Source organism: Panthera onca, chromosome B2, assembly GCF_046562875.1.
Source record: "Panthera onca isolate mPanOnc1 chromosome B2, mPanOnc1 haplotype 2, whole genome shotgun sequence".
Taxonomy (NCBI): Eukaryota; Metazoa; Chordata; class Mammalia; order Carnivora; family Felidae; genus Panthera; species Panthera onca.
Window position 1 is genome coordinate 97,018,463 of NC_138343.1, and position 132,800 is coordinate 97,151,262.

General features: G+C 41.4%; 2 protein-coding genes, 1 long non-coding RNA gene and 1 other non-coding gene across 5 annotated transcripts; 2 read left to right on the forward strand and 2 right to left on the reverse strand.

Moving 5' to 3' along the window:
- Positions 1-4,690: 4,690 nt before the first annotated feature.
- On the reverse strand, positions 4,691-25,955 carry LOC132667466 (uncharacterized). Its single transcript, XR_009605166.2, has 3 exons — positions 25,851-25,955; positions 25,607-25,742; positions 4,691-5,420 (listed from the first exon to the last, which is right to left on the reverse strand). It is a non-coding gene; the product is annotated as an uncharacterized LOC132667466 (long non-coding RNA).
- Positions 25,956-26,057: 102 nt separating this feature from the next.
- Positions 26,058-47,452, forward strand: NR2E1 (nuclear receptor subfamily 2 group E member 1). 2 transcript variants are annotated; one of them, XM_060616320.2, is made up of 9 exons: positions 26,058-26,837; positions 31,545-31,690; positions 35,139-35,226; positions 36,803-37,038; positions 38,363-38,509; positions 40,635-40,731; positions 41,119-41,268; positions 41,522-41,627; positions 47,298-47,452. In XM_060616320.2, the coding sequence occupies exons 1-9, from the start codon at positions 26,813-26,815 to the stop codon at positions 47,362-47,364; spliced, it is 1,062 nt and encodes a 353-aa protein (XP_060472303.1). In that variant the 5' UTR covers positions 26,058-26,812; the 3' UTR covers positions 47,365-47,452. The 2 variants fall into 2 exon arrangements, with proteins under 2 accessions (XP_060472303.1, XP_060472302.1); XM_060616319.3 differs by lacking the exon at positions 47,298-47,452 and adding an exon at positions 45,733-47,279 and having other exon boundaries at positions 26,060-26,837.
- A 21,149-nt stretch (positions 47,453-68,601) lies between these two features.
- On the reverse strand, positions 68,602-118,894 carry SNX3 (sorting nexin 3). The gene is made up of 4 exons (XM_060616321.3): positions 118,433-118,894; positions 80,465-80,560; positions 70,757-70,881; positions 68,602-69,364 (listed from the first exon to the last, which is right to left on the reverse strand). Exons 1-4 carry the CDS (start codon positions 118,592-118,594, stop codon positions 69,259-69,261), a joined length of 489 nt encoding a protein of 162 aa, XP_060472304.1. The 5' UTR covers positions 118,595-118,894; the 3' UTR covers positions 68,602-69,258.
- LOC132668176 (U6 spliceosomal RNA) lies at positions 113,566-113,672 on the forward strand. The gene has a single exon (XR_009605522.1). It is a non-coding gene; the product is annotated as a U6 spliceosomal RNA (small nuclear RNA).
- Positions 118,895-132,800: the final 13,906 nt, after the last annotated feature.

Here is a 132,800-nt window from a genome sequence, read left to right on the forward strand (position 1 = left end):
GGGAATGAGATTCCTAACCCAAGGACAATAGCAGCAGTGACTTTAGCATTGTTTCTGATTATAAACAGAACCAGAGCTAATTATAGAAAAGTACAAAGACTTTAAATACTATCAATATTTTAAATGTTTTAATGTTTATTTTATTTTTGAGAGACAGAGCATGAGTGAGGGAGATGCAGAGAGATAGAGAGAGACAAAGAAGCTGCAGCAGGCTCCAGGCTCTGAGCTGTCACCACAGAGCCCAAGGGGCAGGGGGGGGGGGGGGGGGGGGGGGGGCTCGAACTCATGAACTGTGAGATCATGACCTGAGCTGAAGTCCGACGCTTAACTGACTGAGCCACCCAGGCACCCATAAATACTGTCAATATTTTAATCCTATCTTTCCATTCTTTTTCTACACACACTCAAATTTTTACACGGTTGAGATTTGTATCTTGTTTTGTTCCTTTAGTACCATATAATGAGCATTTTTCTGTGTTATTAAAAATGGGAACAAGATCCTTTTGGAGTCCTGCCCACACACCTAGACTGAAGGTGCAGGGAACACCTTTATGCCTTCTCTTCTGGAAGAGACTCGCCACTCGTGGGACAACCAGTGCTCTGATGCATTGCTGTGGAAGTGTAAGTTGCTGCAATCCCTCTGGAAGAGAGGGCAGTTTGACATTATTATCAAAATTACAAAGACATATGTCCTTGTATACAGCAATTCCTCTGTAGGACTTTTCCCTAAGGTACACTTGCACATGTGCAAAATGACATATGTATACAGTTATTCTTTGCAACACTGCTTATAATAGGTTGAAAGCAATCTAAATGTCCATCACTTGGGGACTGGTTAAGGAAATATGGTACATCCATTCAGCGGAATATTACACAGCCATAAAAAAGATGAGGACGCTCATTGCACAAATTGAAATGGTCTCCAAAGTAGCCTGATGGGTAAAAAACAAACAATGACAAAAAGAAGCAGAATAGTGTATACAGTATGCTGCTATTTTTAGGGAAAGGCATGGTTGAAATACTCCTAAAGATTTTCTTCTAGTAGTAGTTGTCTTGGGAAAAGAGAACTGAGTGGGTGAGGAGCAATTGTGGGAAAGAGACATCACCATAACTTTTGAATTTATACTGTGTGAATATATTGCCTGTTCAAAAAAAATAAATACATAAGTTTTAAGATTTAAAAAGGGTAAGATTGCCATTTTCCAATCTGCTCTGTGCACATCTTTGTGCAATTCAAGGGTAGCCCAGTCTTTTTTTTTTTTTTTTTTTTTTAATGCCTTCCCTTTCATCTCTGCCATTATACTTCCAGGGATTTTTTTTTTTTAAGATTTTATTTTTAAATAATTTCTGCACACAACGTGGGGCTTGAACTCACAGCCCTGAGATCAAGACATTCATTTTCCACCAACTGAGATAACCACGCACCCCAGGGGTAGCCCAGTCTTAAAAGCTTCCTGTTCACTTCCACAAACTAAATAGCTTATTTTAGACTTTCAAAGTCTGCCTAGTTTAAAAGACCCCTAAAATGGAAGGTACACAGTCACTTTCTCTTTGAAATATTTAAATGCTTTTTTAATGAAAACAGAATACTGCATTCTGTGATTTAATTGTTCAAAATTAAAATTCAACAAACTATGAAGTCTGTATAAATAAAACATTCACAAGCTTCATCAGCACGTGCATCAGGACAAATGCTTTGGGGCTCAGGATTGTGGAAATATTTCCTAACATTTGAGATGTGCCAAGAAAGAGATAAAGAAATCAAATAAGATCTTGTATTACCCAAAATCTTTTGCCCACAAGAGTCTGATTTACTTGTATCAATCAATTTAAGTGATTCATGCTTTATGAGCTATTCTAAGTGATTGAACTAAAACCTGGAGCCAATATTACCCTCTCCCCACTCCTCAGCCCAGTTTGTCAAAATGGCATGGGAAATGATTAAGTTGAACCATATGAAATTAGTGTTGTCAATGATCCAATGGCAGCAATTTCAAGATTTAACCTAATATTTTTCATCATGATGTTGCAGCCGACGGCTACATAACAGAGACATTGTAAGTTGCTCATCTGACATCCATTTCTCCTTTCTTCCCTGTTAGCAGAACTCCTATATAGTTCCCATTCAGGAAGGTAGTAAATCTCACCTCAACTAAATCATACACATGGAATTCCCATTTCTCTTACCTGTGATTGGTTTAGATTTAGGCCTGTGATACAGTTCTAGGCCAATAAGATATAAGAAAAGACAGCTAGATTTCTCTCCCACTGGACATTTTCATTTTCAGGTCCAGATAGACTGCCCAGAATTCTAGCAACCATTTTGCTACCACCAAGGCAGCAAGCATGCAGATGGGCCCAAGTAGAAAAACGGAGGGAAGCTGGATCTCCATGATAGTACTGAGTGGTTGTGTTAAACAGCTTTGACCTTGTCCTTCTTGTTACATGAAATGATAATTCTCCTCATTGCTTAAGCCATTTTGAGTTGGTTTTCTATTACATTCTAAACATCAATAGGCCATCCTGGTAAATATTTTTACCACTTTAAGTGATGTGAAGCCCATGTAGTGTCTTGTCTTGTAAAAGCTCCTTAAGTAGTTCTGTTGTGCTCCTCTAGTCAAGATTATTTTATTTTATTTATTTATTTTTAAATTTTACTTATTTATTTTTGAGAGAGCACAAGTGTGGGGCGGGGGGGGCGGTGTAGAGTGGGGGAGACACAGAATCTGAAGCAGGCTCCAGGCTCTAAGCTGAAAGCTCAGCATGGGGCACAAACTCATGAACCATGAGATCATGACCTGAGCCGAGGTCAGATGCTTAACCAACTGAGCCACTCAGGTGCCCCAGGATTATTCTAAATCATAAAAATAAATGTCTCCTCAATGTCTTTAGTCATTAGAGAAATGCAAATGAAAATCACAATGAGATACCTACCACTTCACAGACACTAGAATGGCTATAGTCAAACAGATGGACAATGACAAGTGTTGGAGATGATGTGAAAAAACTGGAACCCTCATGCATTGCTGATGAAAATGTAAAATTTTGTGGCCACTTTGGAAAACTGGCAGTTCCTCAAAAAGTTCATCATAGAGTTACCATATAACCTGGCAATTCTACTTCTAGACATGTATACAAGGAAATTGAAAATGTTCATCCACACAAAACACACAAGAATGTTCATAGCAGTATTATTCGTAATAGCCAAAAAGGAGAAGCAACACAGATGTCTATCAACTTATAAATGGATAAATATAATATGGCATATCCATACAATGGAATATTATTTGGCAATAAGAGTAAATGAAGTACTGATTCATGCTACAGCAGGATGAACCTTGAAAACATTATGCTAAGTGAAAGAAGCCAGACACAAAAGGCTACATAGTGTATGATTTCACTCACATGAAATGTCCAGAACAGAGACAGAAAGTAAACTAGTGGTTTCTGGGGGCTAGTGGGAAGGGAAAATGGGAAATGATTGCTAATGGAAATACACTTTCTTTTGGGGGGTGATAAAAGTGTTCTGGAACTTGAGAAGGTTGGTGCACAACTCTGTGACTATACCAATTATACACCTTTAAAAGGTGAACTTAATGGTATGTCCATTATATCTCAATATTATGAAAAATTAAAAAACTAAATGCGTCTCATAATTATAATTGTTTTAAAAAATTCTAGAATTACCATACAACTGAGAGCCAACTTTCAAAAGTACATATGGCCAATTCTTGAAAAGAAAGATGATTTTAAATCTAAATCTGCATTTTTGCAGTTATTAAGCAAAAATGAGTGGAGATTCTATCCTCCAGGAGACTATGAACTTCATGAGGGCAGGATCCTCATCTGTGTCTCAGTGTCAACATGTCCAGATGGACTACACATGTTATAGAAAAAGTGAGTGAATGGATCTTGATGCATTTTCTCATGAGCAATTCTGGGTTCAGTCCCTAATATAGGCCTCTGTTTACTTACCTACAAAATGAGGCTAAAGCAGTAACTATCTTATGGATGTATGTGAGGATTAAATGAGATAAGAGAACTAAAATTTTGCAAAGTCCTGGGACATAATAAGAGTCAATAAGAGGTACTTATTGGGGTACCTGGGTGGCTCAGTTGGTTGAGCATCCAACTTCAGCTCAGGTCATGCTCTCACAGCTCCTGAGTTCGAGTTCCACATTGGGCTCTGTGCTGACAGCTCAGAGCCTGGAACCTGCTTCAGATTCTGTGTCTCCCTCTCTCTCTGCTCCTCCCCCACTTGCCCTCTGTCTCTCTCTCTCAAATATAAATAAATATTTTAAAAAAGATTAAGAAAATAGGAGGTAGTTTTTGCTGTTTTGTTATTACTATTATTGTATTTTGGGACGCTATATCCACTCATCACAAGAGATAGAAATTTCTTACCAGTTGGCATGAGCAAATCTTGAGTAATCATTTTTCTTTTCTTTTCTTTTCTTTTTTTAAGATTTTATTTTCAAGTAATCTGTACACCCAACATGGGGCTTAAACCCACAACCCCAAGATCAAGAGTTGCACACTCCACCGACCGAGCCAACCAGGTGACCCGCGTTATTATTTTTCAAATATGTATTTGTTCTTGTTACAAAATTAAATAAGAGATTAGTGACTTTCAGATTCCGAAATAAAAAATAATTAGAAATTCAGATTCAGCAATCATAAGATTTTACGGGTCTAGAAGTACATGAAAAAAATCTAAAATATAATAGATTTGCAGTCCTAAAAATGACTGAAACATCTACTTTTTCAGCTGCCCCATTAAGTTTATGGAACCAAAGGCCTTTTAGTTAACTGGTCAACTTTCAGCCTATGTTACAAGTGTTTTAATTGTCTCCTTCACCTCCTCTTTCCACTTATCAATTTATAACACACACCTTATTTGAGTGCAGTGTTTTTCACTTTGCCTACAGTTTAACATATATTGACACTGATAGGCTACAAACTGAGCTAACGATTGTTTGGGGGTAGGTAGGGGTTTGCTAGGGCCAAACTTCTGTCCTCCCATCTCCCATCTTTCTGGGGAAAGCTTAGTTAAGTGATTTACACAGCATCACACAACCTGTTAATGGGACTTTGAAAGGAAAGCCCAGGACAAGCTGCTCTTTTTTTCTGCTGCTATGAGACCCCTCCATCACATAACACATGACAAACGATGGACAAATGGCAAAATATCTCCTACTGGCCAAGATATCAAACGTTATGAGAAAGGACAAGCACGGAGAAAATGAGTAGGGCACAGTTTTCAAGTGCATTCTTCCAGGTTTCAATCCAGGTTTCGATCATTTATCTGGTCACAAGTTTCCATTAGATCAATACGCTTCATTAGTCTTCCTGTTTGCTCTTGTGAGAAAAATACAAGGGCCAGGGAAAAGTCGAGAAGAGATGAGCAAGTCTGTGATTTGCTAGAGAGATTAGAAAATCTTGTTAGGATCAGTTCTATGTATTCACACCAACTCTCTAACCATCCCTCACCTCACCCCACAAAAACAGAAAGAACAGAGAGAAGGATGGAAATAAAAGAGTCTTCTAATACCAAGCATTAATAGGATTAGATATCACCAAACTGGGCCAGAAATAATGGATGGCAACCTCACCGTTGTACACCACCCCTAGTATCAATTCCTTTTTCTTTGTTCTCAACATGAGTGAGACCCACCCACAAGGGGGAAGATTTCCTCCCAGTGTGAAGAGACTTCCTAACAACTAAGAAAGTTGGATGTTTTCTCTGCTGAAAGGTTACATCTTGTTTATGGGTTGGGTTCTCTATTTTAAAAGTTCCTGGGAAGAGGGGCCCTGCAGAGATGCATTATTCCCCATTCCCCCCAATTTAATCCCCTCATTCAATCCACGTTTTCTTTTCCTGTCCCCCTTCACCCTGTCTTATTCTCCTCTTCCCTTCTGTCTTCCTGTTTTGCACCTCCATTTTATTTCTCTCAACTCTCCTCCCCTTCTCTTTTAGCACATCAGTCTGTAGTAGTATATTTAATGTTTTTCGACAAAGTGACAAAGTCTTGATTCTGAAATTCTAAAGTCTTCATTCTGAATTTTGCTTTGCCGAGTGAAAGGTCGATCTGTTTACTGTTAAGAACTACAGGTGGTCCAGCATCCCTTCTTATAGCCACCCGACAAACAAGGAGGCTGTAGGTCTATCTAGAGATATTTTACACAGCTTAATTTAGTATACATGCAATTTATGTATATGGATACATTAAAGAATTTTCTGGATCTGTGCAGGGGCCTTTGAAGTCTCTTCTGCATGTTAATTTCTCTACTAATCCAGATGCCACTGCTCTTTGTGATATTTCAGAGAGGTCACTGAGCACCATCCTTATAACTTTCCAGGGAAGAACAATGGAATGCCAGTGCAGAACTTTTTTTTTTTTTTTTATTGCCTAACCTTTTAGTATTCTTTTTCCCCTTTCAAGAAAAGCCAGTCAAGTCCTAGGAGGTCTTACCAATAATACTAATTCCTCTCTAGCTCAGCCAGTAGTTACCCTCTGCAGAGAAACTTAAGAATGTATCTGTGTTCACAGATTTCCTGTTTTATGTGATTACTCCCCAGAAGGAACTACCTTGAGCCCCTCTACTTCTAAACTGATCTTTCTGGGCTTTCCATATTTATGCAGTTCAAAGAGTCATAGCTTTTACAAATGAACTTGCCTCTTGATTTGGGATTCTAAGAGTTCTTACTACAGGTAGCCTACATGTAGACTGTAGGGATTTGAAAGAGGTAACAAATGTTAGAGGCCACTATATATCTCAAAAACAAAATACCAGCTTAAATTAAAAGCTGGAAAAAAATGTTAGTTGTAGCAAAACAGTTTTAAAATGTGATAATACAATGAAAAGTTCATAAGTTCTGGAGGATTGAGCTCAAGTATTAACAATTTCCACACAAATTTATCAAATTATCTTAATGTGTCACCAGTTGGCAAATTTCAGTTTTGCTAGCGTAAAAATAAGTTTTTTGACACCGAAATATCTTATTTGGAAATGGTGTTATAGTGTTTAAAATCTTAGTCTTAAACCCTGTGCGTCGGGAAAACCCATTTGTGTTTTAAAAAAATCCTCGGCAGCTCTTCCTACCCACAGGTCCTGTCCCTGTGCTTTAATAAAATCACCTTTTTTGCGCGCGCGCGCGCACACACACACACACACACACACACACACACACACACAAAATCCTCAAGGTATTTTAGGTTCTTGTTCTGTAAAATAATTTGAAGGATAATTTTGCTCCTAGTATAAAGTTGTGTTTGTTGTAGAAACTTTGAAAGAAGACAGAAGAATATAAAGAAGACAATAATTGATAATTCCACCCTCCAGATAACCACTATTCATATTTTCTTCCAGTCTCTTGACTGCACATCTATCTTGAAATTCCTTAAAAAAAATTTTTTTTAATGTTTACTTTTTGAGAGAGAGAGAGAGAGAGAGAGCGAGCATGAGTAGGGGAGGGGCAGAGAGACAGGGAGACACAGAATCTGAAGTAGGCTCCAGGCTCTGAGCTGTCAGCACAGAGCCCAGACGCGGGGCTCAAACTCATGAACGGAACCGTGAGATCAGGACCTGAGCCAAAGTCAGATGCTCAACTGACTGAGCCACCTAGGCGTCCCTCTTGAAATCCTTTTTTTAAACTTTCATTGTTTCGTTTTCTGCAATAATGCTTCATGCTGGGGCAGAGTCCAATTTTTCATGATAGAAAGGGAAAACAAGAGAGAGAAACCAAGAAAGAAGAACAGAGAGGCTGCAAGATTCTCTTGCCTCCTTTCCTCCTGATGGCTGACACCATTCCCCTACTCCTTCCTCCCCAGAGGCATTCCCCAAAATCAGATAGGACAAAAAAAGCTTTTCCAAACCTGAAAAGCATTATAAACTAGCTTACTGTTATTCACTGTGAAGAAAGTATCAACATTCTATATGTGGATAGCTAGGTAATTCGTGGATTTAAAATTTTTGATTGTCATCTGTTTCTAGACTTCTAAGAAACCATGAATGTCCAGAAGAACCAGGAGGAGGAGAAAAAGAATCTTTTTAATCACCTGAAAATACCCTCTAGATTCTAAAACAGGGGCGATCATTATTCTGATCCCCCTGCAATGTTGTTCTCTTCTCAGTTTGGGTTTCTTTATATTTTTATAAGATACTTACTGAATTTTGGCAAATTTGAGTAAATAATATACTTTTCCAAGATAGTTTGCATCATTATGGCCTACAACTTGAGGCAATTAAGTGTGACCTCCTTTTCCTGTAATTTTACATGGAAGAGCACTTTTGCCACAACCTGTAGCACCTATAGTAAGCATTATAAGCCTATAGTAAGCACTAGACTGAGAAAATGGAAGTCTGTCAGCTTCCTAAGAAAATGCCCAGTGTCACCTTAGACCTATTTGCATTGGAGCATGACATTATTGTGTCCCTTGATTGTGCTATCATTTCATCATGAGAAATTATCTCTCTGGCTTCTGTTTCCAGCATTTTGGTGGATTAGATGCTGTAATGGTTAATTTTATGTGGCAGCTTGGCTAGGCTATGGTGCCCAGCATTTGGTCAAACACCAGTCTAGATGTTGCTATGAAGGAATTTGTTATAAGTGGTTAAAGCAGATTTTGAGTAAAGCAGATTACCCTCCGTAATATGGGTGGGCCTCATCCACTTGGTTGAAGGCCTTAAGAGAAAAGAGAAAAGTCCCTGAAGAGGAAGGAATTTTGCCTTCAGACCTGCCTTTGGACTCCATACTGCAACATCGACTCTTGTTGGAATTTCCAGGCTGCTGGCCTGCCCCGTGGATTTTGGACTTGCAGCCCCCACAATCTTAAAATCTTAAAATCTTTCTCTCTTACTGTATCTCTTTTACACAATCTCTTTAGATGAAGAACCCTGACTAATACAGATACCCTGAATGACAATCCCAACAAAAATTCTTTTGAAGTTTCTTCCTTTCTTTTATTTCCTTAGGCAATCTCTATGTCCATTGTGGGGTTTGAACCCATGACTCAGAGATCAAGAGTCACATGCTCTACAGACTGTGCCAGCCAGACACCCCTTGATTAAAATATTTTTTTTTATTTTTAATGTTCTCTGTTTATTTTTGAGAGAGAGAGCTAACAGGGAAGGGGCAGAGAGAGAGGGAGAGAGAATCCCAAACAGGTTCCACACTGTCAGCACAGAGCCGGAGGCTGAGCTCAAACCCATGAACCGTGAGATCATGACCTGAGCTGAGATTGAGTAGGACACTTAACCAACTGATCCACCAAGGCACCCCTAAAATATTTTTAAAACATACTTTTAGGGGTGCCTGGCTTGCTCAGTCCGTGGAACCTGCAACTCTTGATCTCAGAGTTGTGAGTTTAAGCCCCACGCAGAGCATAAAGATTACTTAAAAAAATTTTTTTTAATAACAAAAACAACAATAAAAAAAACACCATCTTTTAAAATGCATCAACAAACCAGCACAAATGGGAGGGGTTTTCAGATCCCAAAAAATAAATGAAAACAGGAATCCTGGTAGGTAAGCAAGTTCCAAAGCCAGGTTTCACCCTGAGATTTTTTATCAGATTCTGGAGACCTGAATCTCAACTCTGAGATAATGCTCAGGGAATGACCAGCCTAGGGAACCTGTTAGAAGAATCCTTGCATTAGACTGAAAACATAAGGGGCTATATCCTCAGCATAAAGATAAATCTAGAAATTTACTCAAAGAGGGGTGCCACAGCAAGGACATTTGCTATCTTATGGTTGATGCTGAGAAGACAGATAAAAGAAAGAAAGAAAGAAAGAAAGAAAGAAAGAAAGAAAGAAAGAAAGAAAGAAAAAGAAAGAAAACTTTTCTAAGAATTAGGAAGCACAGCTAGTCTCATAATGGAATATTTCAAAATAAAAGGATCCCAAGTTGGTCGTACAACCAGGTGACTTGACTAGAAAGAGCAAATACAAATCTTCCCTGCACAAATTCACCTTCAAGTTTGGCCTCTAAGAGCCCCCAGAGAGAAAGCACCACGACAATGAGAAGCTCAAAGGACAGAAACATCCCAAAGCCTAGGAAGAAACATGAAGGAAAAACCAGAAGAAGCAAGCAGGGGACACCAGAAGCAGTTCCTCACAGACATCAAATATTGACATTGTTAGTGACCAAATATAAATTGTATATAGTTAATGAAATAAAAAAGGAGCTTGTAAATATTAGCAAGGAACAAGAGATGGTAAGGAACATCCAAGCAGATCTGAAATGGAACCAAACAGTACTTCAAGAAATGAAAAATAAAATGATTACTTTTTAAAATGAGGGGCTTAAATAGCCGCTTAGCCCCAGTAGAAAAGATAATTGCTGGACTGGAAAATGTATTTTTTTAAGTTTATTTATTTAATTTTGAGAGAGAGAGAGCACGTGCATATGAGTGTGCCCCGAGATGGGGTGGAGCAGAGAGACAGGGAGAGAGAGAGAATGAATTCCAAGTAGGCTGTCAGCGCAGAGCCTGACTTGGGACTCAAACTCACAAACTGTGAGGTCATGACCTGAGCCAAGATCAACAGTCAGATGCTTAACTGACTGAGCCACTCAAGTGCCCCTGGAAAAAATACATATTCCAGGGGTGCTTTCTGGCTCAGTTGGTTGAGTGCTGGACTTTAGCTAAGGTCATTATCCCCTGGTTCAGGAGTTCAAGCCCCACATCTGGCTCTAAGCTGACAGCTCAGACCCTGTAGCCTGCTTTAGATTCTGTGCCTCCCTCTCTCTCTCTGTCCCTCTCCCACTCACACTCTGTCTATCTCTCTCAAAAATAAATAAACATTAAAAAAATTTTTAACACATTTTCCAAAATACAAACCAGAAAGAGACAAAAGTTATGAAAGATATGTTAAGAGTTCTATAATTCCTTATGAGAGTTCATGAAGGAAATAATAGAGCAAAGAGAGGACAACTTCCAAAGAGATAATAGCTGGGAATTTTGTTAAAGATGCCGGAGTTCAGATACAGAAGCCAAATGTATCCCAAGCAGGATAAATAAATCAACATGTAGAGCTATGACTGTAAAAATGCAGAGCTCCAAAGGCAAGGGAAAACTTTAAAAATAGAGAAGAAACACAAGTTATGTGCAAATGTGTTTTTTAACAGCAGCAAAAACAAACAAAAACCAAAGATAGTGGAATCATATCATCAATGTGCTGAGAGAAAATAACTTCAAATCAAGAATTTTATCCCCAGTGAAATACCTAAGAATGAGTGTAAGAAGTAAATATTTTCACTCAACCAAAAATCCAGAGATTTTAACACCAACAGACCTGCACTAAAGAAAATGATAAAGGATGTGCTTCAGAAGGAAGGAAATAGACGGCAAATATATAGGTAAATCTGTGGGTAAATCTAAATAAATTTGATTGTATTAACAATAATATCTAGTCGGGGGGGGGGGGGGAGGGTTAAGCTAGAACTGGACTCCAGAACTAGAAAGGGATAACATGAAAAGATTTCTAAGTTCTAAGGTTCTCATATTGTTCACAAGGAGGAAAGGTATTGATGAACTGTGTTAAGTGAAAATATTAAAACCACTAAAAAAATAGATATTCAAAAAATATAACTTCCAAACAGGAACAAGGAGGAAACTGTACTAAGGAGGAACATCCTCAATTGATACAAAAGAAGTAAAAATGAAAGGAGCAGAAATAGAAATATAAAGTACCAAAAATATGGTAGTAATAAATCCAAGTATATTAGTATGTACAATAATATAAATGTACTAACGACTCCAGTTAAATGGCAAAGATTGTCAGAATGAATTTTCTAAAAAACCAGTTATATACTGTTTACAAGAGATTTTTAAAACATAAATACAAGAAAGTTTGAAAGTCAAAGGATGGAAAACGAAATATTAACAGAAGCAAGCTAGTATGCCTAAATTAATATCAGAGAAAATAAACCACAGCCAAAGCATTACTAGAAATAAAATTAGCTGCTGCTGAATTCACCACAAGATATGCCAATTCTACATTCATATCTCACATGCACCAACAATCATATACTTTTCTTTAATATCAGGAAAAATGCAAAGTTATTGCTATCACCACTCCTATTCAATATTGTATTTGAAATCCTAAACCATATAAGTATGACAAAAACAGAAAATAAATCATAGATTTAAGGATCTAAAAAGAAAGATAAAAAAGGAAGATATAATATTTGCACATGATATTATTGGCCACATAGAAAACTCAAAAGAAACTATAGGTAAATTAGGGACATCTGGGTAGTTTGGTCAGTTGACCCTCTGACCTGTGATTTCAGCTCAGGTCATGATCCCAGGATCGTGGGATGGAGCCCCATGTCAAACCCTGCAAGGAGCCCCACGTCAGGCTTTGGACTGAGTGTGGAGCCTGCCTAAGATTCTCTCTCTCCCTCTGCCACTTTCCCCTGCCACTCTCTCTCTCAAATAAAAAAAATTAAAAATTAAAAAAAAGAAACTGTAGGTAAATTATTAGAATGCATAAGAGAGTGTTTTCAATCACTATACATTTCTGTAGAGCAAAAACAATCAATATGATTTTAAAAGAATGCCATTATAAGAGCAAAAATATATAATAAATCTAGATACAAATCTAACTAAAGCTGTGTACCTCATAGAGAAAAATTATACCTTTCGAAAAAACATTAAAGAAGACTTAAATAAATGGAGAAACACCAAGTTGTTAGTAGGAAGCTTCAGTAGCATGAAGATGTCAGTTCTCCCATGTTGACTAAATCCAATTCCAATGAAAAACCCCAACAATATTGTTTATGGAACCTGACAAGCTAATTCTAAAATTGAAATGAAAGAGGAAAGGATCCAAAATTGTCAAGACTCCCTAAGAAAAAAAGTTTAAGGTCAGGAGAATTGCCTTCCCAGATATCAAGACTTAGTATGTAAGCTATAGCAAGAAAGTGGGATACCGGGAGAGTGCCAGACAAAGGCTCCAAAGGAATATGATAGAGAACATGGAAACAAATCAATGCACATATAGAGATTTGCTTTTATAATATAGTGGGCACTAGAGATAAATAGAGAGAAGATTCAGTCAATGCTACTAGAAAAACATATTAAACAACTTTGAAAAAACTAAATTGGAACCCTATCTCACACCATATGCAAAAATCAATTCCAGTTGGATTAAAGACATAGATGTGGAAGGAAAAATTATAAAACTTTTAGAAAACAACTTAGGAGAATGCCATTATAACCTCAGGGAAAGCTTTCTAAAACAAGACACAAAATTATGTACTTATAAAGGAAAATACTGATAAATTCTACCACATAAAATTAAAATTTTGGTTCATCAAAGACATTAGGAGAGTGAAAAGACAGAAACTAAAGGTGAGAAAATATTTGTCATACATTTAATCAAGACAAAGGATTATTATCCAAAAGATTTTTTAAAGCTCCTATGAATGAAGAGAAAAACAACCCAATGGGAAAATAGCAAAAGTCACAAACATATTTCATAAAAGAGAAAATATAAATGGCCCACAGACACCTGAAAAATACTCAACCCTATTAGTAATCAGAGAAATGCAAATTAAAACTACAAACAGATATTTCTTCCATAGGCATAACAAAAATTTTAAAATAAGTCAATAAGAAATGTTGACAAGTGATAATTCTTATCACCTCCTGGTAGGAGTGTAAATTAATACAGCTGTTAAGGGAAACAGTTTGATAGTATCTAGTAAAATTGAATAAGAAAGCAATTCTACACCTGGTTTTAGATACTAGATAAACTCTGGCATATGCGTACCAAGAAGCATGCACAAGAGATACATATAGCAGCATTTACTATAATTAAAAAAGAAAGAAAGGATAAAGAGAGAGATAGAGAGGGAAAGTAAATGAAGGACCTGAATGTCTGTTGTCTGTTCATAGCAGTGAGGACCAATGGCTTGTGGCATGCTGACACAGTGGAGTACTATACAACAAAGAGAGTGAAGAAACCACATTGTACGAATGTACCACAATTAATTAATTAACTAACTAAACAAACAAACAGCATTGGGAGAAAAAAACACATTACCGCAGACTGTATAATGTATGCTTCTGTTTATATAAAGTTGGTTTTAATTTTTTTAATGGTTATTTATTTTTGAGAGAGAGCGCATGAGAGTGGGGGAGGGGCAAAGAGTGAGCGGGACAGAGGATCTGATGCAGGCTCTGTGCTGATAGCAGACCACCCCCCCCCCCTCCCTGATGAGGGGCTCAAACTCACAAACCTATCCGTGAGATCATGGCCTGAGCTGAAGTCAGATGCTTAACCAACCGAGCCATTCAGGTGCCCCTGTTTATATACATTTTTTCAAAAGCAAAACTTCACACTATATTATTTAGGGATACATACATGAGTAGTAAACTTATAAAGAAAGTAAACAATTGAGCAAAACACAATTCAAGGTGGCAATGACTTCTGGTATGTGTTGGTGGGGGAAGACATGCAATGACAAAGAGGGCACAAAGGAGTCTACTTACAGATACTACTGAGATTCTATTTCTAAATACAGCTGCTAGGATATGAGCATTTATTTCATTCCATTCTTTAAATTGTACAGATACATTCATATACTATTTTATATGTATGATACACTTCACGATCAAATGACGGCCATTTTATTTCTAGAATCTTGGCTAACATAGCAAAGCTTAACCTTGTTGGACCCTGGTTTTCCCTCTTCAAAAAAAAGCCATTAGAAAATGCTATTCTTTTGTTTATTTAAAGCTAGTCTACTCCTAGATAGAGGGCTCCTTCATTTTGGCTCATGACTACTGTATTCTAGGTCCAGTGCTGTACTGGCCCCTGCTCTGCCATTATCAGAAGGCAGATTTCTGTATTTTTCTGGCATCCTAAGATTGAGGGTACCAAGATCAGCATCCTTCCCTTCCAGCAGTGTTTCCTCAGCCAGCAAGTATAAGAGAAAAAAATGAAGTTTAATTATAATCAGATCTCCAGGAGCTCTTTTCCTCTAATGATGTTCACATCAAATGATACTAAAATAATTCTTTCTGAAAGACAGAGAGTAATTCAAGGCCTTCAAAGCTAACCAGAGTGAGTAATGGAAAAGGCCTAATGCCAGTACATCACCCCTTTCGTGGGTGGACCTTATTAAAATCACCTTGTGTCTCCCTCTGTAAAGAACTTCTTCTGTAAAGTAGAAATTATAAACAAGCATGCTGGGTGTTCTTAGAAGCTGTGGTCGTAAGCTTTCCATTAATAGATAGTAGAGCCTGTCATCAGTTCTGTCTAAACCTACACATTGATGTTGGAAGTTTTATCACTCTGATTCATACTCATATTTTCTTTTTTCTTCCTAAGAATGCAACATCTCAATCTTTCCACCCTCGCTCAACTTTTGCTGGCATGGACACATGCCTCATTGTCACACTTGCCAATAAAAGTTAAATACCATATATATTTGGGTAGGCTTTAATAACTTTCATAATAAGCAAAAGGTCCTATCATTTACTTGATGTGAACTTGCCAAAGCATCAAAAAACTAAAAGAAAGCATACTGAGAATTGGTGGAAGAAAAATGTTGATCCCCCAATTTATCTTTTGGAAATTCAAAATACACAATGGAGTAACAGCTGTTCTAGATTTCCACCAGAGATTAGCAGACAAATTATTATTGAAATTCAAAGTTGTGACATCTTTAGATAAATATTTGCACAGCCTCTGATTCAACAGAAATCTGGAAGGGTTCACAGTCCGGCCCAGAATGGATCATTTTAACACTGCAGCTTCACACCGTGGTTAGAAAGGAGCCCAGGTTGGATTCTACTAGCTGGTCCCTCTGCTGCTGTTGCTTCCTGATGCCAGTGTCTAGGTCTCTGCCTCCAGCCATGTGTCAGCCCATCCTTGAAGGCTTTCTTCACCCCCGTCATTAGCCTGCCACAAACTGAGCACCTGCCATCAGAGCTCCCTTCTACTGTGCCCGCCTAGAGGAGTGCCAATACCATGGCCTGATGCCTTTGGAGGGTCTCTATAGTAAAGCCTAGCTGAAGACTTCAATTTGCCAGCCTTAGAGAACACAAGTGCCTGTGCTCCACGAGCAGAAGTATTTCTCATAAAATAAAAACCTTGTAATATAATCTGTGAGCACATGCTCCAAGCCCTCCATGGAACAAATGGCTCCCCTTCCACCTGCACTTGGTCCCTCCTCCCCGTTGATTCACTTGGCAAGCCGGTCCTCCAAGAAGAATGTGGCCTTTGCACTCACCACAAGGACTGGGGTGTCTTGTATGCAACCATTGCCTACCCAGCTCACAACAGAGGCTTGTGGGCTGGAGAATGTATCGCATTTTGTTGTTAATGGAATTTCCTGCCCCTCTCAGTGTCAATTAAAGAGTCCTCTGCACTCATTCTCCCATCTTGAAAGGAGAGAAACAAGAGGAGATGAACTGCTGGTCTCTCCATACTTGGTCTTCAGACCGTGACCATATTAATCCTACAACTTTTAATTACCGCAACTTCTGATAGGGTGTGTCTACAAAGTAATTAGATATCTTTTTCCATATGTTACACAGGCAAGTCCATCGCATAACCTTACAGAAGGTGGCTACGCCTTTCTTTGGGGCCCCTATCTTGGCATGCCCCTCCCCGACCTGCTAATTGATTCAGGAGTCAGCCTTCCCAATTGTGTGCAAATTGAGAGCAAACTCTCTTTTGTCTCCGCCTTGCTAGGAACAAAGTAGTTGCTCAATAAATATCTGAGAAATGCGCCCACCTCCAGAGGTCTAGAATCCTTAGCGGGCTTCTCTTTCCTCTTCTCCTACACTTTTCCCCACTGGGTGGTGCCAACCCTCACCTGGGTCCGGGTCCCCGTCACCCCAACCGCGTTCCTCGGCCGCTTCCAGGCCTCCCGCAGGGCTCTAAGCTCCCACCTGGTGGAAGGTAGGTGCGTCAGGAGGGCGCGACGGGTATCCGGACGGGTGGGGGTGCAGCGGAGGCGGGGACAGGGACGCGGTAGCAGCACCCGGTCCCTTTCGGATCCCCTCCGCTCCCCCATATCCCTCTCCCTCCAGCACCCCCCTCACCCCTATGCTGCAAGAATGTGGCGCAGGAGCGAGTGGAGAATCTTTGGCTGCGGCCCCCTCCCCCGCCTTATAAAAAAGAAATTGACTTTTGTTTGGAGTTTGTGAAAAGTGGGGCTCGGGGCCCAGTCAATGGGGCGCCCCGCAGCGCTGGCTGAGTGGAGCTAGCGCGAACCGCTCAGCCGCGGCCCCAATTAATCCGCCCTTTGTGCGGCCCGCCCGGCCGCCCCCGCCGCAGCAGCACCAGCGGCCCATTGTTCGCCTCGCCGGGCCGCGGGATTTACCCTTTTCAAACAGCCGGTTTTGTCCAGGGCAGTTCGAGCGGAAGTTTCTCACTGACAATTTGCCCCAAATAGATAGATTTGTCAGAAACGACCTTCGGGAAGGAAGCAAAAAGCCACCGGCCTGAAGGTTGGGCCGGAGACGGGGACTCGCCGCCCTCCGCGCCCCCGGCCCGGGCGGCCCCGAAGCCTCGCGGGGGACCCCAGCCCCCTGCACCTGCTGAGCCAGACACTCCGCGGACCCGACCTCCGTTTACCCATCTGTAAAATGGGACAGCTTGGCGCTGGCAAGCCGTAAGTCCAGAGCTCTGGGTCAATTCGCGTGGACAACATTCATTTCCTTTCTCTCTCTTCACTGCCTTTTGTAAAACTCTAAAGCAAAATACCTGACGAGGCCTCGGCGACATTGCGAAAGGGCCTTGAAGGTGGGTCAGGGTAACACGTTCCGGATGGTGCACGTGCTGTTTTCTCTTCTGCCCTCGGCTCCTCCTTAACAAAGATGTCATCCGTGCTAAATCACAGGTGGTGCCTTTGTAAAACCGGCTATTGTCCCCTCATAAGTCAAGATATAAAACGCTTTGTACTGAATGGCCCGTGATCTGGAGCTCTCAACTTGGGAGTCGGGCTGTTAGATTTTTTTTTTTTTCCCACCCACCAGAGCCGCTCTTCTCCCAAATGACCTCACTTATTAAGCAAAATCGAAATGGGGGAGGGGGGAACCCAACATGCTGTTGATGAAAAGAATAGTTACTGATTTCTTCACACTTAATGGCAAGTATGAGTCTTTTAAAATACAGCCTCATAGCAAACAGATCTGTGAATTTTAAGCAGACTGAATTGTATTAATCAGTTGATGGGTTTGTTCATTTTCTATCACTAGAGGAGAAATACGAAGGTTGGGACCCCACGGCCGCTATTTCTTCTGTACTCAGGCAATCTCTTTCTTTAGTCCAGAAAATTTCCTGCTAGTTGCACATGAGAGAAAAATTGAAACAAAAAAAAAATCTGGTTTTTGTTTATCCATCAGGTGAATACACAATTCAGCATCATACAGAGGAAACCCTAGGTGGTCTTTAACAAGATTTCAGTGGCTAAGAGCTACAATTTAGAGAAGATGACAATACATACACAGTGTCAATAGTATTTAAACAAACATCCCAGACAACAGAATAATGGTTATTAACTATGATGCTTTGGGCTTCTGACTAATTTCCCATGCCTGTCTGCAGCCAAAACAGCTGCAGGGTTTTCCCCCTTTAAAACTGTTTATGTGCATCATTTTAAAAATTGCATTTAACAGCCATATCCTTCAGAACAGTCCCTCTGTGTGGAATAGAAGTGAATGGCTTAGTAAGAATGATGAAGCCAGTAGCAAGAATGTCTTTCATGCCAAAAGGACTCTAACCATTCTGCTAGAAACCTACTCGTTCAAAAGCTTCTACACCTCTCTGAAATGTGGACAGCTGTCTGATGTTGTATGCCCTGCGGTATGGGTTGACGTGTCTAAATAAAGGGAGTTCTTTTACCCTGCTCACACTTGCAGAAGTGTTTTCAAAATTGATTAAATTGTGCAACTGTACTAACGTGTCCCCCTCCTGGGGTTTGAGAATGTGAAAGAAATCAAAAGAGAAGGTAAGATTTAGCTTGCATAATTCCTTTCTCACTTCCAGACAAATATTAAGTTTTTAAAAATACTTTGGTGACCAGGACTTTAAAATGAATGCATTCCTTGTATACTCCGAACATGCAACTCAATCATGATTTAGCTAATGCAACTGGAAATTGATATATTTAGGGATCCAAGTATGTGCGGTTATGAACACTTGGTAATTACATATTATCTTAGCTAATCATTAATGCATGGACTAAAGTTGAATTTACTTCCACTGTTTTCATTGCTGTTAATATTTATGAAGCATCCACTTTGCACTAAAAGATGGTCAAAACATATCTAGGAACCTCAGCCTTCAAAAAAAAAAAAGGCATCCAAATATTTGTGTCTTGTCTATAGCGAGATACTTATATGTTGTATGTGACGTATGTAAGTATTTGAAATATCTCATTATTCAGTCTGATAGAAACACTAGATTTCAAATCACTGTTTCATCCACTCCAAAATCATGTCAATTATACCTGAAATTTTAGAAACTGGGAGAAATGTCTGCAACCTACCTCCTGAGTTGTGAACTGCTTTACCTGAAAGGCCAAATCCTCCCCCTCCCAGCAGGCAATCATCTTATGCCCTGAAGCATGAGATCTGATTACCCCTATCATCATCTTAGCTTGCATAGATACAGATGTTATTAACGGCTGTAGTTTATCCAACCCTTTTTAAAAACGCAGCTGCAGCATTTGACTTGGGGACCTCCTGTGAATCCCACTGGTTGACTCTGTCTTGCACAAAGCACGTGGGGTTTGGGGGAGGGAGAAGAGAGGGGGAGGTTTGTTTTGTTTTGGAGGGTTTTTTTTTTTTTTGAATCAGACTTCCCTAAATAGCCACTCGGCATCTTTGTAAGTGATGTGAATTCTGAAATTACTTACAAGAATAGGAGGACAACAGGGTACTGTGTGAACTAGATCATTTGGAAACAAAGCATACTAGAATGTATGCTTCTCACTGCATTGGCAGAGATCAAATATGTGATCCTGATATACGTATTCATGGAATAAAAAATCGTAGCGTATTCTCAAATATGTTAGCCACATTTAAACGGGCTACCCCGTTTTACATAACAATTGTTTCTACTAGTGTTGAAACAGTAATCTGGATAAAGCAGGTCCCTGCTGTGGAGGGAATAGAGGGATGTTTTTAAAATCTGAAAGGCCCAGATTAACAATCTACTCTGATCAAATTTAGTAATTAATCGTTCATTCTAATCATTGACTTTTTCTCAGCAGCTACAATTAGTATCTCTAAGTAGTTCCTCTTGTAGCCCACATCATTCTCTACAAAACAGAAAAAGACCTGACAAATTTTCTCTCCCTTGGGACACAGCAAATTTTAAGTACTGGCAGGGAAAGAATTTGAAGAAAAACTTATGAAGTGGAGGAGTCTGAAGTTCTAGAAACACTGAACTATTGCTTCAAGATGCACAAAACTCTTCTCTTAATTCTGATTACTTCACTTGTAAGTGAAGCGAAATTGCCTTAATTGGGGATTCTAGAAACCCTTCTGGGAAATAGGAGGTAGCTTAATGCAGTGGAATTAATATTTCAAAGAGCATCAGATTATCTGGGTCTGACTCCTAGCTCTCCATTCACTAGCTTCCCTAAAAATGGTGCCGTTTTCTCCATTAACTGTTGCTAGACTCAGCTTCAAGAGTTTTGGGTTCTGGTGATGGCCTCTGCCTCTAGGTGAGTGACCTAGGACGAGCTTTGTCTCTAAGGATCTCAGTTTTCTTATCTATGAAATGATGGAATTAGATGAATACTAATCTCGAGGGTCCCTTCTGATTTATGTGCTCTGTCATTCTGGGTTAAATGGAAACCGAGTCAGACTATGTAATTTACAGGAAATTAAGAGGTTGAAGAAGGCTTGGTGGTTAATCTCTCCCTGGATGTAGTCTGCTTTCTCGTCTCTCTAGCTAGTCATTCTTTTGTGTTAGTAAGCTGAAAGATTACCTTTATTCCTTCCCAAGGTTTGGAGGTCTAGAGGACCTGTCTGTCTCTACCTACTCCCTACTCTCCCAATTGCTGGGGCAGAGCAAAGGCAAGCCTCTCGCTTCACACCTCATCTTTCATGAGGCAGGGTCACTCACGCATTCCACATTTATAAGAACCACTATGTGCCAAGGCGCTAGGACTGACAATCCGAAGATGAATCAGATAGTCTCTGTCTCAAGAAGCTCCCTGGCCTTTGGAGAGCTGGACATCTCTCATGTATCCCATAAACTTTTTATTCTTGCTATTAGGAAATAAGAAACTGGCAGCTTTGTCTCTGTTGACCCATCTTCCTGGGGGGAGAGAAGGAGACCACATTATTTTCCTGCTCCTATGTTTCTGGTAACATCTTTGGTTGTTTTTGTTTTAAATACATCTCTAATGAGTTTTCTTTGAAGGAGGGAGCCCAGGTCCCAAATAAAGCAATTTGACATGAGAGCTATGATAAATTCTTCTGGCACCAAGACAGGATATAAGTGAATAAATAATTTTATGTAGGAAATAAAGTAAGGGATAAGGGAAAGAAAGATGTTTCTATTTGACTATTCCTGGGGCAAGAAGAATATCTTACTCTAATCCTCAGCCTGAATTTCTTTGGCTGCTGTGGTTCCAGGGGAGGGAGGGTGTGAATGAATGTAGAGACAATGTTATTTGCTAAGGGGGAAAAAAAGAGAAGCCTGTCACACAGTGCATTTTCTTAATCCTGTTACTGTTAACAGTGTTCATCTTCCTAACTGGCGGGGAGCAAAGAGACAACTCATAGTGAACACAGTCCTGGAAAGTGTGAACAAAAAACTCCACAACTCAGCACCAGTTGGGTTCTAGAGCACCTGTCTCTATTCTGGATTGTTCTCAGTGTCTTTTCTGAGTAGAGTTAGACAAGATGCAAGCAACTTGTAGAGAGGCCCACAGCAGAATCAGGAGCAAGCTTGACGAGATGGTTTCTTTCATTCTCTCACTTAGCAAGCCCTCACTGAGCACCTATTTTGCGCTGGACAATCTGCTCCATGACCCGTTTTCTCTCTCATGCCCCATCCACTGGGGAAGCAACAACCAACCATAGGTTGAATTATGATTTGAAAATCAACTTTCTCCTCATGTAAACAAACAAACACATAAATAAAACGTGTGTTGGACCATCTTTTGGAGAAAGAACGTCAAACCTCAGCCAAGCTTAACGGGTAGATTTTCCCGGACATTTCCTGGCTCTGTGTATTTCTCAACTCTGCTAGTCAGTGAAGTGAAGGGCATTTTAAAGCAATGAATCTCCACAGGTAGAATGACCTCTGAGAGGGCATTGATCATTGGTTGGGGAAGAGGTGTCTCTGTTCCACACCAACTTCAGCTCTGTTTGCTGATAGAAAAGTTTTTTCTTTCTCCTTTGCTGTTTTAATTTAGAAGAATGGCTAAGGGAACTGGAGAAAATGGCACCATTTTTAGGAACGCTAGTGAATGGAGAGCTAGGAGTCAGACCCACATAATCTGATGCTGGAAGGGTGCCTTGCACCCCTGACTCTCTCTCTCATACCATTTAGTTGACCTGACTCTACTTTCCTTTTTAAGTGGATGGGAAGGGGCATTAGTAGGGAGAGTGAGCTATAAGACAGTTTTCAGAGGCAGTAGATTCCCGTAACACAAGACCAGCTTTCCAGGCATCCCCTCACAGGCTATTTCACTCCATGCTGGTTGAGGGTCCCTTGTATATTTTTCCAGAATGTTCTGTGTTTTAGTCCAAGCCAATGCATTTAGCACCTTTTATGTGTCTGCTCTCCCTGTAGCCTCCTTGAGAAAGAGATCAGGTCCTTAATCTCCGACATATAGTGGGTGCTCAGTATGTGATGAATGGAGTGATGATTGATGGATGGACAGAGAGACCCTAGATTCCATGGTCCTTCTCGTGATCTTATTTCTTATCTCCTGGGCCAAAGTATAAATGTTCTGTGATAAAAGATGCCTTCGTTGTGTTTTTTACTTTGATTTTGGTGGAGAGCCCCACACTCACAAGAGGCTAAAGAGGAAGTTAGGGGCTATCTTTAGACCTGGTCAGAAGGACTTCAGAATCTGTGGGGGTGTGGCTCCACTCCCTCCCCAAGACAACTGCTATAAACTCATCCTTGAACTTGTCTCTGTTAAAATGCATTTCTGAGATAGGTGGCATTTGCCCCTTAGCAATCATTTCCCCTCTTGGAGTCACAGGAAAAATCTCTGAAAGTTAAGGTTGAACAGGGTATAATCATTTACAGGCAATTGGAGCCCAGAGAGGTCTAGTCTCTTGCCCAAGGTTACACAGCTAGTTGGGACAGAGCCTGAACCCCCACATCCTGGCTACCAGAAGTTAGCCTTCTTGTGCCTCCTGGGGCTTCTTGGGAAATCTGCAGACTTTCCTCCTTTATTCACCTAACATTTATGTAGCACCTACTGTGATTCAGGCTGCACCTACTGTGATTCAAGCTGCAGCGCATTGATAGGAAGATGGAAAGTAACAGTCTATCTTGCGGAGACTTTCTTCTATGAGCTGCACGCAGGAGAGTCCCAGGTTTCTACACCTTAGATCCGAGGGCCCTGTGGCCTGCAACACCTTTGAAGGAGCAGAAGCCTGCACACACTTCGGCTTTAGGCTCCCCTTGGACCTGGTGGGCGGCAAGCGCCCCAGCCCCTCCCGCCTACTCTGGATCTTGTAGCTGCTGTTGCCACTGAACCAATCATGCCAGAAAGTCATCATGATGATTTCAGAACTGCATTGTGATTTATGCAAAGCGCGCGGATAATTACAGCCGGGAGCACAGAACACAGGACGAACATGCTGCGGGTGTGTGCGCGCGTGTTGTGCCTTTTGCCAGGACTGGATGATGGTGGTGGTGGTGGTGGTGTTGGTGGTGGTGTGTGTGTGTGTGTGTGTGTGCGCGCGCGCGCGCGCGCCCACGTTTCTATTCACTGGACTGCTGGATACCCTGCTTGATTAGGGACTGGTGACAGGAAAAAGAGGGAGGCATTCCCATTTTGATTTTGAGACAATTTGATGAGCCTCGGGAGTATTTTTCAGAAGTTTTTATGCCTACAAATGAGCCAGCAGGGCAAGAATGTCGGGGAATAGAGGAAGAGGTAGTTTGGACCCTTCGAGAGCCATAGTCCTCCTACCTCCAAGCGACCCCTCCCAAAAAGCAGTTTCTAGGTCGCCTTCTTGCCACAGAATCCTAAGGCTTTGCCCCAGGGACAGGCCCAGGTCTAGTCTTTGACATTGGACTGTATCTTCGCCTGAGATACAGTACTGTACTTGGATCTTGTTCTTTGTCCTTAATGAAGCGCCCCACTCTGCGTCCACATGATAGTGACGGTGGTGGCGGCGGCTGCAGAGGCAGCGGCGGCGGGACAAGTGGGTCTCTGGCGGGAGCCAGAACCCCAGGCTCCAAAACCGAGCATCGGACAATAACTGTGTTTCTCAAACGACGCCTGGAAATCACTTCCCTTTCTGGGCGCGGAGTTAAACTTTGTACCATTTCGCGTGCGCGGCCAGTACGCTGCCCAATTTGGCTGTCAAAATTTTTAATTTCTTTTCCATTCTCCTCAAAAATACCCTCAGGTTTATGGTTTAGTCCCACGATTCCCTAATCTCGTCCCAATACAAAAAAACCCAAGGAGGGTTAATTTGGGAAATAGTCGTCCCCTGTCTTGCTTTTTCCGGGTGTCCCCAGCTTCCGAGCCCCGGAGGCTGTACGACCCTGGCAAGGACGCGGGCTCTCGTGCGTGTGGGGTGCGCAGGCCGGGGGTCCAGGCCCCGCAAAGGCTGCTGCGGAAAGTTGCAGTCACGTGCTGCGGCTGCCTGCAGCAGCGCACAGCCTGTGCCCGGTAGACGCCGGGCGGAGGAGCTGCTGCGCCCTCCGAGGGCTCGGGGGACGCAAGCATTCACACACACAAACTCTGATCGAAAGCCCGGGTTGACCCTGAGTCTGAAGAAAGTGCAGTTGGGGGAAGGCAGGCAGAATTTCGGAGAGCGGGTCTCAGTTCTCCTCCCCCACCCCACCCCCCACCACCAAAAGCGCCGCGGAGGGCGGGAGAGCAGGAGGTGTGACCCCTGACCCCTAGCCGGCCCACGCCCGGAGGACCGGCGGGCAAGCTCTTGTTCGACAAGTTCAAGCTGCTGGGAGAGCTTAAATAAGAATTAATCTCTTGGAGATTGGGGATCACCGCTCCCTAGGCGTGCGCTCTCCCAGAGCGGCGCAGGGACCAGGGCGTGAGAGAGCACTGGAGTCGGCGGGGGAAGGCAGGCGGGAGGACTGGGGGTGTAAGGCGGAAGAAGCTCCCCAGAATCCCTGGAAGCTACTCGGGAAGGGGGGGGGGGCGCGCAGCGAAGCCTGCTAGGGTAAGTTCTGTCCTGCAGCCGCTCCAGTGCAGATAATGGAGGCGACAGGAGCCTCACTGTGCTCCGGATGGGCTTTGCTTTGGGAGCGGGCGCACCCTCCCCAAGGCTGGTGCCCAAGCGGACCCCGCGAAGGCCGCAGGAACGCCGAGCCTTCAGCAGACTCCATCCCAGGCCCCAAGTCCGCACACAGCGTCCTCAGCTACAACTTTCTGTAGATAGTTGCAAAATGAATAATTACTCACCTCGGACCAGATCCAAGTTTTACCCAACAGAAAGGGCACGGGACCAAGAATGAACCAACTCACATGGCCATATCCGGTGCGCACAATCACACAAACACACAGCCACCCAGTTTCTTCTACGAATCTGTCTGGCGCTCTGGAGAGAAGGGGGAAAGCGTTTTGAGAATGCTCCATTTCCCCTCCCCTTCCCCTTGCCATGAAATATAATAATTCATTTTTATTACAAGAGCAGCACCGTCCTCACCATCACGCACGCACAGAGCCACACTCCCATATTCACACTCTAACTCGGCAGCTCCGACAGCGCCTGCATTTTCTTTGGGAGCCGCTTGGAGGTTCATTAATATCATTAGCATTTAACCCCCTCCCTCTTCCCATCCCCTCCCCGCACATGGCTGACGTCAGACCCCGCCAGGAGTTGGGGGAAAAGCTAAGTGGGCCAGGGACGCCCTATTCCCCTCCCCGCGGCTGCCTGTCAGAGCGCTTCTGGGGATATTACAGGGGACCCAGCCCGCAGCGACAAGCACAAAGTCACGGGGTAATGAACTTCGGGGACCCTTTGCCGCTCAGTGCGCGGCTCTCCCCGGAAACTGGGACCCGGCTGCCTGTTCCCTCGGAAGACTTCCCAGCAATCTAGTTTCCCACTCCGCTCTCTGGTTTGGGCAGCGCCGAGCCCATCTGCCTGAGACTGCGGTGGTGTTTTCCTTCTTTCCTTAAAAGAGCAGCGGTCTGTAGAGATCTGGCCACACTCTGCATGCCTAATGTAGAAGGAGAAATTGAAGACTGAGAGACAGGGATGGGGAAAGAGTGGGATCTTGTCCTTTTTGCTCCGTAGGAAGACCATTTTCGTGTCTCCGTCTCTGTCCTTCACTATTCCTCTCTCGCTGTCCTCCTCCCTTCTTCCTCGATCTGCCCGTCCGTCTCTCCGTTTGTCTGTCCATGCGTGTGTCCATACCAAGCAACATCCCCAGCAGCTGCGGTTTTGCAAGAGCCGGGAAGAAACTTGAGGATGCTTAAATTCCCACTGTGGAACGAATTCTGAACGCCCAGGGAGCAGCGCAGCGCGCAACCGACACCCACCTGTCCGGCCCGGGAGCCTGCAGGCTGGAGGGCGGCTGGAGAGCTGCGGCGCCCGGCGGCGAGGCGGGCGCTGCCGGCCGGGACTCGGGCAGCGCCCACCAACCGCTCCGCCCCGGGACAGCCAGCATGAGCAAGCCGGCCGGATCAACAAGTGGGTACCTTTCGGGCCGCCGCGGGGCTCAGGCGCGCAGCCTGGGGTGGGCGGGAGAGGAGTCCGGGGAGATCCTGCCCGGAACGCTGCGGCTCCGAGCCCGGGAAAGGGACTCCGGCGGCGTGTGCGCTTTGGCCCAGCTCCTTGTAGCCCGTGAGTCGGGATGTTTCGTGGTGAGGGAAGAATTTCGTTACCTCTGGATTGCTTGATTTCTCATCCCCCCCCCCCCCCTCCCTGGTTTGGTGGGAAGGTTGAGACCCATGCAGCCCGCCAGTCCCGCGAGTCGCATCCGCTTAGAGACCAGGTGCGGGGAAAGGGGAGGGGGGGAGTGTCGACGGGGGGCGGGAACTAGGCCGCAGCTCCAGGCTGCAGCACAATAACACGCTCGCTCAAAACTCCGAGCTCCAGCGCGCAAAAGCAACTCTGCGCAAAGCGGATTTGAAAGGAATGCTTTGCACCCCGTTTCTAGTTATTTCAAATAATCCTGCAAACTGGGAAGCAGAAACAATTTAAAAGTCACATTTTCCTTAATCCTAAATCCGCGTAGGTCATAACTGGGGAATTTAAAGTATGGCGAACAGCTCTAGCAAAGAGGGGACCAAATCCCTAATCCCAAGGATTTTTCGAGCGGGAGCTCGGCAGAGGCAGGAGTGTGCGGCCTGTTCCCTTCGCGCGCTTCTCTCCTCCCTCAAACTTGCCTAGCTGGTAGCTCCCCGTCAGAATGTCGAGCCGTGGCTGATCTCTAACCAACCCCAGACGCCAGAGTGGGGGGCTCCGTGTCTGTGTGTGTGAGGGCATCTGCTCTCCCAGTGCCTGCGGAACCCGAGAATGTGGAGGCCCGAGCCGGCGCGGGCGGGCGTTGTCGCAAGGCTCGGATCTCCTGGGGGCATTTCAGTTCCCGCCTTCCGGTGGCCCAGGGCTGCCTTTTCCGGGGCCCAAGACTGGAGGTAGCCCCCGCCGCAGTCCCCACGTCCCGGAGATCTCCCGCCGCCCTTGTTGTCTTTGCCTATAGCATTTTTGCGGCTCCTTGCTTTCCTCAAACACCCCCTCCCCTCACGCCCTCATTGTCTTGAGTCTTTGAAAGTTGGGAGAATCCAAGATACTTCTGAGAACTGATGATGAAGTCCCACTTAAGTGGCAAGCAATTCACTTTATCCGTTCGCTTTGGTTTGGGTGTTACCGTTTTAAAAATTCAAGTGAAGTGAACGTGAACAATAAAGAGAAATGGAGAGATGTTTAGAACCAGGGCAGAGGGAAGAGAGCAGGAAACTTTGCCGCCGCACAAATCAGAGCCGACCCTTGCGGAGGCCTGGCGTTTCCAGTTAGCCTCCGGCCTACGCTGGCCCTTGCTGCTCCAATTTCTGGGAAGCGAGGAGGCCTGGCTTTTTGTGGCCCAGGTTCTGGAGGGTGAGGTCCTTCCCTGGAGGGGCAGAAGGAAACCTTTTCTGCAGCATTCCGAGCCTCTAATGCAAAAACAGAAGCCTGCGGGCTTCGGCAGGCCTCCTGGCTACTTCGCCCTGAGACAGGCCCTCGCCTTCTTCCCTAGAAGTAAGGAGCCTCGGACTCGTTCGCCCACTTGGGGTGAGGAGTCGGCGGGGTTGATGCGTGTTGGGGTGGCGGGGGGGCGCCTGAAAAGCGAGGCCTCGGAACAGGGGGAAGGGGCAGGCGCCAAGCTCGGTTCACTGGGGGCCCGCACCCGCGCGCGGTGGACTGGCACCTAGGTGAACGGCCCGGACTCAGAAAGAACGGCTGAGTGACACGCTGGGGAAACTTGGGAGCTTTCCAACTTCCCAAGGGCCCGAGTTCGGCCTCGGAAGCCTGAGACCCGGCGCGGGTTCGGCCGCAGCTGTTACAGTTTCTCAGGCCCGCAGGAAGGCGGCCCCCACCCGCGGCGCCGCTGCATCCCGGCCTTCTCCAGACAGGTGGCGGCAGCCGGGCCCGAGACCTGCGGCCCTCGGGCCCCGGGCGGCAAGGAGGTCGGCGCGCAGCGGGCGAGGTCAGGACCGAGCCGGGCCGCGAGGTCTGCGGCCCCCGCCTCGCTCGGTTTCGCACAGCTGGAGGGCAGAGCGATGTCACCCGGGAGCCCCGCCTGGGTGGTAACAAGACCCCGGCCAGTCACCCCTGCAGCCCAGACTAACTTCTTTCAACAGCCTCTGATGGTAATTACAGTAATCGAAGCTGCCATATATCTTTAGGCAATTATGACACACAAAAAGCCCCGAGGGGACCCCCTGGCGAGGGAAGTTAAGAACGGTTTTCCAGCCTCAGGAAACTCCCGCCTGCCTCACGTCGGAGCTCGCTCGGTTTGCTAAATGAGAGGAGCTTTGCAACGGGGTCAACCAGCTTGTCTCGTGACCCCAAGTCACCTTTACGTGGCTGGGTGGCGGAGTCTGAGGCGCAGACCCGCTATGCCCCGGAATTTTCGCGTCCCTCCCTCCTGTGCCCCGCCCCGGGCGAGTATGCCTGCCTCTAATCTGCCCCAGGAGCCGTGACTCGGAGGTCTGCTCCGTGGCAGGGCCGACCCGCAGCTGTGGAGGCCCCGAGGGGCGACTGTCGAGGAGCCCCGCACCCCGCCCCATCTGGAGGAGAGTCACCCACCCTGCACTGGTCCTCCCTGCGTCCCATGGGTTTCTCCAGAGATGTGTGTCCCTGTCCTCTGTCTGGATGGGAAGCGGGGGGGGGGGGGGGGGGGGGAAGAAAGCCCACCACTGCTCCTCCTGCGCGCTCATCTTGGCATCATCAAAACTGCTACCAGGAAGAAGACAGCTGGGGCGACAAGATTGCTGAACCCCAAACATGGACCCCCGCTCAGCCAGAGGGCCTGTGTCATGCTGGGAACGATGGTTGCAAAATATGGAAACCAAGTTTACTGTTTCTAGCGTGAGTGCGGCGCAGCAGAGCTCGCGTCCCCGGTTGCTGGGCGGCTGTGAGTTCCTTTGGGCGCACTGACGGGCCGAAGGGGGTGAGGGACAAGACCCGCTGTGGCCTCTCCTGGCGCTCTCCAGCCCCTTCCTCCCCCCAGCACAACCTCTCCTCCCACAGTACTGGAAAGGGGGCGTCGAGACGGTGGTCGCCTCGCCGCGCGCCTCCCCCACCGGCCTTTGTCGCCGTCTGAATTCCCATGCTACTCTTTTTGACGGGTCACTGGTGGCTGTATAGGCAGGTGCTATGGCGGGGTTGTAATTACCCAGGCCGAGCTTGGTCGTTCCCGAACCCCCACCCCCACCCTGGCCGCCGGCGCTTTCCCTAAGTCCCTCCTTCCCGGCCTCCAGCAGGTCCTCCTAGGCCTTGGTCAGGGGTTCGCGCCTACCAGGACGCCTCAAAATCCACGAGCAAGTTTCCACTTCTGAGACCTCAGCGGCCCTTCCCGACGTGGGGCCCACGCCTTCTCTATTCCCCTTGCCGGGTTGTTCTGACTCGCTTCTCTGCACCCCAGCCTGATAGCGTTCCCGAACCTGAGCGCCCCAGGGAGCAACTGTCCAGTTTCATCGAGGCGGAGGCATCTCGGGCCCAGACTGGAGGCCTTTGGTCGAGTAGCGACTTGAAAATTTAATGTAAAGAAGTTAATTATTACTATCATTGTTGTTACTACCAAAATGTTAACACTTTAATACTTTGTGGGAGGAAAGATTTCTAAGTCCCTATAAATCTCTTCAGGCTTGTTGGACTCTTGAACCTTAGAGAAAATAGTTCCTTCTCTTCTGAATTTTGGGATACAACCCTCTCCCTAACATTCCTCCAAGGTCCATGGCCACCCCAGGCTTGAGGATATTCCAAGGAAAGTTCTCTTAAACCAGGCGACTGTCGAGGCCAGTAAGGGTGGAGGACAGTCTAGAGAAACCAGCTCCATCCTTTAAAATATCAGCCTCCCACAGTGGTGGAAAACAGGCAGGAAGGGACCCAACCGAGATCTAGTGTGAGGAGACAGGTCTTTGAGGAAGAAGAACTTGGGGAGTGGAGGGAGAAGGGGGTGGCTGTCCCGCGCTAACCTGCTAAGGGATCGCACACGCGTCACTCTCTTTCGTTTGCCCAGCCCGGTCCTAGTTACTTTGGGGGGAAAATGTTCTTTTCCTAAAAGAAATAATTTCTCAAAAGCGATCCACTAAGCATTTTTTAAAATAGGTAAAGCGAAAGTTGGGCAATTACCACTACCCTTATTATCATTAATAATCCTAGTATTAGCATTACAATAATAATCCTAATAATAACAACCGCCCGGCAGCTCAGAGAAAACTCGATTGCCTTCCAGCTGCCATCCCCGGTTCCAGCCGTGTTTGTTTTTCTTCTTTCCCCTTTTACATTTCAAGTTTGTCTCCTCGCGCGCTAACAACTTTCTCTGTTTAATGCGAGAGCGGGGGAGGGACGCGGCCAAACTTTCCGCGGAGCAGAAAGGCAGCGGCGGCCGTGCTGCCGCCCCGGCCTGCTGTAATCTTTTATTCCAAAATGGGTCTCAGCGATTAGAAGAGACCCAAATACATGTAGCGGTGCATGAATAATGCTCATTGTAGGAAACTGACACTTGCTCAAGGAAAAAAAGTTTGGCTATAAAATCACTTCATTATTTGCTTTTACCGCAGCTTCGGTGCTAATCCCTTCAGAGGTCAGATTGCTTAGCATCTCTCTCTCCCGCTCCCCTTTCCTCCCTCTTCTCCGCCCTCCTCTCCTTCTCGCCCCTTCCCCCCTTCCCTGTCTTTCCTGCGATTTCAGGCCGTATTTTAGATATCCCCTGTAAAGTGTGCGGCGACCGCAGCTCGGGGAAACACTACGGGGTCTACGCCTGCGACGGCTGCTCGGGGTTTTTCAAACGGAGTATCCGAAGGAATAGGACGTATGTCTGCAAATCTGGAAACCAGGTACCTCGGCCAGGGCTGCACCGCCCGGCTTCCGTCTGCTGCCTCCCCTTTCTTTGTTTGTGCCAAGGCCTCCTCCGAGTTTCCAGGCTGCTGGGGAGAGACCAAGCTCTGACCTCTCCCTTCCTCTCCCTCCTTCCCGCCTCAACGCTCAGAGGCTCTTCCGCGTGGGAAAGGCGGGAAGAGCTAAGGGAAGATACAGAGTTTGCAGGGGAAAATCTGAAATCCCGGCTCCTCCCTACACACACACACACACACACACACACACACACACACGTCCCACTTTTTGCAATCCTTTGACACACTTTGACACAGGGTATGGCCCACACCCAGTGGCTTTGAAGTCAGAGGAGGGTACCTAAGGAACTTCAGAATCTAAACCACAAGGGCAATCTGGAGAAAGGCTATGTTCTGTTGCCTGCACCCCACCCACATTCCTAGCAGCACCCAAGCTCAGTGACCTGACCACTGCCTGCCATGGTAGAAGGAAAAGGCACAAAGCATCTCAGTCAAGGTTGCCACCCAAAGTGAGCATGATCATTTGGAACACGGAGGGCTTGCCCTGTGAAGGGCTGTGTCCTTTCAACTTCAGAGTAGCAGGACTGCTCTGGTAGTGGTCAGTGGGGCTTCAGCACCCATGTGACTTTAGCTAGGCAGAGTCACAGGAAAGGCAGAGTGCACAGGAAAAGAAGACTCTCAAGGAAGAGGTAAATTGGATCCTCTCCAAGATTCCCATGTCTTCTCTTTCTCTGCTTAGATGTGCCTGGTTGGTTGTGCTTTGGTCTTGAGCAAGCAGAACTATCTCAGAGAGACAAGGGGGTTAGAGCATGGGCTGAGAGTGAGCCAAAGCTTCCAGAAAGAGCAAGTAGGACCCCCTGACTCAGTTCCCAGCTCAGCAATAGGCTCATTTCAAGGAGATCAGCCTTTTGGCCCCACACTTTGCCTTTTCCTCAGCCAGGCACACAGACCCTCAGCACAGAGCCACCACTTTGACTCCCAAGAAGATCCTGGAGAAAGTATTAGTCAGAAGTCATCCTTTGGTAACCAAAATGGTAAAACATCTTCACTAATTAATATTTATATATGTGTATACATACACAAATATTGTCTGCTGCTAGTGAATTATTCTATTTCTAAAGCTATGTCTGCTCATATTAATTTCCAATAGATTTGGATTATCAACAAAAACATGATGATATTTACATTTGGATAAGTTATTTTGAACTCCAGCCCTGTTACCTGTTTAATTGGGTACACAGCTCTGTATCAGTTTCTAGCTCACCATATGGACACATCACATTATACACATGCAGGGCTGTATCCCTGTAGCCCCACAGGAATATGAGATTACTGTGGGTCCTCAGATTTGAGCAGGCTTCTACTTAAATTACCTTTTAATTTTATGCAATGCACAGAATTGGGGAATCAAAATCTCAGATGTTATGCTTGATATTTTCAAAGGGGTTGGCTATCAATTCAAACATATTGATGTCAGTCCAAGTCCTTGTAAAGGACTGATAATAGACTCATCAGGCTTGGTGTCCTCTCCTTACAGAGAGAATAAATGGGCTGAGCTCAAGCACTCATCTTTCTCTCAAGCTTCAGATATTTATATACATATGATCTGATTTCAAGACACTCTTAAGAACAAATGAAGGCTTCGATTTTGCATTAGCTTGTTTATCAGAATACTAGGAAGATGACATTTGAGGATAGATATATGACTGCATTTAATAACAAGTTCTCTAAACCTCTTTACATTGAGCTATTACACTGGCCCTCAAAGTTGCCCTAAAGAATTCACTTAGAAAGCAAAGATTATTTCCTTTATCTCTTTTATTCTAAGATTAGATAAATAATATTCTAATTTATTGTTAATAGTAATTAAAACATATGGAAATTATTATGAACCTCTGCCCCACCTTTATTGTAAATATTACCTCAATATATTTTAAATCAGAAGGGTGGGATCTCATAAAAAAGTATATTCAAGTGTGTTATTTTTTCCTAAGGGCTATTTCAGAAAGTGTGCATACTCCAAATTCAGAGTATATGAATTTTTTAGGTTATGAAGCAAAATAAAATGCATTTATTATATTCTCTTTCTTCCCAGTGTACATGTAACAGTAGCAAGTCGTATAAACAGAGAAGAGCACCAAACTTATTCTGTATTTTTGGTGTATAAAATGCATATGTAGCTGTGACTATATGTATCTATGTATAAGTTCCCTCAGTAATAACACCTAACACTGAATGAACACTGAAGTTCCATTAGAAACTTTCTCTGTAAACTTCCTCTTCTTTAAAAAAATTTTTTTAATCTTTATTTATTTTTGAGAGAGAGAGAGAGAGAGAGAGTGCAAGCGGGGGAGGAACAGAAAGAGGGAGACACAGAATCCGAAGCAGGCTTCAGGTTCCAAGCTGTCAGCACAGAGCCCGATGGCATTCGAACTCACAAACCATGAGATCATGACCTGAGCTGAAGTTGGACGCTTAACTGACTGAGCCACCCAGGCGCCCCTGTAAATTTCCTCTTCTAATAGCCAATAGTTTCCCAGAAAGTGTCATTAGTTAAAACATTTATTTTCTCGTGCATCTCAAATCAATATTTGTAAGTCAGTAATTAGCTCTTTTTTTCCCCCCAGTTATAATGCCAATTTTCTCAGTCCATATTATCGTTTTGTCAGACAGTCCATCACATTATCTTTCTGGTCATATTTACATAGCGGGCATCTGTAGATTTTGCCTAGGCCTTGGACTCTTCCTTTCCCATCCTCACCTCCGTAGGTCTTGCCCTCCTAATCACTCTGGCTTCTGCCTCACTTTCCAGGAATGGCTTTGTTTCCATGAATCTGTGCTGAGGCAAGTCTTTAAGACAAGTTTCACATGCTGGTTATAAGAATGGCTTCAGGTACAACGGCAAGAGTAAGGAAACAGCATAGTGAAGAATAAATGGGAGAGAGTTATCTGACAGAAAGTGACAGAAAGAGGTAGACTGGACATAGCGGCGATCCCGACCAGCATGCCTGCTCCCAGCCCAGCTCTGACGCCTCCGCCTCTGGGCCAGGTCGCTGTCTTCGGTACTGAAAAGTGTCGCTTCTGCTGCACCACCTCCGCGCCTGGAAGAAGTTCCCCTCTAGAGCTCCTTCCAGCACAGCAGTCGGGCAACCAGGCGCTGGGACCCTTCACCTGCTTGGAGAAGGACTTTTCCTCCTTGTCCACTTTCGTAGGGTCAGGGGCTGTTCCTTTTGAAGTAGCCCCTGGAATCCCAGCCCTCTCTCTGCCTGGCCCTGCTCATGCCCAAGACCTTTGAGTCTGGCGGACCCAGGCTTGCAGCTCCTAGGTCCGTGGCGGGGTCCGTTCCCGCCTCCACGTTTCCCTCCACCTGGCGCCGGCTTCGCGTCTCCAGTCTAAAGGCCCTGGGCCGCTGACCTCCTGCGCTCTATTCCAGGGAGGCTGCCCGGTGGACAAGACGCACAGAAACCAGTGCAGGGCGTGTCGGCTGAAGAAGTGTTTGGAAGTCAACATGAACAAAGATGGTAATCAGTACCGATTTTTATCGCTCTAATGTTGGTTGACTAGTAAGCAAATTATATGTACAGAAAATACATGGCACTCCAATGAATGTAAATCATCTCCCCAGCACATCTTTCCAGATGCTGGGAATTGGCCTCGGACTTTCAGTCATATCCTTCCGTCTCTCTGCATGAGCCCCCCACCCCCACTCTATGGAACTCTCCAAGTATGGCCCATGGCCACATTGGAAACTAGTGCCCCATAACCACCCCCACGGAGACCGCGATCCCGGGAGCCCCAGTCTGCTGGGCACACACGCGCGGTATTTCCTGCTTCACATCCTAATACCTCTTCTAGCCTCTCCTTGCAGCTCTTTTGTGGCCACTTCTAAGCCTGTTAGTCTCCCGCAGAATCTCGCAGTCTGGATAGCCTTCGAGGGTGGAGATCGTGGGGACTGGGGAACTGTGTCGGAGGAGGGAGGGCAGAGACACAAGCACTCGGAATTTCAAGCCCTTGTTTGCTAATTCAAGATTCCAAAATCAGGATGGCCTTTGTGGCGATCTGGACTTTTTCTGGGCCTTCTCTCGGTTTTACAAAGAGAGGCTGGAGAGGCAGGGTGATGCCTGGGGGTGCTTCTGACACCCAACTCCCAGAAGGCTCTTAAACGCTCGCAGCAAGAACTAGGCAGTAAGGTGCTTCTTGCGCAAAGAGCTTAGTCCAAGTGCGTGCCCGGTGGTGTCCTGGCGAGGGCGCCCCAGGCCTGGCCTGGGTTGCACTGGGGGGGGGGGGGGGGACGGGGGGGCGGGCCGAAAGGGAGGAATGGGGTCTCAGGACAGGATGCTGAGAGGACTTTGCCTTGGCGACGGGCCGGGCTGGGTGGCAGCACCAGGAGGCACAGCGCCCACTGGGGAGTGATCCTTCCTCCGCGGCGCAGGAAGCAGGAGGGAGCGTCCAACCTGTTGAACTTGTGTATTGACAAGTTGTCAAGCTCTGCGAACGGAAGATTGCCCTGAATTAATTTGTTTGTTTAAACTGTTGGCGGTAATTGTCACATCTCCCTTGCCTTCCTCCAGCACACTCCAAGACAGGCGCTCCCTTTTTCCATCCCACAGTGTGCCCCGGGCTCTTTTTCTCCTGACGCCCTAGGAGGCCAAAAGCCATTTCGGCGGGGGTGGAGGTGGGGGAGCAGGAAAAGTGTGCAGGGACGCTGTGCCTGGCTGGGTGCAATGCTCCCTCTCCCTTTTGTCGCATACAAGGGTATCTAACTACTCCTGCCCAGAAGGTTTCTGGTTTCCCTGCGACCACCCTGGGTGGGAAAGAGTCCTGAACCCACAGAGAGCACACCTAGTCTTGCTTGAGGCGTGGCCATTATCAGACACTTGGGGCCCGGCTCCTCTTCTCAGCTTCAGCTCTCTAATGCCTCCAGTGTAAGACATTGTCAGAGCGTCCTCTGCGCACACATTCCCTCTCCCTCCCTCTCTTCACCTCTCTAGTGGCCTTGCCTGCCCAGATGGGGCATTTGGCCCGGGAGAGCGGCAGCGGCTAAGTGTTGTCCAGTCTTTGATCCCTGGGCATTCGTCCATCTGTCTGTCTCTGCAGCGGTGCAGCACGAGCGGGGGCCTCGGACGTCCACCATTCGCAAGCAGGTGGCTCTCTACTTCCGTGGACATAAGGAAGAGAACGGGGCGGCTGCGCACTTCCCCTCCGCAGCGCTGCCCGCGCCAGCCTTCTTCACCGCAGTCACGCAGCTGGAGCCGCATGGCTTGGAGCTGGCCGCCGTGTCCGCCACCCCGGAGCGGCAGACTCTCGTGAGTCTGGCTCAGCCCACGCCCAAGGTTCGTGTCCCTGCTGGACTCAGGGAGTCTGGTGCCTGGCTGAGGGAGGAGAAGGGCCTGCCCATCTCTTCTGAGCGGGGAGGGGTCAAGCAAAAGACAGACCTGGCCACGGTGCGGGTGCCGAGTCAGGCTCTGCAGGGAGCTGTAGGCCCCCTCCCTACTTTTCCCTGTTCAGCCAGGAGTGCTCAAATTTTAGTGGTCAGTAAAGTCACTCTCTGAGATGGCTACAAATGTGGACTCCCTGGCCCATTCCCCATAGAGTCTGTTTCTGCAAATTTGAGGTGGGGCCCAGGAACCTGCACCTGTTAAAAAAAAAATCCCTTGGTGTGGAGCCCTGGCTGAACAACCTAGGTATTTCTGGAGACTAGAAGAGCACTTCTGTTTCTAGCAAAAAGGAGTTGGCTACAGCTGGTAGAAAAGAGTCCCTGAGTTGAAGATCTCAGGGATCTGTTTCCTTGGGCAAAGCTGTGGGTCCCTAATGCAACAACAATGTGTGGAGCTCACCCTGTTAGGACAGTTTGAGGAATCTGGCTTCAGTTTCCACTCTCCCTTCCCTCTTTTCTGAGATGCATGTATTTATATCACGACTGAGTCTCTACTTAGCAGGGCCACAGCCTGAACCATTTCAAAAGGCTGCCACCTAGGGACTGCCTTCCAGGCTTCCAGCTGGTACCTACCCAAAGCACCCACTCCAGGCCGAGAAGGGGAGGGCCAGCTGCAGCCCCACTCTGCAAGGAAGCCAAACACCTGGGCACACACACAAGCACAATATTTAATATTGCTTTCTTACCCTTGATGTGTATAATAAGCTTGGGAAAGTAGTGTTATGAATATGTTGTCAGTTATGAATGGGAATGCTCTGTGAATGATTAAGATGTCTAATTGAAATATTTCCATAATATACTAATCCTTTCTAAAAATACTCATATGCATATTTGTGTTTGGGATGCCTATTAATTTATACTTTTTTCACATCTATTTTTATTTACACAAATGCAAGCAGCTCTTGTCTAAATTGGGAGACAGGCCCGGCACTTTGCTCAGCCTGAGGAAAACTTGCCACAGGGGACAGAAAAACCAGATGCCCCTCTGGAAGGAACGGGCCCCCAAAGACTGGAAATGGGCCTTTCCCAACGGTTATTATTTCTCAAAGCCTATAGATATAGATGTTTGTTTTTTATCTACCAATGGCAACTGCATGTTTCAGCAGAACACCCAAATTCCTGTCTCCTTCCCTGTTCTAATTAGAAAATTTAAAGATTGGCTCTTCTTGCAAAGCTGTGGTTTCCTCACTCCCTGGTGTTTCTCTTTCTTCCCTGCTTAGTACCCCCATGAAGTGAATGGGACCCCAATGTATCTGTATGAAGTGGCCACAGAGTCAGTGTGTGAATCAGCTGCCAGGCTTCTGTTTATGAGCATCAAGTGGGCTAAGAGTGTACCAGCTTTCTCCACGCTATCTTTGCAGGACCAGGTATGACCAAGAGGGTACTGAGCTCTCGGGGAAGGGGGTTGGGTAAAAAACAACAGTCATCAGCCTTATGAAACTGGAGGTTATCTGGATAAATCACGAAAGCCAGCTATCCTTTCCTAGCAGCAATGGGAAAACGATTTTTACTAGCTTCTTACTGTGGGTTCAAAATATCTAGCTATGGAACCCTTACTAAGAGATGCAATTATGTTATTTCAGGAAAGTTAGATCTGGGCTATGAAAAACAAATATAGAAGAACATCTCTCTCCCTCTCTCTCTGTTTAATTGAATCACAAATTTTTGAAATCTTAATGATATTTAAAATTGATAATAAAACGATGTTTCTTAAGAATATTGGACCTGAGAGAAATGGATGATGAGAGTATTCCCCTGTAATATTTTCAGGGCTAGTCTTAGTATTTTATGTCCCAGAGCTTTATATTTTCCATTGTGATACAGCCTTGACCACTAATTTATCAGCATGTGCAGTTAAAGGGTACACTGCATACTCTAGGCTAGGATCTCCCTTGATTCTTTAAGTACTTTTAGAGGTTTTGTAAACACATGGGCATTGTGCATAATTCTGCAGTTGTAAATGACATTCAGAGGGAGAAAGAGTATGTGCTGCTAAAAATTACATTGTAACAAAAGCCAGAAATTTTGTTGTTAGGAATATCAGAAATAGCTTCTGCTGTAATTTTTCTAATCTTGAGGGGAAAAAAGAAAATGAAGTGTTCATAATAACCATTGGCTGTTACCCAGACATTCATGGAAATTAATGACAAACTTCCCAAAAACTAATAAGTAGTTTTAAAAGCAAATGGTTTATTTATTTAATTCATTTTATACCTAATTAAAGCATGATAGTGCCCTTTAATATGAAGCATCCTTCCTACAGACAGACCTAGCAATGTGCTCAAAACATTTAATCTTCTAGCATGGGATGTTCTTTTTTTCCATAGCCTGGACTTTCAGACATGGTCAGAATTAGATATTGTTTACCTTGCATTTTTAAAGTATTATTTTCTGTACTTAATGCAATAAAACTAAAAATAAAGCATTTTCAAAATTAAACCTTTGGTCTTATTGTGATTTTGGTTACAAGCCTTCACAATTCAGCTCTTAGCTCTCAAAAGGAAATCCCTTCACATAAATCATCCAGAATTGGCTGGTTTTTGAGAGATTTTTCAAAAACAGATTTTTTCAAAATGGTTAGGTTCTATCTTTGACCAGGTTTACTGGCTGACTCTAACCATTTGCTGTGTGTGTGTATGTGTGTTTGTGTGTGTGTGTGTGTGTGTGCGTGCATGTGTGTGTGCACGTGCATGTGTGCACACTGGCTATTTTTTCTCAAAACAGGTATCTGTATAGTCTTTAATACAAATAAAATTTACTTACTGTCTGCCACTTAGCCCTTCAGTGGAAACCCTTCAACAACAAGCAAACTGCAATGGAGTGGAATCCAGTATATTAATTTGGAAAAGGAGCCAGATTTTCATTTTAAATATTCAGTAGCACATTTTCTTAGAATGAAAATGACAAGCACCTTGATGCTGTCCACTTATGAGTCTCAGAAAAATCAGGCAGTGAGATGAGGTAAACTCAGCAAAACCCGATTAACATAATTACACCCTGATTTCCCTGCATGCCTCTTGGGATTTAGTGATTTCTCCTTGCTCCCTGCCCAGCCCCCCAACCTTGTAGGAAGATGGGGGCCCAGATCTGCACACTTAGTCTCTAATCCTCGACCCTGATAATATCAGCATTTTATATGAAAGGGATCACCTGCTGAGCTGCTGGTGGCATTTCATAGAGCCTGGGTCTCTGGAGAAGTTTCTAGGTGGTCAGGAATGAATGGATGCAAGGAAATGAGGGGTAAACCCCTTTCCAGAGGAAGCAAAGTTTGGGGAATTGGAATGGCTGACTCTCAGATGCATGTGCTTATCTATAGGCACCTTTTCAAAAAGGAAAATATGGAAAAGAAAAGAAAGCTAGAATATTCAGGGGAAAAATTACCAAGACAGGCATTTAAAACACTTTTTAAAATAATGGAAATTTACATATTGAAATTGTTTATAAATTTATAAATTACACACTATATTATATTATACATCTATTGTATGACAGCTGATGCTTTTGGAAGATGCTTGGAGAGAACTGTTTGTTCTAGGAATAGCACAATGGGCCATTCCGGTTGATGCTAACACTCTACTGGCTGTATCTGGTAAGAATTGCACAATTTAATGACTTTGTTGTAGAAATTACCATAAAAATACATTACTGAAAAAAGAACAACATGTAAAGAATAACAAATTCCTGCTGAACAATAGAGTATACCTGTCATTTATAAATCTATATTTAAATGCAAATAATGTTGTTTTGTTGTATTCATGACTGCTTGCATTGTTATTTAAATGCAAATTACTGTGTTTGTTATCATCCAAGAGAAGATTTTATATTAACTTTCATACAATATAGCCAGTTTACATGGAATCAGATATCTTAGAGTGACAATTGAATAGATATTGATATGCAGAATTCTGTCAAAAATCAATATTAAATCATGAAAATGCCTTCATATTAGAGCATTTATTCCATATTTCTATTCTAGGCATGAATGGTGACAACACAGATTCCCAGAAGCTGAACAAGATCATATCTGAAATACAAGCTTTACAAGAGGTGGTGGCTCGGTTTAGACAACTCCGGTTAGATGCTACCGAATTTGCCTGTCTAAAATGCATCGTCACTTTCAAAGCTGGTAGGCAGACGCCAACCCCTGTCTCTTCTCCTTCCACAGTTTTGCCACCTCCCTAATTCTGCCACCTCAAAGTCCAGACTGATCATTGCAAAAAGAGGTGATGGTTTTTAAGGGAGCTGATACTCTTAGGTTGGCCCCATTCTCGACAGTGGGGACCCTACTGTTCTCCTGCTAGCCATCCATTTCCAGAGAGCTGCTTTCCCGTCTGCATTTCCTGTGTCGCTTATCACAGTTTCCTGGTCTTCATTTCTAGTTCCTACACACAGTGGTTCTGAACTGAGAAGTTTCCGGAATGCTGCTGCCATCGCAGCCCTTCAAGATGAGGCTCAGCTAACCCTCAACAGCTACATCCATACCAGGTGACTCTTGTTTGCCTTGAATGTGCACTTAAGAAAATTGCTTCCATTGTGAATGTGTGAGCAGGCAGTAATAAGCCAGTTCAGACCCTGTGGCTAATCATCCTGTTGCCAGCCAGTTAATTTAGCTAGAATCTGTGTCCTCACCTATTGCACAGGATGGGTGAGAGGAGCAGATAAGATTAGATTATCCAAATGAAAGCATTGCCAGACCCCTTATGGCTGTCCTGGCTGAACAAGTTTATCCATCAAAACATTTGAACACATTTGTGTGAATGGACCCTGATATGGGAAAGGTCAAAAATGAAGGCCAAAGTGGTATATTAGTTGATATATTAGAGAGTGGTCACATCATCCTTGAGAGGCCATCTTTAGCCCCATCATGATTGCTGTTTGGCTTTGATGACTGGTATCCACTGAGTTCTGTTGAGTCGTGGCAACTTCTGGCCAAGCAGGGCCCACTGGCAGAGAATATTCTTGGCTAGTTGTAGGACCTCTCAGCCACTGGAGCTCCAGCAGTGCTCCTCCTGGCACCAATGGACAAGTCCACCAAGAGTTAAAGACTTTCTGATTCCATTTTAAGATGGAAAAAAAAAAAAGGCTTTTAAAGAGTTGGTGGAATCCTGCTAGCTTCCTAAGTTAGGACTGTGGTAGATCTAAGGTTAGAAAAGAGTTGCTACTGTTGTTTATTCTTCGACTGACCTTGAAAGGAAGCCCATGCAAACCTGTCTTGATCATCTCAACATCGCCCATAGACTCTCTGCTAGGAGTAACTACATTGAGAGGGTAGAGGTAGTTAATATCTCTCTCACCTAAGGGGTCGGCGAAATACCAAGTCACCTGTATTCACTGGGGGTGATACCACTTCTGCTATGATCTGCTTATTTCTATTATAAATCCTCTTTTGAAAACTAATGAATAAAACCGTTCCTTGTCCATGGAGTGTCAGTGAACCTGTGCTGAGTGATAGTACATGTGTATATGTCTTTCAAATTAAAGTGCCATGGTTTTAAACATTTAAGTCCATGTTAAATTTCAGAATGTATAGTAAGCACTTAATACTTGTTCAAAATTATAAAATGGAACAGTACATAATTTGGGCACTACCCCCCCCCCCCCGCCCCACTAAAAACGAACTTGTATGTCATATCTGACCTCTGACATCTATAGTCATTGAGGCATAAAGAACATTACACTGAAAAGAATGTGATATCCACTTACTGATTCAGTCAAGCATTTGCTGAGTACTCTGCTATGTGAGGGGCTCCTGGTGAGTATTGTGGGACACTAGAAAGAAAAAGACACTTTCCCTTATCATTGCGTGAAGTAGGCAGAAGTGATCATTCAATTGAGGACAGAGAAGAGAGAAAAAGCAAAGTGTGGAGTGGGAGAGATGAATTCTAGTTGCTGAGGAAAGTCTGGAAAGGCTGGGTGATGGAGGAGATGACATGTGATCTGGTCCTTGAATGGCAGGACTTCAGCAGGGGAGAAGGGCTGCAGGGACAGCCAGTAGAGGGACTGGTAGAGGTGCCAGCAAAGAGGAAGGGGAGCCTGAGAGGGCCTGGTGCACCAGAAGCTTCTCCTAGGGTGACCTGAGAGAGCTAAACCACAAATTAACAGAAGTCTATTTTAGGAAAATGACAAGTATATTACTTCTACCCCAGCCTCAAAACAAGGAAATTATTAATTGAAAGAACACAACTGCTTTGACGTGGAATTTTGTTTATTAAATGTTTATTTATTTTGAGAGTGGGGAGGGACAGAGAGAGAGAGAGACAGACAGACAGACAGAGAGAGAGACAGAATCCCAAGCAGGCTCTGTGCTGTCATTACAGAGCCCAACGTGGGGCTCGATCTCACAAACCATGAGATCATGACCTGAGCCGAAATCAAGAGTCAAACACTTAACTGACTGAGCCACGCAGGTGCCCCTATATTCTAAAAATTAATGTTGATTAGTCAGACTCTCTCAATGTCTCTGTCTGTCTCTCACTCACATACACACACACACACACACACACACACACACACACACACATTGTTATTGTTTCTAGGTAGTACAGTACTCGACATCTAACAGACAATTAATTCTTGTTGACTATCCAGTCCTTTCCTAAGTAGGAAATGAAAGGAATGGGTGAGTAGGTGAGTGGATTTTCTACTTGCAGAAAATCAAGAGTTAATGGTCTATGGATTCCCCCAAATCTATCCTTTCTGAAAGTTACAATTTCCCACAGTGGTTCCTCACCGTAGGAAACTTCCAGCATGTTGGGTGAGTGCTGCAGACATGGCAGAGGCTTGTCTAGGCAGCCCCTGCGTATGCAATGCAGGGTTCTTACTGCTCGGCCTGACCCTGGGAGCTGTTGAAGAGAGTAAATGACCAAGGGGGAAGGGAGATGGGGGTCTTGGGGATTACTTTCCAGGAAACATAGAAGATATTTTGAGCAAGGAGAATAAGTGATGGGATTAGGGTATTTTAAAAAATGTAGCTAAGCTCCACCATTTCCATACCACATTATTAAATGTGGTCTGGTGGTCCTTGTCCCTGGGTGATTATGAAGGTGGGCCGTGAAGGAGCCAATTGGGGTCCTCAGAGGCTCAGAAAGAATGATCAGCCTCTCATCAGGTGGAAGAGAGGGACTCCTGGGTACCCAAAGCTAACAGACAGCCATGACAATTTCTCCCCTGGATTCTATTTGCAGGTTGGAGTGATTGGTCAGTTAAATGCAGTGTTCAGCTACCTAGCTCCTATAAAGGAATTTTGATATCTGTCAGTTTCTAGCACCTTGTGGCCAGGGGTTAGACCCAGCTTGGGTACAGACAGGTGTCCCTGGAGCTCAGTCCTCCAGGTGATTTGTTGTAGTGGAGGGAGACCTCCCTGTAAAGTATGTGGATGCCTGATTCCAAACAATTGACTGAAGAAATATCAGGGCTACAGTGAGGAAGTGGCTTACAGGCATCTAAAGGCAGCAGAAAATCGAACTTGCACATCTGAGCACAGACGCATGTTGGACATCAAGAGAGGAAATTGTTAAGCAATTTCTCACATCTTTAATTATATGCCAATTTCATTGACATGAAAGTTGGGTGGCACTGCCACCCAACAGAACTTAGTCTTTAATTTGCAGTGTAATAAGGATGGAATTATTCCTGAGAGTGACTAAGTATAATGCCTGAATAATAATTTGGAGAATTGCTTCGAGAAGGAAACCATTTTATTTGAGGGAACTAGCCTGATGAGGGAGCCTTGAGAATCAGAAAATGTGAATGTTATCGCTACTTTTATCATCAACACCATGATTATTTTCGACACTGGCAACCTTTAGTGTATTATTTGACCTACACTTAGCAATATATTTCTTTAAAAATTTTTTTTTAAATGTTTATTTAGGGGCGCCTGGGTGGCTCAGTCGGTTAAGTGTCCGACTTCAGCTCAGGTCATGATCTCATAGTCCATGAGTTCGAGCCCCGCGTCGGGCTCTGTGCTGACAGCTCAGAGCCTGGAGCCTGCTTCGGATTCTGTGTCTCCCCCTCTCTCTGACCCTCCCCCGTTCATGCTCTCTCTCTGTCTCAAAAATAAACATTAAAAAAAAAATTAAAAAAAAATAAATAAAATGTTTATTTATTTTTGAGAGAAAGACAGACAGAGCCGAGTGGGGGAGGGGCAGGGGGAGAGGGAGACACAGAATCTGAAGCAGGCTCCAGGCTCCGAGCTCCGAGCTGTCAGCACAGAGCCCGACGCGGGGCTCGAACTCACGAACAGTGAGATCATGACCTGAGCCAAAGTCGGAGGCTTAACTGACTGAGCCACCTGGGCACCCCAGTAACTGTATTTCTTAAACTTCCCTGTTCTCCAAATGAAATGCAACCCCTTTGCTAATGTAAAGACAGTGATTTTGGCAGCATCATTTATGTTCTTCATGCCTCAAGTATTCAACCCACACAACAGGGCCAGTAGCACCTGCGTAGGTCTCTGTTGCAGGTAGAGTGTGGTATTAAAGAGGCCCAATCAGGAAATTATGCTGAAGATGGTGTGCGTTCACGTATGAGATGCGAATTCCCATGAGTCGTCGCTCTTACCTTGCTGTCATGGCTTCTCCTATTCCAGATATCCCACTCAACCCTGTCGCTTTGGAAAACTCCTGTTGCTTTTGCCAGCTTTACGTTCTATTAGTCCGTCAACGATAGAAGAAGTGTTTTTCAAAAAAACCATCGGCAACGTGCCAATTACAAGACTGCTTTCAGATATGTACAAATCCAGTGACATCTAAGCTCTGAGTCCCCACTTTTCAGGATGGGACAGTATCTGATGAACTTCTACCCACGGAGAATAAGCCTCAACTAACAAACCCTTCAGGAAGCATAAACCTGGGAATGTGTAGCCTTCAGGAAAAAAAAAATGCCAATTGACACAAAACAGTTCCAGTCGCTTTGACCTGCTGCCTCAGCCAGGGTAGGGCAGCCTGGGAAGGAAAGGGGTTGTCACAGGACCACCCGAGCAGAGCCACGCCCTGGGAAGGGGGGCTGAACAGTAGGGAGGTTGCCACAGGCCATGCCATTCTGCTTCTTACTTGGAAGATCAGGCTGAACTCTCAAAAGCTGAAACATCGCTAGAACTTTCTTTTCCTTTTTAGCAGATAATGTTGGGTAACCAAATATAGTTCTGTATATAACATCAGACAGCAGCCTTCAGAACTATTTTATGTTGGAGAAATTATTTTAAAAATAATGGTTAGGTCTTAAATCAAAAGTTTTATCAAAAGTTTTTCTTCTATCGTAATACATCATGAAGTGGCCTTCAGAACCGAGTTAGTGAATGAAAGGTAGCTTATGCCGTGAGACTTGCTTTTCTCTATCTTTTTTCTTTCCTTTCTCTTTCTTTTGTTTTTCTCCTTCTGCTTCCCCTCCTTCCCCTTCTTCCCCTCTCCCCCACCCTCCTTCTCTTTGATACCATAGGCCAGGCAACCTTGTCAAAGGAATTGGTGGACGAAAAGGAGACTCTCACCAAGACTTCAGGTTGGATAACATCTCAAAAATAGAAGAGCTTTACTAAAAGAACGCAAATTGAGGGAGGATGAATTAAAACAGCCAAACCAAATAAAGTGGAGATGGATGATGAGGCAGATTGCTGTCCCGTTAACAAAGTGCTGCGACCAAAGGCAATGGGGGTCCGAACTCGTGTCTCAGTCAGTCGCACCAGAGAGTAAATGAACAGAGACATGATGCCAGAAGGAACCCCAAGGAGATGGAGGCTAAAAGCTTTCTTGATTGATCCGATGCTAACAGCCTGAGACTCTTCAATGCCTTTCAGAAAACTGGTTTCTAGTAAAGCCTTGAATGCGCGCATGCACACACACACGCGCACACACACACACACACACACACACACACACACACACCGTCCTACACTATAAGCTGCTCCTTTGGTATGAATCTATACTTATGGAAATGTAGAAACAAACATTTTAAAATAGCTGCTGTACTTTTCACATTTTGATTTATTAGGTACTAGCACTGAGGAAAAATATTCAGCACTTGGACTATCATAGGATGAGTAAAACTTTTCTTGTACAAAGTGAATTAACTGATTTGTGAAGTTAAAAGGTTGTACTCATTGTATTTACAAAGAATAAAAATATATTGGATTTAAAGGAACTCTACCTGATTTCTTAGCCTCCCTCCCTGGCTGGTTCTCACCCACCAGAGAAAAGGTGGCAGCAGCAGCTGGTGTAAAAACTGAAGCTCAGAGCACTCCAGCCTGAAGAACCGAACCACAAAGGCAATTTCCTTTTTACAGTGAATCCCATTTGTAAAATGATGAATAAAGAAATAAAACATAAGATTCTGTTCTCTGAAGCTCTCAAATGTAATTGCATCTGTTAGGAAAATTGCTGTGTGAAGAAGAAAGAGGCCGATTAGCAGAGTCTTCATTCACTCGCTCCTCTCTCTTGCCAGCATTTCAGTCCTGACCAGGAGCTTGAAATCATTTAGTGATCAAAAAGATAAAGTGTGATGATCTACATTGGTGAGTAAGATGTGGAAGGAGCAGTAGAAAGTGTGTTCAGATGTTCCCAGCAAATCTCAGGGCACTGGCCGCACCACTAGAGGCCAGGGGTGGAAATCCCAGGTGCCCAATGCCATGGGCACTTTGGGCTCTTTCTGGGCAGCAGCTCCAGCAACAGTCTGGAGGAGAGGTACTAGCAAATCTTGGCTAAGTCGACCTTAGGGATTGCACATGTGGAAGTTCAGTCAGGCACGCACTCCTCTGCTGAGTCCACAGAGAGGAGAAGTTGCATTAAAGAAAAGCAAGGTACTCAAAGATGTGTGCAGGAATGTTCCTTGCAGCACTGTTCATGTTTGACAACGAAAATGTCCACGGGTGTATACAGTATTACCCTCGTTAAAGTGAATAGACTAGAACCAATGTATTCGACATGGGTACGTGTTGTGAAATGCAGTGTGGGGGTGGGTGGAAAGTGAATCACAAAAGATGCATACAGCTGAGTGTTTATGTAAAGTTTAACAACCTACAGAACAATACCAGATTATGTTTATGGGTATATAAATATATCACAAATATTTAAAACGAACACGAGTAGGATACACACGAACTGCACAATAGTGGTTACCTTTGGGAATGTATGAGATTAGTGAAAGGCACCAAAAAGGTTCGAAAATGTTTCTGAAGTGGCTTGTTTCATAAGACAAAAGCGAATCAGAAACAAATATGAGATCAATAACAAGATCTGGTAAAGCTGAGCAATGGCTCTGAGGCTATCCATCCATGTATTAGTCAAGTTTTGCTTCAATAATACTAAATAGCAAATAGCCCTCACAGCCTATGATAGCAGACTTGTATTTCTTGCTCACGGGAGGCTGCCCGTCCCTGGGGGCTCGGCCGGGCCTGGTTCCAGGCTGGAGTTTGGGTTCAAGTGTGCTCCAGTGTTTCCTCATTCTGGACTAGCTGCTTGCCCGAAGCAGCTTCTTCGCATGGCAGAATGCAGAAGTGCAAGATGCGGAATCAAACCACGCAGACGCGTCTGAAGCTGCTGCTCATGTCACATTCTTTCGCTTTCCACTGGCCCAAGCCAGACACATGTGGCCAAACCCAACTTCCTGTGGGCAGGGATGTATACTCCTCTTGTGGAGGAGGGGGATGGAAGGGTATCGCTGACCTACAATAAAATCTGTCACAATCATATAATCTATCTTAATCCACTGAAAATATTCTTAGTGAAGTTAAAAAGGAGTAAGTTTCCTGGGACATGCCACAGAATAGATTCCCACTGGGATTCCCACCGCCTTTGTTTTGGGCATCTCCACCATTATAGGCAAGAATCAAAGCTGGCTTTCAAGATTTGAAAAAGCCCAGAATTAAAAACCTCATAGCACTCTCTTTGGGGACTTAGGATCTCTACTGGATGCAGTTTGGGTACTTTAAGAACCTCAGTGCTTGCATGGATTTTAAGGCAGATATCCTCTATGGCTGGTGTCGGCGGCAGAGTTGTGGGGGATGTGACACGGTAGTCTCTGAATATACAGATTTAAGTCCTACCATTCCAATATATGCAATTTGAATATACAAACAAGAGAAGATGGACCTAGGCAAGTGATTACTGCAGCCCAAAACCAATCTTCCGTGCTCCTTTAACAAATGGTTTTTCTCAATCGGGGAGGGCTGCTTTTCAAAAGTATTATTTACATGTTGTGACAATTAGGTGAGGGGGTCTTACATCTGTGTTTGAATCATTTGTAGTCGGCCTTTGATACTGGGGAAGAGAAAGAACAGGAGGTTAACTTACAAACTGAATTAAGGACCCTAAAATATTTCACTTATAGTTTAGGGATTTTTAGTCCAATTTAGGAGCCCAAGAACTGAACCCCTTGACCAGAGGTGTGCACTGTGGTTGCTGTCCTTAATCCTTATAAAAATGGAAACGCTAGGGGCACCTGGGTGGCTCAGTCAGTTGAGTGTCTGACTTCGACTCATGTCATGATCTCACGGTTCATGAGTTCAAGCCCCACATCGGGCTCTGGGCTGACAGCTCAGAGCCTGGAGCCTGCTTCAGATTCTGTGTCTCTCTCTCTCTCTCTTACCCTCCACTGCTCACACTCTTGTCTCTCTCTCTCTCTCTCTGTCTCTCAAAAATAAACATTAAAAAAATTAAATAAAAATGGAAACCCTCTATTTTTTCTGTAGATTATATTTGTGTGTATGGCTGTCCCTTCCAGTGGTACATATGGCTCTACTTCATTTTTTTTTTTAAACATCTGCCTAGTATTCCATTTTATGGATTAACTACAGTTTATTCAACTAATTCCTTACTGGTGGACTTTGAGTTACTCACAGTTTTTCACTGTAATAAATTAGACTGCAAAGAACCATCTTTCTATGTACACTTCCATGAACGTGGGGGTATTTCTGTAGGATAAATTCTTAGAAGTGGCATTTCTGAGTCAAAGATTATATGCATTTTTAATTTTGATACATACAACCAAATGGCTCTCCAAAAGGGTCGTATCAATTTGCGCTTCTGCCAAGAGGGTCTGAGAGGGCCCATTTCATTGCTCAGAATTTAAAAGTACTTAATCAGACACAGGCTTGATGAACACTTCAGAAGCTGTTAGAAAAATACAGAGAATGCCTGTGTTTCTATTATGAATATGCCTCTGCTTACTGGGCTCGTGAAGTAGATCTCACCCTGTACCCATGGTAGAGCTTGACTCCCCCAGTTTTTCCAGTCCGGGCCCCTTCTGCAGACTTCTGAGCATACCCATGTTTCGAGGAAGGTTGAGAGAAAGTAGATAAATGACAATGTTTTTGTTTTTGTTTTTTGATATATGATTATGTAGAAGCAGCTTGGCAAACACTTTCTGCTGCTGAGATGCTGTTCTAAGAATCTCAAGCCACTCATTTTACAAGAACATTTTTTATAATCACTCGGGGAAATTGAAGAACAATAACTCAGTTTGATTAACTCCAGTGCCTTTACCATGAATGACTAATGGTTTATTTTATGTCATCTGTATTTTAAAATCATCTTTTTAAATTTGTGAATCCTCTTTTGGAATGTGGAGTGGCTTTTTGCTCTGATTATCCCTGACCTGTATAGAGACCATTAGGGAGGGTCATCAGAGCTTTCGGCCGCCTCTGAGTGGGGTTCCTCAGCAATGTGCAGACGGCAGACTCCCCAGTGGGGTAACCAGGATGTTGCCACATAGCTCAGGGAGCTTCCTGACATACCCCAGTGTTGCAGTGCTCTGTTGGGAAACTGTGAGTAGGGTGAGTGCTTTGAGGAAGCCAAGGTCCTAGGTTTCCTCCTCGGGGGAGCCAGGTGTCCTTATCTGTCTTGGCCCTGTAATCTATAGTATCCGTCAATTAGTATGTCCCGGCCACTGAGCAAGGGCCTGCAGAGGCCTCGGCTTCTCCACCATGAAGGCTGGAGAACAGCCCCCAGCTCCTGCCCCATCGAGTGTCATTCAGAGCATCTTCTTTTTCTTGTTTTTAAGTTTATTTATTGATTTTGAGAGAGAAAGAGTATGTGCACGCATGAGCAGGGGAGGGGCAGAGAGAGAAGGGGAGAGAGAATCCCAAGCAGGTTCCACGCTGTCAGTGCAGAGCCTGATGTGGGGCTGGATCCCACAAACCATGAGATCATGACCTGAGCTGAAACCAAGAGTCCACCACTTTACCAACTGAGCCACTCAGACGCCCTTCTAGGGCATCTTCTTTGCACTGGCCCAGCGATGAGCCTTGTGGAAGGGGCACTGGCTAGGATGAAGAGGCTGGGGTTCCAGGATGGACAATGTGATCTTGGGTGAGTCAGCTAACCTCAGTGTACCTCAGTGTTTTCATCTGAACAAAGGAGCACTGGGTGCAGTGATGCCTAATTTCCCTTCTTACTCTCAGTCTTCACGTGGGGCCAAGAGAGCAGCAGAAGAAATTCTCCTTGGTGGCAAGAACCGATCAGATTAAGTGGATTTCCAAATGTGCTCAATCCTGACTACTTGCCCCCAAACCCTTTCATTTAGACAAGTCGTTCTCAACCTTGGCTGCTTCTAGAATCATGTGGGCAGCTCTCACAGCTGTCAGTGCCCAAGCTACATTCCAAGTGCAACTGTAGCAGAATCTCTGGGGCAGAGCCCAGGCATCAGCCTTTGAAGGCTTCCCGAGGATTCCAGTGTAAGGCCAAGGATGAGAATCACTGATGCCAGCCTTTGGTCAGGAGCCCTGGGAAGGGGGTTCACGTTCTGGCTCCAGGATCCTCTGCGCCCCTCATCTCTCATGTCTGGTTACTCTCCCACTACTCACTGATGACCTTTAAAAAAGTTAATTCTTTCCCCTCTTTCTCTGCTCTGGCCTGTCATTGAACTCACCCAGCTGATTGTGGCGCTTATGATTGAGAACCTCTTCTGACCGCTTCCCTTTCCCCAGAAATTAATGTGATCATTAAGGCTTATAATTTCACTCACCAGTGCTATCAATCAAGGGGCTGCGAAACAGAGTTAAGAGTCCTTTTGTAATTGGCAGCGGCCTGTGATTCGGAGCAGAGCATCCAGGGGCTGTGGGGAGGCTGAAGGAGGGGAGGGCCTGGTGCACAGGGAGGGGCTGTGCCCCCTTGTACTTAGTCCATAAGCCCTTTGTGGCCTCCTTTCTCAGGGGCCAGCGAGCTCCCAGCTTCAGCAGCCCTAAATGTCAAAAGGAGGAAACCAGTTCTTGGCAACTGCACTTCAGGCTACCCCTTGCCCACCCCAAACTCTGCAGAACTTGGGAATAGGAAAGAGCAATGGATTCTTTAGACACTGGGCAACTCAGAGTCTTGTCAGGAAGGGGCAGTGGGTCCAGATTATCTGCAGTTCAGAAGGGGGGTCCAGGCTGTCAGTCCTAAGGGAGTAACACTCCTCCCCAATCGTGTTGTTCAGAGATACTTCAGAACCCCATAAACAACAGCTAAGCCTGGAGCAGTGCACACCCTGTGCTTCCTTCCCCAGCCCACAGTACCTCCAGGCTTCCTCCTGTGTGCAGGGAGCTTGCGATCACAGTGACCTTGGGACAGTAGCTGAGTTCCCCCTCCTGGGAGGGTTGACTTAGCTCATTCAGTTTCTAGAACACACAGTGCCTAATGGATTATCTCATATATACATGGTGGGTGACTCGTGGACCAGAGGTGATAGGGGAGTTATTTTTATTTTAAATAAAACATTAGTACAACATTAAAAGTGACTTTCTTTTATTAGATAAAAATAGGAAAATCTGGAGGGGAAAAATCATCTATAATTCCACCTCCTTAACACAACTATTTCCATGTTTGCCTATTTTTTCTGGTTCTTATGGATGTACCTGTATATTTGAAGCATTTTGAAAATGATTTAATATATTGTTTGCATCCCTTTCTGAACATTTTGCCCATGCCTTTGTGTGGCTGAGATGTCCATCCATTTGGCTGAGAGAAATACTGGGATTTGCTATAAAAGGGAATGAAAGGGGAGGAGGGTGAAGATCCCACCTCTGATCTGAAAAACAGGTTTAAACAATAATGTAACATTACAAGCCAGGCTATTATTTTGAGTTTTCCAAATACTTCATTCTCTGCTTTTTCAAAGTGGGAGCCTAGAGTTCACAGAGTTCTGTAGTGAAGAGAAAATTCTGCTTTGGCCTATGACAGTGCAGCCAAGAGGTGTGCTGCTTGATGGTCGAAGTAAAGGGAGGAAGTAAAAGAAAAGCTCCTTCCTTCCTACTTCTTGAGTATGGTGGGAAGAAGGAAAAACAGGGTCAAGTGGAGGAAACAAGGCTCATGTCTGTGTCCCAACTTCCAGACTTTTTTTTTTTTTTTACACTTATTTATTTTTGAGTGACAGAGAGAGACAGCATGAACCAGGGAGGGGCAGAGGGAGAGGGAGACAAAGAATCCGAAGCAGGCTCCAGGCTCTGAGCTGTCAGCACAGAGCCCGATGCGGGGCTCGAACTCATGAACACGGAGATGATGACCTGAGCTGAAGTCCAACACTTCAGTCTGACTGAGGCACTCAGGGGCCCCAAACTTTAAAAAAAAAACAAAGACAAAACAAAACAAAAAAAAACTTTATTTTTGAGCGAAAGAGACAGCGCGTGTGGGCGGGCGCGCGCGCGAGAGAGCAAGTATGCGCATGCGTGTGCCCCGAGCTTGCTCACAAACGCCGGGGCGAGGCAGACACGGGGACAGGGGATCCTGAGCCGGCTGGGCTTGACGCTGACAGCAGCGAACTTGATGCGGAGCTGGAATTCGTGAACCATAAGGTAATGACCTGAGCTGAAGTTGGACCCTCAAGGGACTGAGCTACCCAGGCGCTCCCAACTTCCGGACCTTTCCCCCGGTGTGGGGGAGGGGCATGGGGAAGTTAGGATAACTTCCAGGGAAGGAGCTTTCTGCTTCTAAACCTGGATTGTGGTGACCCACAGTACTCTGAGGCTGCTTCCACAATACTCTTGGGGTGAGCCATAGCAACGTGGCTACAACATGGGGAAAGAAAAGTGAGGTCCTAAGGTTTCCGTTTCTCTCCATTCTCTTGTTATGTGGAAGCTGACTCAAGAACTAGGGGCTGGCCACCGACGGGCAAGGTGACAGACTGGTCAGCAGAGGGTAGGTGTGGATTCCTGGGTCGACGACTGTCTGGAGAATTTGGCAGAGGTCTAGGAGTCACAAGAGCTAAAGTGGAGCCCTGTTGTCCAGGGACTGCCACAGGCTCGGACCAAACCTGGAGCCCAGACCACAACTTAACAGCTGCTGCAATACTCAGTGCAAATACCTCCTGGTGGACAGCCCCTCAGCAGAGACGTTTCTAGAGTCCAGTGGGCTGGAAGCGCTGTGCCTGAGGACCTCAGCTCTTCCTACAACTAGAAGCACACTTCTGTGTCACTAGTCCCCATTATATGGGGGCACCTTTTTGGGGAGAAAAGCACAGACAAGGGGTCACTCTCTGGGAGACTGCAAACTACATAAAGGGCTATTTAAATCACCCTCACAAGATAAGATGCAATGTTAATGTTTATCTCTAAACAGCAGATGTGTGTTTGTGAAGACCAGTTGAATTGTAGAAAAACTAAAGAAATTGCATATTTATGCAATTTGAATTGTAGGGGAGTTATTTATTTATTGAGAGAGAGCAGGGGAGGGGGAGAGGGAGAGAGAATCTTAAGCAGGCTCCATGCTTAGTTTGAGCCTGACTCAGGGCTCAAACTCCCGAACCGTGAGATCATGACCTGAGCCGAAATCAAGAGTTGGATGCTTAACCTACTGAACCACCCAGGTGCCCCAAATTATAGTGAGAGTTTCATTTGAATCCTCCTCCATTAACTCTAAAGAGCTGGTGAATCATTTGAACTGTGAAATGGGTGAAAATAGATATGCAAACTCTTGTCCAATTCTGGCTTTCCAGCACCATAATCCAAAATAAGAATTTTGACTGGGGTAAGGGAATGAGATGCCATAACCCCATGGGTTACGATATTCATAATTCACTCATTTCTTCACCTGGTAAAGCTCATCAAGGGCCCTCTGTGTACCGGGACTGAGCTCCACGGTCAGGACACAGGAATGATAAAGCCTTCAAGAAGCTCATTCACAGTTTAGCAAGGGAGACTGTTACACAAATTACAGTGCAGTGATGAGGGCCATCATAAATGGAGACAGGGACACTTTGCTAAGGGGACATGAGAGCAGAAGAATCTTACCTCTACCCTGGGACACGCAGTAAGCCTTCGCTGAGCTGGTGGCAGTTATGCTGACTTTTGAATGATGAGCAGGGGTGAACCAGGTTCTGACCAGTTGGGTTCAGCAGTTTAGCTGGAACAGCATGTGCAAATGCCTGTTTGAGTGTCATATTTAGGTCAAAGCTTCAGAGGTTGAGGATATGTTGGTAGGGGCTGATGGTAGGTATGTTTGAAACAAGATTGGAATCTGATTCTGGAGGGTGTAGATATCTTTAGGCATTGATTTCGGCCTTGAGTTGTTATGTACCGACATACCTTCAGTCCCTGCTAGACTGTGACACCCAGGTCCCCCATGTACTTTGAAAGCAGTCAGCATTTGTTGAATAAAGAGATGTGTTACTGTAGAGTGTATGGAGTCAATTAATTATACTGAGGAGATAGGTTCCATTGATCCATTTGACAAGTGTCAAGACCAAAACATGAAGGGCTTAGGGACTTTCTCTAATAGCAGTCAGTACACCTCTGTGGTTACCTTGAATCCCTTTAGGAATTATTGACTCCTGTGTTTTCCACCAAACTCTTCAGCATAATCCAATGTGTGATGTCTGTTCATGGATTCCTTTATATTGCACTGTCCCAAAGCACTTCACCTTATTATTATATTTTAATTCACCTTACCTGCAAGTAAAACTCAGACACTGCTGAAGAAAGAAAATGGTAGCAGTCCAGCCTACTCTGTACCACTGCCTCAATGACAGTTGAGGAACATCAGCAGTCAACACCAGATGGGATAAGGTCAGCAGGCTGTATTGCCCAAATAGTTGGCTAAGGCCTGGGAATAGTATTCTCTTCCAGAGAGCAAGCCAGCAGAGGAGTTAGAATGCCAGCTTCCTGCCTGCTGAAAGAATACACCGACAACGAGGCCCCTTCCCCAAAGGAAAAGTTGCCACAGTGAATTAGTCATTTTTACAAAAGGCTCATATCAGTGAATTAGTACATAACTCTTGTGAAAACAACCTAGCAACTTGTATCACAAGCCAAAGATATTCATTCATTTCTTAAGATGTATTTCTGGAGCTCTAGCTCAAAAAACCCCCTAAAATATAGCAAGAGTTAAAAAAATTTTTTTTTAACATTTATTTTTGAGAGACAGCATGTGCAGGGGAGGGGCAGAGAGAGAGGGAGACACAGAATCCGAAGCAGGCTTCAGGCTCTGAGATGTCAGCACAGAACCCAATGCGAGGCTTGAACCCACAAACCGTGAGATCATGACCCGAGCTAAAGTTGGATGCTTAACTGACTAAGCCTCTGAGGTGCCCCAAATAGCAAGAGTTTTATGCACAGAGGTGCTTACCATACTATTATTTATAATAATGGAAATAATAAAAATCTCCAATATTAGAAGGTAACACAAATACATTTAGTATACCCTCCACATTAATTGTTGTATCTGCAAAATTATATGGAGGTATTAGTGTATGAAAATTTGCATAGGCAAAAATAGTGGGATTGTGGGTAAGTTATTTTGTATCTACTTTCTAAACAATTGATCAGGTGGTTTTGTTATTATTTTAATGTTTATTTATTTTCGAGAGAGAGAGACAGAGCGGGAGCAGGGAAGGGGCAGAGAGAGAGGGAGACACAGAACTCAGAACAGTCTCCAGGCTCAAAGCTGTCTCCACAGAGCCTGGTGTTGGGCTCGAACCCACAAGCTTGCGATCATGACTTGAGCTAAAGTCGGACACTCAACCAACTGAGCCACCCAGGCGCCCCGAAGTGGTTTTATTATTTTTAATAGCTTGACATATTTCTTGTATTTATATCTGTGTTGGTAGTTTTTTCATTATTTATATTTGTTTTTACAGTTAACAAATTTATTTAGAATTTCCAAAGCTGGGGGGCACTTGGGTGGCTCAGTTGGTTGAGCATCTGACTCTTGATTTCTGCTCAGGTCATGATCTCGTGGTTTGGGGATCGAGCCCTGCCTTGGGCTCTGTGCTGGCAGCACAGAGCCTCCTTGGGATTCTCTCTCTCTCCATCCCTCTCTTTCAAAGTAAATAAATACACATTAAAAAAAAAAAATTTCCAAGGCTGGAGCACAGTCTGCCTTAGTTCTGGCTGTGGGGTCCCCTAGGGTCCTGGAGGGTCTGTGGAGGTAGGTACGTGCACTCTGGCAGGTATAAGGAGGTACCTGCCTTCTTGGGAATTGCTAAGCAAGTTCAGGGAAAATCTACCTATCCATGGTGTCTCATTAATGCCTACAGGGAAAACAAGGGCGTGGAAGCTGAAGAGGCAGATCTGTGAGAGGTGTGAGTGAGTGGCAAAGAGAAATGACAGCAAGAACCCAACAGGATTTAGAGATGGGCTGTGCACCCCGTCACTTCACACGGAGGCCCAGGCAGGTCAGTGACATGTTCAAGATCAGGCAGTGGCGCTGACCCAGAGCTCAGACTCTCCCCAGCTTCCCAAACTGAATTTTGCAGTCCATACAAAAGACCAATTCCCTGCTTCTTACTGCGGAATGTATCTACTCAGTGCCTCTATTGGGAAATTACTTTTCTTCTCACTCCCTCTCACAGGGGAATGAAGGCTTTCATCTCTCAGTTTCCCTTCCCACTGCTTCCCCTTGGGCGGTACAGGGGCCTGGCGATTCCATGTGCGTGTTTCCAGGAAGGGAAGAGAGTTTGGCCAGTGGTGTCACATTTCTGTACAAGTAGAGATCAGGGATGAAAGAACACTTTCTTTTCTCAATAAATTCTTAGAAATCATGAGTACTTCCTCAAAGAACTATTGTTTGTTTGGTCTTTAAAACAAATTACTGATACATGCAACAACATAGCTGAATCTTAAAACATGTTGAGTGACATCCAGACAAAAAATTTACCACCTAGCCCGAGGACACAGAGCTGAGATTTGAACCCAAGTCTGGTTGACTTTGAAGCTTATCCTCTTTCTCCTATTCCTTGGCCCCTGCCTCTTGGCTTTTGGTCTGGACTCTGGGCTGCTGTTAGGGGAGGGTTCTGGACAAGTCCCTCTCTGTGTCTGAAAAATAAGAGGCTTGGGTTGGATTGCTTCTGAGATTCCTTACAGCTCTAACATCCTAGACTCTATAAGTCTATTTATTTTATTTATTTATTTATTTATTTTTTATGTTTATTTATGTCTGACAGAGGGAGAGAGAATATGAGCAGGGGAGGGGCAGAGAGAGAGGGGGCTAGAGGATCCGAAGGGCTCTGTGCTGAGAGTGGAGAGCCCGATGTGGTGCTCAAATTCATGAACTGGGAAATCATGACCTGAGTCAAAGCCAGACGCTCAACTGACTGAGCCACCCAGGTGCCCCCCAGTGCTGGTTTCTTAGTGTTGCGAAAAATACCCTGGTCATATGAGATGTCAACTTGGGTGAGGGGGTACATGGGAACTCTTTTTTTTTTTTTTAACGTTTATTTATTTTGAGACAGAGAGAGACAGAGCATGAACGGGGGAAGGGCAGAGAGCGAGGGAGACGCAGAACCGGAAGCAGGCTCCAGGCTCTGAGCCATCAGCCCAGAGCCTGACGCGGGGCTCGAACTCACAGAATGTGAGATCGTGACTTGAGCTGAAGTTGGACGCTTAACCGACTGAGCCACCCAGGCGCCCCACATGGGAACTCTTTGTATTATCTTTATAGTTTTTCTGTAGAATTAATTAATTAATTAATTAATTAAAGAGAGGGATGTAGGGAGGGAGAGAGGGAGTGCATGAACTGGGGAAGAGGGGCAGAGGGACAGAGAGAATCTTAAGCAGGCTCCATGCTCAGCGCGGAGCCCCACGAGGGGCTCAGTCCCACAACCCTGAGATCATGACCTGAGCTGAATCGAGAGTTGGATGCTCAACTGACTGAGCCACCCAGGCGCCTCTCAATTATTTCAAAATAAAAAGTGTTTTGTTTTGGAGCACACAGTGACATGTTGTCCTCTCGCCTCTGTCCTTGGGCCACCCAGTCTGTTCCTCCCCAGCCAGGGGACCAGTGTTACCTGTTTCTTACATAATCTTTCAGAGATACTCAACTAATAATCAGAGAAAGTATCCATATCGTATAAATATCCTTTCTCAAAACCAAAAGTGTGTCTGAGATACAGTCCTCAAAGCGAATTGCTGGGCTTCTAGTTTTGTTATTGCCAAATTGCCTTCCCTGGAAGTTGTGCCAACAGTTCCTCCTCCCAGCGGGCAAGGTATATGTATGAGCACCTGCCGTTTCACCCTCACAGACTTGTCTGCGAGACCAGTTCACCTCAGTCTTATCCGACTGCCAGCTCCCGAAATGCTCATGAGCAAACGTCTGCAGAATGCTGTCACAGAACGGTGGGTCCATTCTGAAGCACGCAGCCCAGGCAAGTGGGGGGTGGCCGCAGTGGCCGGCCGGGCGCAGCCAGACTGTGAAGAGGGGCAGCCCAATGATTAACATTCCTGACGTCAATTACCACCGTCCTCAGGAGAAGACCTTCACAGAAGGGCATTGTCTCGGCTCCACAGCACACAAAGGGTCAAGCCTCACAAATTTGCTCATAGCGGGGGAAAGAAAAACCCCACAGGTCAAAATGTTCAGATTACAGGTTCGGGAAAATCCCTTTACAGAAAGAAGACAGCAAATCCCCAGTTCACTTGAAAGGACAAAACTTTCTTCACCTCAGAGATTCTCCAATGAATAAACCGGTTAAACATGGTTTGGATTTACTGAACATGAAAACAACTGGATTAAAGTATAATCTAGCTAGAAAGGAAAGGAAATGTACCCAGAACGCTAAGTAAGGACAAAGCTGCAGTGTTTATATGTACCAAGCATGGACGGACATTCCAGTTTTATAACCAAGTTTTCCTAAATGTTTAACTTTCCTTTAGATCCAGATAACGAGTCTCTGTTTGCATAGGCCTCTCTGATAACAACACGGGTATCAAGGCAACTGTGTGAGCGCTAGGAGCATCGATGCCCAGGAGGCCACAGGCCCTGGCACACGAGAGTTTGGAGGCACCAGCTATCACGGCAGGTGTTCAGCGTGGGCCTGGCCTGCCAGCAGCCCGTACAGTGCACATTGGAGTCAGCATCGCACAGGCACAGGTTCTGTAATTAGAAAGACCTGGGTTTGTATCCCAGTTTCACTTTTTACTGACTGTGTGACCTTAGGCAAACAACTTATACTGTCTCAGTTCTTCTCTTAGTAAAATGAGAATACCCACGCAATAGGCTGTTTTGAGAATTAAATGAGATAATACATGGGAAAAGCCCAGGCTGAAACTGAAGAACCCAACAGATAGGAGGCTGGTTGTCTTCCAATCTTGGGTCACGTTCAGATCTTACTCTGTGACAGGAGGCTTCAGAATCTGTTATATCATGGGCTCCTAACCCTTTTTGTACCAAAGATCCTGACTCAGATGTTTATAAAAGTATAAGATGAAACACACATGACTCCAAAGAAAGCCAGTTTGTTGAATACACTTAAAGTGTTTTTTAAAACTTGTGTTAAAATAATACACAGGCCTTTAACACATTAAATAAGAGTCCACGGTAGGTCTAATAACGACAATCATTTTAAAGTAGTGATCAGTGGGGCGCCTGGGTGGCTCAGCCAGTTGAGCGTCCGACTTTGGCTCAGGTCACGATCTCGTGGCTTGTGAGTGTGAGCCCCGTGTCGGGTTCTGTGCTGACAGCCCAGAGCCTGGAGCCTGCTTTGGATTCTGTGTCTCCCTTTCCCTCTGCCCCTCCCCCACTCATGCTCTGTCTCTCTGTCTCTCTCTCTCAAAAATAAATAAACATTAAAAAAATAATAAAGTAGTGATCAGTGTATTTCAAGATCTGCAACAACAAATATGACATTCATACTTGCATCTTTTTAAAGTTTATTTATTTTGAGAGAGAAAGCGCAAGCAGGTGAGGGGCAGAGAGAAGGAAAGACAGAATCCCAAGCAGGCTCCACACCATGAACACAGAGCCCAATGTGGGGTTGTTGAACCCATGAACTACGAAATCATGACCTGAGCAGAGATCAAGAGTCAGATGCTTAACCAACTGAGCCACCCAGGCGCCCCCATACTTGCATTTTAAAATTGGTGACAATCACAAGTTCTGCTTATACCACTACTATGGTTTGCTCTTACTTTCATAATGGAAGAAATCCTAAATTCCAGTGAGAGAATATGAAGTATAAAGACGCAACTTTTTTTCCCCATCCAGATTCAGACTCTAGATTAAACAATATCACCACCTCTGGCCTCAAGACTACTGATAAAAAGCATTTAAAAACTGTCAAGTCAGGGGCTCCTTGCTGGTTCAGTCGGAAGAGCCTGAGATTCTTGATCCCTTTACTCTTTCACTCTGGCTTCTCTCAAGATACTCTGTTGGTCTTTCATTTTCTGCAGTTAGGAAATGATATGCCTACATGTTGTTTTGTTTTGAGTTTGTCCCACATGATATCTATCCTCTCAGCTTCCTGGACCTGTGGTTCAGTGTCTCTAATTTTTGGAAGATTCTCAGCCATGATTATTTCAGCATTTCTTTTGCTCCGTTCTCTTTCCCTTCTGGCATTCCAGTTACACCTTATGAAAGTATCCCACGGGTTTTGAAGTTCTGCTGGTGGTTTTTTAGTTTTTTCTTTGCATTTGTTTGAGAGGTTTCTTTTCTTTTTAATTTTAGAGAGAGTGCACACAAGCAGGGCAGAGGGAGGGGGCGAGAGAGAGAGAATCTCAAGCAGGCTCCACACTCAGCATGGAGCCCAATGAGGGGCTCAATCCCCCAACTGTGAGATCATGACCTTAGTCAAAAGAGTTGGATGCCCAACTGACTGAGCTACCCAGATGCCCCAATTTGAGAACTTTCTATTGTCAGATTCGTGGATTCCTCCTAAACTGTTAAACCTACTAAGGAGCTCATGGAAGGTGTTCTTCATTTCTATTACAATGACTTTGATTTCTAGCACTTCCTTTTGATTCTTAATTTCCATTTCTCTGATTATATTACCCTTGTGTTCTTACATGTTGTCTTTTTCTATTAAAACCTTTAACATTAATCACGGTTATTTTAAATTCCTTGCTTGATAACTCCAAAATCTGTGTCCTTCCTGACTCTGGTTGTGATGACCGCTTTCTCTCTTCAGACTTCTTCTTGCTTTTTGGCATGCCTTGTAATTTTTTGTTGAAAGCCAGACCATTTTGTATTGGGTAACAGAAAGTGAGGTAAATAGGCGTCTATGAAGATTTATGGTAATCTGGCTAGGGAGTGAATGTGTTCAGTGTTTGCTCTAGTTACAGTGCCACAGGATTCAAATTCCTCTAGTGTCTGCTTTTGTCTCTTAACTTTGGGTTCCCCTCATTACTCCTCTGCAGTCTGTCTTGAATCTTTTTTTAAAAATTTTTTGAAGTTTACTTAGGGAGAAAGAGAAGGGGAGGGGCAGAGAGAGAGGAAGAGAGAGAGAATCCCAAGCAGGATCTGTGCTGTCTGTGCAGAGCCTGACATAGGCCTCAAACTCATGAGCCGTGAGATCATGACCAAGGCCGAAACCAAGAGTCAGACGCTTAACCGCCTGAGCCACCCAGGTGCCCCTGTCTTGCATCTTTCAGCTGGAATCCACTGTGACTCTACTGGGGCCCTGCGGGTGTGGGGGTAAAGATGGGGGTTTGTGTGCATTCTATTATGTCCAGATCAAATCTCTGTGTTTTGGTGGGCCTGTGACCTCTACGAGTATTTCTGCAGTGGTATAGCCTTGCCCCTCTGCCCCTCCCTCCCTTCTCTGGCTACAGCATTCCCAGTCTGTTTCCTTGAGGTCTTGACCCTTGTTGACTGTATATATTTTCCCTCTTAGGTGAGATAGCAAGGCTGGAGGGGCTGGTGTGAGAAGAATGCCCTTCCCCCAACTGGGATAGGGCTCTGGCAAAGTCTTTTACCCTGGAGAGTGGGCCTTTGTAATAAAGAAGGTTCTGGGTGTATTTCACAATGATTACTCATCTCTCCCTGCCAGAGCCATATGGGGATCTCCCTTGATCTTCACTGTGGGTATCTGGGGGTAAAAAGCCCAAGAACATACGCAGTTCCTCTAACACTGCAGTCTCCAGGAATTTCTTACTCTCAGGCTAGACCACACTCAACCTCTGGCAATCCATTATTACTGTGTAAGCGTTCCTACCAGTTTATGGCTCCAGCACTTTCTGTTGCAGGAAAAGATTTTGACTATCAATTCTCGATGAGCCCCTCTCTCCAGACTTTGGGGTGATGGTTTGTTTGCCCTGCAATCTCAATTCTCTGATGGGTGGGTCCAGGAAAAGACACGGATTTTCAGTTTGTCCAGCTTTTATTTGTTGTAAGGACAAGAGTGCCAACTTTTAAGCTCTGTACATGTCAGAGCCAAAACTGGAAGTCCCCTTTATTCTGAACAGCCATTCCCTTCCCTCCATCTGAACTCCTGTGTCCCTTCTTGCCTTCACATTTGCTGTACCTTTCTCTGGCTATGCTAGCTGAGTCTTTTCATGATGTCGAAACAAGACTGAGTTTCTTGAGAAAAGAGGCCATGGTTAACCTCTTGCCTATGTTCATATTTTGTACATGTGAAACGTCTAGTGCTGCTGTTTGACTTTACTGGATCCCTTCCATTTATGGCCTTCGTTCTAACATTCTAACAGTACAAAGCATCTGGTGAGATGTTACCCAGTGTCCTCTAAACTTCCTTTTGTGCTTTTAATTTTTATTTATTTTTGAGAGAGAGACAGCGTGTGAGCAGGGGAGGAGCAGAGGGAGAGGGAGACACAGAATCTGAAGCAGGCTCCAGGCCCCCAGCTGTTAGCACAGAGCCCTCGAACTCATGAACTGTGGGATCATGACCTGAGCCGAAGTTGGATGCTCAACCGACTGAGCGACCCAGGCGCCCCCCTTTTGTGCTTTTAAATAAATCATTGTCATCTCTGAATCAAGGTCTTCTTTTCTTAGCAAGGTTGGAATAATGCAAATTTCACTTATTGTAAATCGAGATTTACAAAAGTAACTTCTCAAGATCTGAGAAGTCCTTACTCTTTTTTCCTTTTCATTTTTTTTAAAGTTTTTATTTAAATTCCAGTTAGTTAGGGGCTCCTGGTAGGCTTAGTCAGTAGAGCTTGTGACTCTTAATTTCAGGGTTGTGAATTCAAGCCCCAGGTTGGGTGTGGAGCCCCACATTAAAAAATAAAGAGGGGCCACCTGGGTGGCTCAGTCGGTTAAGTGTAGGACTTTGGCTCAGGTCATGGATCTCACTGCTTACAAGTTTGAGCCGCCTTCGGGTTCTGTCCTGACATCTCAGAGACTGGAGCCTGCTTCAGATTCTGTGTCTCCCTCTCTCTCTGCCCCTCCCCCCACCACTGTTTCTTTCTGAAATATAAACATTAAAATTTTTTTTTAAAAAAACAGATAAATTCCAGTTAGCTAACATACAGTGTAACACTAGTTTTAGGTATACAATACAGTCATCTCACAGTTCCAAAAAACACCCACTGCTCATCACAAATTCCCTCCTTAATCCCCATCACCTATTTAACCCACTCCCCCACCCACCTCCCCTCTGGTAACTATCAGTTTGTTCTCTACAGTTAAGAGTCTGTTTCTTGGTTTGCCTTTCTTTTTCCCCCTTTGCTTGTTTTGCTTTTTACACTCCACATGAGTGAAATTATATGATATTTGTCTTTCTCTCGATTTCCTGACTTCATTTTGTAATGACTTAAGTAGCTAGGTTAAGATCAAATCTGACCAAATCCTAGGAAAAGGGCCTTCTGGCTAAATGTCCAAACCTAGCTGTTGCAGAATTATCTAGGAAGCTTTAAAAAAAATTCTTGGACTCAGTCTTAGGGAGTAATTGTGGTATACAGCTAAGTGTAGAAAAATAAGATACCTCTGATTAGTGAGCTATTCATGTCCAAAAGTGCTTTTTTTACCCACACTTAATCTAACTAAAAAAACAAACAAAACTGATCCATTCATTCATTCATGTTCAGCCTAGAGGACACAGGAAATGTTACCAAAAATTCACTCTTCATTCGCTAAATTTATTGCGCACCAGGTAAGGGCTGGTTACCAAGTCACAGGCCCTGTCCAAAAGAAGGAACTGTGCTCATGCATGGCTTTGAGAGTCAGACATCCGTACAACCCACATCCAGAGCCATCACATCCTGGGTAACTGTGAGCATGTCACTTAAGCTTGCAGGGCCTCAGTCTTCTCATCTATAAGGGAGAGTATCACTTACTTCATAGGGTTCTGTGACAGAGATCACAAAGTGTTGAGGAAGACTTACACTCCATCCTCCTAAAGCAGTTTCTAGCTCATTTCCAGTCCAAACACTTGCACACTGAAATAATCACAGCTAGTACTCACTGAGCAGTTAACCTGTATGCCAGGCAGTGTTATGCTATCAGTCCAGCCACATGTCAAATTTTAACTGTGAAGGCCTGGAGGCCAGCAGCCTCCTCCTTGATTGGCTGTACTTATCCTCACTCCACTAACCAAAATAGACAAAGCAAGCTGAAACAACAGGACGAGGACTTTTTTTTTTTTTAGAGATTTTATTTTTAAGTAACCTCTACCCCCAACATGGGGCTCAAACTCCTAACCCTGATATCTAGAGTCACATGCTCTACCGACTGAGTCAGCCAGGTGCCCCAGGACAAGGACTTTTAATCTAGAGGTGACCATAACAAGAGAGCTGAGCTTGAAAGCCACAGGATGTAATAAAAAGATGTGCCCCTCCCCCCCCCCCCCCCACATCCTCCCTTCAGAGGTCATCATCACAACCAAAGGTCATGATGGCAGAACCTCCAAGAAGGAAGCCAAATACTAGATAAACCTATCTACGAACTGCCATGGGTTTAATGGTGCCATTTGCTGCTACTACTAATGTATTGATCACTATCACTGCCATCAAATAACTAAGTCTTTGTCCCAGATACTATTGTTCTGTGGAGTTTACATTTAGTCCTCAAAAACTCTAAGTTACTAAAGGTACCACTGATGCTCACCTTTTACAACTAACAGCCAAGATAAGGCAATTACTTACTGAGAGGACACAGCCTGAGACTCTTGTAACATAACTCACTGCCAAATTAACTTCTACTTTTAGGAGACCCTTACGGGCTTCCAGAACCTCCTCCTATATGGTTAGAGTTAATTGCAACTACATTTTACTTCACAGGATTAAAGGTGTCCTTTTAAAATGGACCATGGTTTTAATTCTCTAAGAGACAACAGTGAGAAGTGCCTGCCCACATTAGGCAAAAACATATCACCTGCAATAAGCAACATTTCACCTAATTTGAAACTTTCAACTTTTTTTTTTTTTTTTTTTACTTATTTATTTTTGAGAGAGAGTGGGAGAGGGGCAGAGAGAAAGGGGATCAGAGGATCTGAAGCAGGCCATGTGCTGACAACAGCAAGTCCGAAGTGGGGCTCAAATTCACAAACTGTGAAAACATGTCCTGAGCCAAATTTGGATGCTTAGCCGATTGAGCCACCCAGGTGCCCCAAAACCTTCAACTTTCTTTAAAAAACAAAAGCAAAAGACTTTAATTAATGTTTGTTTATTTTTGAGAAAGAGAGAGTGAGTGTGAGTGGGGGAGGGGCAGATAGAGAGGGAGACAGAATTCTAAGCAGGCTCCAGGCTCCAAGCTGTCAGCACAGAGCCCGACGTGGAGCTTGAATTCATGAACCTTGAGATCATAACCTGAGCCAAAGTCAGGCGCTTAACTGACTGAGCTATAGAGCGCCCCCAAATCTTCAACTTTCTAAGGATTATACCTGCCCTAATGCAATTGTAGAGGTTAAAAGTAAGCAGGCCAGGGGCACCTGGGTGGCTCAGTCAGTTAAGCATCCAATTTCGGCTCAAGTCAGGATCTCACCATTTGCGAGTTCAAGTCCCGCATCAGGCTCTGTGCCGACAGCTTAGAGCCTGGAGCCTGCTCTGGATTCTGTGTCTCCCCCTCTCTATGCCCCTCCCCCACTTGCATTCTCTCTCTCAAAAACAAATAAACATTAAAAAAAAAAAAAAAGTAAGCAGGCCAGTACAACCCATCCTAAGCCACATTATTCCTTTGTCTATAAATGATCAAAATCAAAAGAATTCCAGTGAGCAGAAACGTCCACACTACTGAGGTTTTTCTGTTGTAGGAGGCAGTCCTGTGCGCTGTGGGAGGTTTAACAGCATGTCTAACTTCTGCCCACTAGATTCCAATAGCATTCCCCAGTTCTGACAACCAAAAATGTCTCGAGATATTGCCAAATTGCCCTGGGGGCATACTCATCTCTGCTTGAAAAACACTGCTTGAGAGGAACTGATTCAGAGCTACCATGACTCTGTTCTGCATACCAAAAACCGACAGCCTTTTGAGTTTACTTCTCTAGCTCCCTGAAATAAAGTTCACATGTTGTTTAGCTTTGTACCTTCCTAATTTATAGTAACAGAAATGTCCAGTTTATGGAATTGTGAAATATTATTTAAGCAACAAAAGGTCTTACAGGGCTGCTCTAATTCCTAGGACTTCCAATCTGCTAGGTGGACATCCTAGTCTGGCTAAGACCAAAGCTGGTCCTCTCAAATGAACTGACCTGTCTCTAGAGGAGACGCCACTGGAGTGGGAAGGCGAACCTTCCTTACCTTGTGGTTTAACTCTAGGTCACAATGGGACCCTCCCAAACCACCAGATGTTGTTCAAATTCAAATCAGAGACCACATTCTGGCTGCAAAGGTCTGGCTACAACACAAGTTAGACAGCAAGGAGTCATGCATTTTCTGGTTTCTTACCACTTATACAAGTCAGGCTAGAACGCTGTGCCCTTCTCCCTTGGTTAAAGAGGATAAAGTGTGCCACCATCCCAAGCTAAATTAAAGAGAAAGCATGAATCTGCTGATCAAGAAAAGCGTTATTATACCCTTGCTAAGTTTGTTTAAACAAGTCACTTAGATGAACTAGGAAAAAAATTCCTCTGAAAAACAGGAGGCACAGTGTTGACTTATCTTAAAAGGCCTTTTAAGAATGACTTGAGATTACAAAGCATTTTTCAAATACACAAAGTGCTTCATAACAACTCAGTAAGCTTTAAGGAATGCTTCTTTTAGTACATCACTTTTTTTGTTGTATAAAAGAAAATACCCCAATTCAAAGGGTGGTAGCATATTTGATATCACCCCTGTTTAAGAGGAATGGAGTTACAGGAATGAGAAGTATATAATTAGTAAATAATCCCTCTCAACAAGTGAGTTAAGTAGGACAGCCGTAAAGGGGGACAAAAAGAAGCTGGAGGCAACACAATCAGTGCATATCAGAAATGCATTTTTATTTTTATTTGAAAACAACTTAAATTTTTAGACAAATGATTTTAGTATATAAATTGGATTTTGTTTTTATACAGAATATAAAGATTTCCCTCATTGATCTTCCATGTGAAGGGTATTACAAGCCTGAAGGGAGATACTTTCTGCACACAAGTGTGTATCTCACACGTAGGGGACTGGAAACCAATGGTGTAGTGCATCTACACATAAATTAGGACAAGTGACATCACATATTAAAAAGGGGTAAGAGAAATATTCTAGTTAATCAGATTCAAGAAGCAAACAGGACACAAAAACTGTGCAGATAAGACCAAGTCAGTAACTTTAGTTAGGACACTGCAGATCATACTGGAGTAACAGGTTTGTGGGGTTATAGTGTGTACCACATTAAAACAGCAAGGAAGAGCGAGAAAGGCTGGAACAAGGGATTTTCACTAAAGCAAATTAACTTCTTGTCAACTGCCAAAACAAAACAAAACTGAGCATATGAATGTTAGTATACTGAAGGCATGTTATACCAGTTTCTGTGCAGCATGCTAAAAGTTAGATAGAACTTCTTCACTGGTGCATACGAATCATTAATAGTCACAGGAGGTTTTTTTTTTTTTTTTTTTTGCCCCTTCTCATCAAATTTCAGGCATGTCTTATTTTAGATGGAGTATAGCTTTTATCTATAATTTCATCCTGTAAAAACATGTGAAGACAACGTTCATTCTGTGCCAGAGGATGACCAGCGACCCTAGGAATAAAAATTACAAATTTAGTCCCAATACTTTATAAAAGTGGGGTCAGGAGTCACACACACATATTCTATAGTTAAAAAGCATGTATGATTTAGCAATAATAAGTGTTATTCTGGACTGCCCATTAGGCTATGCTCTATCAACTAATGGGAAATTTCCTTTGGTTCACAAGGGTCATTTAGAAAACATTTAATCACTGTATTTGCACTGCTTCTGGCACATGTACCCAAGAAACTTCTTTATATAGCAGTTTGTACATTCACAAAAAACCTAAATGAATTTTAATGTTAAAAGTGAAACGTCATTAATTCTAAGAACCCATTTTAAAGAAGGAAAAGATATAGGATCAAAATTAGAAATATACTGAATTTGAAAAAAAAAATACACTGAAGTTCAATAAAAGCCCAAAACACTAAGAAAGAGGCACAAGTGTGTCCAGGTTTTTCTTCTTTTTCCTTTTTTTGGCCTGCTTTAAAGGTTCCCATTGCAGACTAAACACGAGATCAAAATGGGTAACCAGACTTCTATTTCTCAATTCAAAAGTACCTCAGCTAACACTGCCTTCTCCAAAAGGAAAGCGTGTTCATAAAAGACAATGAAGGCTATGTGCTAAACTAAAAGTTAAAGGCTTTGTACAACTTTCCCTCCTGTTTACCACTCACAGATCTTCAAATTACTAAAAATTGAAGTTGTTGGTTAGTATGTAACCTCGTACAACTATATTCTTCAGCATTTGACTTCATTTGGTCAAATTTAAGTCCAATGCACAATTTATAGCAAGCCCCTTCCTGACATTAGCTCTGTTACTTTGGCTTTTAAAAATGGCTATATTTCAAATTAAGAATAAAATTAAAAGCTAGAAATTTTGGTTTAAGAGTTTCTAAAGTAAAAGATAAACAATTGAAAGTCTTCTTACATTTTGGAAAGAAACATCTTGCTGTGAAAATTTTGAATGTGCACCTTTACACAAGACATGCTGATAATACCTCCATTTGCAATCAAACAAAATGATTGCAAGTGTACCACAAGTTTTATTGTTCATGCTAGAACATACCTTAAATGAGAAAGAATCATAAGTAAAACTATTTTTTAAATGCTGCAATTTTAAATGTAATTTGCATAAATTAACCAAGAAAAACAAATACAAAACTTAGGTCAACACAAAGATACTCATTTTAATCACTCAAGTGTGTTAATATTTATCACATGATATTCAACTTGTTATATACTTTACTTTATTTAAATGATACAAAATGTTAGTTAGGAAATGGCCAAAAAAGAAAAGCAATACTACAGTTTAGCTTAATATCTAAATTTTGAGTATTTGCTTAAAGTTGTCTCAGAACACTATTCGCTCTTATACCTCTTGAGGTACAGAAAGTACTTACTTGTTTATAAACTGCTCCAGCCCTTGCTTCCTTTCTTCAATAAAATTATCATCAAATATTCCATCATCTCCTCTGAAAGGAAGCTGACGCAAAAATGCTTTTCCAGGGAGCGGGGGAACTACAACCTAAAAAAACATAGGAAAGTTCTTGAAGATGCTGACTGGGTTGTGAAAATTTATAGACCACAACATGAAGACAAAGTGTATGTTCACTGTGACAGCTATTCCACTGTTCAACTAGTTTAAATAAAAAAATCAGTAAAGAACACATTGAAAAAAAAACCACACTAAAAAACAGTCAATGTTTTGGAGGCAAGATAACCAAAGGTAGACAGAATAAATAGCCCATTAGATCAATGCTCCTTAATGGCATGGCCCATAGCTTAAGGTTTTCCTGAACTTATTGAAGCATAAGTATACAAAAAGAGCATTCAAGCAATGCTGAAATGAAACCTACGATGCCTCCAGTTTTGATGCCACTCAGGGAAGACCATGCTTTATTACAATGAAAAACTACAGAGATCAAAATCAACTTTCAATTAATTAAGAAATAAAATATTAACAACATTCTCTCCAGCATGGGCAGATAAGAATTCTGTGGTCTATTTCCTCCACCTCATACCATCTGCATACAGTCTTTCCTACTTGTGTTTGAAGTGATGATAAAAAAGTCAACAATTCTGTCACCATGCTTCCATTTTGTTTTTTTTTAATGTTTATTTGAGAGAGAGAGACAGCACACATGCAAGTAGGGGGAGGGACAGAGAGAAAGACAGGAGAGAGAGAGAGAATCCCAAGCAGGCTCCACCTCCTGAAGCATGAGATCATTACCTGAGCTGAAATCAAGAGTTGGATGCTTAACCGACTAAGCTGCTCAGGTGCCCCACACTTCCTTTTTCTATGTTAAGAAACATGTCAACATTCTCCCAAATCTACTACTCCATCTTTCCCCAAAGACCTGTCATTTCTTTCTTCCTACATAGCAATATCCTATTTTTCCCCTTCAAAGTCTAACTATCCTCTAGGGTCAACTTATACTGATCTCTTCTAGGAATTATCTAGAGCTCAAATATTTGAGTTAAATAGCACCTAGCTACTTACTTCACAGGTTAGTCAGGGTTTCTCGCCCATGGCACTATTAACATTTTGAGTCACATTATTCTTTGTAGAGGGGGGAGAGTAGGGGAAGGAGTTTCTTGGTGCACTGCAGAATGTTTAACAGCATCCCAGGCCTCTACCCACTAGACTGGGTAGCACCCAGTAGTGACAATAAAAACAGTCTCCAGACCCTGTCAAATGTCTCCTGGGGGATAAAACAGGCACTGGTGGAAAACCAACTTATCCTACTAATGCCTTCAAATCAAGGATCCTGTCTCAGGCTTCCTATGGTTATTTATTTTTTTTTTTTTTCAACGTTTTTTTTATTCATTTTTGGGACAGAGAGAGACAGAGCATGAACGGGGGAGGGGCAGAGAGAGAGGGAGACACAGAATCGGAAACAGGCTCCAGGCTCCGAGCCATCAGCCCAGAGCCTGACGCGGGGCTCGAACTCACGGACCGCGAGATCGTGACCTGGCTGAAGTCGGACGCTTAACCGACTGCGCCACCCAGGCGCCCCGTTCCTATGGTTATTTAAAGAAAAGTTGGGCACACAACACAACAGACACTCAAATATCTGTTAAATGACTAACCACTTAGCGGGATCCATATCTTACACCAAAACAGAGAAAAGGTGTAAGTGACAAATCAAACAAGAAGAAATATAAATAGTAAACAGAAGTAACTGTACATACCCTAAAAGAGGAAAAATTTTAAACCCCTGATGCAGTTTCTATCCTAAAACAATAACCCAGCTGGGTAAAAAAAGGGAAAGAGCAACACAACTTCATAAAGAATAGCAAAGAACAAAATGACAGCAAAAAAAGAAACACAAAACCAAATACCCAACATAAAATTCATGATTCTTTCCTAACTGTAGTCTTCTCTCCAGGACCAATGATTAACACATCTAGAGATTTGTCTCTGTAACTCTGCCTCAGTATTCTTGAATCTCTCTCCCTACATTAATATTTGTGAAGTAGAGTGTTAAAACCTGCAGAGACCTTACAACTGAGAAACACATCATGACCATTAACTGAGCTCCAGCAGAATGGCTTTTCTGAAGGACAGGGGAAAACATCTGTATCTATGAAACTACTATTAAAAAAAGAATCTAGAACCAATGCACTAAACAAATGACTACCATTAATTCAGGACATAATTCAGCATGAAATTTAAGATCAGTATGTATTATCTGCAGAGATGTATTCTTCCTAACATAATATTCAAAACAGTCACTGAAATGGATGGTGAGGTTGTAGGTAACAGGATTTAATGATCTACAAAAATCTTGAGTGGCTTGCCCAGCTAAGATTCCAAAGATCCTCTTCAACATCAAATTAGTTGTGCTGAACAAGTCTGGAAAGATCTAGTTAGAATTTTTTTATTTTTTTTATTTTTTAATTTTTCATTAATAATTTATTTACTTTTTAAAATTATATCCAAGTCAGATTATGGTGCAACAATGATTTCAGGAGTAGATTCCTTAATGCCCCTTACCCATTTAGCCCAGCCCCCATCCCCTCCAGCAATGCTGTTTGTTCTCCATATTTAAGAGTCTCTTATGTTTTGTCCCCCTCCCTGTTTTTTATTATTTTTGTTTCCCTTCCCTTATGTTCTTAAAGTCCTCATATGAGTAAAGTCATATGATATTTGTCTTTCTCTAATTTCGCTTAGCACAATACCCTCTAGTTCCATCCATGTAGTTGCAAATGGCAAGATTTCATTCTTTTTGATTGCCGAGTAATACTCCATTGTATATATACCACTTCTTCTTTATCCATTCATCCATTGATGGACATTTGGGCTCTTCCCATACCTTGTCTACTGTCGGTAGTGCTGCTATAAACATTGGGGTGCATGTGCCCCTTCAAAACAGCATACCTGTATCCCTTGGATAAATACCTAGTAGTGCAATTGCTGGGTCATAGGGTAGTTCTATTTTTAATTTTTTGAGGAACCTCCATCCTGTTTTCCAGAGTGGCTGCACCAGTTTGCATTCCCACCAGCAGTGCAAAAGAGATCCTTTTTCTCCACATCCTCGCCAACATCTGTTGTTGCCTGAGTTGTTAATGTTAGCCATTCTGACAGGTGTGAGGTGGTATCTCATTGTGGTTTTGATTTGTATTTCCCTGATGATGAGTGATGTTGAGCATTTTTTCATGTGTCGGCCATCTGGATGTCTTCTTGGGAGAGGTGTCTATTCATGTCTTTTGCCCATTTCTTCACTGGATTATCTGTTTTTTGGGTGTTGAGTTTGATACGTTCTCTACAGATTTTGGATACTAACCCTTTATCTGATACTTCTCCCATTCCATCAGTTGCCTTTTAGTTTTGCTGATTATTTCCTTTGCTGTGCAGAAGCTTTTTATTTTGATGAGGTCCTAATAGTTCATTTTTGCTTTGGTCTCCCTTGCCTTCAGAGACGTGTTGAGTAAGAAGCTGTTGCTGCCAAGGTCAAAAAAGTTTTTGCCTGCTTTCTCCTTGAGGATTTTGATGGCTTCCTGTCTTACATTTAGGTCTTTCAACCATTTTGAGTTTATTTTTATGTATGGTGTAAGAAAGTGGTCCGGGTTCATTTTTCTGCATGTCACAGTCCAGTTTTCCCAAAACCATTTGCTGAAGAGACTGTCTTTATTCCATTGGATATTCTTTCCTGCTCTCTCAAAGATTAGTTGGCCATATATTTGTGGGTTCATTTCTGGGTTCTTTATTCTGTCCCATTGATTTGAGTGTCTGTTTTTGTGCCAGTACCATATTGTCTTAATGATTACAGATTTGTAATACAGCTTGAAGTGTGATAGAATTCTTATACCAATCTAATCATCATTAATCCAAAGATACGTGTGTACACGTGGGGTTAGAAGTAGACAGGAAAATACTTGGCCAGCATAATATAGTGAAAGCATACTAAAATAAAAGCTAAAAAGATATCACTATAATGACCAGTAAACACAATAAATATCATCTACTTCCTAGCCTCATATAACAGATCTTATTTAATTAAAAATACTTATAAACAGGGGCTCCTGGGTGCCTCACTCAGTTAAGCATCCGACTTCGGCTTGGGCCATGGTCTCACAGTTCGTAAGTTTAAGCCCCGTGTTGAGCTCTGTGCTGACAGCTCAGAGCCTGGAGCCTGCTTTGGATTCTGTGTCTCCATCTCTCTCTGCTCCTCCCCCACTCACACTCTGTCTCCCTCTCTCAAAAATAAAAACTAAAAAAAAATTTAAAAATTAAAAAAAAAAGGTACTTAAAATAACTTGATTAATTGTTCTTAGCAATACTATAATAAAAATACAACTTTAGGGATTTAGGTTAAATCCCTCAGAGATTTAACTGGTCTATTGTTAAAACTGAAGTATTGTGCTTCAAAGGACAGTAATAAGTGGAAACAATTCATAGATAAAGAGATTTTGGCAAATCAACTATCTTGTAAGAGACTTTTAAGAGTTTTTTGTATATTCTAGGTACAACTCAATAATAAAGACAAAACACTCGATTAAATGGGCAAAGGATCTGAAAAAATATATATATAACTGATAATATGTAAATACAAATATAAATAAATATATATATATCTGATAAATACATGGAAAGATGATCAACATCATCAGCCATTGGGAAAATGAAAATTCAAACCATAATGATATTCCAACTTCACACATACTAGGACAGCTATAATAAAGAAGACATAATAGTTATGTGTTGGTGAGGATGGGGAGTACACGGGAACTCTCGTACACTGTTGGTGGGAATGTAAAATGGTGCAGCTGCTTTGGTAAACAGTCTGGGAGTTCCTCAAAATTAAAGAGAGTTGTCACAGAACCCAGTAAATCCACTTCTAGGTATATACTCAAGATAAATGAAAATATATGTCCAAACAAAAACCTGTAAACAAATGTTCACAGCAGCATTATCTATAATAGTCAAAAAGCAGAAACAACTGAATGTCTGCAAACTGATTAATAAATGTGTTATATCCACACAACAGAATATTATTATTGGGCAATGAAAAGAAGTGAGTTAAGAAAAAAAGAACTAGTGGGGCCCCTGGGTGGCTCAGTCGGTTGAGCGTCCGACTTCAGCTCAGGTCACGATCTCACAGTCTGTGAGTTCGAGCCCCGCATCGGGCTGTGTGCTGATGGCTCAGAGCCTGGAGCCTGCTTCGGATTCTGTGTCTCCCTCTCTCTCTGCCCCTCCCCTGCTCATGCTCTGTCTCTGTCTCAAAAATAAATAAAAACATTAAGAAAAAAATTTAAAAAGAAAGAAAAAAAGAAGTAGTGTTTAATGTTGAAAACACACTCAGTGAAAGAAGCCAGACACAGAAGGCTAAATATTCTATGCTATTTATATGAAATGTCCAGAACAAGCAAATCCATAGAGAAAGTAGATTAATGGCTATATAGGGTTGGGTGAGGAGGGGCTGGGGGAGAAATTGGTAGCGACTACTAATAGCTATGGGATTTCTTTTATGGAGTAATTAAGATGTTCTAAAACTGACTAGTGATTGTTGCACAACTTTATGAATATATGAAGAACCACTGAATTTTACTCTTCAAAGTTTATTTTTATTTATTTATTTTGAGAGAGAGAATGTGTGTGTGAGCAGGGGGAGGCACAGAGAGAGAGGAGAGAGGAAATCCCAAGCAGGCTCCGTGCTGTCAGCACAGAGCCTGACTTAGGGCTCGATTTCACAAACAATGAGATCAAGACCTAAGCTGAAATCAAGAGTCAGATTCTTAACCAACTGAGCCACCCACAGGCCCCTGAATTTTACACTTTAAATGGGTGAATTGTATGGCATGTGAATTATATGTCAATAAAGCTGTTATTTTTTCAAAAAGTGCTATATACATTCACCAAATGTTTATTAAACACTCCAACATGCCATGTGCTATGTTAAGCAAAGCCCAAAGCCCATCAAGACACTTCTTCCTGTAAGTCAGAGAAAGACAAATACTGTATGATCTCACTTATAGGTGGAATCTAAAATAAATCAAACTCATAGCAACAGAGAGTAGCAGAGACTAGTGGTTGCCAGGGATTGGCAGGTGGGAGAAATGGTAACATGCTGGTCAAAAGGTACAAACTTCCAGTTATAGGATGAGTAAGTTCTGGGGATCTAAAGTAGAGCATGGGGAGTATAGTTAACAATAATGTATCATATATTTAAAAATTGCCAAGAGAAGCATATCTGAAATGTTCTTACCACCACCACCATGAAAAAAAAAGTAACTATGTGAGGTGATGGTATAGTAACTAAGCTTATTGAGTTCATCGTTTCACAATATATACATATAACAAATCATTATACTGTATGCCTTAAACTTACATAATGTTATCTGTCAATTATATCCTAATTTTATTATTTAAAAAAAAATTTTTTTTTAGTGTTTACTTTTGAGAGAGAGAGAGATAGAGAGAGGGTGCGAGCAGGGGAGGGGCAGAGAGAGAGAGAGACACAGAATCCAAACCAGGCTCCAAGCTCCGAGCTGTCAGCACAAAGCCCAGCGTGGGGCTTGAATTCATGAACTGTGATGTGAGACCATGACCTGAGCTCAAGTCAGATGCTTAACCGACTGAGCCACCAGGCACCTCAATTATATCTCAATTTTAAAGCTGGGGAAAAAGGACACTTCTTCCCTATGGTCATAAAACATTTCTTCTTTGTTACCCACAACTTTTCTAACTTGGTTTGTACATTTAGACCTTAAAACCATGTAATTTATACACAGTTATAAATTTTTATTCCTAGACAGCCAAATGTTTCAACTCCATTTACTGAATATAAATTCTTTTCCCTACTGAATGACAATGTTATTTTTGTTCTGAACTAAATTTCTAATAAACACGCAAGTCAGCTGCTAAGATCTATACATTCATTCTAAGTTCTACAACATTCAGCTAATCTATTTGCCTATTCCTAAAGCAATAGCAAACTATTTTAATTACTATAGCTTAAGATAAACTCTGATGTCTGCATATGCTTATTAGTACATGCTGAAAATAATTTCTGACTCTTCTTGAGCTTTCTTGGATTATAAAGCTCAGATATAAATCTGCAAGTTCATTAAAAAAAACATTAAGATTTCTGTTAGAATTTTATGAATTCATAAGTAAGTTAGGAGGTAATGCTTTACTTTGATCAGGTTTACTGCTAAAATGTCACCTCTAAGTGAGGGCTTCCTTTGACTACTCTATAAAAGAGTACTCTCCTCGAATTCCTTGCTTCCTATAGTTTTTGGTTTTTTTAGAACATATTCCTATCAGACATACTATATATCTTACTATTTTTTCTGCTTTCCCTTCACCACAACCCCAACTTTCCCAATTGAATGTAAACATCATAGAAGTGGGAACTTAATTTATTCACAGCTCTATCTATAACTCATAGAACATAAAGAATTAGCTCTCAAATGTTTACAGAGTAAATGTTTACAGAGTAAAAATAAAACAAGTTTAAAAAAAGTGAATATTCCATGGAAATGCAAGCTGGTGCAGCCACTCTGGAAAACAGGATGGACGTTCCTCAAGAAACTAAAAATAGAACTACCCTACAACCCAGCAATTGCACTACTAGGCATTTATCCAAGGGATACAGGTGTGCTGTTTCGAAGGGACACACGCACCCCCATGTTTATAGCAGCACTATCAACAATAGCCAAAGTATGGAAAGAGCCCAAATGTCCATCAAAGGATGAATGGATAAAGAAGATGTGGTATGTGTGTGTATGTATGTATATATATATATATATATATATATACATACATACACACACATACATACACACACAATGGAGTATTACTTGGCAATCAAAAAGAATGAAATCTTGCCATTTGCAACTTACGTGGATGGAACGGGAGGGTATTATGCTAAGTGAAATTAGAGAAAGACAAAAATCATATGACTTCACTCATATGAGGACTTTAAGATACAAAACAGATGAACATAAGGAAAGGGAAACAAAAATAATATAAAAACAGGGAGGGGGACAAAACAGAAGAGACTCATAAATATGGAGAACAAACTGAGGGTTATGGGAGGAGGGATGGGCAAAATGGGTAAGGGGCACTAAGGAATCTACTCCTGAAATCATTGTTGCACTATATGCTAATTTGGATGTAAAGTTAAAAAAATAAAAAATAAAACAAGTTAAAAAAAAAAGTGAATATTCCAAAACAAGAATGTAGTATTTCTAAGTTTTGAAATTTTCTTTACATGGTCTTACATTTCTTTTTTACTCATAAACATTTTATACTTTGATAGGTCTTTTTTTAAAAAAATTTTATTTATTTTGAAAGAGAGAGAGCAAGAATGAGCAGGGGAGGTGGAGAGAGAGAATTCCAAGCAGGCTCCGCACTGTCAGCGCAGAGCCCCCCCATGCAGGGCTCAAAGCCATGAATTGTGAGATCATGACCTGAGCCAAAATTAAGAGTCAGACAACCGACCGAGCCACCCAGGAGCCCCTATACTTTGATAGTCTGTTGAGTAAAGTTGTTTTTCCTTTAAATTTTGATGGAATGCTATGAATTGTGTATATTGCTCTCTATCCAGCCACAGGTCTGATTAAGGAAGTTTTCCTTCCGCTTCAACTTATCACACTTGAGAAACGAGTAGAAGCGACCCTACTTCAGGGCTCCTACCATATCAACTTGTTTCCTATTACACTCTAGTCACAAAGTAACTTTTCATCATTCTGAGCACACCATGCCCTTCCAGAACTCTGTGTTGTTGATGTTCTTCTGACATAGGGCTGAAATAAGGAACTAGTAGGAGACCTTGCCTTGCTGATTTTTTTTGCAGCCAAAGTCACCAAATTTTCTTTTAAGAGGAGATGATTCTTACCAAGGTATATATAACAGTTTTAAAATTGCATGTAGTTGGGCGCCTGAGTGGCTCAGTCAGTTAAGCATCTGACTCTTGATTTCAGTTCAGGTCATGATTTGACAGTTCATAAGTCTGAGCCCTGCATCGGTGACAGTGCAGAGCCTGTTTAGGATTCTCTCTCTTTCTCTCTCTCTCTCTCTCTCCCTCCCTCTCTTTCTGTCCCTCCCCTGCTCTCTCTCAAAATAAATAAATAAACTTGAAAAAAAACCGCATGTAGCAACCTATGAGACCATCACCGTCATTTAAAAAGCTAATCAGGACATATCACAGAGTAAGGTAAGTACTGGTTTTTGAAAATTTTTGTTATATGTACATGTGTATGATGAAATAAAATATTTATTATGAGTCAGTAAAAAAACCCTGGAAATCCACTGATACATGAGATGTATTAAGGAAGACAAACTTGGCAAGGAGTGTGTGGGAGGGCAAGACTGAATAGGAAGAGGAGGGAAAGGAAGGAAGTAATAGCAAAAAAGTTCTAAGAAGTGTTACTCAAGTATGACTTAGTAAAGACCTCAACTGGGCCTTTAAGTAAACAAGAAAGAGTTCTGAGCAAAAATTAGACTTCCTCCATCTCCTGTAAGATAAAATCAAACTCCTTGAAATGAAGAAATCATATATGCTTTTACCTCCTTCATTCTAGGTAAGTTTTCTGAAAGGTCCTTAAACATTAAAAGTCAGAGTGTTTTGCTTTAAAGTCCTATTACAAATAATTCTTACCTTGCTCTCTCTTTCTAATTCACTTCGCAGCCACTCAAAGTCACTGTATCTTCTTCTAACAGTAGATTCCTTCAGCTTGAAAATAGGCAGATTTGTCTGAAATTAAAAAAAAAAAATCATTCCTAAGTTGAAGCATGGGACAGGGACTTCAAAATAAGGAGGCTGGGGGATCTGTTTGTCAAATTGATAATGTGGCAAGCCTGGTTATCTTAAGATAAGAAAATCATGAAGTTATCAAGATGACATTTTTACCTCTAACAAAATAAAACTTCACCAAATGTTAAAAAAGTGTATCATTTACACTACAGTACAATTTATTTATTTTTAATTTTTAGAGAGAGGGAAAGAGAATCTCAAGCAGGTTCCAAGCACTCAACACGGAGCCCGATATGGGGCTTGATCCCACGACCCTGGAATCATGACTTGAGCTGAAATCAAGAGTGGGACACTCAAACCAACTAAGCCACCCAGGCACCCCTAGAGTACAACCTTTAAAATGCATGTCTGTACATATGCTTTAGGATATCATTCTGCCTGAGGTCAGCTACATAAATATAGTCCATTTTTTTTTCTATTTCAGTGAGCTGTACAAATGTCAACTGAACAGGAGTGAGAATAAAGCTAGCTCCGACTGCTGTGAGCTGGTTTAGATAGTACCTTACTATACAATGCTCACAGGGGAAAGAGACCTTAACTACTTTGAAATGGAATAAAAAATATTTTGTTATTATGACTAGATTAGATGCTTCACGATAAAAGAAATAAAGGATTATTCTTTATTATATATAATTATATATATAAATTTACATATATATAAATACATACATATAGATACACATACACACACACACACACATGTATATATGTATATGTATATATGTATATATATATATATATATATATGAAAATTTACATCCCAGTTAGCATATAGTGCAATAATGATTTCAGGAGTAGAATCCAGTGATTCATCCCCTACATGTAACACCCAGTTATCATCCCAACAAGTATCCTCCTTAATACTCCTTGCCCATTTAGCCCATCCCTCCACCCATAATCCCTCCAGCAACCTTCTGTTTGTTCTCTATATTTAAGAGTCTCTTATGTTTTATCCCCCTCCCTGTTTTTACATTATTTTTGCTTCCCTTCCCTTATGTTCGTCTGTTTTGTATCTTAAATTCTACATGAGTGAAGTCATATATTTGTCTTTCTCTAATTTCACTTAACATAATACACTCTAGTTCCATCCATGTTATTGCAAATGGCAAGACTAATTTTTTTTTTTTAATGTTTATTTCTGATAAAGAGACAGAATCTGAAGCAGGCTCCAGGTTCCAAGTTGTCAGTGCAGAGCCCAATGTGGGGCCCAAACCCATGAACCGTGAGATCCTGACATGAACTGAAGTTGGATGCTTAACCAACTGAGCTACCAGGTGCCTCAAGACGTCATTCTTTTTGATGGCCGAGTAATACTCCATTGTGTTTATATATACCACACCTTCTTTATCTATTCATCTGTTGATGGGTATTTGGGCTCTTTCCATACATTGGCCGTTATCGATAGCACTGATATAAACATTGGGGTGCAGGTGCCCCTTCAAAACAACATACCTGTATCCTTTGAATAAATACCTAGTAGTGCAATTGCTGGGTCATAGGGTAGTTCTGATTTTTTGAGGAACCTCCATACTGTTTTCCAGAGTGAATGCACCAGTTTGCATTCCCACCAACAGTGCAAAAATGTTCCTCTTTTTCCACATCTTCGCCAATATCTGTTGTTGCCTGAGTTGTTAATGTTAGCCATTCTGTCAGGTGTAAGGTGGTATCTCATTGTGGTTTTCATTTGTATTTCCCTGATGACGAATGATGTTGACCATTTTTTTCATGTGTCTGTTAGCCATCTGGATGTCTTCTTTGGGAAAGTGTCTATTCATGTCTTCTGCCCATTTTTCACTGGATTGGATTTTGGGTTTGAGTTTGATAAGTTTTTTTTTTTTTTTACAGATTTTGGATACTAACCCTTAATGTGATATGTCATTTGCAAATATTTTCTCCCATTCTGTAGGTTGCCTTTTAGTTTTGCTGATTGTTTCCTTTGCCATGCAGAAGTTTGTATCTTGACGAGGTCCCAACAGTTCATTTTTGCTTTGTTTCCCTTGCCTCTGGAGACATGTTGAGTAAGAAGTTGCTGTGGCTGAGGTCAGAGGTATTTGCCTGCTTTCTCCTCCAGGATTTTGATGACTTCCTGTCTTACGTTTAAGTCTTTCATCCATTTTGAATTTATTTTTGTGTATGCTGTAAGAAAGTGGTCCAGATTCAGTCTTCTGCATGCCGCTGTTCACTTTCCCCAACACCATTTGCTAAAGAGACTCTTTATTCCATTGGATATTCTTTCCTGCTTTGTCAAAAATTCATTGGCCATATGTTTGCGGGTCCATTTCTGGGTTCTCTATTCTGTCCCACTGATCTAAGGGTCTGTTTTTGTGCAAGTACCATAATGTCTTGAGGATCGCAGTTTTGTAATACAGCTTCAAGTCCAGAATTATGAAGCCTCCAGCTTTGGTTTTCTTTCTCCGGATTGCTTTGATTATTTGAGGTCTTTTCTGGTTCCATACAAATTTTAGGATTGTTTGTTCCAGCTCTGTGAAGAATGCTGGTGTTATTTTGATAGGGATTGTACTGAATATGTAGATTGCTTTGGGTAGCACTGACACTTGAACAGTATTTGTTCCTCCAGTCCATGAACATGAAATATTTTTCCATTTTTTTATGTCTTCAATTTTTTCATAAGCTTTCTGTAGCTTCCAGTGTATAGATTTTTCACCTCTTTGATTAGGCTTATTCCTAGGTATTTTATGATTTTTGGTGCAACTGTAAATGGGATCGATTCCTTGATCTCTCTTTCTGCTGCTTCATTATTGGCATATAGAAATGCAACTGATTTCTGTGCACTGATTTTATATCCTGTGACTTTGCTAAATTCATGGATCAGTTCTAGCAGTTTTTGGTGAAATCTTTTGGGTTTTCCATAGAGTATCATGTCATCAACAAAGAGTGAAAGTTTGACACCCTCCTTGCCGACATGGATGACTTTTATTTCTGTTATCTGATTGCTGAGGCTGGACTTCCAGTACTATGTTGAGTAATAGTGGTGAAGAATGGACATCTCTGCCCCGTTCCTAATCTTAGGGGGAAAGCTCTCCGTTTTTCCCCGTTGAGGATGACATTAACAGTGGGTCTTTTGTATATGGCTTTTATGGTCTTGAGGTATGATCCTTCTATCCCTACTTTCTTTAGGGCTTTTATCAAGAAAGGATTCTGTATTTTGTCAAATGCTTTCTCTACATTTATTGAGAGGATCATGTGGTTCTTGTCCTTTGTTAATTTTTTTAATGTTTTTTTATTTTTGAGAGACAGAGACAGAGCGCAAGCAGGGGAGGGGCAGAGAGAGAGAGAGAGAGACAGACAGACAGACAGACAGACACAGAATCCAAACCAGGCTCCAGGTTCTGAGCTGTCAGCACAGAGCCCAATGCAGGGCTCAAAATCGTGAGCAGTGAGATCATGCATGACCTGAGCTGAAGTCGGACGCTTAACTAACTGAGAAACCAGACACCCCACTGTCTTTTCTTTTATTAATGTGATGTATCACATTGATTGATTTGTCGATATTGAACCAGCCCTGCATCCCAGGCATAAATCCCACTTGATCATGGTAAATAATTCTTTTAATGTATTGTTGGATCTGGTTGGCTAGTATCTTGTGAATTTTTGCATCCATGTTCATCAGGGAAGTTGGTCTATAGTTCTCCTTTTCAGTGGGGTCTTTGGTTTTGGAATCAAGGTAATGCTGGCCCCACAGAACGAGACTGGAAGTTTTCCTTCTATTTCTATTTTTTGGAACAGCTTCAATAGAATAGGTGTCAACTCTTCTTTAAATGTTTGGTAGAATTCCCCTGGAAAGCTATCTGGCCCTGGACTCTTGTGTTTTGGGAGATTTTTGATTACTAATTCGATTTCTTTACTGGTTATAGGTCTGTTCAAGTTTTCTATTTCTTCCTGTTTCAGTGTGGGTAGTTTATATGTTTCTAGGAATTTGTCCATTTCTTCCAGATTGCCCAATTTATTGTCTTATAACTGCTCATAATATTCCCTTATTATTGTTTGTATTTCTGCAGTGTTAGTTGTGATCTCTAATAAAAGATTATTCTTAATGGTCTTCAAAAAGAATGCCAGAAACTAGTAGGGAAAGAGTGCAATGTCTGCACTCTTACTACTAGTGTGAAATTATGAGTTACATACATTAGATCAGGTTCATAGATGCACAGCTTTACAGGCTGACAGCAAGTTTAAGAATTGAAAATATAATACCCAGTACTTTGCGGTTATATTGGAATGGACACTGTTCTTTACAAGATAGCAAGGACCACTTATGACAACCTCTAAACTTAAAGTAACAAGAAAGATTTCTATTATCTTATACTGATCCTATAAAAAGAGAAAATATACTACCAAACCCAATTTAGAATGGCTTATGATTAAGGACTATTAGCAGAAGCAGTATGTCACTATGACTTTATTATCAAGAATAGAACTTAAAATGCATATAATATCACAAAGTTTATAAGGGACAAAATGATCTAAAACAATTAATGCCATACCATACTGAATATGCTATTTAAGACTATACACTCTTAGGGGGCACCTGGTTGACTCAGTTGGTTAAGCATCTGACTTTGGTTCAGGTCATGAACTCACAGTTTGTGGGTTCAAGCCCCGCTCCAGGATCCCTGCTGGCAGTGTGGAGCCTGTTTGGGATTCTCTCTCTCTGCCCCTCCCCCACTTGTGCTTTCTGTGCTTTCTCTGTCTCAAAATAAATTAAAAAAAAAAAAAAAACCTATACACTCTTAGATTACATTTTGTCTTTAATTCAGTCTCTGCACTTATAGAACAGCAAAATGTTTTACAGTTGAAAAGAATAAAGTGTCACCAGAAGAAATACATTGTATATAGGGACATCATCCATTATGTAAAACTCACTCTTAAAAGAAAATTTCAATCATCTGTTAAGCTTAATGCCACTGATAAGTTCTTGTCATTCAGCAAAAGAAAAGCTTTTTATTCAGGACCTTAAACCCATTTTGTAGTAGTCTCAATTTTTTCCAAAGTGTATTAGCTTCTCTATGTTGTATACCTTATAGCTTGGAATCCTCTACAGATGCTATTGGGCAGAACACTGGATAGGTTTCAAGCATGAAACCAAATCTCACAGGAGGTTTAAAAGCACTTGAATTTTCTTTCCCAGGTAACCACAACATTTGTTCATTGTATTAATGACTAAGAGCAAAATTGCACCTAACAAGACTCTTATTATACTAAAAGTCAAGCTTATATTTAGAGATGCTGGCTTGCTATACAGAAGGGTATTCTCATTCCCCACAGGGAATAAAATTAGGTCCCCTGGGGAGCAGAATGATAATTCCCAGAAAGAAAGCACTGGATTATTTCTCTCTAATTTCACCCATTGGCTTTTTAACCAAGCTCACCCTTCCGCATTAAAATATTAAGTCTTTGTAAGTGTCTAAAGATAGAAAGGCTTTTATAGAATTGAGTGTTTTCTGCAGGTGAGATTTTACATTTTGAATTCCCTCCTCTCAAATTACTTTACAAAAGGGATTAGCTGCTCTCTTTATTCAATATGTTAAGATCAAGCTTGTGAAAGAGTTCCCTAAGAATTTTCATACTTCTGGGTACGGAAGTCCATAAAGTTAATCTCTGAAACAACATATCAAGCTTACAGGTACAATGTTGAGGGAAGAGTGCCAATTCAGCTCATTTTACCTTCCATTTTCCCTTTTGAACTTTTGACACAATCATGACTATATCTGATTCACTTTAATAGAAGAGGAGTGGGAGAATGGAGAAAAAGTCCATTCCTTTCTATGATTAGCTAATAGTTTGATAGATTATGTATTTTAAAATTCTTTTATTTAGTTTCCTCAGCTGGGTAGGATTTCTCTTTATATGAGAACTGCTTTAGAGTTTTGATCAAGTCACATTATGCAATTTGTTTTTTTTGTAAGGGAATTTTAATTTTAAATTTAATTTTTTATTTTGAGAGAGTGAGAGCGCACACAGTGGGCAGGGAAGAGGGGCTGAGGGAGAAAGAGAATTTTAAGCAGGCTCCATGCTAGGTGTGGAGCCCAACGTGGGGCTCGATCCCATGACTCTGGGATCATGAGCCAAACTGAAATCAAGAGTCGGACACCCAACTGAGCCACCCAGGCTCCCTGCATCATGTAATTCTTAATATTTACACATTACATTTGGAGAGGCAAGTTTGCTTGTTAACTTCCTCTTGATCAACACTGTTTTTCAACTCAATTTGATCAAAATAAAAATGAAAAAGTGAGGTGTTTTCTTTAAGCCACTGTTAATTACAAACACTTCATGGGTCACTTTCAACTTATTTAACACTCATAAAATGTTCCAGTTTGGTGTTTTAAACAGGGAAGGGTTAGGATGATTACTTTTTTTCCTACAGGTTTAGGAAGATTCAAGCTATAATTACAGTTTGGGAACATCTGTAATAGGGCTAGTGCTAGGTAAGGTGGGGAATATAAAGATGACTGAGATGGAGCCCCAGCCCTTATGAAGCTTATACTATAATAGGGAGGTTAAAAAGTTTAAATCTACGTGGTTAAAAATAACATACACCATAAACAAAAACAAAGCGGAAAGACCAAGAACAAACTGTAAGAAATATTTGCAACATAAAACAAAAGGATAACTTTATTAAAATGTAAAGAACTTAGAGACAGTGAAGGATAAAGATGAATAAAACCGGCAGAACACAGAAAGACTCATGGCAATAATGTTCAACTTCACTTATGCAAGAAATGCTAGTTAAAACAGTAAGATCCCATTTTCACTCATCAGACAGCCAGGTATTACATTTTAATACCTAGTGGAGGTATGGGGAGAGACAGAGACACTTGAAAAATCTGCTGATGGAAGTAAAAACTGTACAATCTTTAAGAAAGGCATTTTGGTGACATCTATCACTTTTTTTTTTTAACGTTTATTTATTTTTGAGACAGAGCATGAACAGGGGAGGGGCAGAGAGAGAGGGAGACGCAGAATCCGAAGCAGGCTCCAGGCTCTGAGCTGTCAGCACAGAGCCCGAAGTGGGGCTCGAACTCACAGAAGGCGAGATCATGACCTGAACCGAAGTCGGACGCTTAACCGAAGTCGGATGCTTAACCGACTGAGCCACCCAGGTGCCCCATCTATCACTCTTTTAAATGCATATATGTTTTAAGCCAACAATCCCACTAGGAATTAATCCTACAAATATTTCCACATATACAAAAAGATATTGGCATATAGAAATTTACTTAAGCATGTTCATGTAACGGTAAAACAAAACCTAGTAAAACTGTTACAAACATAAAATGAAATATTATACAGCTTTTACAAACTACAATTTAGCCAGACTGATTGGAAAGCCTGCCTGAGACATATGAAGTATAAGTTTCAGAACAGGGGAGACTGGCTGGCTCGGTCAGTAGAGTATACGACTGTTTTTTTTTTTTTTTTTGAGCATGCGACTCTGGATCTCAGTGTTGGGAGTTCAACCCCCATGTTGGGGGCAGAGATTACATAAAAAAATAAAATCTTATAAAAGAACTTTTAGAACAGTATATACAGTATACCATTTTTATTATAATGGCATTGTTATATATAATATAATATATATTATATATATTAAATATGTAAAGTGTATATATATACTATATAATAATATTATAATAATATTCCTATAATAATAAAGGAATTGACAATTGATTTGGCCAGTTTTCTTTTAACACACGGAGTAAGCCATACTATAGGAAGACCGTGGAGAATGGTGAAAACAGTGTGAACTACATGCAGAGTAGTCTAAAGTGCACAGATCATGGGAAAACTGAAAAGGTTAAACTGTACCCTGAGTATCTGGTGGAAGTATATATCTGTTAGAACCAGGAGTTAATAAACATCTCCCAACAGGAAAATAACTCTGACACAGAAAAATAGGACAGAGAAGTTACCACAAAAGTTGAAGCCACAGAACTGGACAGATTAGCTACATGTTGTGCATGAGGCAGCATGAAGAAAAGCTGGTTCTCTCATCACAAGAAAATTTTTAACTATGTATGGTGAGAGATGACAACTAGGCTTCCTATGATCACTTCACAGTATACATAAATATGGAATCATTATGCTGTACACCTGAAACTAATATAATACATCAACTGTACCTTAAAAATAAAAAAATAGTTGGTTCTAGCTATTTCTAGGGTTTATCTGCTTGTAGAATATGGACAAAAGCCAAACTACTGAGGCAAATTATAGCAAAAGGTCCTTATAAGTTTTACTTTGGATTTCATTTAAAATGCTTTAGACTTACCCCGAGAGAAATAAAGTGAATTCTGAAATTAAATGTAAATTAGACTTAAATATGGTTAACTTACTTAAGATGACTAAAACTTCTGAATCTTTTAAAAGGCAACATTTAGTATTCTGTAACCCTGACATTCATATTTTCTCCCTAATTTTAGAAGGTGATCTAAACTCACACTGAGCATAAACTAGAAGCCACTATTTACTGCCTAGCTGTTACTTTACCTAATAAGTAAAAGTGTCAAACTCAGCCATTTGTATAAAATAACAGTATTTTATTAGTAGGAACAGTGACCAGAGACAGGCAAGACTGAGAGAAGTAAAACTTAAGTCCACTATCAGGCAAGAACAATAAACTAAGCCATAGTCTTCATCTATTTGGGAAGTATGTATCATTAGTAAGAACTGAAGGCAAGTTTGAATAGGCCTGGTCTTCTCAATTACATTCATGGAATTATGAAAGCTGAACAAATCAGGTGTCACTATACATCTGAAGGAAAGACACAGACTCCTACGAACATTTCCATCAACTATTCCCATAGGATCTATATAAGAAACACAATGTTAACAATCACTTAAAGCTATGTCAGGGCTATGGCCCAAACTAACATTTAAAAGGCAAAGAATTACATTTATTTGCCTCTCAAAAAGGTAAGTAGGTTGGTGCCTGGAATTCACTAAGTCTATAAAAACTATTTTATTCACCATTCCAAAATATGCCTTTTTAATCATTATAACCCAAATACTAGTAAATTTGTCACCACTACTTAATAACATTTCTTTGGAAAACTATAAAATAAATTACCTATATTATCAAGGGAGGCAAAAGCTGAGACTACAAGAAATGTTCACATCTGGCACTGAAAGGAACTTTAAAATACACATCTAAAAATGGGACACAATGTTAAAAAGAGAAAAAAAAACCAAAATTTCTACTCTATATCCTACTACTACTACCAAAATCAAAGACATCAGTGATTCTTCAACCCAGTTATGCTTCAGAACTACGTAGGCAGCTTAAAACAATTTCTTTAAAAAAAAATTTTTTTTTAAATGTTTATTCATTTTTGAGAGAAAGAGAGACACAGACCATGAGCAGGAGAGGAGCAGAGAGAGGGGGAGACGCAGAATCTGAAGCAGGCTCCAGGCACTAAGCTGTCAGCACAGAGCCTGACACGGGGCTCAAACTCATGAACTGTGAGATCATGACCTGAGCTGAAGTCAGATGCTTAACCAACTGAGCCACCCAGGTGCCCAGCTTAAAACAATTTCTTAAATGGAAATATAACACAAGTAGAGAAAAGTGAACAAATAACACTGAGGTATACATATAGCTCAATACATTCTCAAATGGTAGTAATCTGGGTAGTCTCTAAAAACCAAACCAAACAACCAGTCTTGAGGATTACCTCAGAGCCATTATATCAGTTTCTAGGGGAAAGAGGCCTTTAGAAAAGTTCCCCAGATGATTAATACACAAGCTTAGAAACTATTACTATAACACGTCTGACTGGTTCAAAAGATCATACAACAAGCAGCTACACAGTGCTGAGATGGAATTTACAGCTGTAAATGTCCACATTAAAAAAGACAAGGGGGGCCTGGGTGGCTCAGTTGGTTGGGTGACCAACTTTGGCTCAGAGCATGATCTCGCAGTTTGGATTCAAGCCCCGCGTCAGCTCTGTGCTGACAGCTCAGAGCCTGGAGCCTGTTTCAGATTGTGTCTCCCTCTCTCTGACCCTCCCCCGTTCATGCTCTCTCTCTCTCTCTCTCTCTCAAAAATAAACCTTAAAAAATAAAATAAAATAAAAAATATGAAATATCTCAAATGAATAAACTTCCACCTTAGGTAACTAGAAGAACAAACTAAACAAAAAACAAGGAAGGAAATAATAAAGATCAGAGTGGAAACAAATGAAATACAGAACAGAAAAAGGGAAAATATAAAAGAAAAGCATTCAATGCTTCAAATAAATGACATTTTAGTGAAATTTAAGATTATTTTTAATACCTTGTTTTATAAAACTTTTGACAGGCAGTCATACTATTCCTTCTATAGTCAAAGAAAATTAAAGTCAGTAACCCTACTCTTTGTCATTCTTACCTTCAAATCTCAGAGATTCATTCATTCAATATGAAAGCATACACTTTATAATATTCTACATTACAACAGTGGTTAAGAGCTCAGGCTCTGTCTAGGTTCAAATTCCAGCACTATCATTTAGCTGTATGACTTGGGCAAGTTAACCTGTTTTTCAATTTGCTCACCTATATAAACTGGGGGTAATAATGTGAAAGTATATCAAAATAGATGGTTTAGAAGTTAAACTAGCCCAGATAATTTCTTTTTTACTACTTGGGAAACCATACAAAGGATAAATATTTTAGGGGGAAAAAAAAAAAGAATCAAGTTCTGTCTTGTTATCTCTTTAGTCTTTCAACTTAGAACAGCCTTCCTGACTTTTTTGTCACTCAAGACATTGACAATTTTACACAGTGCAGGCCAGATATTTGAGATACTTTATACATTTGAGTTTGTTTCCTCATGACCAGCTTCATGTCCTGCATTTCTGGCAGCAATGTTCCTAACGGCAGGAATGTTGAAGCTTTCTCAGTGCATCATCACATCAGAAGGGACATGATGTCAGTTTGTCCTATTGGCTCACTTGATTAAGGTTAAGTCAGCCAGATTTCTCCAATGTAAAGTTACCTTTTTTCCTTTTTATACTAAGTTTTTTCTTATTTTTGCACTTGGTCCTCATAATAAAATTTAGTGCCATTTGGAATTTATCCACCTAAACTTAAACTTACAGAACCGTCAGAGCACAAAATGCATTCTGCTTCTTGGAGAAATTTACACTTTCAGGTGAAGTTATCTGCCTGACTTTAACGATGAGGAGGCTGGCTTACTGCATGAAAGTCCTACTTTCTGCCAAATATAGTGTCAACATACAGATCTGTAAGTATATTATGTTCACAATTTGATTTAGTAAATAGATTAAGAAGAGGATTTACAGTCTAAACGAAGCCATGGATATCTGTACTTGTTTTAGGAGAAATTCAGGGCAATTCTCAAGCTTCTGTATATCTTGCCTTTTCATTTGCAAGGGAATATATTTTGCAGAGCACATGAAAAGGTGATGGGCTAATTAGATACCTGGGATATTTAGAAAACTTGAAAAGAATGAGAGTAAAGGCTTAAAGAAAACTATTCAGTATTATTTAGTTGGTTTTTATTTGTTCTAATAATATACTAGAAACAAAACTCCAAAAGGATGAAACGTCATGAGATGTCTGTATGCCTGGACTCTAAAACTGCTATTTAGTGGTGAGCATAGGACAACCTGTAGACATTTTAAATCACTGGGCTGTACACCCAAAACTAATATAACACTGTGTCAACTATACACAAATATAAACAGTTAAAAACCCTGCCATTTGTATAAAAGAGAAACCAGCCATATCCCAGAAGATAGTACTAATCACACAGAGTAAAATCATCAGGAATCCAAACAGACATTATATACTGAAGAACAGATTTTTGAAACCACAGTATAGAGCTCTGAAATAAGTGCTCCCTTCACATGTAAGCAGAGGAAACAGTCACACTGGTCTCCAAAAAGCTGGGTCTTACACATTTACATAGGCTGACCTATTAAAGTCAGCAGCTCATAGATATCCTATATGTAACCTGATTATCACTGGTAGCCAAACAGAAAACCAAGCCTCAAAATGTGATCACCTGAATATAGCTTAACAATAGATATTAGAAAAATGTTTACTAGGTGTTTCTAGTATTTCTTCAGATAGTGTCATGTGTACATTTGAAAAAAAGAGACTGGCAACAACATCAAAAGTATACTCAATAGACCATACTCTATTAAACAATCCTAAGAGATGTAAATGGATGCCTCACTCGAGTTCTCATTAAACGGCTGCATTTCTCCAAATATCTACATCTAGAGATAAAGGATAAGCTGAGAAGTGCTTAAGCTATTACCTCGCCCTTCAGTACTTTTGATACTTGTTTTACCCAATCTGGAACAGCATGAATAACTGGAGATATGGTTTATAACCTAGATGAACTCTAAATATGGCTGGGGAGAAGTCATTTAAGTGAAGAATAAGCTTTTAGTCCAGAGAACCTTTGAAATGTAGATTGTCACTAAGCCAAGGTATTTAGTTTAGTTTCTTTCTTAAAAAAAAAAAAAAAAAAAAAATAAGGACATGGCCTTCTAGTGATACAATTTCCCATTATTTTAAAAGCAGTATCCTTTTTTAAAAAAACTGAAGTATAGTTGACATACAATATGATATTAGTTTCAGGTGCACAACACGAAAGAAGTATCCTTTATGGCATAATTTCCAAAACAGTAGAGAAGAAATTATCTAGACTGTTTTAATGCATAAATCAAGTAATTCCATATACTTTTCCTACTTCGTCCATAGTCTTCATTTGTGAATCGGCAACAAGACTCATTTTATGAGCTCATGCAAGGTTTCCAATGAGCAACCTTTAAGGAAACCGAGCAGTAATAATTCTACTGTAAAGAAAAATGTTTGTAATAGTTTATGAACATTTACATAAGCTTATATAGGCTTCTCCTGAAAGAAAACTGCCTATTAATAGCTTACGAGCTTTTTTGAACAATTTTAAAAGTGCAAAATTATTTTCTGTATTTTCCCAACATGCCTCATGGTTAGAACTGTCCCACCCACTCCACACAACCCACACACACACATCCCCAGTGCTACCACCTACAGAATTTCATTCAAATTAGTTTGAGGTGGAACCTAAACATCAGTATTTTTAGGTAATTCTAAGGTGCAGCCAGGGTCGAGAATCACTGCTCTAGAACCAATGTCCTATACCTACTAACTGTGAAACAGGGTAGGGGAGCTAAGGAATCTGTAAGACCACCAAGTGAGTTTAGTTTAGCCAGGACAGTTATGGGCAACAATATTTTACCTCCTCAAGGACAGTGATTTGGAACTAATCCTTAGGAGAGTAAGTGGAAATGGGATGCAAAGTCACTGTTAAGAAAACCTTAATGTGGAAACCAATGAAAGAATATTAGTTAAGAAACTCTATTCATTAAGTGTATTCTAAACTTCTATTTATGTACTATCAGGCACATATGGACTACAGGGATCTAAAAAAGATCTCAAGAGGGGCGCCTGGGTGGCTTAGTCGGTTAAGTGTCCGACTTCGGCTCAGGTCATGATCTCACAGTCTGTGAGTTTCAGCCCCACGTCGGGCTCTGTGCTGATAGCTCAGAGCCTGGAGCCTGCTTCGGATTCTGTGTCTCCCTCTCTCTGACCCTCCCCCATTCATGCTCTGTCTCTCTCTGTCTCAAAAATAAATAAATATTAATAAAAAAAAAAAATTTAAAAAAAAACCTTAAAAAAAAAAGATCTTAAGAGATACAGCATGAAATCAGAGGGTGGGGAGGGTTTAAAGAGGTAGAGTAGAAATAAAATAAAGAGGTGCCTGCCTGGCTCAGTCAGTGCAGCATACAACTCTTGATCTTGGGGTTGTGAGTTTGAGTCCCAAATTGGGTGTAGAGATTAAAAATAAAAAATTTTGGGGCACCTGGGTGGCTCAATTGGTTAAGCATCTGACTTCAGCTCAGGTCACAATCTCATAGTTGGTGGGTTTGAGCCCCACATTGGGCCATGCACTGACAGTGCAGAGCCTGCTTGGGATTCTCTCTCCCTCTCTTTCTCTGCCCCTCCCCCACTTGCACTTTCTTTCTCAAAATAAATAAACTTAAAAAATAAAATAAGGGGTGCCTGGGTGGCTCAGTCAGTTAAATGTCCCACTCTTGGTTTTGGCTCAGGACATGATCTCATGGTTCATGGGTTTGAGCTCCGTATCAGGCTCATGATGACAGTGCAGAGCCTGCTTGGAATTCACTCTCCCCTCTCTCTCAAAACAAACAAACAAACACTAAAAAAATAATGAAATAAAATAAAAATTTTTAAATCTCAAAAAAAAACAAAAACCACCACATACATATGAAGAACACATTAAGTTTGCACAGCAGGCTCATAAAAAGTATCCTTAAAATTAGGGGCACCTTAGTGGTTCAGTCAATTAAGCTCAGGTTGATTCTGACTCAGGTCACAATCTCATAGTTCCTGAGATTGAGCCCTGTATGCAGGCTGTCTCTCGCTCTGCCCCTCCCCTGCATGCACATGCTCTTTCTTTCTCTCTCTCAAAATAAACAAACAAAAAGTGTCCAATACAATTAAAAAATTAGAACAGTAATACACATTCCTTTGTAGAGATTTCATTTTGACATATATCCTTTCAGACTTTTATGCGTACAACTTCTATTTTTATTAACTATGTTATGAGCTTCTCAATTGGTATCAGTAACATGATTATATTATATGTATATTATATACACATTACTTATATGAGAGGTGGTATAATACAATAATTAAGTATGCAGCTCTGGAACCAGACAATCTGGTTTTAATCCCAACTCCTGCATTAACCAGCTATCTCATCCTTGGCAAAATGCTATGGATGAGAGCTAGATGAAGCCTTGATACAGATCCAGGGAATTTATATACTTTCCTTAGGACAAAGCCCTAAAGGTGAAATTACTGAGCCAAAGGCTGTAAATGTTAAGGCTTCAAAATATCCTCCAGAGAGGTTATACTATACTGTAGATTAAGGAGGTACATAACTGTAGTAGGCTATTACTTTCGTTGCCTGCAAAAAATCATGCCTCCCAGTAGCTTTCTGTATCGTCTCCTATATTGACTTGGCCATGTGAATGCCTTTGATGAATGGTATATTAGCAAGTATTTGTGAATGGGGCTTGTCCTCTTGGAACATCTGTTCATAAAGACATTCTCTCTTGGCACCCAGACACCACTATTCTGTTAGAAGTCTAGTTATCCAGGGGTGCCTGGGTAGCTCAGTCGGTTAAGTGTACAACTTTGGATGTCATGATCTCGTGGTTCATGGGTTCGAGTCCTGCATCAGGCTCTGTGCTGACAGCCCAGAGCTGGAGCCTGCTTTGGATTCTGTGTCTCCCTCTCTCTCTGCCCCTCCCCCACTCATACTCTGTTTCTCTCTCAAAAATAAAGAAACATAAAAAAAAAAAAAGGTCTAGTCATCCACATGGAGGAAACTCAGGACCTGATCAAAAGCCCCAGCTGAACTCCCAGTCGGTAGCCAGCACCAACTTGCCAGCTAGCCATATGACTGAATCATCTTGGAAATAAATCCTCCAGCCCCAGTCAAGCTGCTGCAGCAGATATCAAGGAAAACAGAGATAAGATGTTCCAAGACCTAACCAAACTGCAGAAATGTGATAAAGTGAATGTTAGTTGTTTTAAGCCACCAACTTTTGGGGTTGTCTGTTACACAGTAACAGATAACTGAATCAGTAATCTGACTTTGGCAGAATTATGCTAAATAAGAAGCACATTGAGAGGGCAGTATTTCACTTATAAAAATACAGTACCTAATTAACTCCTTGCTGCTAACTTTTTTGCTTCCTTATTAGCTCTTAACTATGTTCTGAGCAGCTGAGGTTCCCAGAAAAGCTAAAATAGTTAATTGATTATGGAATATTCGGTTAAGGAAGTGTTCCTCTGTAACTTAAGAAGTTGATGGAACTGAAGATTTCCTACTCTAAACAAAAGCAAGGTCCCAAAACAAAAGTTGTAATTTAAGACTAAACTGCTTTCTCTGCACTAACCTGATAAACTTCTAAGAATAGATAGTATGAAATAATTTGCCACCTACATTATAAAAGAAAGAAGCTGAGGTGTTTCTTCAAAGAATGAAATATTACCTGTAACATGAAAACATGAAAAAGCATATTTAATGAGTCTTAATTCTCTAAGACATGAGTGATACCTATATTAATAGACTCCTTTCTCTTCTTGGGAGAGTGATTAGCTATAATAAAAGCAACCAGACAATGATATAAAATACTATATACATGGCATGCTTTAAATGTAGAAACTGACAGCAGTGTCATTACAATACTTTATTCCTTTCATAAAGCCCCACAAAGAGTGATTATTGTTCTAATAACCCGAAGGTACTCAAATCACTAACACAAAACCCTTTTATTAGAAACAGTACATAACTCTCTCAAGAACCCTCATAATAAACTACTGGAAAGAGCGCAGGTCACAAGAGGAGTTGTAACTTGTCATCAAAGATTTCAATACATTATTAAGTCCGTATAATTCAAAAAATTTTCTTGCCAGCATACTCTCTTTAACTGTTAGGTATGCTCAGTGTTGGCAGTGGGGTGGGGGGCTGGAGAGCAGGGTATTCTGGTTCTGTCCCTCATAATTTAAGTTCATTTCTGAGTACCTGGTCTAGCCTCTTTTAAAAAAAATTTTTTTTTAATGCTTATTTATTTTTGAGAGAGAGACAGACAGAGCGTGGCAGGGGAAGGGCAGAGTGAGAGGGAGACAGAATCTGAAGCAGGCTCCAGGCTCTGAGCTGTCAGCACAGAGCCTGACGTGGAGCTCGAATTCACAGACTGCGAGATCATGACCTGACCCAAAGCTGGATGTATAACCGACTGAGCCACCCAGGCGCCCCAGTCTAGCTTCTTTTCTCCTCATACTTTCCTTTCCCTGCCATCTCCTCTGAATTGTGAAGTTTGTAAGAAAAGGAAATCATTCCAGATCCTTCACTTCTAGCTCCCAAACCCTACTTGGAAGTATGGCAAATCATATATTTTAAGTCATAACATCTATAAATATTAATTATGAAGTCTCATAAGCCACTACTGTTACCTGGAGTGCTAAAAACAATACAGAATAAAAGGCATTATTTGAGAATCTACCATGAACACTAAGTACATGGACATGGTCCCTGATTTAGCAGACTTTATACAGACAAAGATAGGTAAGGGTAAGGACAGAGAAATTAAGAATAGTAGGATACCATGGGGCAAGCTTCTGTAAGACAGTACACAGTTTGGGGAGTACATTATTATGAAAAAGACATGTATACACAACCTTTCAAAGCTAATAAAAATATTTTCTAGGTATACTTTTATGTATACATCATTATGTATGAAAAAACTTCAAGTTTAGATGTTCAATTCTGTAGATGAAGAGTTTAAAGTCCCTGCTTTTTCCACTCACCAGGATATTCAAGGTTCTAGTGAGTACGGTTGTATCTTAGGTTTAAACTATTGTTATTCCACTTTCAGTGGAAGTTTCTGACATGCTACATTATGGGGGGGGGGGGGAGGAGGGAATGCAAGCAAATATATGTGAGTATATATTCATTCAATGTTTCCTTTGTACATTTCTAAATTTAGCATAGTAGGAACTAATCATAAATTTGTGATACCATTTCTGATTTCTGGAAGCAGTAAGAAACAAATTACTCAAACAGACCTGGGCTCAAGTTCTCCTCTGGAACTCATAAACAGTATGACCATGTCAAGTTACTTTCCTCTCTAAATCTGAGTTGCATCATCTTTAAAATGAAGATACTGCCATTTACCTCAATAATTAAAGAGGAACTACTATTACTTCACACATTATCGCTTATTGGCTACCTAGTGTAGGGCAAATGTCATGCCATAGGTCACATTTAATCCTCTGAAGTCTCATTTTATGGCTGAAGAAACTCAAAATGTGGAGTGAGGTAATTTGCTTAGGGTCACATGCATACAAATAGGCAGAGAGAGAGGGAATTCATGTTCAAGTTCAAAGTTCATGCTCTTAAGGCACACTTATAGTACCTAACCCAAACCAGATGTTAAATAAATAAAACTTTAAAAACTCCACTAAGCATCTAATAAGTACCTAAACAACTACTATGTGCAAGAAACTAAGTAATACTTGATCAAGAAGCCTTTAAAAACACTTGAACTGGGGCACCTGGGTGGCTCAGTCGATTGAGCGTCCGACTTCGGCTCAGGTCATGATCTCACAGCTCGTGAGTTCAAGCCCCGCGTCGGGCTCTGTGCTGACAGCTCAGAGCCTGGAGCCTGCTTCTGCTTCTGTGTCTCCCTCTCTCTCTCTGCCCCTAACCCACTCACATTCTTTCTCTGTCTCTCTCAAAAATAAATAAACATTAAAAAAATTAAAAAAATAGGGGCGCCTGGGTGGCGCAGTCGGTTAAGCGTCCGACTTCAGCCAGGTCACGATCTCGCGGTCCGTGAGTTCGAGCCCCGCGTCAGGCTCTGGGCTGATGGCTCGGAGCCTGGAGCCTGTTTCCGATTCTGTGTCTCCCTCTCTCTCTGCCCCTCCCCCGTTCATGCTCTGTCTCTCTCTGTCCCAAAAATAAATAAAAAAATAAAAAAATAAAAAAAAATTAAAAAAATAAAATAAAAACACTTGAACATTGCACAAAAAGTGCTTCTGAGCACACATAAGTTAACATTAAAAGCATAATAATATTAGTAAGATCTCTTAAAAATATGAAATCTCAAAGAAAAGTATAATGTAAAAAGGTAAGGGTGGGGGTGCCTGGATGGCTCAGTTGGTTAAGCATCCGACTTCAGCTCAGGTCATGATTTCATGGTTTGTGCTGGCAACATGGAGCCTGCTTTGAATTCTGTGTCTCCTTCTCTCTCTGCCCCTCCCCAACTCATGCTCCATGTCTCTCTCTCAAAAATAAAAAGTAAACATTAAAAAAATTTTTTTAATAAAAAATTTTAAAAAGGTAAGGGTAGGGGCACCTGGGTGGCTCAGTCAGTTAAGCGCCGACTTCGGCTCAGGTCATGACCTCATGGTTCATGAGTTTGAGCCCCACATTGGGCTCTGTGCTGACATCTCAGAGCCTGGAGCTTGCTTTGGATTCTGTCTGTCTGTCTGTCTCTCCCTCTCTCTTCCCCTGCCCCACTCATACTCTGTCTCCCTCTGCCCCTCAAAAATAAATAAATGTTAAAAAAAAAATTAAAAAAAAAAAAAGGTAAGGGTAGAGCTGCTGGAATGGTGGAGTAAAAAGCTAATAAGCAAAGCCTCCCCCTCCACAAAAAATCAGTGATAAAAACTAGATGAACGTGTTGGGGTGCCTGGCTGGCTCAGTCAGTTGAGCATCTATCCGACTCTTGATTTAGGCTCAGGTCATGATCTCATGGTCTGTGAGGTCAAGCCCCACGTTGGGCTCTGCAATGACAGCGTGCAGCCTGCTTGGGATTCTCCTTCCGTCCCTCCCTCCCCCTCTCTCTAAATAAACAAATAAACATTAGATACAAAACAAAAAAACAAAAAAACCTAGGGACACTTGGGTGACTCAGTCGGTTAAGCACCTGACTCTTGGGTTTCAGCTCAGGTCATGATCTCACGGTTTGTGAGTTTGAGCCCTGTGTAAGGCTCTGTGCTACAGCACAGATCCTGCTTGGGATTCTCTTTCTCTGCCCTCTCCCCCCTGCTCTCTCTCAAAAAAAACAAAAAACAAAAAACAAAAAACAAAAAACCTAGACAAACATGTCAAAGACAACCCTACTAGGATTCTGAAAACTGACTAAAGACCTATAACAAATCGAAAAACATTTATTCAAGAAAAAATAGTGAACCTCAGGTAAGAACAGTGGAAGTCTGTGCTGTTTTAACAGCTCCATCTGTGGTAGTTTTACCAGTGGGGTTAAACCAGCACCATCACTGCCAGAGGGGAGTGACTTGATTAAAATAAGAATGCAGAAAAGTTCCAGATGCAGGGCGTATTGTTGAGAACAATAGGGATCTTGGTGGCAAACAAGGGGAAGGCCAATATTGCAGCAGCCAAAGATTGACTTTGGACAATTCCAAGGTTGACTAGGACAAGAAACAAATCAGCAGACTTGATGGAAGCTTAGCAGAGATGTCCTAAGAATGGCACAACCATGATGGGCCTTAATTAAGTTCCCCCTTATCCCTGGTGGTCTGAAAGGCTGTGTCCTTGCACAAAGCTGCATGCAGACTCAGAAAAGATGGCAAGGACCCTACTTATCTACAGATCTCTGGCTGTGAGGTCTTTCACAGATACAGAAGAGCCATGGACATGAGAAGACTTGGCACAAACTAAAAGTTAGAACTTGTAAACGGCCTATGCTTTGAATTCATTCCTCAACCTACATACGAATTCATTCCTCAACCTACCTACAAATTCACTATCAAAGGGCAGAAGCTTTCATGGCTCTAGGTGTTTATGCACAACCTCTGACCAAGTCACTGGCTAACCATTAAGTTATACTGATCCAAGGGTGACCTCTAGGAAACCAGGCTTAAAAAACAAACAAGAATTGTGGGGGGAAAAAATCAGAGATATTAGCAACAGCATACTCCAGACTTCATGCAGGCAGGTCCTTAAAAAAATAAAGATATAGTAACAGACCCTCTCCCAACTGGAGAGGGGCAAGAGGTGACATAACTCATGAGTCTCTATTATCTAAAATGATCAGCTTAACAAAAAAATATTATGAAACATGCAAAGAAACAGGAAAGTGTATTCCATATACAGGGAAAAAATAGAATTGTTTTCAACAGAAACTATCTTGGGACACCTGTGTGGCTCAGTCGGTTGAGCATCTGACTCTTGATTTGGGCTCAGGTCATGATCTCACAGTTCATGGGACTGAGCCTTGCATTGGGCTCTGTGCTGACAGTGTGAAGCCTGTTTGGGATTCCCTCTCTCCCTCTCTGCCCCTACCCTGCTCATGGGTGCACTCTCTCAAAAAAAATAAACATTAAAAAAAAAAAAAAACAACTCTCTGAAGAGGTTCAGATGTTGGACTTAGCTGACAAGGACTTCAAAACAGCTAACATAATAAATATGTCCAAACAACTAAAAGAAACTATGCTTATAGAATTCGAGGAAACAATGATGACAGTGATTCAATGAATAGAGCATCTCAACAAAGAGATTATAAGGAAGACTCACACTGGAATTGATGGAGTTGAAAAGTGTAGTAACTAAAATTAAAAATTCACTGGATGAGCTCAACAGATTTGAGCTGGCAGACAAAAGAAATCAGTAAATGACAGATCAATAAAAATTGTTCATTCTAAAAAACAGGAAGAAAACAGAACAAACAGCCTCAAAGACCTGTGAGACGCCATCATAGGAACCAACACACACGTAATGGGAGTCTCACAGTAAGAGAAAAAACAATAAAAGAATGGCCAAAGACTTCCCAAATGTGACTAAAATCTTTAATCTACACATCCGTGCAGTTCCATGAATTCCAAGTAGGAGAAACATAAAGATATCCACACGTACCCATCATGGTCAAACTGTTAAAAGCCAAAAACCAGAAAATCTTGAAAATGGCAAAGAAAAACAACTCATCATATATAGGGAGACACACAGTAAGATTAACAGATGACTTCTCCCCTTAAACAATGGAAACCAAAAAGTAGTGGAATATTCAATTCAGAAAGCTAAAAGAAAAACAACAAAGAAATCTATATTCAGTGTTAGAAATGTGATATGGGAACCCCTGCTGTATACACCTCCCATATGTGTGTAGGTGAGGCCTATGAATATGATGGAGGTCACTTCCATGATTAGGTTACATTTTGTGGCAAAGGTGAAGGGCTTTTGTAGATGAAATTAAAGTCCCTAATCAATTTGACTTTGAGTTCATCAAAAAATGTTTGGGTGCACCTGACTTAATCAGGTGAGCCCCTAAAAAGAGGGTTTCAGTTCCCGTGAAATCAAGAAAATTTTTCCCATTGGCCTTGAAGAGGAAGGCCACTATAAGTTCTACAGCTACAAGAAAATGAATTCTCCCAACAACCATATGAGCCTAGAAAGAATCCCAGGCCTTACAGGAGACCACAATCCTGAACAACACTCTGACTGTAGGCCTTGTTAAGATCTGAGCAAAGGGCCCAGCTAAGTCATGCCCAGATTTCTGACTTACAGAAACAGGCAAGGTAATATTTTGAGGTGCTACATTTATGATAATTTTTAATGCAGTAATAGGAAACTGATACATCCAACAAAACTATCCTCCAAAAATAAAGATGAAATAAGACATTCCCAGATGAACAAGGATTGAAAGTTAAGTAGATCTGCCTTACAAGAAATACTAAAGAAAGCCCTTTAGGCTCAAAAGAAATGATAACAGATGTTACTGGGGTCCACATGAAGAGATAAAGAGCAGCAGTAAAGGTAATTACACAGGTAAATGTATAAATGTGCTTTTCTCTTTTCTTCTCTTAGATGATTAAAAAGAAAACTGCATGAAACAATTATAAACCTGTATTGTTGCCCCCATAACATATAAAGATATAATACACATGACATAATAGAACAAAGGAAGGGGGAGGAACCAGAGGTATATTGGAACAAAGTTACTATATTTTACTGTAATTAAGTTAGCATTAATCTGAGTTACACTGTGAAAAGCTAAGTCACTGTAATTCCTAGATCAAACACTAATAATTTTAAAAAGAATTTTAAAGGGTCTTAGGAATTAAAACCTAGAAAATATCTATTTAACAAAAAAAGCAATAAAGGAGGAATAGAAAAACAAAAATGCGACATAGAAAATAAGTATTAAGGAGTGCACTTGTGATGAGCACCAGGTGACATATGGGATTGCTGAATCACAGTACTGCATACCTGAAACTAATATAAACGCTGTATGTTAACTAACTGGAATTAAACTAAAAACCTGAAAAAAAGAAGAAAGAAAGTATCAAATGTCAGAAATAAACCCATCACACCAGTAATTTCACTAAACATAAAATGATTAAACACTTCAATCAAAAAACAGATATTTTCAGCCTGGATTAAAAACTAAGATCCCGGGGCGCCTGGGTGGCTCAGTCGGTCAAGCGTCCAACTTCGGCTCAGGTCATGATCTCATGGTCCGTGAGTTCGAGCCCCGTGTCGGGCTCTGTGCTGACAGCTCAGAGCCTGGAGCCTGCTTCAGATTCTGTGTCTCCCTCTCTCTCTGCCCCTCCCCCTCTCATGCTCTGTTTCTCTCTGTCTCAGAAATAAACATTAAAAAAAAAAGTTTTAAAAACTAATATCCCATTATAAACTGTCTACAAGAGACACATTTAACATTCAAAAACAGAAATGGGTTAAAAGTGAAAGGTTGGAAAATAATATTCCTACAAAAATCGTAAGAAAGCTGGAGTGACTATATTAATAACAGGTAAAATTGACTTTAAGACAAGATAAATGAATAAGGACCAAGATTCTTGTTAAAGGGTCATGAAGAACTGCTTTCCTCCCCTGCTTTGGTAATCTGAAAGAAAAGACTACCATATAAACTTAAACAACTATGCCTCTTCCATTATTTCTGTTTCCATGTTTTTTTTTTATAATGATAAAACACACATTTTATGTTACAGAATATACATTTTTAAGTATACAGAATTCTTTTTTTTTTTTTAACGTTTATTTATTTTTGAGACAGAGAGAGACAGAACATGAACGAGGGAGGGTCAGAGAGAGGGAGACACAGAATCTGAAACAGGCTCCAGGCTCTGAGCTGCCAGCACAGAGCCCGACGCGCGGCTTGAACTCATGGACCGCGAGATCATGACCTGAGCCGAAGTCGGCCACTTAACCGACTGAGCCACCCAGGCGCCCCTCAGAATTCTGAAGCATTAAGTACATTAACATTGTTGTGCAACCATCACTACCATCCACTGCCATGTTTCAAATTTTTTTTTTAATGTTTATTTTTGAGCGAGAGAGAGAGACAGAGTATGAACAGGGGAGGAGCAGAGAAAGAGGGAGACACAGAATCCGAAGCAGGCTCCAGGCTCTGAGCTGTCAGTACAGAGCCCAACACGAGGCTCGAACCCACGAACCGCAAGATCATGACCTGAGCCAAAGTCAGATGCTTAACCGACTGAGCCACCCAGGTGCCCCTATCCACTGCCATGTTTAAAATAATATACTCTATAATAATATAAGAGATTCTGAAGAGTTTTGGGAGAAAATGCAGATTTGGTACTGTATGTCAGAAAACCATTTACTGAAATCGGTACTTTTTTTTTTTAAAGTAAACTCTGCCCTAACCTGGGGCTCAAACTAACAACCCCCGATATCATGAGTCACATGCTCTATTGACTGAGCCAGCCAGACACCCCCTTCTCTTTTCTGATAGTGCAATAGAAAGCTAGAGCCAACTCAATAATAATAGTAATAATAATAATAATAGTTAATATTAAATAAGACAGTATTTATTTTTATTTTTTATCTGAGAGAGAGAGAGAGAAAGAGAAAGTGCACGAGTTGGGGAAAGAGGTGGGGGGTGGGGAGATGGAGGGGATAGAGAATCTTAAGCAGGCTTCACACCAAGCTCAAAGCCTGACCTGGGATTTTACCTGAGCCAAAATCAAAAGTTGGATGCTCAACCTACCCAGCCACCTAGGCACCCTAATGAGACAGTGTTTAAAGTCCATAACACACATCATTTAATTCTCATGTAACTCTAAGGAACATACTAACACTGTCATCTTTAGGATGGAAAACAGGTTCAGAGGGGTTAATTGCCCAAAGGCACTCAACAGGCTGGGCAAACTGGGATATGAATTCATGTTCATAATTTAAGTGTTCTTAGATAAACACTATCCCCCAAAGAACAATGACAGTGGAAATTCTAAAAAAATGGAAGTCTATGCTATAGGGGTGCCTGACTGGCTCAGTTGGAGATGCACACAACTCTTGATCTCAGGGTCATGAGTTCAAGACCCACACTGGGCACAAGGATTACTTAAAAAAAAAAAAAAAATCTTAAAAAAAAAAAATGCTGGGGCATCTGGGTAGCTCAGTCAGTTAAGCATCCAGCTCCTGGTTTCAGCTCAAGTCATGATCTCACTGTTCATGGGTTTGAGTCCCGCATCAGGCTCTGCGTTGACAGGGTGGATTCTGCTTGGATTCTGTCTCCCTCTCTCTCTCTGCCCCTCCTTCTCCCTCTCAAAATAACTAAAAATAAACTTTACAAAAAAATTTTTTTAAAAAAGGAAGTCCATGCTATGTAGGTATGCAATAGTTTTGCTCCTCTGCTACAACCTCCCCCGCCCGACCTCCTCCCCACACATATAATACTCAAGTCTGTTTCCAGTTCTTTTCTACCATCACTGGGTAGGGAAAGATAGCCTCAGATGCTTAGACCAACTGGGAGAGAAGTCTAGCTTCCCTGAGAATGAAATCAGTCAAAACCCAACAAGAAAACGAGGACTGTTAGTAAGGTAGGGGTATGGAGCCCTACACAGGGACTGATGGAGAATGAGAACAACAAAATGTAGTATCAGGGCAAGTGTAGGAATTAATAGTAATAACAGCATATATAAATTAAAAGAATAAAATTTCTTGGCACGTTCTGACACAGAATATAGAATTTCTGACAATACCGATAGCAAAAAACTGCCAAGATGTCTCTGAAACCACATGATACTGATAAACTGTGCTCTTTCAATAAAGTCAGGTGAATACAGAACAAATGCTAATGAGAACCACAAGCCATCAAAAATTGCCAAAGAGTGGCACAAAAACAGACATCCAGATCAATGGAACAGAATAGAGAACCCAGAAATGGACCCACAAACATATGGCCAACGAATCTTTGACAAAGCAGGAAAGAATATCCAATGGAATAAAGACAGTCTTTCGGCAAGTGGTGCTGGGAAAACTGGACAGCGACATGCACAAAAATGAACCTGGACCACCTTCTTATACCATAAACAAAAATAAACTCAAAATGGGTGAAAGACCTAAATGTAAGACAGGAAGCCATCCAAATACTCGAGGAGAAAGCAGGCAAAATCTCTTTGATCTTCACTGCAGCAGCTTCTTACTCAACACGTCTCTGGACGCAAGGGAAACCAAAGCAAAAATGAACTATTCGAACCTCATCAAAATAAAAAGCTTCTGCACAGTGAAGGGAACAATCAGCAAAACTAAAAGGCAACAGACAGAATGGGAGAAGATATTTTCAAATGACGTATCAGATAAAGGGTTAGTATCCAAAATCTATAGAGAACTTATCAAACTCAACACCCAAAAAACAGATAATCCAGTGAAGAAATGGGCAAAGAAGATATCCAGATGGCCAAACGACACATGAAAAAATGCTCAACATCATTCATCATCCAGGAAATACAAATCAAAACCACAACAAGATACCACCTCACACCTGTCAGAATGGCTAACATTAACAACTCAGGCAACAACAGATGCTGGCAAGGATGCGGAGAAAAAGGAACTCTTTTGCACTGCTGGTGAGAATGCAAGCTGGTGCAGCCACTCTGGAAAACAGTGTGAATGTTCCTCAAAAAATTAAAAATAGAACTACCCTACGACCCAGCAATTGCACTACTAGGTATTTATTCAAGGGATATAGGTATGCTGTTTGAAAGGCGCACATGCACCCCAATGTTTATAGCAGCACTATCAACAACAGCCAAAGTATGGAAAGAGCCCAAATGTCCATCGATGGATGAATGGATAAAGAAGATGTGGTGTGTATATATATATATACACAATGGAGTATTACTCGGCAATCAAAAAGAACGAAATCTTGCCATTTGCAACTATGCGGATAGAACTAGAGGGTATTATGTTAAGCGAAATTAGTCGGAGAAAGACAAATATCATATGACTTCATTCATATGAGGACTTTAAGATACAAAACAGATGAACATAAGGGAAGGGAAGCAAAAATAATATAATAACAGGGAGGGGGACAAAACATAAGAGACTCTTAAATATGGAGAACAAACAGAGGATTACTGGAGGGGTTGTGGGGGTGGGTGGGCTAAATGGGTAAGGGGCATTAAGGAATCTACTCCTGAAATCACTGTTGCACTATATGCTAACTAACTTGGATGTAAATTTTTTTAAAAATTGCGAAAGAGGGGTCCCTGGGTATCTCAGTCAGTTGAGCATCCAACTTCGGCTCAGGTCATGATCTCGCAGTCTGTGAGTTCAGGCCCCACATTGGGCTCTCTGCTGACAGCTCAGAGCCTGCAACCTGCTTCGGATCTGTATCTCCCTCTCTCTCTCTCTGCCTCTCCCCTGTTCATGCTCTGTCTCTCAAAAATAAACGTTAAAAAAATTTTTTTTTTTAATTTAAAAGAAAGTGTTGCAACAATTCAAACAATCTTTATAACAACAACCAAGAATTTAAGTTAGGAAGTTATAAAAATGGAAGTTCTCTAGGACATTTCAATGAATCTACACCTGAAGCTGTTTTTGCTTCACAGCTTGTTCAATCCTTTGCAGCCAACGCGGACTCCTCACCAACTTCAGGTATTTAAGAAAAGAAGGTATTAAAGTGTATAGTGCGGAACAACACTGATTTACGAAAGTGCTTTAAAATCTGTACGTAATATCCACTGGTGAGTTGCTTTTAGTTTGCCTACATGAGAATTTAGTCATAAAGACTTCAAAATGTTTTAATCTAACAGACTTTTTCTGAGGCCCTCATAAAAAACCCTTGAGGAAGTGGGGCAGGAAGGGATTTTGGGAAGCATTTCCTCTTCACTGGCCACAGCAAGGCCTGTAAGAGACCCAACTTCAGTGCAGAATAGGAAATTACTTCAGGGGCCCTAATGTAAATATCCTGGGAAGGCCTTGGGGCTCTCTACAGACCTGAAAGCAAATACAACTGAAATCTGTCTGAACCACACAGATTTTACATCTACCTGTACAGGACTGAAGAAAAGGGAAATTCTATGCATTCTGAATGGCACCATTTACTCTCATCCCAGTTCTTTCGGTTAAGCTATATTAAGCTATAGTCTAACTACAATTTATAGATGTGTGCTCAATTTCCTAATATAAAACCATTATCCTACAAGGAAAAGTTTGTAACCTTTGGCTGGATTAAGAAATTTTCTCTTTTGGGGCACCTGTGTGGCTCAGTCAGTTAGCATCTCATGAACCATGAGATCATGACCTGAGCTGAAGTCAGACACTTAACTAAGCCACCCAGGTGCCCTCCTCCTTTTTTTCTTAAAGCATTAGAGATTTTTTTCATACATTTTTAAAAAATGTGTTTGTTTTGAGAGAGAGAAAACGTCATGCACACGTGAGCGAGAAGGGGAGGGGCAGAGAGATAGAGAAAAAGACAGAATCCCAGGCAGGCTCTGCACTGTTAGCATGGAGCCCAATGCAAGGCTTGATCCCATGACCCTGGGACATGACCTGAGCCAAAACCAAGAGACAGATGAGCCCCCAATTTTGTCTATCTTAATCAGCAGAGAACAGGGTGTGTTTGAAATCAGTGCATGCTTGGAGTTTGGCACAGAGGAACAGTGAACAGACTATGGAGGGACCAATGACTACAAGCACAGTGAAAAGGGGCAAAAAGGTTAAAGAAATTCAGGAGAAAAAGCCCTATATATATATATATATATATACTGGTTCCTTCATATATGAACCATCCTGTATATTCAAGGCCAATTATCACTTATAATGAACTAACACAAGTCAACTTTCATTCCAGGGAAACTGGACAAATAGATGTCTGGAAGTTTGAATCTAACACTTTGATTTAAACAGTCCTACATGGCTAATGGCTACTATATTAGAACACTTTTAGACAAAGGCATATCCAAAATTCTAGTGAAAAGCAAATCGAAGAACATATTCCTTCTAAATAATCCACTGAACTGTATTCATAACTGATGGCCTACTCCAACCTATAAAGCCTTTCTCACTTTTATGAATGTTTTACCATATTTTATATAATTAGAATTCTTCTACAATGCTTCCTTAGCTTTGACATTCTTAAACTTACTTCATATAGCAGCTCTGGGTGCCTTACATATTTGATACATGTATTTTTTTACTTCATAGCCTTTTATTTATTTAAAAAAATTTTTTTTAAGTAATATCTATACCCAACGTGGTGCTCGAGCTCACAACACTGAGATCAAGAGTTGCATGCTTTACTGACTGAGCCAGCCAGCTGCCCTTACTTCATAGTCTTCTAAGTTGGGATTTTTAAAATCTATCCTGTCACAAATGGATCTGGATTTTTTAAAAGAACAAATTATTCCTGCTCATTATAAATAAATGCCTGAAGTTAACATGCAGGTTTCTTTTCAAAATAGAAACCAAGAAACAACAACAACAACAAAAAAATGTAACATCAGAAGAAATTGTGTAGTTATACATTTATCGCCCGAAATACTTAAAAATATTTTAGACTTTGAGACCTGGAATCACAAGTTGCTAAACTCAAAGTACTTTTCTCCTAATGTGTGCAGTAAATGGAAGATATTATTGCTTCCAAGACCTTGCTTGGGATTATGGAGGGTCAGAGGCCTAACAATAAGCATGACACCTTTTCTGAGTTAAATTGTAACCAAAAGCCAATAACCTACAGTATTCACCATATAGTACTCATAATTTTACATTTGTCTAGTTTTAGAAGTTGGTGCCTTCATATGAGAAGGCATAAGATCACAAAGATAAACCACTGTATCAAAGACTATGTGGTTCCTTTCTCTCATACTCAGTTTAAAAGAAAAAAAACAAAACTGCACTGGTCATTTAGTGGTATTAATCTTGACCTATATCTGAACAGCTAAAGTGACTTAGTCTTTTGGTAATTTTCTATTCAGTTTGGAAAAATAATCCTCTACAGCCTATTTAAGTAAAGTACCCAACTTTTTTTTTTTTTTTTTTTTTTTAAGTAGACTCTAAGCCCAACATAAGGCTCAGACTCACGACCCTGAGATCAAGAGTTGCATGCTCTACCAACTGAGCTAGCCAGGTGCCCCTCTTTAGTTAAACTATGAAATATTTTTGACTTTATAATGAGTTTACATATCTTAAGTCATTGCATTTGTAAATCTAAGTAGACTGCACTTGTCAAAATATTGGGTTTTTAAAAATGTTTATTTATTTTTGAGAGAAAGAGAGACAGAGCATAAACAGGGGAAGGGCAGAGAGAGAGAGGGAGACACAGAATCCGAAGCAGGCTCCAGGCTCTGAACTGTCAGCATAGAGCCCAATGCGGGGCTTGAACTTGTGAACCATGAGACCATGACCTGAGCCAAAGTAGGACACTTAACTGACTAAGCCACCTTGGTGCCCCAAAATGTTGTTGTTTCTTACTATGGAATAGACCAACATCCCACAAGGCGGGAATGGGGAAAAACAGCAAGCAATCTATAGGTGGCAGGTGTGGGAATAATTTAAGGAAAGCCAAGCAAACGTAGATGCTTTTATCAGTGATAAAATCAAAGTATAAAGAGCAAAGAATTAGAAAGTGCCCATTCCGATATTATGAGACACAAAGTAATTTTATAAAAATTATTTTAAGTCTTCATATGATTCTCTGATAAGAGATACTGATCTCACTCATTTATATTCGTGGCTCAAATTATATACTCATTCAATGCCATCAGTTAAAATGCTAGTCCTAACTGCCTACATAGTTTTATACAGCCATTAAAGAAAAGAAAAAAAGGTTAATCATCTGTTTTCAGTATCTCTAATCCAACCCCAATCCCATGGTACACCCCTGTACCAGATATGCCATATCTTCATGTTTGTCTCCTTTCTCAACTCATCAAAATTAATTCTCAGGAAGAGATCAGAACTCATTCACATTGAAGACTGTCAAAACTAATGAGAAATCAATTTTATTTCTTACAAATCAAATGAACTCTCTCTAAACTCTGAAGTATCAGGCAAAGACAAAAAAAAAAAAAAAAAAAAAAAAAGGAAAGAATGAAGAAAGATGATCAGAATGTTGCTAAAGCCACACCTTACAGGAACTAATCCCAATCACTTATTTGCTACTGTGGCAAAGCACAGTGTTCTCCCTATCTTCACAAGGCTGCCCAGATAGACTAAATTTCCCAGCTTCCTTTGTGGGAAAGGGCATTGGGCAGGAATATGCCTTCCCTTGGCTAGAAGATGGATGTGATGCTGGAAGCAGACAGTCAAGTCATGTACCAGCCCAGGACTGCCCTTGAGACCTCTCATGTAAAAAAATAAACTACTGTTGAAGTCTCCATGAGAACGGCCCAAACTGTATCCTAACTGATACAACCTTTCTTGCAAAAGCTACATCAAATGTCCCACTTTACCATCATGTCAAAATTCCTAGGCTCTAAATTAAGTATTTCCTTAAGGAAGTAAAACTTTGGTTGAAAGCCTCAAGTCATCTAATAAATCAGTAAACAGCTGTACCAAGATTATAGTATTGCTTTTCTTGGACACCATCTTTCTTATCTGATATTCAAAAAATTGCTGGGTCTGCTTATATAAAAGCAACACAATATGGTACAACATCAAAGTATCTAAAAACAACAGTTCAGTTTTTTTTTTTTTTTTTTTTGGTAAGCATGATTATGATGGTGAAGAGAGAGAAAATCTCTATGAACAAAGAATCACCAAGATAGCTAAAGGTTAAGTGCTTTTAGATTGTTCCACTTTAAAGACAGAACGGCAATACTAATAAAATATAGTAATTTCTTATATGGATATATATTTTGCATTTTCTGAACTCCCAGCTTACCTCCATGATTACACAGTGATATAGACAAGGATGGTGCAAGGGGGAAGAGATCTGTCTTGGCCGAATACAGTAAAATCCTCCCCTTCTTCCCAAAAACCTAAGCTGTACAAGTTGCTATGCTTTCAGCTACTATCTAAATTGCCTCCCCTCCAAAAACAGTTTTCTATCTTTGGCAAATGTCATTGGTTTTCCTCTCTGCTCTCGGATCTCTGTCAGGATGCACTGTTTTGTTTTGGTTAGTTGTTGATTTGTTTATTTCTATTTATTTAGAATTTGCCTTTTTAAATCCCATCATGGCTACCAATCACTGTGGTTCCATATATTTTTCTCATACTTCTCAGAGACAGAGAGCATGGTGCAACCAGGAACAAGCCTTGCTGTGTACCAGTTAAGTGCTCTTGCTGGGGTGCTTTTTAAACTCCCACTTTCCATATCCCACCCCTACCTAATGAAATGAGAATCTCAACAGTGTCCAAAGCTCCAGGTGAATGTTCACTACAGGCTCTGAAGGTCAGAAGAATCTAGATTCAAATCCAAGTTCTGTCATTTAATACCCATGACTTTGGGCAAGTTACTTAACCTTCCTAAATTTCACTTATTCATAATGTCACTATGCACCAAGCGCAGTGCCAGGTATTGAGTAAGGGTGATAATGACAGTCCCTGTCCTCTAGGAGCTTATACTGGAAGATACAGGAACTAAAGGAAATCACACACCAGCAAACAACGTAATCCCAATAGGGCTACAAGCGCACACAAGAAGGAAATCCAGTCTAAATTCTAAGGATGAACAAAATCTCTAAAAAGGTGACAGTAAGGCTAAGCCCTACAGGACAAGAAATAGTAGCCAAATGAGGCCACTAAAGAAAAGACTGTTTTGTTTTGTTTTTTTAAGATTTTATTTTCTTAAGTAATCTCCACACCTAACGTGGTGCTCAAACCTATAACCCCAAGGTCAAGAGTCACATGCTTCATCAACCAAGCCAGTTGGACACCCCAGAAAGACTGTTTTTAACAGCAGAAGAAGTGTATAGATACAAGAGGCCTAGATAAAAGAGAATTCAGCTTCTTCAGGAGATACAAGTAGTTCAGTAGGACTGGAACAAAAAGTAAGAATGAAGGAAGGACAAGAAAGGATCAACAGGGACCCCAGCTTTTACATCTGCAAAACAGGATTATTATCTGTTCTCTTTAGTTACCTCAAAGATCACATTATATAGATTTAACAGTGCTCGCTTCAGCAGCACACATACTAAAATTGGAACGATACAGAGAAGATTAGCACAGCCCCTGCACAAGGATGACATGCAAATTCGTGAAGCATTCCATATTTATATATATATGAATATATATATATATATATATATACACATACATGTATATATATGGCACATATATATATATGGCACAATGCCTTGAACAGAATAAGCACTCAAGTTATAAATCTCTTCTTCAGCTTCAACACACACAGGAAAAAAAATCTCTTTTATAACATCATTAGCCAGTCAACAACACTTTCTCTTCAGGTCATCTCATCAGAGCACAAAATTTAATAGCAAGCTCTTTGCAGTTGTTCTCTCCTGCGTGCACCTGACCTACTGTGGATTACTGCATAGTGCCAACTATGGGATTTCCTTCAAAAGGTTCAGACACCTGAGGATGCTCCAACAGTAGGCTGTTGATAACAAAGGTTTTAATGTACTGTTTTGAATTAAATGAACTGTGGCTGTGAAGCAGTTCTGAACCAGGACCAGAATACTTCAAATCTAACCCTGGCTCTAATACTAGTTAGATAATTTACTTTGGGTAAGAGAGAACCTTCTGTGCCTTGGGTCCCTGATGTACTAAAATGAACAATACAGATAGAACAGTCCCTAATAACCCAATATAGCAAGGCCACTCCCTCTTCCCAACTTAAGGGATGGACTAAGTAAGAACAGAATCTTCAAAGCTAGTTATATACCCTTCCTTTTTATTTTTTTTATTTTTTAATGTTTATTTTTTTTTGAAAGGGGGGATGGGGCAGAGAAGGAGGCACAGAATCCGAAGCAGGCTCCAGGCTCTGAGCTGGCAACACAGAGCCCAATGCAGGGCTTGAACTCACAGACTGTGAGATTATGACCTGAGCTGAAGTCGGACGCTCAACCGACTGAGCCACCCAGGTGCCCCCACATGCCCTTCCTTAACGGAGATACTGGATGTCAACCTTAGCCAGCAGCAAAGATGTGTATCAGACATCTCATGACCAACTGAGAAAGCTGCATAGATACTGCAGATGTCCTTTGGCACTAAAATACCTTGATTCTTTAAAATATTACTTTGGCCCTTTAATGATACATTCTTATAAATCCTAAAAACAAGTCTAAGAATTAATTTATTTCTCAGCTTCCAACCTGGATATTAATAACTCCCAATTTAAAATGAGAGGACTCGGGGTGCCTGGGTGGCTCAGTCAGTTAAGCCTCTGACTTCGGCTCAGGTCATGATCTCACAGTTTGTGAGTCTGAGCCCCATGTCGGGCTCTGTGCTGACAGCTCAGAGCCTGGAGCCTGCTTCAGATTCTATGTCTCCCTCTCTCTCTCTGCCCCTCCCCGGTTTGTTCTCTGTCTCTCTCTCTCAAAAAACAAATAAAAATCAATAAAGAATCTTTAAAAAAAAAAAAAAAAAAAAGAGTGGACTCGCCTAGAGAAAAATCACCAATACAGGTTTAGAATGGCAAACACTATCAAGATGATACTTTTACTGACCATCTTTCTTGTCAAAATGTTTATCAAACTTTACTATTCAGCTTTATATTTTAATAAGCCTCAATTTTAAAAGGCTACTTCTGTAACTATATGAACTACATGAGGAGTTAAATGTTAGCTAAACTTGCTGCGGTAATCATAATATATACATATAGCAAATCATTCTGTTGAACACCTTAAACATGAACATTACATAGCAATTATACCTCAATAAAACTGGAAAAAATACTAGTACCATCATAGGAAATGTGGTACCTTAAAATATGAAATACTCTACTCAATATTTTTGGGCTTAATATGCAATTTACCACCTTCCAAATGGCATCACAACTTTCTACATGGAATCACACAAAAAATAAAAATTTAAAACAAACAAACTACTTGGTTAAGTACTAAACAAGACGGCTTCTTCTATGCCACGCTTGCCTCAATGAAAGTAAACTTCCATGCCAAGAAAATCTAACAATTTTAGTTAATTCAACTGCACAGTAATACAGAAAATGTAGTTAATTGATAACTGCCTTTTAAATTAGAAGATACCCACATTTAGAAAAAGGTAACTTTCGAACACTTAGTATTATCAGTCAATGTTCAAGAGACTTATGTGCATTATCTCATTTAGTCTTACAATGTAGGTGCTATTGTTAGCATACCTATTTTACAGAGGGGAAGTGGAACTTAGATTGTGTACCTTATTCTGCTAATAAATGATAAATCTATTCTTTGAACTCAGGGCTCAAGAAAGATCCTTAACTTCATTCCTGTTTGAGACAACTGTCTCTAGTTACAACAGAAGATCTTAACTAATTCAAAATCCCCAGAAAATTAAGGTTACATTATAGTACAAACTTCATAAACAGTGACTGAATTTCCCCTTTAGACTTCTCTTTAATATGACAAAATAATTCTAGACCCTGAGCTTTCCTAAACCTTTCATCATTTATGGTGCTCTCTGCTGTACCTACCCATTAGAACAATTTTTAAAAACATTAACAATGTACCAATTATTTTCAAAAGCCCAGAGATACTAATCAAGTGATCCTAATAGTCTTAAACACTACCCTTAAACCAAAAGATAAATGGAGATTGGGAAACTTGCATTCTAAAGTGCCACCATCTAGATAAAATTACTCTGTAAATTAGAGTAATTTCAATCAGAGCCTATAAAATTGAACATTTTTCTCAAGACCAGAATTAGAGAGTAACTAGAAGATAGTTTAAGGGCCCAAACTCCACATGGCAACTCAACAGCAAAATGCAGGCAGTAGGGGCTAGGGACAGCAGCAACAGTTTAGAAAGGCAGTAATAAATAAAATTACAAAATGATTTACCTATTCATCTCGCTGGCCATTCTCCCTTAACACAAGATTGTAATTACTCTCAAAAATCACATGCTCCTTAAAACCTATTGTCTTTACTATATGGTATCCTAAGTTTCAAGCTAACACATTATATATTAAGAAAAACTCCAGTGGCATTTCATAAGCATTAGAAACCCACAGTTTTTTAGAGGATACTTGCATTTATGACTATAAACATCATTCCCCCCAAAAAACCGATGTGGGTGTATACTTTATTAATTCCATAACTCATTAACCAATATTAAAAAAAATTAGTCTCAAAAATACAAATGAACACTATATTTTAAATGCCACATCAGCTATTCAGTAAAGTATCAGATGTATTTTTTTTAAATAATTAAGCTATACTAGAGTGTACTTAATACCCTGCACTCAGCAACATAAACACAAAGTTATTAAATGGAGGAAGTGTAGGCAGGAGATTTTGCTTCAGTTGCATGACAGGAAGCACAAGCTATGGAAGTTTAGAAACAGGAATACCAAGTTCTGTTTTAGCACAAGAAAGGAAAACATGGTGGTAAATAAGGGTATAAGAGGAAGTTCTTCTTAGTGAACAATCTGTCATGTATCCAAAATCATACCAAAAGTTTAAAAAAAAAAAAAAAAAGAAAGAAAGGAAGGAAGGCCTTTTTCACTAGGCTTATGTGGTAAAGTACTTCGCTAAGTATCCTGGAGCCTGGAGTTTGCAATTTCACTATAATAAGACTGCTTATGGTCCACATTTTACACATCCAAAGGGACACAAGGGTGGCTTATAACACTAAACTGTTAGTTTCATATCTTAAAGCTTGATCATTAACATTTTCATAGCAATACATGATAAATCATTTTTATGTACATAAGTGTCACAATATGAATATACTTAACGCTACTGAACTGTACACTTAAAAAGCGTTAAGATGGTAGATTACAGGTTTTGGTTTTTTTTTTTTTAAACCACACACGCCGAAAGTGCACAAGTTAATGAGAAATTACTCAATTTATTTATAGTAACTTGTTATGTAAATTTCGATTACTCTGAAGTGAAATTCTTATTATACTTAATTTTTAATAAAAGTTTGTTGTCGTTTTTAACAGCTAGATTCGTTTTATGTAATTAATTTTTAAAGATACTTCCATACACGAGCAAGTTCTTTAATTGTGAACTACAGTGAAAGTGAAGCATTATTCTCAATTAGCATCTTTCAAATCATCTGAATTACTTATTGCCATCAAATACTAGCTATGAAATTATAAGTGTGTTTCTACTTCAGCTGATTCCTTCATTCAGTGAAGTGCAAATCTCGAAATTAAGAGAGCAAGATCCCTAAATGAATAGGCTTTCTTAAGGCAGTTGTAATTTTGGATTGGGAAGTAGACAACACTTGCCACACCTCAGCCTTTGGCACGACTGTGGCCCAGAATGCTAAGGTCAATTCTCCGTTCTCGCCAGGCTCAGCCCTACCAAATTCGTCAGGCTTTTGTGAGCTGCCACTAGATTCTGTTCAGAAAAGTGTACAACCTAGATTACTTTGGTAGCTCAGGAAGGGCCTGGAACAACCAGCTTGGCCACCTCTGGAAAAAGTCTCCGGGAAAAGAAAACTGGGAAAACTTCAACTTTGCGCAAACCCCCTTTCAATCACATGTAGCTCCCCTCCCGATGAAGTACAGCGTTCTCGAAAGATCTACACCTTTCCAACTCAAATGTCATTCCCAGATCAGCTGCTTGAGGGGCAAGCGGCGCTCAACCCACGCCCTCTTCTTCGAGCACCTTCTCCCAGGGCCAGTGCTGGGCTCAGCTCACTCCGCAGCCCCCTTCCAAACCCTACATGAAAAAGGGCCCTGGCCCAAGACCCCGCCCGTGGACAAGGCTGCCCGACCGAGTCAGCCCGGGGCTCCTGGCCGGGGCGGCTGTAGCCACCAGAGGGAATTCGCTAGTGGGTTGGCTGGGGACGACCACGGAGGGCGGGAGGGGGGGTCTCCCTGGAAGGGGAAAAGACGGCCTCACCTTGACCCTGATTTCGTAGGTGGTGAAGCGGCCCCGGCCGACCCCCACCGTCTGCGGGTTGCTCACATCGATCTCGAGGAAGTTGCTGGGCGGCCCGTAGGCATCATTAAGGTTCTGGGGCTTGGTGATCAGCCGGCGGGTGTCCGCCACGGTCTCCGCCATTTCGCTGCTGCAGCCGCCGCCGCCGCGGACTCCCGCCGCCCCCTCCGAGTTCCACCGACGCCGCCGCTGCTGCCCGCCGCGGGGACACCGGGCTCGCGCACAGCGGTCGCGAAGCGAACGAGCACGTAGGACGGGCGTTCACCCAGCGCGCGAAGCCCCTCCCTGCGTCCTTTCGGCTTCCGCCTCTTATGCCCAGGGGAAAAACAGCTGACTCTCTGGGACGCCGCGACCTGGGCTCGGAAAGCCCAGCTGAGGCCGCGGAGGGGGACTGCAAGCTAGACGGCGGAGGAGCGGCGGCAGTCACGGGACTTCTGGTCGCGAGCAGGTTCCGGCCAGACTACAGCGCCCATAATGCACCGGGAGGGCGCGTCGCCGCCTGGCTGCGGCCGTGGTGCTGCGGGACCTAGGGGCTCGGGCGGGGGTGGGCGCTTCCTGTCTTTCTTGCAAGCAGCTTGGGCTTGGAGCGTTGGGAGGAACAACGGAAATGGTCTTCGCGGCCTTGCTGCGGGGACAAAAGTTAAACGGCGAGTTTTGGGGGGTGTGCCCGCATTCGAAACAAAACTGTCGCAGCCTACCAAACGTCTCACCGTGAACCACTGAAAATGCCTTTCTAGGCAACCATTAACAAGTGCCTCACGTCATGATTTTGATATCAACTTGACAGTTTGACCATACACGTGTATGGATTGATAAACGGAGGGAGATAAAGTAGTAGAGTGGAATACAGACAAAAGACCTTGGCAGATCACAGCACTAAGGTCACACCATTTGGGGACTGGTCAGCTCTCTAAAACAAAATAACGTAGTAAGTAGGCTGAAATCTGCCTTTCATGACCTATTTTGGGTGACCTGCAACTTTCTTCCCTCATTTCCCTAAAGTTCCAGTAAGTTCAAGACAAAACAAAAACGTATTTTTACAATATTTGAAATGAAACTCAGATAAGCCTTTATAAGAAATGAAAAAAAAAAAAAGCTAAAACAAGTAGATGGTAGTTCATCTCTAGCAAATGCAGATTTGGAACATTGAGGTAGAAGGATAAAAATCTACCTAGAGAGTTGTCTCTGTTTATGTCATAGCTCTGCAATTGTATCTACATTTTTAAAAGTATGTTGAGTTTCAGAAACCTCATTCACTTTAAATAATTGGATCTGTCCCTTAAGTTGAAAAATTGCCCAGATCATTGGCAACCTAATGACACTAGGAGCAGTTGGAATAAAGAAATTACCTTAACATGATATAGACTATTATCCAGAAAACTCAACATTTGTTGATTCAACACTTGTTTGTTGAAGGTCTAGTAGGTGTTTTTCAGTTGTACATGCTAGAGAGCTAAGGGCAAATAAGACTGGAAATTCTCTAAATTCATCAAGTTTATAGTGTGGTATATGGTCTATTTTGGGGGGACATAAGTCAATAAGTCAAATAAATAATAAATTTGCCAATATGGTGCTGTAAGGAAAGTAAAACTGCAAAAACAAAGAACAAAAAAAAAGGAAAATAAAACTGGGATAACTTAATAGAGAATGAGACAAGCTCATTAGACAGGGTGGTCAGAGAAATCCTCTCCAAGAATATACCTCTTTCAGAGAGTAAAGAGAATATCAGAATAAGTATGCTCAGACAGGACTCTGCTGGGCCTGTGTCCTGTTGCCAGAGACCAAATGAGAACTTGGCTCGTATTATTACAACAGTGAGTTCAAGAAATGAGTACAGATTGTGGGGGAGGAAAAAAATTTCCTTCTACCCTTTAAGATCTTCCAGCTGGTTTGAGAGTCAAACTGACATAAGGCAGATTAACAGGAGAAAAACACCAAAATTTAATTACATGCTCATGGAGGCCCAATGAGAATGAAAATTGAGATCCAAAGAAATGACTAAGGCAATTTTTATACTTTTTAGACAAAAAGCCAATAAATCTGTGAAGAATTGACACAGTTTAATTAAAGCTTGGGAGCTTTAATTAGTAAGGAATTCTGAGCAGAATTTGGGCTAGGATGATAGATTAGTAAAAAGTACCAAGGTTTTTTCTATAGCATTCTAGGCTTTAAAGTCCCTATCTCTGGTGATAAGGCTTTTTTTTTTTTTTTTTAAACTTAGTGTGAAAAGGATACCTTTCATGTAGGAGATTTATTTCCTGCTTTCAGGGGGCAGAGAGAAGGGTCTGACTGTGCTTGCACCCACTGTTTCCCAAGTAACTTTTATTTAAAATAACATGCCAGGGGCACCTGGGTGGCTCATCGGTTAAGAGTCTGACTCCTGATTTCAGCTCAGGTAACCATCTCACTGTTCTTGAGTTCAACCCCCCATCGGCTTTCTGCTGTCAACAGAGAGCCTGCTTCAGATCCTCTGCTCCCCTCTCTCTACCCCTCCCCTGCTCATTCTCTCTCTTTCTCTCTCTTTCAAAACAAACTCTAAAAAAATTGAAAATAATATGCCAAAGTAGCATATTTTAGGATGGTGTGCTCTTGGCCCCTACAAGATGACACTTTGAATTAGAGTATATGAGAACTAAGAGATCAGGAACTGCTGCATTGTGCTGCCATCTGTGACACTTGAACAAAATATCCTGAGGTGTTCTCATAGAAAGCTCCTGTCTCATTCATTGAAGGCCACTCAGAGCAGCTTTAGACAGCAGCAACAGTTGCCTGCAGTGGGAAGCAGTCAGAGAGGATAGTAACCCGGCATTATAGCAGTCATACAGCTAAGAAGAGCTTCCTGGTATAAACATTGGCAGGAAAATTGTTTCTCAGGAGATATGATTGTATTCCTAGAAAGACCCAAAAAGAATAAGCTGCTAGAATTAACAGGAGAATTTAGTGACTGAATGAAATTAAAGACCCTATTTATAGTTTTTCTCTGTCCAGGCAATGTCTAGTCAGAATGAAGACTATATCTATTTTTAGTTATCAGAATCAGAAGAGGAATATCCATGGTGTATTGGTGAAGATCACAGAAAAATATGTCCAATATATTATCTCATTTGGGTAAACAGAACAAAAAAATAATAAAGATATGTACATCTATATGTACATATTTTTGTATGTTCATGGGAAAAAGTGTGGAAAGATATATAACCAGGGTATTAATACTGGTAACTCAAGAGAGATTGGCAATTGTAGTGGGGATAGGAATGGGAAAACATCAGCATATTCCAGGGATAGGCTAAGATGTTAGAAATATATTACTAATTTTATGTTTTCCTAAGTGCCTAATATTAAATAAAATAAATTATAGTATGCCTGTATTACTATGGGGCCATGAGAGATAAAAATTGTGTCCCTTCAGTAGTCTATTAGGGTATATATAACACCACAGGATACACACTTTTGTATCTTATTTCACTTAACAATGTATCTTGAAGATAGTTCCATACTTGTACTGCAGCAAAGTATTCCATTATGCGGTGTGCCATAATTTAACTTGTCCCCTATTAAATATATATGGGGTCTCAACCTTTCATTATTACAGTATTGTGATGAATTGCCTTGAATATGCCATCATTACACACACATGGTATTATATTTATAGGATAAATTGCTGTGAATGGAATTACTGGGTCCAAACGATATACAGGTATAGATACTTATCAGAGATATTGCAAAATTTCCTCTGTACAGGTTTAACCAGCTTACACCCTGTTCAGCAATGTACAAAGGTACCTCTTTGTCCATAGCTTCACCAACATGAAGTGTTATAAAACTTTTTAATCTTCACTAATCTAAATGGTATTTTTATTTGCATATTCCTTATTCAACTGAGCACAGTTGAGCATCTCTTCATATGCTTATAAGCTATTCATATTTCCTTTTTTGGTGATGTACATGTTCAAATTCTTTGCCCATTTTTCCATTGACTTCCTTTTTTTAATGTTGGAGTTTATTAAATATTAAAAGGTAACCCTTTCATGTGATATAAATTGCAAACATCTTCCTCAGTTTAACTTTTGACTCTGCCGATAACGGTTTTTACCGTGTACTTTGTATTTAACTTATGTAGTGGAATTTATCAATCTTTTATGGGCTTCTGAGTTTTGAAGCATGCTTAGAAAGTCCCCCTCATCTTATAAAAAAAAATTCCTTTTTTTCTAGAATATTTATGGTTTTTTTTTAAATATATTTGATCTATCTAGTATTTCTTTTAGTATAAGTATGGATCTAAATTTCCCCCCATTTGACTACCTAGTTGTTCCTACACCATTTATTAAGCAATCTATTTTTTAAAAATCTGTTATTTACTCAATGATTTGAGATGGTTTGATTATTAATTTTGGTAATGTTTATTTATTCTTGAGAGAGAGAGAATGCAAGGGGGAGAAGCAGAGAGGGAGACAGAAGATCCGAAGCAGGATCAATAGTCAGCACAGAGCCCAATGCGGGGCTTAAACTCATGAACTGAGCTGAAGTCAGATGCTTAACCAACTGAGCCACCCAGGTGCCTGGAGATGGTTGTATTATTACACTTAAAGTCACATGAGAATTGTATTTCTCATTCATTCCTGTACCTGAGACTGTATCTGGTGTAATAAAAAATATATTAGTTTTTATCCCTGGATCCTAGCACTGAGTTCCTAAAACCTTTGGAATTTTCTGAGTGGTAGGAGTGTCTTTTGTTATTTCTAAGGAACCCCTTTTGATCACACCTGAGTTTATGTTAATGAGGTGAGTCAGGGCAGGTCCCCTAGATGGCTTCAGGATGGGAGCTGGTCACCAGAAAGACCAAATACTTGAGGAGAGGATGGGAAATGTTAACCCCCTCCCCCACCCTCATCTCCTGGAAGGTGGCAGGCAGGAGAGGAAATAAAAATTCCACACATCTATCCCTTCCCCAGACCTTGCCCTATGCATCTCTTCCATTTGGCTGTTCCTGAGCCAAATGGAAGAGACAAACCAGCAAGCATAAGGAAAGTGTTTTTCTGATATCTTTGAGTTGAATTATCAAACCTGAGAGGGAGGAGATTATGAGAACGCCCCAAATGTATAATTAACTGGGCAGAAGTGGATAACTTTGGCACCCCGTTGGAACAGGCTGGTGCCTGAAGTGTTCAGGCAGTTTGTGTCAGAATGGATTTGAATTATTGGACACTGAATTGGTGTTGGAGAATCAAAGGCTTTGGAGATGATGTTACTCTGTTCTAGTTGCACATCAGACAGATCCTTCTCCTCTTAGAGGTTAACCTCTCTACTTCCACAGTCAAGGAGATCAGCATGTGGTTGCTCCTTAAACAGTCTAAGAGTTTGGAGTCTCTGGGAGGCTTATACTTTAGCTAAATACATCTTAACACTGATTTTCTTTGTATATTTGTTTACAGTTTTATTTAAAGAGGCTAAGTGTTCCTGGAACTGGAGCTAGCCAGGCAGGCCCTGGTTTCATACCCCACTCAACAAAGAAAACCTACGGGTAAAGTGACTCTAAGTGTCAGCAGGCAGGTTAGTAACCACCTGCTGTGTTTTAGGCATGCCCTTTGAGGAGTCTTAATTCCCACCCCGAGATCCTGTACAAAATATCTCTTCCGAAACAAATAATTCTGCCCCCCCCCCTTTTTTTTTATTTAGTGCCTCTTCTGTTTTGGTAAAGCAGGCAGTGTCCAGCTGGTTGTATTAACATCAGAACCACTCTCTTTTGTTTTTTTCAAATTTTTCTCCACTAATTATTCCTTTTTTTCCTATATCTTCTCCATACTCTTTGTGGTAGCCATGAGAATGTGCCTCTCAGATCTCCAGCCTCAGGAAACATAATTAACCTATGGCCTCAGCTGTTGTGCTCTGAAATTCATTACTGCATTTGCTCCAAGGCCACATTTCCCATGAGCTGCTCCCAACCAATGGCTGAAGACTGCTCAGACATCAGGGATATAAGTCCTATTCCTGGGAAAGGAGGGATTCTTCTGATAGACAGTGCTGGATTCAATGTCTAGAAGTTAGAAGCAGCCATGACAAGGAGCTATTCCTGTTTTTAGTTGAGTGATTGATTTCAGGGCTGGGGAGGGGCAGGTACAAGATGCCTTTTGCAATAGGGCCCCTGACATGCAAAGTAACTTATTTCAAACATGTAAGGACAGGCAAGCTTGGTATACACCTGGATCAGGGCAAAAATAAGTCCTCACCTGTGGCAGCACTGGAAACCAGGGTTACCAACTTTCTGACTAAAGAACTACCAATGTTATCTAAAGCAGTGTTTCTCAAATATTAATGTGCATACAGATCACCTGGGGACCTTGTAAAATGCAGATTCTGATCCAGGAGTTCCAGGATGAAGTCTGAGATTTTATATTTCTAACAAGGTCCAGGTAATGCCAATGCTGCTGGTCTCCAGACCACAATGAGTAGCAAAGATCTAGAGAATTTCAAGAATGCAAGATTAGTTGATGAACTGGTGGGGTGGGGAGCGAGTCCCATTCCAGAAACAGTGGCATCATATGGTCTCTTTAGGTGAACAGATATGTTCCTCTTTGGACTTTTAGGTCCTTCTGGCCATTCATGTGACAGATATGCACTGAGCATCCACAATAAACCAATGTTTTTGGTGCTAGGGGAAGGAGGAGCATGGAGAAGAGGGAAGGTGGTACACAAGACACAGTTCTTGCTTCCAGGATCTTTCAGAATGGTCATAGAGACATAAAAATGAACAAGCCATGTGAGTGGGGTGTGATAAGAGCTGTATTGCCCAGTCTTGAGGGTAGTAAGGGAAGAATGCCAGAAGGAAGTGGCAAGAAGACTAAGACAGAAAGTTGGCATCTGACGGCCAAGGTGCCTGTGATGGGGTGTGCATGTGTGTAGGAGGTGCCTTCTGGAGATAGAGATAAACATGCAGGGGCCCAGAGGAAAGAAAGAGCATAGCTCAGGAGCTACACATAGTTCAGTGCTACTGGAATGAAAAGGGAATAGAAAGGACTAAGGCCAGAGGGACAAGGCCATGAGGACCATACAGTCCATGTATATGGTTCTGGATGTTATCTAAAGGCATTCTAAAGGAAACCACTGAATAGGAGTGATTTGATTTGATTTTTAGTTTAGAAAGGTCACTTCAGCAGAACTAAGATGGTTAATGGTGGGAATGTAGAAAAGTGAATGGACTTGAAAAATATTTGCCCCTGCTTGACCCTATGAAAATACTGCACTAACAATTGAAAACTGTTCAGACCAAAAGTTTGTGAGATGCCAAGTCAAAGGAGGATGTCAGGATACAAACAGCGCCACAACTCTTATTGGAACATGGAGGGCCTGGCAAATAAATATCTGTGGATTGGTGCTAGTGTTCTAGTGAAAGATCTTAGGCACCAGGACATACACTCCCAGGCATACCAGGTTGATTCCTAATTGTATTTGCAAAAGAAGTAAACTCTTCTAACTACTCATTTGGAAACATATCTGCATAAGAGATATATTTGTCCAGGACCTGTGGGTTGGGTTTGGTAGAGAGCTTGACCAAACCTGCTGGACCAGGGCTTGATCCACTAAGCTGTCTAATGCTCCCAAATCTATAAAGATCTCAACTTGGAGTGGGTATATCACTATAATGCTTACCATGCATCACACCACACAGATATCCACACAGATATCACACAGACATCCATATGCTCTTTCCATTTGTTGTCTTATTGTCTAATTCAAGCTCAACATGTCTAAAATTGGTCTCATCCTATTTGCCCTTACACAGTATCTCTAATATTTAAATCCTTTTTGCTGTAAATATTACTTTTTGTCCACCCCTGACTCCCCTGCCATAGCTTAGTTTTGGTTGATGTTAGACTGCAAAGATCTCATACTTCCTTATTTTCTCTAGCCTATCCTATCCATTATGCATAATACTAGCATGATTTAAATATTACTATTCTGATATGTTTTTATATTATAAATATCTCGTGGCTATATAAATGTGTCTGACTGGAAGACAATACTATGAGCAAATCAATTCTATTTAATCAGGGTTCATGAGAGGAGATGGGCAAAATACTTATAGCTGTGTAACCCTACAAAAGGTACTTTGCTTGTCACTGCCTCCATTTCTTCATGTATAAAATCAGGAAAATAATAGTACCTACCTTACAAGGTGGTTATGAGCATTGAAAGAGTTTATATTTGTAAAGCAATTAAAGCAGTGCTAGACACATGCTAAGCCCTGATATCTATGTAGGAGTCTGTAAGGAAATCGATTTATCTGGAAAGAAAGAACATGGATGGAAATTCATAGGATGAGGCCCTGAACGCCATTATCAGGAATGACTGATCTTATGTGGCTAGGTTTGTGAGCAGAGGATAGTGAATGTTGTATCTAGATGAAATCTAGTAGTGGAAAGCTTGATGATCCTCTTGACCAGAAACCTGAGCTTAAATCTATTGACAGAATTTTTCAAAGCCTTGATTTATTTACTGTTGTTTTAGATTCAAAACATTGGCCACAGGCATTTCAGTGTAAGGTAATGTCAATTAATTAGGTCCCAAGTAAGACAGCTGTCATAGGAGGTTTACATTACTATAGCTTACATTTGAGAAAGTCACAATTTTCAAAATATGGTTAGTTCCAAAGTATATTTTTGATCAACCAGCTTGGATACTGCATTGTGGATAACAAGGTTAAATAAAGGTTCTAATAAAACAAACAGCGACAATTTAAATAAATCAGATGTTTTTGCCGAAGATTACTCTGTGATTTTCTCCAATTATTCATGACATTTCACCCATTCATATTGTGATCTGCTTTAATAGTGGAAAGAAAAAAAAACCTTGTCTCCTTGTTTATTCTTTGTTCTCAAGGAGATAAGCTGTTTATAAAGATACGTTATTTGTTATTTAAATCACTTTTACTGAAGTTGTTTATTTCCTTGTTTCAGTTTCTAAAAATATTGCAACAATTGCAATGCTTCATAGAGATGTCTATTCAATTCAAAAATGATTTGTACTGAAATTCTTTGCTAAATGGGCACAGGTGCTGATGTGTATAACATGCTAGAGTGAGTCAAAACTAATAAATGCTAAAAAAAAAAAAAGATAAGGGGGATATACTTGTGTCAACTTTTGAAATCTGCAATTAAAAACATTTTAGACCTAAAGTCTCAGGTATTTGTAAAGGTTATCTCTATACTTGTCATTTCATAACTATTTAATAATAGTAATAGTAATAATGATAATAATGAATTAGATAACACCAAAACTCTAAGCAGAAAAATTGCATAATTTAAATCCAGAAATCTATTTCTTAGAAAATGCCCTTTAATCACTTCATAGACTTTCAAGATCATAATTATTATATAAAAGTAATTACATTAGAAGATAATTTATCTGGTAGTAAAGTATCAAATTAAAGCTGAAAAACAGTACTTGTAAACAGAATTATATTTTTAAAAAATTGTTGAACAGCAAACATGGCAAATTATATCTCCTGCTTCTCTCTTTGCTATGCATAAAATTACCTCCAGAATAAATTCTGGTAATCTGATACTATAATGCTTCAGAGTAATATAGTATATAGCTGTGTATTACAAGTCTTGCATATCAATGTATAAACTCAAACTATGGCATATCCTAGGTAATCAACAGGACTGATGTGTAAAATAAAGCCAAAGGAATTTAATATTTTAAGGGACAGTTGATTATTTGTAAGAACTCAAGCTTCAAAATCCAGCTGAGTTGATTTGGACTAAAGAAATGAAGCCTGGTACCATAAATTATAGTATGTATTCCTGCTGAGTAAGCCCTGGATACTGCAAACTTGGGTCTGTGGATGCACATCTCTCCCTTTGAAGTTGATGAGAATTGCTTGGCCTAAGTGAGATACATGCTGGGAAAATTGGGCCCTTACAATTGGTGTGTATAGACATTAGAGGTCTCATGACACTTTCCTCATCTGTTCCCTTAGTTTTCTGCACAGTCTTGGTTTTGGCAGAAGATACTCAACTTTGGAATGAACCCTTCTTGAATTAGATATGTCCTATGATTAACAGATATTCAAGTTTTATCATCTAGAGAGTCTAGATTAGGAACCTCTCTGTTGTCAGTAAAGTTGGGTAAATAAAACTCACCTTGATTTAAAACTTATCCAAGTAATCTCCCCAAGATGTCCAATCGAAAGCAAAACAAAACAAAAGAAATACCCAGCTGATTCCTTTGAAGTCTAGGTCAAATCATTGCTAATTCTGAGACTAATCATCTGCTGCAAGTACTGATATTTATTCAAACAAATGAATTCATACAATTTTATGATTGCATCTTTGAGTTTTAAATATTGGCTGCATTTCAGGCCAACTTATATTCCTTAGAATATGCAGTCTATAGAACTGAAAAACATTTGGTCTATGTGATTGCCTGTATTGCATCCACCAACTAAACCAACTGACAAAACTAGATTTGTTATGACCATCACTGAGTGTCAATCGAAATTCTATGTAGCATGGTCTACTTTCTTTTTGTCTATATATAGATCTGATTTAAGGGCTATTTGAAGAACTATCTCATTGAATAGACAAGCTTTCAGCCTCTATTACTAGTCAGTTAACTTCAAGAAGGAGTAATACCTGTGTTATCTTGGGTAAGTTATTTTTTCTAAGTCTGGATATCCATGTGAATAGTCTATAGTCCATCTATGTGAATGTTGTGTGTGTGTGTGTGTGTGTGTGTGTGTGAGATGAATGCTGAACATGTATGCAGTATTAAACCTGGAACATCCTTGGAATTGCCCTGGAAGTACTCAATTTCAATTTTTTTTGTAAGTTGTTTTTGTAATTATTTTATTAATATGATCTTTTTTCTAATTACACAAAGTACCAGAACATACTTAGAAAATAAAGAAGGGGGTAGGGAGTTGGGGCTGGGATCAGTTTTCCAGTTTTTCTAAAATAATATAGAGAAAGTTTCATGAAAACAAATGAGATATTTGGTAAATCGCCCAGTACATGTTTTCTGAGTCTAAGTCATTTGACTGACAGGAGAAAATGGTAAGTTAGGTAGGGGCCAGAGTTTGATTTTCCAAAGGCTTATAATAAAGAAATTTTATTTCATTCTGTAGATAGTAGGAAGGCATTGCAGGTTTAGATTGTGTGATGGGATGTGGTCAGATCATATTTTTGGAAACAAATCTGACAGTAGGCTGGAATGGAGGAGAAAGAGATGTAGCCAGTTAGGAAATGGCTGCATTTAGCCTTGGAAAGACAGGAGGAAGATCCAATGATGATGGATGGATTTAAGTCATATTAACATTATAGGATTCAGGCATATCTGGTGAAAGACTGGATTTGAAGGATGAGGAACAGAAACTAATTGAAGGTGGCTACCAGGTTACAAATTTGCATGTGGAGTTGAAGGAGGTTAGAATTGGTTGGGGGTCGCTGCTCTTTTAAAAAGAAAGATGGCAGAGAGGGCATGTGGAGAAATTATATAAGGAAAGCTTCCACTCTACCCTCAAAGTTTAGGTAAGGAACACTTAAGGAGGAAAGATATAGGTAAATACAGACTTGTTATGTGGTTCAAATTAAAAAAAAAAAAAAAGAATATCCCAGTAAAGGATATTGGAAACTGAAAAACAAACAGAACAAGTTATTTTTAATCTGTTGTTGAAAATAAGTGGAAAGGAACTAAATAAAGACTTGAGCCCTGGACTTGACTTCAAGTATTTTGTGTTGGTAGTCTTTAGTTACAGGTTAAACAATGTTTCAATAAAGGGAAAAATGGTAACTTTTGTTGGAAAGTTAGCAAATATATAATTCTTACTTATTAGAAGGAATGGACTGCTTGAGACAAAATTTATACTTTATGTAAATTTATGTTACTGAAGTAGGTACTGTATATTGTGTTTAGAAGTTTCCATAGTTAGTAGGGTACTTAACCATGTTTGATTAGTTTGTTGAAATTAAGTAACTGAAATTATATTTAAAATTTTTTTAATGTCTATTTATTTTTGAGAGAGAGAGGGAGGGAGAGAGAGAGAGCGAGAGAGAGCGCGAGCATGAGCGGGGGAGGGGCAGAGACAGAGAGGAAGACAGAATCCGAAGCAGGCTCCAGGCTCTGAGCTGTCAGCAAGCACAGAGCCGGATGTGGGGCAAGAACCCACAAGCCGTAAGATCAAGACCTGAGCCGAAGTCAGAAGCTTAATCAACTGAGCCACCCAGGCACCCCTGAAATTATATTTTTGGTTCAGAGTCTTTGTGTTTTTTTTTTTTAAGTTTATTTGTTTTGAGAGAGAGAGAGAGAGAGAGAAAGCGAATGGGGGGGGGGGCAAAAAGGGAGAGAGAGAGAATCTCAACATGGGGCTCAAACCCGTGAACTGCAAGATCATCACCCAAGCTGGAAATCAAGAGCCCAATGGTCAACTGACTGAGCCACCCAGGCACCCCTTGGTTCAGAATCTTTTAAATACAAATGTTGGAATTTAGAAGCTAGATATTTGATTCTACTTTATAAAATGAGTTATTATGGTTTTAAATCATCCCTTATGTGTCTTTGAATGAATCATAGTGTTTCTTATAGCTCTGAAGTATTTCTCTGTTACAAATTAGAAGAACCTGTAATTATGAGAAGCTGTAATCATGAGGATCTATGTGTAATGACAAATCAGCGAAAAAATAAATAAGTGGAAAATAAGTGCTCTTTGTTTGTATTCCACTTCTGTGATACTGAGTTTGATGGTGTTTTTAATAAATCTTTAAAATGGGCTCAAAATATGAGGAGTGTAATTGATTTCATGAAGCAGGTTATTTGCTTTTTTGCAGAGACTAAAACAATAAATTTTGTATTTTTTATTAAGACTGCTTATTCATTCAACAAACATTGAGTGTCTGCTAATCTAGGTACTCTCCTAAACTTTGGGGATATAACAGTGAACAAAACAGACATAAATTCCTGTTCACACGGAGCTTAAATTCTAAGAAGAGCAGATAATAAACTAATAAATTTGTACAGTGTGTATTATGCCATGAGAGTAACTGTTGTGGAGAAAATAAAGCTGGGAAAGAGGAAAAGGAGTGCAGGGTGAGACTGTAATTTTCTTTAGGTAACTAGGGAAGGCCTTAACTGAGAAGATATAAGGGAGTAAGGACATGAAGAAGTGAACCAAATAGATATCTGGGAGGAGAGCATTCTAGGAGAAGGCATAGGAAATGCAAAAGCTTTGGGGTGATAAGCAGGCTTGTGAGTTCCAGGAATAGTAAGAAAGCCAATGTGGATGGACTGAGGGAGGGTAAGGGAGAGGGCCTTGAGATGAGATCACAAAGTCAGTTGGGGTCCAAGTCATGAGGTCTTGCAGGATGCTTGAACAATTGAGCGACAGGGGAAGGCATTCTAGTGGATGTTAAACACAAGAATGGCATGATTCAACTTAAAATTTTAAAAACAAATCTGGGGGAGTCTGGTTGGTTCAGTTGGTAGAGCATGTGACTCTTGATCATGTGGTGGTGAGTTCAAACCCCATGTTGGGTAAGGAGTTTACTTAAAAAAATAAAATCTTTTTTTTTTTAAACGTTTATTTATTTTTGAGAGACAGAGAGAGAAATAGCATGTGCAGGGGAGGGGCAGAGAAAGAGGGAGACACAGAATCCGAAGCAGGCTGCAGGCTCTGGGCTGTCAGCACAGAGCCTGACACAGGGCTCGAACCCACAAACGGTAAGATCATGACCTGAGCTGAAGTCAGACGCTTAACTGACTGAGCCACCCAGGCGCCCCTAAACAAAATCTTTAAAATAAAGTAAAACATAAATCTGGCTGCTGTGTGGAGGATGGACTGTAGGGGACAAGAATGGAAGTGAAGAGACCAATTGGAAGGTAACTGCAGCAATCCAGGAGGGAGGTGATGGTGACTTAGACCAATATGGCGGTAGCAATGTTGATGGTGTAAAGTAATGGGATTCTGAACACTTCCTAAGGTGAAGCTACAAATTCATTGTTGGACTGGATGTGGGATGAGAGAGGAAGAGGATAACTCTCTTATGAGTAGCCTTCCAGTTGCCATCTACTGAGATGGAGAGGGCTACAGATAGAATAGTGGAAGTGGGAATCATGTATTAGGGTATCCTCTTCCTTCAAAGGAATTGGTTTTAGAACAACAATAATAACAGTGTTAGATTTATACTGGGATCCTAGCTAGTTCCTGCCAATGGCTTATTATATCTGTTCCTCTACAGTGTGTCTCTGACAGTGGCTAAAAGGCACTTTAAAATGGCAACCTCATGAACTTAGGGATGAAAAATCATAGTGTATTAGAGTTGGAGAAGAACTAAAT

Bases quoted from the DNA above. Each gene is read 5' to 3' on its own strand.
- NR2E1 (XM_060616319.3), top strand. From the start codon at position 26,813: ATGAGCAAGCCGGCCGGATCAACAA. The intron at 35,227-36,802 runs GTAATCAGTACC...CTGTCTCTGCAG, and splicing joins AGTCAACATGAACAAAGATG to CGGTGCAGCACGAGCGGGGG. The intron at 37,039-38,362 runs GTTCGTGTCCCT...TTCCCTGCTTAG, and splicing joins TGGCTCAGCCCACGCCCAAG to TACCCCCATGAAGTGAATGG.
- SNX3 (XM_060616321.3), bottom strand. From the start codon at position 118,594: ATGGCGGAGACCGTGGCGGACACCCGCCGGCTGATCACCAAGCCCCAG. The intron at 80,561-118,432 runs GTGAGGCCGTCT...TTTTAATTTCAG, and splicing joins CCTACGAAATCAGGGTCAAG to ACAAATCTGCCTATTTTCAA. The intron at 70,882-80,464 runs GTAAGAATTATT...ATGTTTTTTTAG, and splicing joins AATTAGAAAGAGAGAGCAAG to GTTGTAGTTCCCCCGCTCCC.